Here is a 118,949-nt window from a genome sequence, read left to right as displayed (position 1 = left end):
CAGTACGATCGTATAAATAGAGTTGTTTGTAAACACAACAGATATTGATATACCAGTAATCTGAAACATCTGGGTTTCCCTGACGACAGAGACGTAAACAGACAGAAATACAACTGTAGAACCAGTCAGCACACACACACACAGACAGACATACACACAGACAGAGAGACATACACACACAGAGAGAGACGTAAACAGACAGAAATACACTCCAACTGTAGAACCAGTCAGCACACACACACACAGACAGACATACACACAGACAGAGAGACATACACACACAGAGAGAGACGTAAACAGACAGAAATACACTCCAACTGTAGAACCAGTCAGCATACACACACACACACAGACAGACACACTGACACACACACACACACACACACACACACAGACACAGACACAGACACAGACACACAGACACACAGACAGACATACACACACAGACAAACAGAGAGAAACACACACACACAGACACAGACACACAGACACACATACACACACAGACACACAGACAGAAATACACACACACAGACACAGACACAGACACACACACACACACACACATACACATACACACACAGACACACTGACACACACACACACATGCAGGCAGACAGAAACACAGACACACAGACACACAGACAGACATACACACACAGACACACCGAGAGAAACACACATACACACACACACATACACAGACACACAGACACGCATACACACACACATACACATACACAGACACACAGACACGCATACACACACACACACACACACACATGCACGCAGACAGAAACACACACACACAAACACACAGACAGACATACACACACAGACACACCGAGGGACGGCAGCGTAGCCTAGTGGTTAGAGTGTTGGACTAGTAACTGGAAGGTTGCAAGATCAAATCCCCGAGCTGACATGGTACAAATCTGTCGTTCTGCCCCTGAACAGGCAGTTAACCCACTGTTCCTAGGCCGTCATTGAAAATAAGAATTTGTTCTTAACTGACTTGCCGGGTTAAATAAAGGTAAAGAAAATAAAATATATAAAAAATAAACACACAGACAGAAAGACACACACAGACACACATATACATACACACACACACACAGACAGAAACACACACACACACAGACACACTAACACACACACATGCATGCAGACAGAAACACACACATATACACACACACACACATACACACATGCAGACACACACACGCAGACAGAAACACACACACACATACATATACACATACAGACACACATACACATACAGACACACATACACATACACACACACACAGACACACACACAAGCAGGTAAGCAGGCACACACACACACACACATACACACAGAAAGACAGAAACACACACACAGACACACACACTAGCAGGTACGCACACACACGCATTCACACACAGACACACACACAAGCAGGCACGCACGCACGCACGAAGACAACACGAATACACACTCCCTCACACACACACACCCCACTATACAACCACACAGTCATCTAGCCCTGTCATGTTAATGAATAGGTTGCATGAGAAAATGAATAGGTGACTGGATGTAAAGTATGGTAGAGGGGCCAAACCAACTAAACCCATGATAGAGGGGTCAAACCAACTATACCCATGGTAGAGGGGCCAAACCAACTAAACCCATGGTAGAGGGGCCAAACCAACTAAACCCATGGTAGAGGGGCCAAACCAACTAAAACCATGATAGAGGGGTCAAACCAACTAAACCCATGGTAGAGGGGGGCCAAACCAACTAAAACCATGGTAGAGGGGCCAAACCAACTAAACCCATGGTAGAGGGGCCAAACCAACTAAAACCATGGTAGAGGGGCCAAACCAACTAAACCCATGGTAGAGGGGCCAAACCAACTAAACCCATGGTAGAGGGGCCAAACCAACTAAAACCATGGTAGAGGGGCTAAACCAACTAAAACCATGGTAGAGGGGCCAAACCAACTAAACCCATGGTAGAGGGGCCAAACCAACTAAACCCATGGTAGAGGGGCCAAACCAACTAAAACCATGGTAGAGGGGCCAAACCAACTAAACCCATGGTAGAGGGGCCAAATCAACTAAACCCATGGTAGAGGGGCCAAACCAACTAAACCCATGGTAGAGGGGCCAAACCAACTAAACCCATGGTAGAGGGGCCAAACCAACTAAACCCATGGTAGAGGTGCCAAACCAACTAAACCCATGGTAGAGGGGCCAAACCAACTAAAACCATGGTAGAGGGGCCAAACCAACTAAAACCATGGTAGGGGGGGCCAAACCAACTAAACCCATGGTAGAGGGGCCAAACCAACTAAAACCATGGTAGGGGGGGCCAAACCAACTAAACCCATGGTAGAGGGGCCAAACCAACTAAAACCATGGTAGGGGGGGCCAAACCAACTAAACCCATGGTAGAGGGGCCAAACCAACTAAAACCATGGTAGAGGGACCAAACCAACTAAAACCATGGTAGAGGGGCCAAACCAACTAAACCCATGGTAGAGGGACCAAACCAACTAAAACCATGGTAGAGGGTCCAAACCAACTAAACCCATGGTAGAGGGGCCAAACCAACTAAAACCATGGTAGAGGGGCCAAACCAACAAAAACCATGGTAGAGGGGCCAAACCAACTAAACCCATGGTAGAGGGGCCAAATCAACTAAACCCATGGTAGAGGGGCCAAACCAACTAAACCCATGGTAGAGGGGCCAAACCAACTAAACCCATGGTAGAGGGGCCAAACCAACTAAAACCATGGTAGAGGGGCCAAACCAACTAAAACCATGGTAGAGGGGCCAAACCAACTAAAACCATGGTAGGGGGGGCCAAACCAACTAAACCCATGGTAGAGGGGCCAAACCAACTAAACCCATGGTAGAGGGGCCAAACCAACTAAAACCATGGTAGAGGGGCCAAACCAACTAAAACCATGGTAGGGGGGGCCAAACCAACTAAACCCATGGTAGAGGGGCCAAACCAACTAAAACCATGGTAGGGGGGGCCAAACCAACTAAACCCATGGTAGAGGGGCCAAACCAACAAAAACCATGGTAGAGGGGCCAAACCAACTAAAACCATGGTAGAGGGGCCAAACCAACTAAAACCATGGTAGAGGGGCCAAACCAACTAAAACCATGGTAGAGGGGCCAAACCAACTAAAACCATGGTAGGGGGGGCCAAACCAACTAAAACCATGGTAGAGGGGCTAAACCAACTAAAACCTTGGTAGAGGGGCCAAACCAACTAAAACCTTGGAACAGGGTCAGATAAGACTGCCCAAGTCTCTATTTGGACTGGATGTAAACCATGGTACAGGGTCAGAACAGACAGACCATAACTAGTAATCCAGGCCAGGAGTAAGACATCTCTAATGGATTCAGCACTGCAGTCCCAGGGGTGTCTGGAGGCCTGGTCCTGAGGCCTGACTCCAGGGAGATTTTAAAGGCTGGGGTCTGGGTTCTATATTAGGGGTTAAAGGCTGGGGAAGGGGGAGTGAAACTGGGTATGGGACTCTGGGAGCTAAAGGCAGGGGTCTGGAGCTCCCTTTCCAGAATATTTTTTGGGAGCTCTCAAAATTATTAGCGGCTTGATTGGAGGTACATTTGAACACATGAGGGCCCTCGTGGGTCCTAGAGTTTGGGTCTGGGTCTGGGGCTGAGGTCCTAGGGGGTTAGTGGACTAGGATGGCTGGGGGCTCCCCTTCCAAAATACATTTGTGGGGGGCTGTAAGAAATGGCCAAGGTTTCATCTTCCTGACCTACTTAATGGAGCCGGGTGGATGCCTGTGTGTTGGGTAACGCTCTAGAGAGGTCCTGGCTGGTCTGGCAGCAGAGTAGACACGTTCCTTCTGGCATAAAATGACACTCTTATTTTACCTCTTAATGAGAGGAAGGATGGATGGAGAGAGAGAGAGGGAGGGGGAGGGAGTGGGGGACGGGAAGGAGGGAGGGGGGAGAGAGAGAGAGAGAGGGGAAGGGAAGGAGGGAGGGGGGGTAGGAAGGAGGGAGGGGGGAGAGAGAGAGAGAGAGGGGAAGGGAAGGAGGGAGGGGGGAGAGAGAAAGAGAGGGGACGGGGGGAGAGAGAAAGAGAGGGGACGGGGGGAGAGCGAGAGAGAGAGGGGATGGGAAGGAGGGAGGGAGGGGGGGGAGAGAGAGAGGGGACGGGAGGAGAGAGAGAGAGAGAGAGAGAGAGAGGGAGAGAGAGAGGGGACAGGGGGGGGGGGGGGTAGGAGAGAGAGCGTAGAGGGAGAAAGAAAGAGGGGGAGTGGGGGAGGGAGAGAGAGAGAGAGAGAAGGGAAGGGGGAGGGAAGGAGAAAGAGAGTGAGAGAGAGAGGGGGAGACAGAGAGATAGAGAGAGACAGAGAGACAGAGAGAGGGGGAAGAGAGAGACAGAGAGAGAGAGAGAGAGAGAGAGAGAGAGAGAGAGAGACAGAGAGACAGACAGACAGAGAGAGGGGGGGTTCTAAATACCAAAGTAGATGGGGAGAGAGGAATACTTTGTTTTGCCTGTTCATAAGGTCATGTTATGATAACCTTCCACATGAAAATATTTACGAACTGTTTGGTTGCAGCAACAGACTGACCGACAGGAAGAACGGGCTCTTAACAACACAGAGCTGCTTGGACATCTACTGGCATTGGGTCCTGGGCGGACTGCTGTCGGGAATGTGGTGTTGTGGGGAATGTGGTGCTGTCGGGAATGTGGTGCTGTCGGGAATGTGGTGCTGTCGGGAATGTGGTGTTGTGGGGAATGTGGTACTGTGGGGAATGTGGTGTTGTGGGGAATGTGGTGTTGTGGGGGATGTGGTGTTGTGGGGAATGTGGTGTTGTGGGGAATGTGGTGTTGTGGGGAATGTGGTACTGTGGGGAATGTGGTACTGTCGGGAATGTAGTGTTGTGGGGATGTGGTGTTGTGGGGGATGTGGTGTTGTGGGGAATGTGGTGTTGTGGGGGATGTGGTGTTGTGGGGAATGTGGTACTGTGGGGAATGTGGTACTGTAGAGAAGGTGGTATTGTAGGGAATGTGGTATTGTGGGGAATGTGGCATCCCCATAACAGAGAACAAGTTCAAGACCTCAGGGTCAATCTCATCCAACTGGTCAATGGACAGGAAATCAAATCTCCAGCCAGCCACCTCAACAGGAAATCAACCCTCCAGCCAGCCAGCCACCTCAACAGGAAATCAACCCTCCAGCCAGCCAGCCACCTCAACAGGAAATCAACCCTCCAGCCAGCCAGCCACCTCAACAGGAAATCAACCCTCCAGCCAGCCACCTCAACAGGAAATCAACCCTCCAGCCAGCCACCTCAACAGGAAATCAGACATCTCATCCATCCACCGGTTAATGGGAACATGTCAGACAACATAGACATTCTGCTACCACAGTCAGAGAGTCAGTCCCCATGTAATCTGCTGCATGTTTAGTATAGACATTCTGCTACCACAGTCAGAGAGTCAGTCCCTATGTAATCTGCTGCATGTTTAGTATAGACATTCTGCTACCACAGTCAGAGAGTCAGTCCCCATGTAATCTGCTGCATGTTTAGTATAGACATTCTGCTACCACAGTCAGAGAGTCAGTCCCTATGTAATCTGCTGCATGTTTAGTATAGACATTCTGCTACCACAGTCAGAGAGTCAGTCCCCATGTAATCTGCTGCATGTTTAGTATAGACATTCTGCTACCACAGTCAGAGAGTCAGTCCCCATGTAATCTGCTGCATGTTTAGTATAGACATTCTGCTACCACAGTCAGAGAGTCAGTCCCTATGTAATCTGATGCTGTTAAGGATACTGTGGATACGGCTGGGTATCAGGTTCTTCCTGAAGTACAGCTGTTAGGTATTAGGTCTGTCCAGTACTTATGCAACTTTGATTGAATGCCTTTACCTGTACAGCACAGTAGATCGTTCTGTATGTTTACTATAGACATGTGTCACGTTCTGACCTTAGTTCTTTTGTTATGTCTTTGTTTTAGGTTGGTCAGGGCGTGAGTTGGGGTGGGTTGTCTGTTGTTTTAGGTTGGTCAGGGCGTGAGTTGGGGTGGGTTGTCTGTTGTTTTAGGTTGGTCAGGGCGTGAGTTGGGGTGGGTTGTCTGTTGTTTTAGGTTGGTCAGGGCGTGAGTTGGGGTGGGTTGTCTGTTGTTTTAGGTTGGTCAAGGCGTGAGTTGGGGTGGGTTGTCTGTTGTTTTAGGTTGGTCAGGGCGTGAGTTGGGTGGGTTGTCTGTTGTTTTAGGTTGGTCAGGGCGTGAGTTGGGTGGGTTGTCTGTTGTTTTAGGTTGGTCAGGGCGTGAGTTGGGTGGGTTGTCTGTTGTTTTAGGTTGGTCAGGGCGTGAGTTGGGGTGGGTTGTCTGTTGTTTTAGGTTGGTCAGGGCGTGAGTTGGGTGGGTTGTCTGTTGTTTTAGGTTGGTCAGGGCGTGAGTTGGGTGGGTTGTCTGTTGTTTTAGTATGGTCAGGGCGTGAGTTGGGGTGGGTTGTCTGTTGTTTTAGGTTGGTCAGGGCGTGAGTTGGGGTGGGTTGTCTGTTGTTTTAGGTTGGTCAGGGCGTGAGTTGGGTGGGTTGTCTGTTGTTTTAGGTTGGTCAGGGCGTGAGTTGGGTGGGTTGTCTGTTGTTTTAGTATGGTCAGGGCGTGAGTTGGGGTGGGTTGTCTGTTGTTTTAGGTTGGTCAGGGCGTGAGTTGGGGTGGGTTGTCTGTTGTTTTAGGTTGGTCAGGGCGTGAGTTGGGTGGGTTGTCTGTTGTTTTAGGTTGGTCAGGGCGTGAGTTGGGTGGGTTGTCTGTTGTTTTAGGTTGGTCAGGGCGTGAGTTGGGGTGGGTTGTCTGTTGTTTTAGTATGGTCAGGGCGTGAGTTGGGTGGGTTGTCTGTTGTTTTAGGTTGGTCAGGGCGTGAGTTGGGTGGGTTGTCTGTTGTTTTAGGTTGGTCAGGGCGTGAGTTGGGGTGGGTTGTCTGTTGTTTTAGTATGGTCAGGGCGTGAGTTGGGTGGGTTGTCTGTTGTTTTAGGTTGGTCAGGGCGTGAGTTGGGTGGGTTGTCTGTTGTTTTAGGTTGGTCAGGGCGTGAGTTGGGGTGGGTTGTCTGTTGTTTTAGTATGGTCAGGGCGTGAGTTGGGTGGGTTGTCTGTTGTTTTAGGTTGGTCAGGGCGTGAGTTGGGTGGGTTGTCTGTTGTTTTAGGTTGGTCAGGGCGTGAGTTGGGTGGGTTGTCTGTTGTTTTAGGTTGGTCAGGGCGTGAGTTGGGGTGGGTTGTCTGTTGTTTTAGGTTGGTCAGGGCGTGAGTTGGGGTGGGTTGTCTGTTGTTTTAGGTTGGTCAGGGCGTGAGTTGGGGTGGGCAGTCTATGTTTGTTTTTTCTATGATTTGGTATTTCTGTGTTTGGCCTGGTATGGTTCTCAATCAGAGGCAGCTGTCAATCGTTGTCCCTGATTGAGAACCATACTTAGGCAGCCTGTTTTCACCCTTGAGTTGTGGGTGATTGTTTTCTGTTGAGTGTTTAACAAAAAAAATCTGTACCAGACAGAACTGTTTCGTTCATTCACTTTGTTGTTTTTGTTCAGTGTTCATTTACTTTATTTAAAAGATGGACACTTACCACGCTGCGCATTGGTCCTCACCTTCTTCCACCACCAACGGCCGTTACAATATGGCTGGGAATTTCCCTGAAGAAGAAGTGTTCTGGCATTAATAAGGCAGAGAAGTCTGTGATTTGTTTGGAATGTAACCCACCCTACAGTAAAATGATCTGGATAAGAGCGTCTGCAAAATGGCTGAAGAGTAAATAGCGGACTTCACATAAAACTAGTCTACTGTCATGAAACCGGTCTACTGTCATGAAACCGGTCTACTGTCATGAAACTGGTCTACTGTCATGCAACTAGTCTACTGTCATGAAACTAGTCTACTGTCAGGACAGGAACAGTGAAATGGAGTATGTGTTGGAGAGATGATACAGTATCTCGACATGACTCCTCTCTCTCTCTACCACCCCCCTCTCTCACTCTCTCTCTCTCTCTCTCTCTCTCTTTCTCTCTCTCTCTACCCCCCCCCCCTCTCTCTCTACCCCGCCCCCTCCTCTCTCTCTCTCTACCCCCCCTCTCTCTCTCTACCCCGCCCCCCTCCCCTCTCTCTCTCTCTCTCCCACCATAAAGGGTATGTTACAGGAAGGAGCTGCCAGACTTCTCAATTGGTCCCAGACCAAAAAATTCTACCCCCTTCATCAGCACACCTATTTCCCTCCCTCCCTCTGTTGCCCTTTCTTTCCTTCTCTGACCTACTTCCATGATGCACTCAAACCCAAAAAGAGAAAGAACGAGAGAAAGAGAACCCACATCCTCCAACACATGGTAGAGCCCAAGCCTGGCAACACAGAGAGTCTCTCAGCCAACGTCCACTAGGAGAACTGGCAACACAGAGAGTCTCTCAGCTAATGTCCTCTAGGAGGCCTGGCAACACAGACAACGTCCACAAGGAGGCCTGGCAACACAGAAAGTCTCTCAGCTAACGTCCTCTAGGAGGCCTGGCAACACAAAGAGTCTCTCAGCCAATGTCCACTTGGAGGCCTGACAACACAGAGATTCTCTCAGCCAACCTCCACAAGGAGCCGAAGCCTGGCAGCACAGAGAGTCTCTCAGCCAACCTCCACAACGAGCCGAAGCCTGGCAACACAGAGAGTTTCCCAGCCAACCTCCACTAGGAGCCGAAGCCTGGCAACACAGAGAGTCTCTCAGCCAACCTCCACAAGGAGCCGAAGCCTGGCAACACAGAGTCTCTCAGCCAACCTCCACAAGGAGCCGAAGTCTGGCAACACAGAGAGTTTCCCAGCCAACCTCCACAAGGAGCCGAAGCCTGGCAACACAGAGAGTCTCTCAGCCAACCTCCACAAGGAGCCGAAGCCTGGCAACACAGAGAGTTTCCCAGCCAACCTCCACAAGGAGCCGAAGCCTGGCAACACAGAGAGTTTCCCAGCCAACCTCCACTAGGAGCCGAAGCCTGGCAACACAGAGACTCTCAGCCAACCTCCACAAGGAGCCGAAGCCTGGCAACACAGAGTCTCTCAGCCAACCTCCACTAGGAGCCGAAGCCTGGCAACACAGAGAGTCTCTCAGCCAACCTCCACAAGGAGCCGAAGCCTGGCAACATCGATGTGCCCTTGAGCAAGGCTGACCCTGTAAAACAAAACATTTCATTGCACCTATCTAGTGAGCCAATACATTATTTAAAATGATATATATATATATATATGTATACAGTTGAAGTCGGAAGTTTACTTACACTTAGGTTGGAGTCATTCCACAAATTTCTTGTTAACAAACTATAGTTTTAGCAAGTCGGTTATGACATCTACTTTGTGCATGACACAACTCATTTTTCAACAATTGTTTACAGACAGATTAATTAACTTATAATTTACTGTATCACAATTCCAGTGGGTCAGAAGTTTACATACACTAAGTTGACTGTGCCTTTAAACAGCTTGGAAAATTCCAGAAAACGGTGTCATGGCTTTAGAAGCTAATGATAGGCTAATTGACATCATTTGAGTCAATTGGAGGTGTACCTGTGGATGTATGTCAAGGCCTACCTTCAAACTCAGTGCCTCTTTGCTTGACATCATGGGAAAATCAAAAGAAATCAGCCAAGACCTCAGAAAAAAATTGTGGACCTCCACAAATCTGGTTCATCCTTGGGAGCAATTTCCAAATGCCTGAAGCTACCACGTTCATCTGTACAAACAATAGTACGCAATTATAAACACCATGGGACCAAGCAGCCGTCATACCGCTCAGGAAGGAGACCCTTTCTGTCTCTTAGAGATGAACGTACTTTGGTGAGAAAAGTGCAAATCAATCCCAGAAAAACAGCAAAGGACCTTGTGAAGATGCTGGAGGAAACAGGTACAAAATTATCTATATCCACAGTAAAACGAGTCCTATATCGTCATAACCTGAAAGGCCGCTCAACAAGGAAGAAGCCACTGCTCCAAAACCGCCATAAAAAAGACAGACTATGGTTTGCAAATGCACATGGGGACAAAGATCATAGTTTGTGGAGAAATGTCCTCTGGTCTGATGAAACAAAAATAGAACTGTTTGGCCATAATGACCATCGTTAAGTTTGGAGGGAAAAGGCGGAGGCTTGCAAGCCGAAGAACACCATCCCAACCATGAAGCACGGGGGTGGCAGCATCATGTTGTGGGGGTGCTTTGCTGCAGGAGGGACTGGTGCACTTCACAAAATAGATGGCATCATGAAGCAGGAAACTTGTGTGGATATAGTGAAGCAACATCTCAAGACATCAGTCAGGAAGTTAAAGCTTGGACAAAAATGGGTCTTCCAAATGGACAATGACCCCAAGCATACTTCCAAAGTTGTGGCAAAATGGCTTAAGGACAACAAAGTCAAGGTATTGGGGTGGCCATCACAAAGCCCTGACCTCAATCCTATAGAAAGTTTGTGGGCACAAATGAAAAAGTGTGTGTGAGCAAGGAGGCCTACAAACCTGACTCAGTTACACCAGCTCTGTCAGGAGGAATGGGCAAAAATGTACCCAACATATTGTGGGAAGCCTGTGGAAGGCTACCCAAAACATTTGTCCCAAATCTAACAATTTAAAGGCAATGCTACCAAATACTAATTGAGTGTATGTAAACTTCTGACCCACTGGGAATGTGATGAAAGAAATAAAAGCTGAAATAAATCATTCTGTCTACTGTTATTCTGACATTTCACATTCTTAAAATAAAGTGGTGATCCTAACTGACCAAAGACAGGGAATTTTTACTTGGATTAAATGTCAGGAATTATGAAAAACTGAGTTTAAATGTAGTTGGCTGATGGTGTATGTAATCTTCTGACTTCAACTGTGTATATATACAGTTGAAGTCGGAAGTTTACATACACCTTAGCCAAATAGTCTGGATTCAGAATAAAACAATAGTCTGGATTCAGAACTCCCAACAGTACAGATATGTTTGACAATCATGGAGGCCATTGTACCCTGCTGCTAGACTCAGTCTCCCGTGTTCCCCCCTCAGTCTTATTGTCCAGTCCTTTGTTGATATCTCTTGTGTTGTTTTTAAAACATGTGCCCCACCAAACAGTCCAAGACGGTAAATATTGATATTCGACTGACGTTGTAGTTTCGGACTGACATGAGAAGTCATTTAGAGCGTTTGTTCAGAGGAGGAACTCAAACCCAGTGTAACCCTTCTCTCTGCATCCTGATCCTTGATTTCAGTTGACTGGCGAGGGCTTTTGGTCCTCACAGCTGGCTGCAGCGTCGCTCCAACCGACTTGGGTTCAGGCAGTATTTGTTTTCTTTCTAAATGCTTTTGCTCCACATGATCGAGCTTGCCTGGTGCACTAGAACCAATGGAATAGTCTCAAAAGTTCAAGCCCTGCCCATCGGCACTACAGGCAATCTCAATCAAGCACTTAAAAAATATTTGAAAGGAAACAAATACTATTTGAACCTAAGACTGCTGTGCACAGCTTATGAGGGGTTTGTCCTGTACTCTTTGACTTCTTCCCAAATGGAACACTGTTCCCCACATAGAGCCTCACGGCCCCCGTTCAAAAGTATTACACTATGTAGGGAATAGGGTGTTATATTTGATACATCAGATCCATAATACCTGCTTCAGATCAGATCCATAATACCTGCTTCAGATCAGATCCATAATACCTGCTTCAGATCAGATCCATAATACCTGCTTCAGATCAGATCCATAATACCTGCTTCAGATCAGATCCATAATACCCGCTTCAGATCAGATCCATAATACCTGCTTCAAATCAGATCCATAATACCTGCTTCAGATCAGATTCATAATACCCGCTTCAGATCAGATTCATAATACCTGCTTCAAATCAGATCCATAATACCCGCTTCAGATCAGATCCATAATACCTGCTTCAAATCAGATCCATAATACCTGCTTCAAATCAGATCCATAATACCTGCTTCAGATCAGATCCATAATACCTGCTTCAGATCAGATCCACAAAACCTGCTTCAGATCAGATCCATAAACCTGCTTCAAATCAGATCCATAATACCTGCTTCAGATCAGATCCATAATACCTGCTTCAGATCAGATCATAATACCTGCTTCAAATCAGATCCATAATACCTGCTTCAGATCAGATCCATAATACCTGCTTCAGATCAGATCCATAATACCTGCTTCAGATCAGATCCATAATACCTGCTTCAGATCAGATCCATAATACCTGCTTCAGATCAGATCCATAATACCTGCTTCAGATCAGATCCATAATACCTGCTTCAAATCAGATCCATAATACCTGCTTCAGATCAAATTCATAATACCTGCTTCAGATCAGATCCATAATACCTGCTTCAAATCAGATCCATAATACCTGCTTCAGATCAGATTCATAATACCCGCTTCAGATCAGATTCATAATACCTGCTTCAAATCAGATCCATAATACCCGCTTCAGATCAGATTCATAATACCCGCTTCAGATCAGATTCATAATACCTGCTTCAAATCAGATCCATAATACCCGCTTCAGATCAGATCCATAATACCTGCTTCAAATCAGATCCATAATACCTGCTTCAAATCAGATCCATAATACCTGCTTCAGATCAGATCCATAATACCTGCTTCAGATCAGATCCACAAAACCTGCTTCAGATCAGATCCATAAAACCTGCTTCAAATCAGATCCATAATACCTGCTTCAGATCAGATCCATAATACCTGCTTCAGATCAGATTCATAATACCTGCTTCAAATCAGATCCATAATACCTGCTTCAGATCAGATCCATAATACCTGCTTCAGATCAGATCCATAATACCTGCTTCAGATCAGATCCATAATACCTGCTTCAAATCAGATCCATAATACCTGCTTCAGATCAAATTCATAATACCTGCTTCAGATCAGATCCATAATACCTGCTTCAAATCAGATCCATAATACCTGCTTCAGATCAGATTCATAATACCCGCTTCAGATCAGATTCATAATACCTGCTTCAAATCAGATCCATAATACCCGCTTCAGATCAGATCCATAATACCTGCCTCAAATCAGATCCATAATACCTGCTTCAAATCAGATCCATAATACCTGCTTCAGATCAGATCCATAATACCTGCTTCAGATCAGATTCATAATACCTGCTTCAAATCAGATCCATAATACCTGCTTCAGATCAGATCCATAATACCTGCTTCAGATCAGATCCATAATACCTGCTTCAAATCAGATCCATAATACCTGCTTCAGATCAGATCCATAATACCTGCTTCAAATCAGATCCACAAAACCTGCTTCAGATCAGATCCATAATACCTGCTTCAAATCAGATCCATAATACCTGCTTCAGATCAGATCCATAATACCTGCTTCAGATCAGATTCATAATACCTACTTCAAATCAGATCCAGAATACCTGATTCAGATCAGATCCATAATACCTGCTTCAGATCAGATCCATAATACCTGCTTCAAATCAGATCCATAATACCTGCTTCAGATCAGATTCATAATACCTGCTTCAAATCAGATCCATAATACCTGCTTCAGATCAGATCCATAATACCTGCTTCAGATCAGATCCATAATACCTGCTTCAAATCAGATCCATAATACCTGCTTCAGATCAGATCCATAATACCTGCTTCAAATCAGATCCACAAAACCTGCTTCAGATCAGATCCATAATACCTGCTTCAAATCAGATCCATAATACCTGCTTCAGATCAGATCCATAATACCTGCTTCAGATCAGATTCACAATACCTGCTTCAAATCAGATCCAGAATACCTGCTTCAGATCCATAATACCTGCTTCAGATCAGATCCATAATACCTGCTTCAAATCAGATCCATAATACCTGCTTCAGATCAGATCCATAATACCTGCTTCAGATCAGATCCATAATACCTGCTTCAAATCAGATTCATAATACCTGCTTCAGATCAGATCCATAATACCTGCTTCAGATCAGATCCATAATACCTGCTTCAGATCAGATCCATAATACCTGCTTCAGATCAGATCCATAATACCTGCTTCAGATCAGATCCATAATACATGCTTCAAATCAGATCCATAATACCTGCTTCAAATCAGATCCATAACACAGTACATGATTATAACCATCATGGTTGTTCTATAAACTTCAAAATACTATACAGTTAACTTGCTCTACTACAAGCAGTTATATAATGCAATGTTTTTACATCCACTTTCTAGTCATTTAAATATTTTTACAAAAAACAATTCTGATGACAATATACAGTGTATATAGCAGTATGTGGATACCCCTTCAAATGAGTGGATTCGGCTATTTCAGCCACACCTGTTGCTGACAGGTGCATAAAATCAAGAAAACAGCCATGCAGTCTCCATAGACAAACATTAGCAGTAGAATGGTCTTAATGAAGAGTTCAGTGACTTTCAACGTGGCACCGCCATAGAACGGAACCACCGGTTGCTGAAGCGCGTAGTGTGTAAAAAATCATCTGTCCTCGGTAGCAACACTCACTACCGAGTTCCAAACCGCCTCTGGAAGCAACGTCAGCACAAGAACTGTTAGTCGGGAAGCTACATGAAATGGGTTTCCATGGCAGAGCAGCCGCACACAAGACTATGATCACCATGCGCAATGCTAAGCGTTGACTGGAGCGGTGTAAAGCTTGGACTCTGGAACTGTGGAAATGCATTATCTGGAGTGATCAAATCCAATTGGTCACATACACATATTTAGCAGATGTTATACAGTAGAATATAATACAGTATATATGAGATGAGTAAAGCAGTATGTAAACATTGTTAAAGTGACTAGAGATCCATTATTAAAGTGGCCAGTGATTCCATGTACAGTATATAGGGCAGCAGCCTCTAAGGTGCAGGGTTGAGTTGCCGTGTGGTAGCTGGCTAGTGATGGCTATTTAAAAGTCTGATGACCTTAATTAAGATAGAAGCTGTTTTTCAGTCTCTCTGTCCCAGTTTTGATGCACCTGTACTGACCTCGCCTTCTGGATGATAGCGGGCTGAACAAGCCGTGGCTCAGGTTGTTGATGTCCTTGATGATCTTTTTGGCCTTTCTGTGACATCGGGTGCTGTAGGTGTCCTGGAGGGCTGATAGTTTGCCCCTGGTGATGCGCTGTGCAGAACGCACCACCCTCTGGAGAGCCTTGTGGTTGCGGGCGGTGATACAGCCCGACAGGAGGCTTTCAATTGTGCATCTGTAAAAATGTGTGAGGGTTTTAGGTGACAAGACAAATTTCTTTAGCCTCCTGAGGTTGTGTGACATCGGGTGCTGTAGATATCATGGACTCGTCACCATCTGGCAGTCCAACGGACTAATCTGGGTTTGGAGAATGCCAGGAGAACGCTACCTACCCTAATGCATAGTGTCAACTTTTAAGTTGGTGGAGGAGGAATAATTGTCTGTGGCTATTTTTCATGGTTCAGGCCTCTTAGTTCCAGTGAAGGGAAATCTTAACGCTACAGCATACAATGACATTCTAGACGATTCTGTGCTTCCAATTTTGTGGCAACAGTTTAGGGGCTCTTTCCTGTTTCTCCATGACAATGCCCCCGTGCACAAAGCAAGGTCCATACAGAAATGGTTTGTCGAGATTGGTGTGGAAGAACTTAACTTGCCTGCACAGAGCCCTGAACTCAACCCCATCGAACACCTTTGGGATGAATTGGAACGCCGACTGCGAGCCAGGACTAATCGCCCAACATCAGAGCCCGAACTCACTAATGCTCTTCTGGCTGAATGGAAGCAAGTCCTCGCAGCAATGTTCCAACATCTAGTTGAAAGCCTTCCCAGAAGAGTGGAGGCTGTTATAGCCGCAATGGGGGGGACTATCTGCATGTTAATGCCCATGATTTTGTAATGAGATGTTCGACGAGCAGGTGTCCCCATACTTTTGATCACGTAGTGTATATTCTTTCTAGCATTCATTGAGCAGAAGCTTATGCCTTCCTATGATATGCTTTATATTCTCTCTCCAGCACTTATCCTGTGGTATCTCACATCCGACTCCTCTGCCAGCTAACTGTTAGTTTTGACTCTCCAATTAGCATCTACAGCTCTGCTTTGCTGGCACGCACTCACAGACTCACAGACACACACTCACAGACTCACAGAAACACACTCACAGACTCACAGACACACACTCACAGACTCACAGACACGCACTCACAGACACACACTCACACACTCACAGACACACACTTACTCACACACACACACACAGACACACACTCACAGACTCACAGACACACACTCACAGACACACACTCACAGACTCACACTTACTCAGACTTACTCTCTCACACACACACACACACACACTGTTGACAGACTATTTCACCACCACCCCACAGGGTAGTTTTCTCTTTAACCCCACATTAACCCCATGGGGATGGGGTTTATAGTTTACAGGGACTACAGTCAGTAATCAGACCAACTGAGGTCAGGTTAATTAGCAGGTTAACCGGACACAGACCCCTACATATATCACTCTCTATATCACTCTCAGCAGTCTACCAGCAGTCTATCAGCAGTCTATCAGTACCTATCAGCAGTCTCAGCTGTCTATCAGCAGTCTATCAGCAGTCTATCAGTACCTATCAGCAGTCTATCAGCAGTCTATCAGTACCTATCAGCAGTCTCAGCTGTCTATCAGCAGTCTACCAGCAGTCTATCAGCAGTCTATCAGTATCTATCAGCAGTCTCAGCAGTCTATCAGCAGTCTATCAGCACCTATCAGCAGTCTATCAGCAGTCTATCTGTACCTATCAGCAGTCTCAGCTGTCTATCAGCAGTCTATCATCAGCCTATCAGTACCTATCAGCAGTCTGTCAGCAGTCTATCGGTACCTATCAGCAGTCTATAAGTACATATCAGTAGTCTATCAGTACCTATCAGTAGTCTATCAGTACCTATCAGCAGTCTATCAGTACCTATCAGCAGTCTGTCAGCAGTCTATCAGTACATATCAGCAGTCTATCAGTACATATCAGCAGTCTATCAGTACCTATCAGTAGTCTATCAGTACCTATCAGTAGTCTATCAGTACCTATCAGTAGTCTATCAGTACCTATCAGTAGTCTATCAGTACCTATCATGACCTATCAGCAGTCTGTCTGCAGTCTATCAGTACCTATCAGTACCTATTAGCAGTCTGTCAGCAGTCTATCAGTACCTATCAGCAGTCTGTCAGCAGTCTATCAGTACATATCAGCAGTCTATCAGTACCTATCAGTAGTCTATCAGTACCTATCAGTAGTCTATCAGTACCTATCAGTAGTCTATCAGTACCTATCAGTAGTCTATCAGTACCTATCATGACCTATCAGCAGTCTGTCTGCAGTCTATCAGTACCTATCAGTACCTATTAGCAGTCTGTCAGCAGTCTATCCAAACCTATCAGCAGTCTATCAGTATCTATCAGCAGTTTATCAGTAGTCTATCAGTACCTATCAGTAGTCTATCAGAAGTCTATCAGTACCTATCAGTAGTCTATCAGTAGTTTATCAGCAGTCTATCAGCAGTCTCAGCAGTCTATCAGTAGTCTATCAGTACATATCAGTACCTATCAGTAGTCTATCAGTACATATCAGTACCTATCAGTAGTCTATCAGTACATATCAGTACATATCAGTACCTATCAGTAGTCTATCAGTACATATCAGTACCCATCAGTAGTCTATCAGTACATATCAGTACATATCAGTACCTATCAGTAGTCTATCAGTACATATCAGTACATATCAGTACCTATCAGTAGTCTATCAGTACATATCAGTACATATCAGTACCTATCAGTAGTCTATCAGTACATATCAGTACCTATCAGTAGTCTATCAGTACATATCAGTACATATCAGTACCTATCAGTAGTCTATCAGTACATATCAGTACATATCAGTACCTATCAGTAGTCTATCAGTACATATCAGTACCTATCAGTAGTCTATCAGTACATATCAGTACATATCAGTACCTATCAGCAGTCAGATTCTCTGTGTTTCATTATTAAAACATGGGGTCCATTTCACTCCCCTGTGGATTCACCATTTGTAATGTGTACCGTTATTTTGGTCAGGTCTCTCTCGAAAAAGAGATGACTGGTTTCCATGAGAATAAACCTGGTAGAATAAGTTGTGTTGTGGGGTTTGGATGCAGGCCTGGGGAAGGCTGAGAGAAGGAAACCAGATGGAGAACTCTTTCTTCAGCATCTCTCCTCACACTCACTCACTCCCAACCACTAGCCCCTCTCTCCTCACCCTAGCTTCTAGCCCCTCTCTCCCCTCTCTCCTCACACTCACTCCCAACCACTAGCCCCTCTCTCCCCTCTCTCCTCACCTCTAGCCTCTAGCCCCTCTCTCCCCTCTCTCCTCACACTCACTCCCAACCACTAGCCCCTCTCTCCTCACCTCTAGCCTCTAGCCCCTCTCTCCCCACCTCTAGCCTCTAGCCCCTCTCTCCCCTCTCTCCTCACACTCACTCCCAACCACTAGCCCCTCTCTCCTCACCTCTAGCCTCTAGCCCCTCTCTCCCCTCTCTCCTCACACTCACTCCCAACCACTAGCCCCTCTCTCCCCTCTCTCCTCACCCTCACTCCCAACCACTAGCCCCTCTCTCCCCACCTCTAGCCTCTCTTCCCCCTCTCTCCTCACACTCACTCCCAACCACTAGCCCCTCTCTCCCCTCTCTCCTCACACTCACTCCCAACCACTAGCCCCTCTCTCCTCACACTCACTCCCAACTACTAGCCCCTCTCTCCCCTCTCTCCTCACCCTAGCCTCTAGCCCCTCTCTCCCCTCTCTCCTCACACTCACTCCCAACCACTAGCCCCTCTCTCCCCTCTCTCCTCACCCTAGCCTCTCTCCCCTCTCTCCTCACACTCACTCCCAACCACTAGCCCCTCTCTCCCCTCTCTCCTCACCCTAGCCTCTAGCCCCTCTTCAGTACAGACAGAGGACAATGATGCCAAAATACATATGTTGTTATTACTAATGTTGGAAACATTAGCCTCCTGTATTGTCTACTCTGACCAGACTGTCATTAGTATCACGACTTCTGCCGAAGTCGGTTCCTCTCCTTGTTTGGCCGGTGTTCGGCGGTCGACGTCACCGGTCTTCTAGCCATCACCGATCCATTTTTCATGTTCCATTTGTTTTGTCTGATAGTCACACTCACCTGGTTTCAATTCCCTAATTACATGTTGTGTATGTTCCCTCTGGTTCCCCCATGTCCTTGTCGGGAATTGTTCATTGTAAGTACGTGGTGCGGGACGGGTTTGTGCCCATGTGTTTTTTTGTGATTTTTGTAAGCCGGGAGTTATGTGTATAAAACGACTCCGGCCATTTACCAAGTTCTGCTCTACTGCGTTTGACTTGCCACCCGTTACGCACCCCTTGACAATTAGAAACAGTAGCCTCCTGTATTGTCTCCTCTGACCAGACTGTCATTAGAAACAGTAGCTTCCTGTATTGTCTCCTCTGACCAGGCTGTCATTAGAAACAGTAGCCTCCTGTATTGTCTCCTCTGACCAGACTGTCATTAGAAACAGTAGCCTCCTGTATTGTCTCCTCTGACCAGACTGTCATTAGAAACAGTAGCCTCCTGTATTGTCTCCTCTGACCAGGCTGTCATTAGAAACAGTAGCCTCCTGTATTGTCTCCTCTGACCAGGCTGTCATTAGAAACAGTAGCCTCCTGTATTGTCTCCTCTGACCAGACTGTCATTAGAAACAGTAGCCTCCTGTATTGTCTCCTCTGACCAGGCTGTCATTAGAAACAGTAGCCTCCTGTATTGTCTCCTCTGACCAGACTGTCATTAGAAACAGTAGCCTCCTGTATTGTCTCCTCTGATCAGACTGTCATTAGAAACAGTAGCCTCCTGTATTGTCTCTTCTGACCAGGCTGTCATTAAAAACAGTAGCCTCCTGTATTGTCTCCTCTGACCAGACTGTCATTAGAAACAGTAGCCTCCTGTATTGTCTCCTCTGACCAGACTGTCATTAGAAACAGTAGCCTCCTGTATTGTCTCCTCTGACCAGACTGTCATTAGAAACAGTAGCCTCCTGTATTGTCTCCTCTGACCAGACTGTCATTAGAAACAGTAGCCTCCTGTATTGTCTCCTCTGACCAGACTGTCATTAGAAACAGTAGCTTCCTGTATTGTCTCCTCTGACCAGGCTGTCATTAGAAACAGTAGCCTCCTGTATTGTCTCCTCTGACCAGACTGTCATTAGAAACAGTAGCCTCCTGTATTGTCTCCTCTGACCAGACTGTCATTAGAAACAGTAGCCTCCTGTATTGTCTCCTCTGACCAGACTGTCATTAGAAACAGTAGCCTCCTGTATTGTCTCCTCTGACCAGACTGTCATTAGAAACAGTAGCCTCCTGTATTGTCTCCTCTGACCAGACTGTCATTAAAAACAGTAACCTCCTGTATTGTCTCCTCTGACCAGACTGTCATTAAAAACAGTAACCTCCTGTATTGTCTCCTCTGACCAGACTGTCATTAAAAACAGTAGCCTCCTGTATTGTCTCCTCTGACCAGACTGTCATTAGAAACAGTAGCCTCCTGTATTGTCTCCTCTGACCAGACTGTCATTAGAAACAGTAGCCTCCTGTATTGTCTCCTCTGACCAGACTGTCATTAGAAACAGTAGCCTCCTGTATTGTCTCCTCTGACCAGACTGTCATTAAAAACAGTAACCTCCTGTATTGTCTCCTCTGACCAGACTGTCATTAAAAACAGTAACCTCCTGTATTGTCTCCTCTGACCAGACTGTCATTAAAAATAGTAGCCTCCTGTATTGTCTCCTCTGACCAGACTGTCATTAAAAACAGTAGCCTCCTGTATTGTCTCCTCTGACCAGACTGTCATTAAAAACAGTAGCCTCCTGTATTGTCTCCTCTGACCAGACTGTCATTAAAAACAGTAGCCCCCTGTATTGTCTCCTCTGACCAGACTGTCATTAGAAACAGTAGCCTCCTGTATTGTCTCCTCTGACCAGACTGTGATTAGAAACAGTAGCCTCCTGTATTGTCTCCTCTGACCAGACTGTCATTAGAAACAGTAGCCTCCTGTATTGTCTCCTCTGACCAGACTGTCATTAAAAACAGTAGCCTCCTGTATTGTCTCCTCTGATCAGACATGTCATTAGAAACAGTAGCCTCCTGTATTGTCTCCTCTGACCAGACATGTCATTAGAAACAGTAGCCTCCTGTATTGTCTCCTCTAATCAGACATGTCATTAGAAACCCAATAAATTAGTGAGTATGAGTGCTTCTACATCTGCATTGCTTGCTGTTTGGGATTTTAGACTGGGCTTCTGTATAAGCACTTTGTGACATCTGCTGACATAAAAAAGGCTTTATAAATACATTTGATTGAGAGTAATGTAACCAGTTCAGCTGAACCATAGAAATAGAATCACTAGAATGGGCATTCCTCTTCAAGTCTATGATTTTGTGATTCTAATTCTATGAGCTGAACACCGGGCCTGAGCCTGTCGCTGTCCTATCAGCAAGTCATCTTGACACGTGCTGCTGAAAAGTCGCACCTTATTAAGGCATTCCTCACCTGAAGAAGTCCCACCTTTCCACTCCTTTCCACAGTCAATCCCTTACATATTTCTCCTTATTTGTCCCCCTTGCTACCAAGTCACCTTAACAGGCCCCTGGATGCTTTCAACTGCCCCACTTGGGTACGCCCAAATAAGGCCGCGTTTTTACCATCGTGATATTGCGCACCAAACGGATAACTTGAAATAACATGATGTAGGTTAATTAATGAAATAATCCAAAATAAAAATGTGTGATTATTTATTCACCCTAGTCAGTTTAAGATGTAAATATCTGTTTCTATGCATGGGCTGTGGCTCAATCCACCTCTGTCGCCCACCCCCTGTCTACTGTGGAAACGTGACAGAGCTACAGAACTTTTTTTTTTTACCCCTTTTTCTCCCCAATTTCGTGGTGTCCAATTGTTTTAGTAGCTACTATCTTGTTTCATCGCTACAACTCCAGTACGGGCTCGGGAGAGACGAAGTTTGAAAGTCATGCGTCCCCCGATACACAACACAACCCAACCAGCGTGCATCCAAACCGGAAAAATCTGTCATCTCACGAATACGTCTGTAGCGTCCACAGTCTGACCCAACCTGGTCTCATAGCACTTCGTATATTATTCTGTACTTAAATCCAAGACATCCATTTAGTGTATGTTATATTTCGTATGGCATGGATTAATTTCTTGTGGTCCATCACCCATTTCATATGATATGTTACAAATTACAATTTGTATCATGTGTTACGAACTTGCAAAACTGCCTGCGGCTATGGAACCCTGACATGTTCACCTGGTTGTGCTGCTGCTCCAGTTCCAACTATTCTGCCTGCGGCTATGGAACCCTGACCTGTTCCCCGGACGTGCTACCTGTCCCAGACCTGCTGTTTTCAACTCTCTAGAGACAGCAGGAGCGGTAGAGATACTCTTAATGATCGGCTATGAAAAGCCAACTGACATTTACTCCTGAGGTGCTGACTTGTTGCACCCTCGACAACTACTGTGGTTGTTATTATTTGACCCTGCTGGTCGTCTATGAACATTTGAACATCTTGGCCATGTTCTGTTATAATCTCCACCCGGCACAGCCAGAAGAGGACTGGCCACCCCTCATATTTTTATTTCACCTTTATTTAACCAGGTAGGCTAGTTGAGAACAAGTTCTCATTTGCAACTGCGAACTGGTAGCCTGGTTCCTCTCTAGGTTTTGTCCTTTCCAGGGAGTTTTTCCTAGCCACCGTGCTTCTACACCTGCATTGCTTGCTGTTTGGGGTTTTAGGCTGGGTTTCTGTACAGCACTTTGAGATATCAGCTGATGTAAGAAGGGCTATATAAATACATTTGATTTGATTTAAACAAATCAAAATATATTTTATATTTGAGATTCTTCAAAATAGCCACCATTTGCCTTGATGACTGCTTTGCACACTCTTGGCATTAGACGTGTGGAAATCCAAGAAGTCCAAGTTTTAGATTGTTGTTTCCAATCTCCGTGTTTTTGTGAGACGCAGAGTAGTTGAACGGATGATCTCTGCATGTGTGGTTTCCACCGTGAAGCATGGAGGAGGAGGTGTGATGGTGTGGGGGTGCTTTGCTGGTGACGGTTATTTATTTTGAATTCAAGGCTCATTTAACCAGCTTGACTACCACAGCATTCTGCAGTGATACACCATCCCATCTGGTTTACACTTAGTGGGACTATCATTTGTTTATCAACAGGACTATGACCCAACACACCTCCAGGCTGTGTAAGGGCTTTTTGACCAAGAAGGAGAGTGATAGAGTGCTGCATCAAATGACCTGGCCTCCACAATCACCCGACTTCAACCAAATTGAGATGGTTTGGGATGAGTTGGACCACAGAATCCAAAGGAGATGATCGTGGACTTCAGTAAACAGCAGAGGGTGCACCCCCCCCCCCCTATCTACATCGACAGGACGTGGAGAAGGTGGAAAGCTTCAAGTTCCTTTGCGTACACATCACTGACAAACTGAAATGGACCACCCACACAGACAGTGTGGTAAAGAAAGTGCAACAGAATCTCTTCAACCTCAGGAGGCTAAAGAAATGTGTCACCTAAAACCCTCACAAACAGTATCTTTGTCACTTAATGTTTACATATCTGGCAGTACTCATCTCATGTGTATGTACTGTTTTCTATACTATTCTACTATATCTTAGTCTGTTCTGCTCTGACATCGCTCGTCCATATGTAAAAAGAAACATCCTCTCACTGTCAACTGTGTTTATTTTCAGCAAACTTAGCGTATAAATATTTGTATGAACATAAAAAGATTCAACAACTGAGATATAAACTGAACAAGTTCCACAGATGTTTGACTAACAGAAATGGAATAAAGTGTCCCTGAACAAAGGGGAGGTCAAAATCAAAAGTAGCAGTCGGTATCTGGTGTGGCCACCAGCTGCATTAAGTACTGCTGTGCATCTCCTCCTCATGGACTGCACCAGATATGCCTGTTCTTGCTGTGAGATGTTACCCCACTCTTCCACCAAGGCACCTGCAAGTTCACTGACATTTCTGGGCGGAATGGCCCTAGCCCTAGCCCTCACCCTCCAATCCAACAGGTCCCAGACGTGCTCAATTGGATTGAGATCCGGACTCTTCGCTGGCCATGGCAGAACACTGACATTCCTGTCTTGCAGGAAATCAGCCATACCGCTCGTTCTGTGCGTGGTGGCATTGTAATGCTGGAGGGTCATGTCAGGATGAGCCTGCAGGAAGGGCACCACATGAGGGAGGAGGATGTCTTCCCTGTGACGCACAGCGTTGAGATTGCCTGCAATAACAACAAGCTCAGTCCGATGATGTTGTGACACACCGCCCCAGACCATGACGAACCCTTCACCTCCAAATCGATCCCGCTCCAGAGTACAGGCCTCGGTGTAACACTCATTCCTTCGACGATAAACACGAATCCGACCATCACCCCTGGTGAGACAAAACCACGACTCGTCAGTGAAGAGCACTTTTTGCCAGTACTGTCTGGTACGGCGACGGTGGGTTTGTGCCCATAGGCGACATTGTTGCCGGTGATGTCTGGTGAGGACCTGCCTTACAACAGGCCTACAAGTCCTCAGTCCAGCCTCTCTCAGCCTATTGCGGACAGTCTGAGCACTGATGGAGGGATTGTGCGTTCCTGGTGTAACTCGGGCAGTTGTTATTGCCATCATGTACCTGTCCCGCCAGTGAGATGTTCGGATGTACCGATCCTCTGCAGGAGGTCTGACACTGCGAGGACGATCAGCTGTCCGTCCTGTCTTCCTGTAGCGCTGTTTTAGGCGTCTCACAGTACGGACATTGCAATTTATTGCCCTGGCCACATCTGCAGTCCTCATGCCTCCTTGCAGGGTTCAACACATTTCTAAGAGTAGGAGTCAAATGCCTCTATTCTCAGCACTTGAGACCAATTTTCCATCCTGAACCACCCTGTGATGGGAAAACCCTGCTCACCACCCTGTTCACCACCCTGTTCACCACCCTGTTCACCACCCTGCTCACCACCCTGTTCACCACCCTGCTCACCACCCTGTTCACCACCCTGCTCACCACCCTCTTCACCACCCTGTTCACCACCCTGCTCACCACCCTGTTCACCACCCTGTTCACCACCCTGTTCACCACCCTGCTCACCACCCTCTTCACCACCCTGCTCACCACCCTGTACACCACCCTGCTCACCACCCTGTTCACCACCCTGTTCACCACCCTGTTCACCATCCTGCTCACCACCCTGTTCACCACCCTGCTCACCACCCTGTTCACCACCCTGTTCACCACCCTGTTCACCACCCTGCTCACCACCCTGATCACCACCCTGTTCAACACCCTGCTCAGCACCCTGTTCACCACCCTGCTCACCACCCTGCTCACTCCTCACTGAATTACAAGTCTGTCTGATTGACTGACCGCACACGGCCAGGACCTCTCCTTGTCCACCATTACGTCATTCACAATGTCTGCGTCTCAAACGGCATCGTATTCCCTATAAAGTGCACTACTTTTGACGGGGAGCCACAGGGGATAGGGTGCCATTTGGGACGTAACCTAACCCTCACTCCAATACCTCACCACCAGACTATGCTGCACAACACAGTAGAATAACAATAAGGAAAGGTAGACATTACACACCTGAAGGCAGTAAATCACACAGAACTGATCAAGGATAGGATCTGTAGAAGAGCCTGGACATAGACAGGGAACACAGAACTAATCTAGACAGGATCTGTGGAAGAGCCTGGATATAGACAGGGAACACAGAACGAATCAAGGATAGGATCTGTGGAAGAGCCTGGACATAGACAGGGAACACAGAACTAATCTAGACAGGATCTGTGGAAGAGCCTGGATATAGACAGGGAACACAGAACGAATCAAGGATAGGATCTGTGGAAGAGCCTGGACATAGACAGGGAACACAGAACGAATCAAGGATAGGATCTGTAGAAGAGCCTGGATATAGACAGGGAACACAGAACGAATCAAGGATAGGATCTGTGGAAGAGCCTGGATATAGACAGGGAACACAGAACTAATCTAGACAGGATCTGTGGAAGAGCCTGGATATAGACAGGGAACACAGAACAAATCAAGGATAGGATCTGTAGAAGAGCCTGGATATAGACAGGGAACACAGAACGAATCAAGGATAGGATCTGTGGAAGAGCCTGGATATAGACAGGGAACACAGAACTAATCTAGACAGGATCTGTGGAAGAGCCTGGATATAGACAGGGAACACAGAACGAATCAAGGATAGGATCTGTGGAAGAGCCTGGATATAGACAGGGAACACAGAACTAATCTAGACAGGATCTGTGGAAGAGCCTGGATATAGACAGGGAACACAGAACAAATCAAGGATAGGATCTGTGGAAGAGCCTGGATATAGACAGGGAACACAGAACTGATCAAGGATAGGATCTGTAGAAGAGCCTGGATATAGACAGGGAACACAGAACTGATCTAGACAGGATCTGTGGAAGAGCCTGGACATAGACAGGGAACACAGAACTGATCTAGACAGGATCTGTGGAAGAGCCTGGACATAGACAGGGAACACAGAACGAATCAAGGATAGGATCTGTGGAAGAGCCTGGATATAGACAGGGAACACAGAACTGATCAAGGATAGGATCTGTAGAAGAGCCTGGACATAGACAGGGAACACAGAACGAATCAAGGATAGGATCTGTGGAAGAGCCTGGACATAGACAGGGAACACAGAACTAATCTAGACAGGATCTGTGGAAGAGCCTGGATATAGACAGGGAACACAGAACGAATCAAGGATAGGATCTGTGGAAGAGCCTGGACATAGACAGGGAACACAGAATGAATCAAGGATAGGATCTGTAGAAGAGCCTGGATATAGACAGGGAACACCGAACTAATCTAGACAGGATCTGTGGAAGAGCCTGGATATAGACAGGGAACACAGAACGAATCAAGGATAGGATCTGTGGAGGAGCCTGGACATAGACAGGGAACACAGAACGAATCAAGGATAGGATCTGTGGAGGAGCCTGGACATGCACAGGGAAGACGACAAGTATCCCTGTGACTGCTGTGTTCAGTCACAGTCACATCCCCCCTCACAAATCAGATGTACAGCAACATACAGTACACTGTCAGACACACCGAACACAGACATGTTTTCTTCACTAATAGAAATCATTAGAGAGCAGTCTCACAAATAATACTCAATTAGTGCACTACTTTCGACCACGACCCAGGTCGTGCACTATGGAAGGAATAGGGTACCATTTTGAGTAACAACCTAGCTGTCAGGTGGGCCGGTAGATTGCCCACATAGAGCACTTAGAGGGGCCTATACCCTCTGCTGTTTGTGTTCCATGATGATTCAATATATCACACACCTTACCTCCGGGGTCAACCAACCAGAGACCAACTACAAAATATCAAGGGTATGTTTTTATACACAACCCCTTCAGGTTGAGTGGAGGGTCTGATTAATCACCGCACATCGTTCTCTGGTCAGCGGACCATCACCAGGCTAATTACAGGTAATAGATGATGTCTGGGTCAGATGGATGGATAGAGTACAGACAGTCCTCAGGGTCTCCTGTTCTGACTAGAACCTGGCTCTAGAACCTGGCCTTAGAACCTGGCCTTAGAACCTGGCCCTAGAACCTGGCCTTAGAACCTGGCCCTAGAACCTGGCCTTAGAACCTGGCCCTAGAACCTGGCTTTAGAACCTGTCCCTAGAACCTGGCCTTAGAACCTGGCCCTATAACCTGGCCCTAGAATCTGAGAAACCTTAGCTCTGGAATAAATCTACCTATTTTCTCCCTTTCATTCTCTCTTTCTCCCTCTCATTCACTCTTTCCGACTCTCTCTTTCCATACTCTCTCTCTCCCTACTTCTATCTTTCTCCCTCTCATTCACTCTTTCCATACTTTCTCTTTCTCTCTCTCCCTCTTTTCCTCCCTCCCTCCCTCTCTCTCTCTCTTTCCCTCTCTCTCCTTACTTCTCTCTCTCTTTCCATACTCTCTCTTTTTCCCTCTCTTTCTCTCTTTCCCTCTCTCTCTCTCTCTCTTTCCCTCTCTATCGGTCTTGATCACTGCAGCCATCAGAATGTTGACTTTGGACCTGGGAATGAAAATGAACACTGAGAAAGCAGCTGACGTCCCCTCAACCCCCCCTACCCCCTCACCCTCTACACCCCCCCCCCCCCCACTGCCCCTCTACAATCCCCCCCTACCCCCCCCCCCCCCCACTATGCAGTCATCTCTTTTTTCATGTCTTTTTGTAGTCTAGTCGACATTCAGCCGTCCTGTTTTGGGTTAGCAGTCATCTCTGGGTTTTTGTCGACATTCATTCGTCCTGTTTGGATTAGCAGTCATCTCTGGGGTTTTCTCATGTCTCTCTGTAGTCTAGTTGACATTCAGCTTCCTGTTTTGGATTAGCAGTCATCTCTGGGGTTTTCTCATGTCTCTCTGTAGTCTAGACGCTGCCTGATGTGAGGTTGTTGACTGACATTTTCCTGATGTTGACAGATCACTATTCCACACAGCCTTTAAGTAGTTCTATAGTATCAGAACAGTAACAGTAGTCGTATAATATAGTAGTTTAACTACTGAGTCTTAAAAACGCAACTACCACACAGCTCAGCCGCCCACATGTTAACCTGCCTGCCTTCCTGGCTCGGTCTGGCTCCATTTACTGAAATTAGTTTACAGAACATTTACCCTACCAGATGTGAGATCGTTAGGCCATTATTTACAGTAGGCATTCAACGGCCTCTATCAGCAGCAGCTGTGTGTGTGTGTGTGTGTGTGTGTGTGTGTGTGTGTGTGTGTGTGTGTGTGTGTGTGTGTGTGTGTGTGTGTGTCTTTCTTGTTCCTCTGCTGAAGCAACATCTCCTCCTCTAAAGTGTATTATCCCATGAAAAGGGAAAATGTGTTCCAATTTGTAAACAGCACTGACCTCAAACCATCGTTGGTAATGAATCATATTTGATCTCTCTATGAGGACACCGTGCTTCTAAGAAAACGTAGTAACACTTTACTTGACACCCAGTGTCATAACATGGTTATGGCAAGGTGATAACCGTGTTATATTATGTAATAACAGCTGACATAACTTGTCTTAACATGGTCATAACACTGTCGTGACCCACATATTGAGACCTGTTGTGACATATATTGAGTTATTTACTGGCTGGTTATGACACCTACATAATGACACCTACATCAAAACTGGCTATGACACCTACATAATGACACCTACATCAAAACTGGCTATGACACCTACATAATGACACCTACATAATGACACCTACATAATGACACCTACATAAAAACACCTACATCAAAACTGGCTATGACACCTACATAATGACACCTACATAATGACACCTACATAATGACACCTACATAATGACACCTACATAAAAACACCTACATCAAAACTGGCTATGACACCTACATAATGACACCTACATCAAAACTGGCTATGACACCTACATAATGACACCTACATCAAAACTGGCTATGACACCTACATAATGACACCTACATCAAAACTGGCTATGACACCTACATAAGAGTGTCCTAACCCCCAAAACCTGCCACACAAGGCAACACATCCCATTACTCCATAGTCTACTTGTCAACAGTATATTTCTGTTATATTGTTTTTAAATTGACCATATTAAATTATCATTGCAATTGTTCACCACATTGATGTCCGACATGCAGCTACACACCAACGCTGTTACTGATGACTGGGATGAATGTAGGAGCAGGACAACACAGCCTCTTTGTGACTGATAACTGGCATAAGGTCTTGTACTTGATTGGCCTATCTGGCTGATATGATTATGATGTCATAATGCTTCTTGACAGTGTCATAAAGGGTATTTTCTAACAAGTTATTTTAAAGATGATGAACAAAAAAAAAACAAAAAAAATGAATTACAACAAAGGACTTAAGAAGCACACTTTCGAATGAAAGGAAACTTCTTGTCAGGAAACACATTTGAATAAATGTGGGTTGACATTTATGTACGGTTCATAACCAGCCATAAATAACACAACAGGTGTAGATATATGGGTTGTGACAGTGATACGACATATTATGACATGGTTATGACCGTGTTACGACTCTGGGTGTCAAGTGTTACCAAAGACGTTTATAATAATATTTGGACAGTTTATTTATAGAGAAGCAAGAGAGAATGGCTATTAAACATCGTGTAAGATTCGTACATCGGTCGGCAGGTAGTCTAGCGTTTAGAGCGTGGAACCAATTACCAAATGATTGCTGGTCAGGATACCCGAGTCGACGAAGTGAAAAATCTGTTGACGTGCTCGAGCAAGACACTTAACCCATGTCGCTCTGTATAAGAGCATCTGCTAAATGACTCAAATGTTAATTGTCCAATTGCACTTAGACGTCTTCCAGCGATGTTTTTTTTTTAACTTCTACTGTTGAAAAGCGATACTCCAAATATACACACATTAAAGTACCAACAACAAAGAAAGAAGAAAAAAAAAATTGTTACATTTTGAGCAAAATTGTTTTCTTTTTTTTAGACAACTGCCAACTTCAAGGAGTTTCAAAGAATTCATCACGTCATCGGCCTCCCCCTTGCTCGAGGAACAATAGGACCGCTCTCTTCCGTGTTTTCTAGAAGGAATCCGAGCAGTACATTATTAACAACATTCAACATTCTTCTAATCAGAAAGCTGTTAAAACAATCAATATGAGCGCATCCTCTAAGGTCTTTGTATAATGTGTAATTTGTTATAACCCTTTCTAGCATATTTTATCATTGTCTGTTTGTATACTTCTTTTTCTGCAATAAAAAAATAAAATGTAAATATATATATATATATATATAAACAACAACAAACTATAAGATCACGATATTGGTAAATTGCACACAAGTTTCAACTGAAATTTGGCTTCTGTTTTTAACCCAACCCCTGTTTAAGACACCATAGAGGAGCAATGGAGAACCCACCCACTTTTGCCATGTCATGCCATTTTTTTATGTAACCTTTATTGAAACTAGGCAAGTAAGTTAAGAACAAATTCTTATTTACAATGATGGCCTAGACCAGCCAAACCATCCCCTGGCAACACTGAGCCAATTGTGCGCCGCCCTATGGGACTCCCGAACACAGCCGGTTTTGTGATACAGCCCGGGATCAAACCAGGGTCGGTAGTGACATCTCTAGCACTGAGATGCAGTGCCTTAGACCGCTGTGCCACTCGGGGACCGCTGCTCCACCTATTGAGATGGACATTTTATCTTTGATTCACTTCACAAAAAGCACATCTCTAATGTATACTGGACAAAAAATATATAAACTCAACATGCAACAATTTCCCAAAAGGTACAGTTCATATAAGGACATCAGTCAATTGAAATAAATAAACATCAGGCTCTAATCTATGGATTTCACATGACTGGGCAGGGGCACCGCCATGGGTGGGCATGGGGGAGCAAAGGCCCACCCACTAGGGAGCCAGACCCAGTCAATCAGAATGAGTTTTTCCACCCACAAAAGGGCTTTATTACAGACAGAAATACTCCTGAGTTTCATCAGTTGTCCGGGTGGCTGGTCTCAGACGATCTGGCAGGTGAAGAAGTCAGATGTGGAGGTCCTGGGCTGGCGTGGTTACACATGGTCTGTCCTGGGTTGGCGTGGTTACACATGGTCTGTCCTGGGTTGGCGTGGTTACACGTGGTCTGTGGCTGTGAGGCTGGTTGGACGTACTGCCAAATTCTCTAAAACGACGTTGGAGGTGGCTTATGGTAGAGAAATTAACATTAAATTCTCCGGTAACAGCTCTGGTGGACATTAATGCAGTCAACATGCCAATTGTACACTTCCTCAAAACTTGAGATCTGTTGCATTGCGTTGTGTAACAAAACTGCACATTTTAAAGTGGCCTTTTATTGTCCCCAGCACAAGCCGCACCTGTGTACTGATCATGCTGTTTAATCAGCTTTTTGATATGCCACACCTGTCAAGTGGATGGATTATTTTAGCAAAGGAGAAATGCTCACTAACAAGGATGTATTATGTATTATTCCTGTGCACAAAATTGGGAGAGAAATAAGCTTTTTATGCGTATGTAAATGTTCAGGGATATTTTATTTCAGCTCGCGAAACATGGGACCAATACTTTACATGTTATGTTTATATTTTTTGTTCAATATAGCTGGGCCAGCAGCTAGCCTAGTGGTTAGAGCAATTGGACTAGTAACTGGAAGGTTGCTAGATCGAATCCCCGAGCTGACAAGGTAAAAAAAAAAAATGTGGTTCTCCCCCTGAACAAGGCAGTTAACCCACTGTTCCAAGGCCGTCATTGAAAATAATAATTTGTTCTCAACTGACTTGCCTAGTAAAATATAAACACTGTTGACAGTGACTCACAGCTGCCATCTACAGGAGGTAGCATGCCAGTAGACCATATCATAAACAACCCTACAGCTCCACCTTGTGGTGGCACGGACAACATGCACTAAATGACAAAGGGAAATTGATTAGACTACAGTTTAAAGACAACCAATAAACAATACATAAATGAATCAAAAGGTAAAAACACAATCAAATTATTCTAATAAATGACATTGACAGCCAAAAAGTCCTGATTTTAACTTTAATTCGAGAAATAAACTGTAAGTGAGTTGTGTTTGTGATTTTTGTTTGGTTGGTCCTCGTCTCTCGTTTGAGCCCATTGACTTCGACTCCTCTCCAATAACACAACACACACAAGGTGTTTTTAAAACATTAATTTTATTAGCCAGTACAGGTTAACCGTGATATAAGGCTCTGTCTAACAAACCAAGGGGCGGGTGGGGGGTGGGGGGGAATTATTTCCTGACCAATCAAAACAACGCCAGTGAAAGGTTGCTACCAGCCCCTCCCTGTTGGTCACATCTTCAGTAGAAACTCTCCAATCAATATAAACTTCACATGTAATTCAAATGTATGATTGACCGATAGTGTTAAAGTCATATCTAATATCTTACCGCTGCAGAGTGCCTCAGACAAACTGACACGTTTACAGGTCTCACTACTTCAATATTGCTAATAGAACAACTGACTGGACTTTAGTACTGAAGACAACAGCAAAAATAACTCCCAACTCCTTAGTCTCACCCTACCTTCAACCCAGAGAGGAGATCATCCTACCTTCAACCCAGAGAGGAGAAACAGTAATGACAGTCTCACCCTACCTTCAACACAGAGAGGAGAAACAGTAATGACAGTCTCACCCTACCTTCAACCCAGAGAGGAGATACAGTAATGACAGTCTCACCCTACCTTCAACCCAAAGAGGAGAAACAGTAAAGACAGTCTCACCCTACCTTCAACCCAGAGAGGAGAAACAGTAATGACAGTCTCACCCTACCTTCAACCCAGAGAGGAGATACAGTAATGACATCATCTAAGAGACATTTATTAGTAGGTAGATGTAGCCTGGCATAGCATGCAGGTAAATACTCTTCATTCTTAGAGGAGGATGATGAAGATAATGCTTAAATTGAAGCGTGAAGCAGGAAAGGGTCTCTGGAACTGCTTGGGGGTGCAGAGAAGTGTGTGAGAGAGAGATATGTGATCCAATGCATGTACAATGTGTGTGTGTGTGTGTGTGTGTGTGTGTGTGTAAAAGATATGTATTCGGTGTGTGTGTGTGTGTGTAAGCTCTTCACGCTATGATCGGCCCCAGGCTGAGCTCTACGTGGTGTGTGAGCCAGATGGCCTCGGTGGGGGCGTCGCCCTCCTCGCTCGGCCTTATGGGAGCCGCCAAGTTGCGGAAGTCGTGGCGGATCTTAAAGGACACCGTCACATCCCCGTCCTCCTCGCGCTGAGGGACCACCTTGATGAAGAAACCGATCTTATTGGATTTCCTGAAGGCCACCACACTGGAGGAGAGACAGGAGCAGAGAGGGAAGGTTAGGAGACCAGGGCCAGAGAGGGAAGGTTAGGAGACCAGGGCCAGAGAGGGAAGGTTAGGAGACCAGGGCCAGAGAGGGAAGGTTAGGAGACCAGGGCCAGAGAGGGAAGGTTAGGAGACCAGGGCCAGAGAGGGAAGGTTAGGAGACCAGGGCCAGAGAGGAGAGGTTAGGAGACCAGGGCCAGAGAGGAGAGGTTAGGAGACCAGGGCCAGAGAGGAGAGGTTAGGAGACCAGGGCCAGAGAGGAGAGGTTAGGAGACCAGGGCCAGAGAGGAGAGGTTAGGAGACTAGGGGCAGAGAGGGAAGGTTAGGAGACCAGGGCCAGAGAGGGAAGGTTAGGAGACTAGGGGCAGAGAGGGAAGGTTAGGAGACCAGGGCCAGAGGGGGAAGGTTAGGAGACCAGGAGCAGAGGTAAAATGTCATCCTACTCCCAAAAAGTACACTTGTTCTAAACTAATGTCCTTGCTCCTCAGTTCATACAGCACGAGGATCTCCTTCCAGAGAGACATCAGGGACTGTAACATACTCTGTTTCACGGAATCATGGCTCTCTCTGGATATACTGTCCTGGTCCATACAGCCAGCTGGGTTCTCAGTTCATTGCACAGACAGGAATAAAGAACTCTCCGTGAAGAAGAAAGGCGTGGGTGTATGTTTCATGATTAACTACTCATGGTGTGATTGTGATAACATACAGGAAGTCAAGTCCTTTTGTTCACCTGACCTAGAATACCTCAATCAAATGCAGACCATATTACCTCCCAAGAGAATTCTATTCTGTTATAGTCACAGCCGTGTATATTCCCCCTTAAGTTGATACAGCGACGGCCCTCAAAGAACTACACTAGACTTTAAGCAAACTGGAAACCACATATCCTGCGGCCGCATTTATTGTAGCTGGGAATTTTAACAACGCAAATTTGAGGAAAATTCTACCGAAGTTCTAACAACACATTGACTGTAGTACTCGCTTAGAATGAAAAAACAAGGTAGCCGTCAATAACATTGACGTTTACACAGACACAGTTCATCAGGAAGTGTATAGAGGATGTTGTTCCCACTGTGACTATTAGAACCGACCCTAACCAGAAACCGTGGAGAGATGGCAGCATTTGCGCAAAACTGAAAGTGAGAACTACCGCATTAAACCATGGCAAGGTGACGGGGAACATGGTTGAATACAAACGGTATAGTTATTCCCTCCGTAAGGCAATCCAACAGACAAAACGTCAGAATAGAGACGAACCGGAGTCGCAATTCAACGGCTCAGACGAGACATGTGGCAGGATCTACAGATTACAAAGGGAAAACCAGCCATGTTGCGGACACTGATGTATTTGTATTTATTATGGATCCCCAGTAGCTGCAGCTAAGGCAGTAGCTACTCTACCTGGGGTCCAGCAACATTAAGGCAGTAGCTACTCTACCTGGGGTCCAGCAACATTAAGGCAGTAGCTACTCTACCTGGGGTCCAGCAACATTAAGGCAGTAGCTACTCTACCTGGGGTCCAGCAAAATTAAGGCAGTTTAAAATATACCACACCTCTTCGGGCCTTATTGCTTAATTCTACTGTACAAATGTGATTAGATTTTTTTTTTTCACCTTTATTTAACCAGGTAGGCAAGTTGAGAACAAGTTCTCATTTATAACTGTGACCTGGCCAAGATAAAGCATAGCAGTTCGACACAAACAGCAACACAGAGTTACACATGGAGTAAACAAACATACAGTCAAATATGATATGACCGTATTGTACTTAAGACTCACTCTGGGTCGTCCTGGAAGTCCTGTGGCTCGGCTAACTCATCGTAATCTGCTGCAGCATCCTTCCCTGCCAGGACCAACTCCTTGGTAGGAACCATCACCTATAAAACATCATCATCATCATCATCCTTCCCTGCCAGGACCAACTCCTTGGTAGGAACCATCACCTATACAACATCATCATCATCATCATCATCATCATCCTTCCCTGCCAGGACCAACTCCTGGTAGGAACCATCACCTATAAAACATCATCATCATCATCCTTCCCTGCCAGGACCAACTCCTTGGTAGGAACCATCACCTATAAAACATCATCATCATCATCATCATCATCATCCTTCCCTGCCAGGACCAACTCCTTGGTAGGAACCATCACCTATAAATCATCATCATCAACAACATCCTTCCCTGCCAGGACCAACTCCCTGGTAGGAACCATCACCTATAAAACCACAATATTAACATCAACAGAGGTCAGGGGTGAGAGGTCAGCAGTAGGGTTACAAAGGAAGGGTATATTACTGGAAACTTTCAAAAATGTACCAGTAAACTACCAGAATTGTAGTATCTTTCAAGGCTTTTTGGGGTGGCAGGTAGCCTTGTGGTTAGAGTGTAGGGGTGGCAGGTAGCCTAGTGGTTAGAGTGTAGGGGTGGCAGGTAGCCTAGTGGTTAGAGTGTAGGGGTGGCAGGTAGCCTAGTGGTTAGAGTGTAGGGGTGGCAGGTAGCCTAGTGGTTAGAGAGTTGGACTAGTAACCGAAAGATTGCTGGATTGAATCCCTGAGCTGACAAGGTAAAAATCTGTCGTTCTGCCCCTGAACAAGGCAGTTAACCCACTGTTCCCCTGAACAAGGCAGTTAACCCACTGTTCCCCTGAACAAGGCAGTTAACCCACTGTTCCCCTGAACAAGGCAGTTAACCCACTGTTCCCCTGAACAAGGCAGTTAACCCACTGTTCCCCTGAACAAGGCAGTTAACCCACTGTTCCCCTGAACAAGGCAGTTAACCCACTGTTCCCCTGAACAAGGCAGTTAACCCACTGTTCCCCCGAACAAGGCAGTTAACCCACTGTTCCCCCGAACAAGGCAGTTAACCCACTGTTCCCCCGAACAAGGCAGTTAACCCACTGTTCCCCCGAACAAGGCAGTTAACCCACTGTTCCCCCGACCAAGGCAGTTAACCCACTGTTCCCCTGACCAAGGCAGTTAACCCACTGTTCCCCTGAACAAGGCAGTTAACCCACTGTTCCCCTGAACAAGGCAGTTAACCCACTGTTCCCCCGAACAAGGCAGTTAACCCACTGTTCCCCCGAACAAGGCAGTTAACCCACTGTTCCCCCGAACAAGGCAGTTAACCCACTGTTCCCCCGAACAAGGCAGTTAACCCACTGTTCCCCTGACCAAGGCAGTTAACCCACTGTTCCCCGGTAGGCCGTCATTGTAAATAAGAATTTGTTCTAAACTGACTTGCCAAGTTAAATGAAGGTTACATTTTATTAAATAATAATTTTTATTATGTAATCTATCCAAGACAGCTCGTGGCCCTTTTGGGTACTTTAGCTTATCATAGGAGTCTAATATGGCCCTCTGTATGGCCTTATCACAAAATAATTAAATTATAAAAAATAAACTATAATTAAGAATGAGAAAGCTGTAAAAGATACACATATATACATATATATATATCCTAAATGTAAACCAACTTAGTGATTACCATTGGTGTTTACTATGAGGGTTTCAGCCATTTTGTATTTCAGATTCTTCAAAGTAGCCACCCTTTGCCTTGATGACAGCTTTGCACACTCTTGGCATTGAATGAGTAGTTTGTGTCCACACTTTTGACTGGGACAGCATGCATATTTTATTTTTCTATATATAAATACATAAATAAAAATATTTTTATTTATTTATTTATATATATTTAGAAAAATAAAATATGCATGCTGTCCCAGTCAAAAGTGTGGACACAAACTACTCATTCAATGCCAAGAGTGTGTGTGTGTGTATATATATATATATAACCCACTGTTCCCCTGTATATATATATATATACACACACACGTTTATTTTTTTATTATTTTACTGTGACTATGTATTTGCTGTCAATGTTTTGGAGCCAAACTAGTAGTTGTGAAAACTGGTAAATAGATAGAAGAGTTACAGAGTGAAAATGAAGCCATTGTTGATTAGATGCTTTTTTTCCCAATTCATTTGTCTATTTTCTCTTGAACCACATCATCTATCTATCAGAAACTCATAGATACAGAAAGAAAAACTATATATAAATATATGTTTTCAAGTATAAATTACTGAAGATGCAATAGAAAATCTGTTACTAAAGATCCCGGTAACCTTGGTAAATTACCAGTAGCTTTCCTACATTAGTCTGTAGTACCTTAGCAGTGCTGTTGATGTCCTCTGGGTCTCCTTCCTCACAGCCCACCAGGGTGACGTGGGTAATATTCTCCACGGGGTTGGTCAGGGTGAGCAGCACCTGGCACTCCTACAGACAACATGATACCACTCATACTGTAAATCATTCTTCTACCCTACAGACAACATGATACCACTCATACTGTAAGTCATTCTGCTACCCTACAGACAACATGATACCACTCATACTGTAAGTCATTCTGCTACCCTACAGACAACATGATACCACTCATACTGTAAGTCATTCTTCTACCCTACAGACAACATGATACCACTCATACTGTAAGTCATTCTTCTACCCTACAGACAACATGATACCACTCGTACTGTAAATCATTCTTCTACTCTACAGACAACATGATACCACTCATACTGTAAGTCATTCTGCTACCCTACAGACAACATGATACCACTCATACTGTAAGTCATTCTGCTACCCTACAGACAACATGATACCACTCATACTGTAAGTCATTCTTCTACCCTACAGACAACATGATACCACTCATACTGTAAGTCATTCTGCTACCCTACAGACAACATGATACCACTCATAATGTAAGTCATTCTGCTACCCTACAGACAACATGATACCACTCATAATGTAAGTCATTCTGCTACCCTACAGACATGATACCACTCATACTGCAAATCATTCTGCTCCTCTACAGACAACATGATACCACTCACACTAAGTCATTCTGCTACCCTACAGACAACATGATACCACTCACACTAAGTCATTCTGCTCCTCTACAGACAACATGATATCACTCACACTAAGTCATTCTGCTCCCCTACAGACAACATGATACCACTCATACTAAGTCATTCTGCTACCCTACAGACAACATGATACCACTCACACTAAGTCATTCTGCTACCCTACAGACAACATGATACCACTCACACTAAGTCATTCTGCTCCTCTACAGACAACATGATACCACTCACACTAAGTCATTCTGCTCCCCTACAGACAACATGATACCACTCATACTAAGTCATTCTGCTACCCTACAGACAACATGATACCACTCACACTAAGTCATTCTGCTACCCTACAGACAACATGATACCACTCACACTAAGTCATTCTGCTACCCTACAGACAACATGATACCACTCACACTAAGTCATTCTGCTCCTCTACAGACAACATGATACCACTCACACTAAGTCATTCTGCTACCCTACAGACAACATGATACCACTCACACTAAGTCATTCTGCTCCTCTACAGACAAAATGTGACACAGATTGTCTTCAAAATGTTTTTGGGGCCTGTTCCATTACTTGAATAATTGACTTGCCTTCTGGAAGCGCAGGTTTGGAATGGACATTATTCTGACCTCAGGGATGTAACTCCTTTAGGGTTGAAAATCACATCATTTTACTGAGAAATAATACAATTCAAGAGTAGAAAACAAAGGTGAATGTGTTTCGGTACAGAGGAGATGCTAAGCAATACTTACACAGCCACCAACTGGATTTTGAACTTGATTGAGGTTGGGTTGAATTCTGGCTTGCTCAGATTGTGCTCACATTTCTAGGAAGAAAATACATTTCTACCATCAAGAAAAACTGACAGATAAACAACAGTAAAATAATAGTAAAATGCCCATTTCTTGAGAAGGTTAGTGTCGTGTAAAGTACTGTGTGTCGTAAACTGACCCTGCATCGCAGAGAGCGCTTGATCAACAGGTGTTTGTGTTTGGGGTGGAGCTGAGAGGCTCCGGCTGGCTGGAAGTCAGGCTGGAGCAGCCGCTGACGCAAGGATGTCACTGGAATACATAACACACACCAGGAAGTTAACACAACACGGTCAACCGGACAGCAAAACACGGTCAACCGGACAGCAAAACACGGTCAACCGGACAGCAAAACACGGTCAACCGGACAGCAAAACACGGTCAACCGGTCAACAAAACACGGTCAACCAGACAACAAAACACGGTCAACCAGACAACAAAACACGGTCAACCAGACAACAAAACACGGTCAACCAGACAACAAAACACGGTCAACCAGACAACAAAACACGGTCAACCAGACAACAAAACACGGTCAACCAGACAACAAAACACGGTCAACCGGACAACAAAACACGGTCAACCAGACAGCAAAACACGGCAGATTTGAAAACAACCACAGCATACCCTGGTTATTGATATAGCAGTAGACTTCATAACAAATAGCTCTAAGGAAAAGTAGTGGATGAAGCTAGAATCCTTAGTTGCGAGATTCTTTTTATTAAAATTAAATGATCTGTACCCCTTGACTCTTGAAGAATAGATGCCTTATAAATGCCTCATGAGCTTTGTTCAACTGTCGTACCCCATCTGAACACAAAATATTAGCTTGTTTTACTCAAAATGTTTGGAAAACATAAATGTAAAACACTGTATAGCCTCATAACACGGTTAAAACAATCATTTTAATATCAGTCCTTGCATCCATAGCTTTGTCTATTAATCTGAGTGGTTACATTTCTCCAGCCCCATCGCTCAGATTTTTACCAAAACAGTGGAGGGGAGGACACTTTGTTATTGTTTCAATTAACGACTGTAGATTATTATTAATTTTTTTAAGTACTAATCATTGTTACCCTCAGGTAGGTGGATAGGTCTGGGTTAGTGGTTAGGCTTAGGGGTTAGGGGTTGTTGTCTCTTACCCTCAGGTAGGTGGATAGGTCTGGGTTAGTGGTTAGGCTTAGGGGTTAGGGGTTGTTGTCTCTTACCCTCAGGTAGGTGGATAGGTCTGGGTTAGTGGTTAGGCTTAGGGGTTAGGGGTTGTTGTCTCTTACCCTCAGGTAGGTGGATAGGTCTGGGTTAGTGCAGAGTTCAAGGTCCGGGGTTAGTGGTTAGGCTTAGGGGTTAGGTTTAGGTGTTGTTGTCTCTTACCCTCAGGTAGGTTGATGGGTCTGGTGTAGGGTTAGTGGTTGTCTCTTACCCTCAGGTAGGTTGATGGGTCTGGTGTAGGGTTAGTGGTTAGGGGTTGTTGTCTCTTACCCTCAGGTAGGTTGATGGGTCTGGTGTAGGGTTAGTGGTTGTCTCTTACCCTCAGGTAGGTTGATGGGTCTGGTGTAGGGTTAGTGGTTAGGGGTTGTTGTCTCTTACCCTCAGGTAGGTTGATGGGTCTGGTGTAGGGTTAGTGGTTAGGGGTTGTTGTCTCTTACCCTCAGGTAGGTTGATGGGTCTGGGTTAGTGGTTAGGGTTTGTTGTCTCTTACCCTCAGGTAGGTTGATGGGTCTGGTGTAGGGTTAGGGGTTAGTGGTTAGGGGTTGTTGTCTCTTACCCTCAGGTAGGTTGATGGGTCTGGTGTAGCAGTCTTCAGGCAGTGGCTCCACTTCATCTAAAGCCTGAGCTGGTTCTATGTTTATCTCCTTCTGGTCTTCACCTTCCTTCAGACTAGAATAGGGACAGACACAGTGAAGGCCATTATAGGAGACAGGGACAGACATTATAGCAGACAGGGAAAGATGTATTTATGAACTACCAGCATGGCGTTATCCCAAACTGCACCCTATTCAGTGAACAACATGATTTGTCATGTATGTATACAATAAAACAATGGTGCATTATAGTATCAGGATGTGATACTCATTCGTTATGGACAATAACATTTTAGTGAATGGAAAGTAATACTCACGAAAGACCAGCCAGACTGGTGATAGGAGCTCCAGGTCTCTGTCTCTGTAGTCTGGTACCCAGACCATACTTCTCCTTTACAGAGCAACACAACCACAAATGTCAACTAACTCACAGACAAGACACCACCATGTGGTAGACTTACAGGGGAGGAAACACTGGCATTTCTATTGATAACTGTTCAAATGTTTAGATTTTTCAAATATCTAAATTGGGAAAACATTTACTAGCATAAATACCAAAAAAATTTAAATTCTGATCGAAGCCAAATAAATAAATAAACCTAGAGAAATATTTTTGGGTTTGAACGAAGAGAAGACAAATCTTTATGTTAACAGTGAGTTACAACCGTCTACTATAGTACAGGCATGAACATTACATTTCCGAGAGAGAGAACAGTGTTTGTCTATCAAAGTTGTGAAAAATACAACTCACCACCACATGAATAGTGTGTTGCTGGGGGACGGAGGGGTTAAAACCAACATATCAGCGTGCAGAAGCAAAGACAAAGAAGAAAGTATCAAGTGAAACCAAAGCAGCAAACATGGCAGGTAACTGACAACAATGCAACAGCAACAGAAAAGCATTAGTGGTATAGCTGAAGACTTCAGCTGCAGTAGCTAGTCTATAGCTAGCTAGCACACAGCTAGCAGCTAGCTTATAGTGACTCTTCAGCTGCAGTAGCTAGTATATAGCTAGCACACAGATAGCAGCTAGTTTATAGTGACTCGTCAGCTGCATGTAGCTACTATATAGCTAGCTAGCACATAGCTAGCTTAGTGACTCTTCAGCTGCAGTAGCTAGTCTATAACTAGCTAGCACACAGCTAGCTTATAGTGACTGTTCAGCTGCAGTAGCTAGTCTATAGCTAGCTAGCACACAGCTAGCATATAGTGACTATTCAGCTGCAGTAGCTAGTATATAGCTAGCTAGCACACAGCTAGCTTATAGTGACTGTTCAGCTGCAGTAGCTAGTATATAGCTAGCTAGCACACAGCTAGCTTATAGTGACTCGTCAATGTTCCAGTATGCCACAGGTTCTAACCTAAACCAGTCCTTCTGCCCATACACATGAACTATACATGCAGTTCAATCAATGTCAACATACTGGAACATAACATCATGTAGGCTATTCAGAAATAGTTGCCTTGTTAATTTCAGATCCCGCCACCAGCAGGGTTAATAACACAGCCATAACCATCACAACAAACAAAGATTAAAAGCATATTTGAAAATGCTCATTATTAAAAAATAAAAAAAAAGTGGGAGCTGGGTTGTGGTTATTGAGAGAGGTTTAACGTGTAAAACAGTCAAGTTCGTATTCCAGAGAGAAGTGTGAAAGCTGAGCATGTTATCTGCCGGTGTGTGTGTGTGTGTGTGTGTGTGTGTGTACCGAGAAGGCCAGTGGCATATAGGGTCGTCTCCTGGCCAGCTTCTTCCTGTCCCTCTCCAGTTTCTCCCTCTGGGCCAGCTGCTGGTAATACTCTATCAGTTTATTGATCTGAAAGAAAAATACCCAACATAACATGAGTCAGACTGTCATAGGACAGTATTATTATAATAGGAGGAAATGACAGGTCAGAGAACCATGTATACAGTATACATATATATCTCGCTCATCAGCATACCCCTTTTAATTTTATTATTTCACCTTTATTTAACTAGGCAATTAAGTTTAGAACAAATTCTTATTTAGAATGACAGTCTAGGAACAGTGGGTTAACTGCCTTGTTCAGGGGGCAGAACGGCAGCTCGGAGGATTCGATCTAGCAACCTTTCCGTTACTGCCGCCTCTACGCTCTAACCACTCGGCTACCCTGCCGCCTCTACGCTCTAACCACTCGGCTACCCTGCCGCCTCTACGCTCTAACCACTCGGCTACCCTGCCGCCTCTACGCTCTAACCACTCGGCTACCCTGCCGCCTCTACGCTCTAACCACTCGGCTACCCTGCCGCCTCTACGCTCTAACCACTCGGCTACCCTGCCGCCTCTACGCTCTAACCACTCGGCTACCCTGCCGCCTCTACGCTCTAACCACTCGGCTACCCTGCCGCCTCTACGCTCTAACCACTATAGGCTACCCTGCCGCCTCTACGCTCTAACCACTATAGGCTACCCTGCCGCCTCTACGCTCTAACCACTATAGGCTACCCTGCCGCCTCTACGCTCTAACCACTATAGGCTACCCTGCCGCCTCTACGCTCTAACCACTATAGGCTACCCTGCCGCCTCTACGCTCTAACCACTATAGGCTACCCTGCCGCCTCTACGCTCTAACCACTATAGGCTACCCTGCCGCCTCTACGCTCTAACCACTATAGGCTACCCTGCCGCCTCTACGCTCTAACCACTATAGGCTACCCTGCCGCCTCTACGCTCTAACCACTAGGCTACCCTGCCGCCCCACCCATGTATGTTACCAGCAGAAAACAAATAGTAGAAAGCACAAGTCAAAGCCAACACTTAAGCCTGGGGCCTGTATCAGGAGTGTGTCTATTTGTGGTTGATCACACAGTGGTAAATACAGCATCAATTACAATAGACTCTATGTAACTTCCAGTGTCACAGCATTCTACTGCCTGGGGTTGTCGAGCTCGACATGTGAGAAACACTTGAGAGAGAAAATAGATCCGACCAAAAGGAAGGCAACATACCCGTTGAGTATGAGGGTTGTCCGGCTCCTGCCATCCTCCACTGGCTGAAGTGAAGATACACAAAAAAATATATAAAAGAAGTGAAATAGTCCTCCATAAAACACCTAACAAGTCAATCACACAACAGACACATAGGCTACTAGTCAAGTACATGATAAGGGACACATCTCTATTCAGAGTTACAATTCCAAACAAAGCTCCATACATCAGATATTAATTTGTTTAGCATTTAAGCCATTCTAACATAGCCTATTAACAAGTCAGTCCCATACATCTCCCCCTCATCACCAATGCTGGGGGGGGTGCACTTCCTTCAGTGGCTTAGTAACTAGGATCACCAGAAAGGTTTGCTATTTGATTTGGTTGAAGCCACTTCTCACACTCACTCAGCCACAGATCATGCTTAACATAGGCCCAATATAAAAAATATATATATTAAAAATGTCAACAGTCCATTATCTCCCCCTCATCATCAACAGTAAAGTAGGCCTGTCACTCACCCACAGACTTGTCAGCCATGCCCACATCTCTGGATGTCCAGCGACAGAAGCCACAGGCCAGGTAGTAGGCCTTCTTCATGGTCGTCTTGCTGGGGTCGTCAGGAAGAGGGGCTGGGATGTTGGTTGCCCGGGTGGACAGGGTGTGCATGCAGCATGGGCAGTCGAAGCAGTTGGCACACCTGGGGCACGACGAGGAAGAAGGTATAGCTAGTTATGAACACTACCTTTGTTCTTCAACCGGAAGAAATAGTCGCAGTACTCAAACCCATTGCCAGCTTTTATGGCTTTCCTTAACCCTAAACTAGGCTATAACTAACCTGAACCTAATCTGCGACCCCATAGAATTAGATATGTAATAGTAATGGGAAGGGTCAAGTTACATATCGGGATATTAATTTAAGCAATATTATTTTGGCGATAATTGGCTGTAGCTGCACCAACATTTTTCCTTCAGAACTTGTTCACCGTCTTTTGAAATAGGGAGTCAAATAAACATGAATGATAGATAACCCTAAGCTTAACCTCTATGCCTAACCTGAAGTTTTCGTTCAGCTGGTTGCATATCCTCTTCCTAGAACAAAACAGAGAGCTGGGAAATGTAGGCTGGATGCAGCAGAAAATTGTCAATGGCTACACAATAAGGAATAGGTCTATGCCATAGACCATATATAACAGGTCTAAGCCGATGCTCAGTTGCAAATGTTTCTCACCTGTTCTTCTTCAGCTTTGCCTCTGCTGAAGGCATATTCTCCAGGCAGCTCGGACAGTAATGTGAGTCCACCTAGAAAACAGAGAGAGCATTCAACAATCTATGTTAGTGGCACCTTATTTGGGGAGAACGGGCTTGTGGTAATGACTGGAGCTGAATTCGTGGAATGGTATCAAATACTTCAAACACCTGGTTACCAGGTGTTTGATGCCATTCCATTTGCACCGTTCCGGACATTATGATCCGTGGTTAAGTGGGAATACATGAATGTGCGTTGCTATCCATCGTAGCTAGCTACTAGTTACAACTGCACAGATAGATATTGGTTCATGCTGAAACATGATTAGTATGCGTTAGCAACCTATCAGCTTCAGTATAATACAAATTAAGAGTTTCTGTGGGTGAGGGTCACTGTCAGTTGTGTGGCTGTGTAAAATGAACAATCATGGCTGTCTGACGTGGCACGTATCGACTCGATAAATAGGTAGCCAGCTACCTAAAATAAGATATTTCACAAGAATAACGACCTCTGTGAAAATGTGTTGATCTGAGACCGCACTGTGGTCGATCTGTCTGGGTGTGGTGATGAAGAGAGTACGTTAGCCAGCTAGGAGGCTGTGAAGCTAGCCAACAATTAAAAACGCTTTTCAAATGCTCGTTGGGTTTAAATTGTATTTCCAGTGGGAATTTGTGTCACTGTTAATTGGACAAAATAAGTTAATAGTGATCACAAACGATGTATTATGTTGTTTAGTTAGCTGTCTTGCTTGATTGTTAACAGTTAGCTTAGCTAGGTAGCTAGCTAAAACGTATAAAATTATGAAAGTAGGACGGAAGTAAAGACGACATATCCGACCAATCACACGACAGAGCTGTTTAATAAATGTTGATTGACGTGCGATATGGCAAATAAGATTACAATGTTTATTGTACGGGGGCTGGACTATGTTGACCAATCCCTCCCAAACCGCTAACGCTACGAGCTTGCTAGCTAGATATCTCTAGGATTGAGATAGTTAGCCACACGGTAGTGTTGACATTTTCGTCACTTACCTCGTGAGACACACATTCTAGGGAACGCAATTCACTGCAATACCGACAAAAATAAAGTGTCGACAACGGTGATCGGATCTTTTTCTCTCCATGAACTAGGTAGAGAACCCTGTCAGGCTGCAAAAGGGACGCCATCTCTAACTGATGCCGCGTTCAAATCAACTGGGAACACGGAAGAATACGAGATCAAATAATGACGTCAGTGATCTTCAGGTCGGAAATGTTGGAAGCTCCGGAAAAGAGGCCCGAGTTCCTGAGTTGGGTGGCCGTACAAATCGATTTTTTTCTCGGTCTGAGCTCGTTTTTTTTTTTTTCGAAATCCCAGTTGTTTTGTAGGCGCTTGACGTATGAAGTAGGAGATTTTCGAGTTCCCGAGCTCCCAATAAGTTTGAACGCGTCATGAATCCTCAGGCGTCGACGTCTCCTACTGTTGTCGTTTGGTCGATGGCGCCACCGGTTGGTGGGTTATGATAGTGTTTGTTTTTTTGGTGAGGTGAAGTTTTATTTTAAACCAGCTTTGTTCAAGGGTTTTTCGTAATTTTTAAACTATTTTCTACATTGTAGAATAATAGTGAAGACATCAACACTATGAAATAAGACATATTTATTTTTTTATTTATTTTACCTTTATTTAACCAGGTAGGCAAGTTGAGAACAAGTTCTCATTTACAATTGCGACCTGGCCAAGATAAAGCAAAGCAGTTCGACAGATAAAACGACACAGAGTTACACATGGAGTAAAAACAAACATACAGTCAATAATGCAGTATAAACAAGTCTATATACAATGTGAGCAAATGAGGTGAGAAGGGAGGTAAAGGCAAAAAAAGGCCATGATGGCAAAGTAAATACAATATAGCAAGTAAAATACTGGAATGGTAGTTTTGCAATGGAAGAATGTGCAAAGTAGAAATAAAAAAATAATGGGGTGCAAAGGAGCAAAATAAATAAATAAATAAAAATTAAATACAGTTGGGAAAGAGGTAGTTGTTTGGGCTAAATTTTAGGTGGGCTATGTACAGGTGCAGTAATCTGTGAGCTGCTCTGACAGTTGGTGCTTAAAGCTAGTGAGGGAGATAAGTGTTTCCAGTTTCAGAGATTTTTGTAGTTCGTTCCAGTCATTGGCAGCAGAGAACTGGAAGGAGAGGCGGCCAAAGAAAGAATTGGTCTTGGGGGTGACTAGAGAGATATACCTGCTGGAGCGTGTGCTACAGGTGGGAGATGCTATGGTGACCAGCGAGCTGAGATAAGGGGGGACTTTACCTAGCAGGGTCTTGTAGATGACATGGAGCCAGTGGGTTTGGCGACGAGTATGAAGCGAGGGCCAGCCAACGAGAGCGTACAGGTCGCAATGGTGGGTAGTATATGGGGCTTTGGTGATAAAACGGATTGCACTGTGATAGACTGCATCCAATTTGTTGAGTAGGGTATTGGAGGCTATTTTGTAAATGACATCGCCAAAGTCGAGGATTGGTAGGATGGTCAGTTTTACAAGGGTATGTTTGGCAGCATGAGTGAAGGATGCTTTGTTGCGAAATAGGAAGCCAATTCTAGATTTAACTTTGGATTGGAGATGTTTGATATGGGTCTGGAAGGAGAGTTTACAGTCTAACCAGACACCTAAGTATTTGTAGTTGTCCACGTATTCTAAGTCAGAGCCGTCCAGAGTAGTGATGTTGGACAGGCGGGTAGGTGCAGGTAGCGATCGGTTGAAGAGCATGCATTTAGTTTTACTTGTATTTAAGAGCAATTGGAGGCCACGGAAGGAGAGTTGTATGGCATTGAAGCTTGCCTGGAGGGTTGTTAACACAGTGTCCAAAGAAGGGCCGGAAGTATACAGAATGGTGTCGTCTGCGTAGAGGTGGATCAGGGACTCACCAGCAGCAAGAGCGACCTCATTGATGTATACAGAGAAGAGAGTCGGTCCAAGAATTGAACCCTGTGGCACCCCCATAGAGACTGCCAGAGGTCCGGACAGCAGACCCTCCGACTTGACACACTGAACTCTATCAGAGAAGTAGTTGGTGAACCAGGCGAGGCAATCATTTGAGAAACCAAGGCTGTCGAGTCTGCCGATGAGGATATGGTGATTGACAGAGTCGAAAGCCTTGGCCAGATCAATGAATACGGCTGCACAGTAATGTTTCTTATCGATGGCGGTTAAGATATCGTTTAGGACCTTGAGCGTGGCTGAGGTGCACCCATGACCAGCTCTGAAACCAGATTGCATAGCAGAGAAGGTATGGTGAGATTCGAAATGGTCGGTAATCTGTTTGTTGACTTGGCTTTCGAAGACCTTAGAAAGGCACGGTAGGATAGATATAGGTCTGTAGCAGTTTGGGTCAAGAGTGTCCCCCCCTTTGAAGAGGGGGATGACCGCAGCTGCTTTCCAATCTTTGGGAATCTCAGACGACACGAAAGAGAGGTTGAACAGGCTAGTAATAGGGGTGGCAACAATTTCGGCAGATAATTTTAGAAAGAAAGGGTCCAGATTGTCTAGCCCGGCTGATTTGTAGGGGTCCAGATTTTGCAGCTCTTTCAGAACATCAGCTGAATGGATTTGGGAGAAGGAGAAATGGGGAAGGCTTGGGCGAGTTGCTGTTGGGGGTGCAGTGCTGTTGTCCGGGGTAGGAGTAGCCAGGTGGAAAGCATGGCCAGCCGTAGAAAAATGCTTATTGAAATTCTCAATTATGGTGGATTTATCAGTGGTGACAGTGTTTCCTATCTTCAGTGCAGTGGGCAGCTGGGAGGAGGTGTTCTTATTCTCCATGGACTTTACAGTGTCCCAGAACTTTTTTGAGTTAGTGTTGCAGGAAGCAAATTTCTGCTTGAAAATATGGAATCATGTGGTAACCAAAAAAGTGTTAAACAAATCAAAATATATTTTAGATTATTCAAAGTAGCCAAATCAAATTTAAAAAATCAAATCAAATTTTATAGGTGACATACACATGGTTAGCAGATGTTATTGCAAGTGTAGCGAAATGCTTGTGCCTCTAGATCCGAGAGTGCAGCAGTATCTAACAGGTAATATCTAACTATTCCACAACAAAACCTAATTTCTAACAAATTCCACAACAAAACCTAATACGGATAAGAATATAAAGTATAAAATATATGGATGACCCACCCTTTGCCTTGATGACAGCTTTGCACACTATTGGCATTGTCTCACCCAGCTTCACCTAGAATGCTTATCCAACCGTCTTGAAGGAGTTCCCACATATGCTGAGCACTTGTTGGCTTCTTTTCCTTCATGCTGCGGTCCAACTCATCCCAAAGATGGCGCCGGAGGGTATGCCTGATATTCTATGGCCTCTTAACCAACCGTGCTATTTTGTTGTTTTTTCACATTGTTTTGTAACTTATTTTGTACATAATGTTGCTCCTACTGTCTCTTATCAAATGAAATCTAATTTATTTATAAAGCCCTTCGTACATCAGCTGATATCTCAAAGTGCTGTACAGAAACCCAGCTTAAAACCACAAACAGCAAGCAATGCAGGTGTAGAAGCACGGTGGCTAGGAAAAACTCCCTAGAAAGGACAAAACCTAGGAAGAAACCTAGAGAGGAACCAGGCAATGAGGGGTGGCCAGTCCTCTTCTGGCTGTGCCGGGTGGAGATTATAACAGAACATGGCCAAGATGTTCAAATGTTCATAAATGACCAGCATGGTAAAATAATAATAATCACAGTAGTTGTCGAGAGTGCAGCAAGTCAGCACCTCAGGAGTAAATGTTTTCATAGCCGATCATTCAGAGTATCTCTACCACTCCTGCTGTCTCTAGAAAGTTGAAAACAGCAGGTCTGGGACAGGAAGCACGTCCGGTGAACAGGTCAGGATTCCATAGCCGCAGGCAGAACAGTCACTGGCTTCATCAATAAGTGCATTGATGACGTCGTCCCCACAGTGACTGTACGTATATACCCCAACCAGAAGCCATGGATTACTGGCAACATCCTCACTGAGCTAAAAAGGTAGAGCTGCCGCTTTCAAGGAGCGGAACTCTAACCTGGAAGCTTATAAGAAATCCCACTATGCCCTCTGACGAACCATCAAACAGGCAAAGCGTCAATACAGGACTAACATCAAATCGTACTTCACCGGCTCCGACGCTCGTCTTATGTGGCAGGGCTTGAAAAATATTACAGACTACAAAGGGAAACACAGGCGAGAGCTGCCCAGTGACACGGGCCTACCAGACGAGCTAAATTACATGCTCGCTTCGAGGCAGGTAACACTGAAACATGGATGAGAGCCTCAGCTGTTCCGGACGACTATGTGATCAAGCTCTCTGCAGCCGATGTGAGTAAGACCTTTAAACAGGTCAACATTCACAAGGCCGCAGGGCTAGACGGATTACCAGGACGTGTACTCCGAGCATGCGCTGACCAACTGGCAAGTGTCTTCACTGATATTTTCACCCTCTCCCTGCCTGAGTCTGTAATACCAACATCTTCCAAGCAGACCACCATAGTCCCTGTTCCAAAGAACACTAAGGTAACCTGCCTAAATGACTACCGACCCGAAGCACAGTGCTTTGAAAGGCTGGTCATGGCTCACATCAACACCATTATCCCAGAAACACTAGACCCACTCTAATTTGCATACCGCCCCAACAGATCCATAGATGATGCAATCTCTATTGCACGCCACACTGCCCTTTCACACCTGGACAAAAGGAACACATTTGTGAGTATGCTATTCATAGACTACAGCTCAGTGTTCAACACCATAGTGCCCTCAAAGCTCATCAGAAAGCTAAGGACCATGGGACTCAACACCTCCCTCTGCAACAAGATTCTGGACTTCCTGACAGGACTTCCTAACCCACAAAGGTTAGGTAACCTTCAGGAGGCTGAAGAGGAGGCTGAAGAAATTCGGCTTGTCACCAAAAGCACTCACAAACTTCTACAGATGCACAATCGAGAGCATCCTGGCGGGGTGTATCACCGCCTGGTATGGCAACTGCACCGCCCTCAACCGTAAGGCTATCCAGAGGGTAGTGAGGTCTGCACAACGCATCACCGGGGGCAAACTACCTGCCCTCCAGGACACCTACACCACCCAATGCTACAGGAAGGCCATAAAGATCATCAAGGACATCAACCACCCGAGCCACTGCCTGTTCACCCCGCTGTCATCCAGAAGACGAGGTCAGTACAGGTGCATCAAAGCTGGGACCGAGAGACTGAAAAACAGCTTCTATCTCAAGGCCATCAGACTGTTAAACAGCCACCACTAACATTGAGTGGCTGCTGCCAACACACTGTCAATGACACTGACTCAACTCCAGCCACTTTAATAATGGGAATTGATGGGAAATTATGTAAATATATCACTAGCCACTTTAAACAATGCTACCTTATATAATGTTACTTACCCTACATTATTCATCTCATATGCATATGTATATACTGTACTCTATATCATCGACTGCATCCTTATGTAATACATGTATCACTAGCCACTTTAACTATGCCACTTTGTTTACATACTCATCTCATATGTTATACTGTACTCGATATCATCTACTGTATCTTGCCTATGCTGCTTTGTACCATCACCCATTCATATATCCTTATGTACATATTCCTTATCCCCTTACACTGTGTATAAGACAGTAGTTTTTTTGGAATTGTTAGTTAGATTACTTGTTCGTTATTACTGCATTGTCGGAACTAGAAGCACAAGCATTTCGCTACACTCGCATTAACATCTGCTAACCATGTGTATGTGACAAATAAAATTTGATTTGATTTGATTTGATTTAACAACACATCCACCACGCTGATCCTCAACACAGGGGCCCCTCAGGGGTGCGTGTGTAACAGTATAACAGTTAACACCCCCGGGTGTTAAGGTTAGGTAACAACACATCCACCACGCTGATCCTCAACACAGGGGCCCCTCAGGGGTGCGTGTGTAACAGTATAGCTTCCGTCCCCTCGCCCGAACCAGGGACCCTTTGCACACATCAACAACTGACACCCACAAAGCATCGTTACCCATCACACCACAAAAGCTGCGGTCTTTGCAGAGCAAGGGGAACAACTACCCCAAGGTCCCAGAGCAAGTGATGTCACCGATTGAAACGCGATTAGCGCGCCCCACCGCTAACTAGCTAGCCATTTCAAATCGGTTACATGTGCTCAGTCCCTTTCTGTACTCCCTGTTCACTCATGACTGCACGGCCAGGCACGACTCCAACACCCTCATTAAGTTTTCCGATGACACAACAGTGTATGCCTGATCACCAACAACGATGAGACAGCATATAGGGAGGTGGTCAGAGACCTGGCCGTGTGGTGCCAGGACAACAACCTCTCCCTCAACGTGATCAAGACTAAGGAGATGATTGTGGACTGCAGGAAAAGGAGGACCGAGGACACCCCCATTCTCATCGACGGGGTTGTGGTGGAGCAGGTTAAGAGCTTCAAGTTCCTTGGTGTCCACATCACCAACAAACTAACATGGTCCAAGTACACTAAGATAGTCTGGGTTGGCGCCCCCCCCTTGGGTTGTGCCGTGGCGGAGATCTTTGTGGGCTATACTCAGCCTTGTCTCAGGATGGTAAGTTGGTGGTTGAAGATATCCCTCTAGTGGTGTGGGGGCTGTGCTTTGGCAAAGTGGGTGGGGTTATATCCTTCCTGTTTGGCCCTGTCCGGGGGTGTCCTCGGATGGGGCCACAGTGTCTCCTGACCCCTCCTGTCTCAGCCTCCAGTATTTATGCTGCAGTAGTTTATGTGTCGGGGGGCTGGGGTCAGTTTGTTATATCTGGAGTACTTCTCCTGTCCTATTCGGTGTCCTGTGTGAATCTAAGTGTGCGTTCTCTAATTCTCTCCTTCTCTCTTTCGGAGGACCTGAGCCCTAGGACCATGCCCCAGGACTACCTGACATGATGACTCCTTGCTGTCCCCAGTCCACCTGGCCATGCTGCTGTTCCAGTTTCAACTGACCTGAGCCCTAGGACCATGCCCCAGGACTACCTGACATGATGACTCCTTGCTGTCCCCAGTCCACCTGGCCATGCTGCTGCTCCAGTTTCAACTTCCACCTGACTGTGCTGCTGCTCCAGTTTCAACTGTTCTGCCTTATTATTATTATTCGACCATGCTGGTCATTTATGAACATTTGAACATCTTGGCCATGTTCTGTTATAATCTCCACCCGGCACAGCCAGAAGAGGACTGGCCACCCCACATAGCCTGGTTCCTCTCTAGGTTTCTTCCTAGGTATTGGCCTTTCTAGGGAGTTTTTCCTAGCCACCGTGCTTCTACACCTGCATTGCTTGCTGTTTGGGGTTTTAGGCTGGGTTTCTGTACAGCACTTTGAGATATCAGCTGATGTACGAAGGGCTATATAAATAAATTTGATTTGATTTGATAGTCGTGAAGAAGGCACGACAAAACCTATTCCCCCTCGGGAGACTGAAAAGGTTTGGCATGGATCCTCAAATCCTCCAAAGGTTCTACAGCTGCACCATCGAGAGCATCCTGACTGGTTGCTTCACTGTCTGGTATGGCAACTGCTCGGCCTCTGACTGCAAGGCACTACAGAGGGTAGTGCGTACGGCCCAGTATATACCTGGGGTCAAGCTTCCTGCCATCTAGGACCTCTATACCAGGCGGTGTCAGAGGAAGGCTCTAAAAATGGTCAAAGTCTCCAGCCACCCTAGCCATAGACTGTTCTTTCTGCTACCACACGGTAAGCGGTACAGGAATGCCAAGTGTAGGTCCAAGAGGCTAACAAACAGCTTCTATCCCCAAGCCATAAGACGACTGAACATCTAATCAAATGGCTACCCAGACTATTGCCCCCCCCCCCTTTACGCTGCTGCCACTCTCAGTTATCTGAATACATCACTATAATTACTCTAACCACATTGATTTATTACTTCAATTACCTTGACTAACCGGTGCCCCCGCACATTGACTCTGTACCGGTACCCCCTGTATATAGCCTCCCACTTTGACTCTGTACCGGTACCCCCTGTATCTATCCTCCACATTGACTCTGTACCGGTACCCCCTGTATATAGCCTCCACATTGACTCTGTATCGGTAACCCCCTGTATATAGCCTCCCACTTTGACTCTGTACCGGTACCCCCTGTATATAGCCTCCACATTGACTCTGTACCGGTACCCCCTGTATATTGCCTCCACATTGACTCTGTACCGGTACCCCCTGTATATAGCCTCCCACTTTGACTCTGTACCGGTACCCCATGTATATAGCCTCCACATTGACTCTGTATCGGTAACCCCCTGTATATAGCCTCCCACTTTGACTCTGTACCGGTACCCCCTGTATATAGCCTCCACATTGACTCTGTACCGGTACCCCCTGTATATAGCCTCCACATTGACTCTGTACCGGTACCCCCTGTATATAGCCTCCCACTTTGACTCTGTACCGGTACCCCATGTATATAGCCTCCACATTGACTCTGTATCGGTAACCCCCTGTATATAGCCTCCCACTTTGACTCTGTACCGGTACCCCCTGTATATAGCCTCCACATTGACTCTGTATCGGTAACCCCCTGTATATAGCCTCCCACTTTGACTCTGTACCGGTACCCCCTGTATATAGCCTCCACATTGACTCTGTACCGGTACCCCCTGTATATAGCCTGCATATTGACTCTGTATCGGTAACCCCCTGTATATACTGTAGCCTCAGGTCTTCACCTGTTGTATTCGGTGCATGTGACAAATAATACTTGATTTTAAACCATCTCAATTGAGTTGAGGTCAGGTGATTGTGGAGGCCAGCTCATCTGATGAGCACCCCATCACTCTCTTTCGTGGTCAAATAGCCCTTGCACAGCCTGGAGGTGTGTTGGGTCATTGTCCTGTTGAATAAAAATGATAGTCTCACTAAGCTCAAACCAGATGGGATGGCGTATCACTGCAGAATGCTGTAGTTGCCATGCTGGTTAAGTGTGCCTTGAATTCTACATAAATCACAGACAGTGTCACCAGCAAAACACCCCCACACCATCACACCTCCTCCTCCATGCTTCACGGTGGGAACCACACTTGCAGAGATCATCCGTTCACCAACTCTGCATCTCACAAATACTTTTTATTTATTTTATTTAACCTTTATTTAACAAGGCATGTCAGTTAAGAACAAATTTATAATATGGCTTCTAACACTTGGAAAGCTATATCAAAGTCCAAATATACAGATTTGACGATATTCTTGCAGAAAAATGTAATATGAATGCGCATGTCTCCTTCACGATTTGCCCAAATGTACCTGGGGACTTCACACTAAAAGTCTTGTAGTTCACTCATACTTCAAGTTATCCATCTGAAACTTTGCTGCTGCCATCTTGTGGACACTACTGGAATTACAACCAGAGTGATGGCTGGAACTGTGACCGTTCTCTTGCATTTCAAAGATAGTGGTAGAAAAAAAAGGTTGGTTTTATCTTTGTATTTTCTTCTGCCAGATCTATTGTGTTATATTCTCCTAAATTCAATTCACATTTCCACAAACTTCAAAGTTTTTTCCTTTCAAATGGTACTGAGAATATGCTTATCCTTGCTTCCGGGCCTGAGCTACAGACAGTTAGATTTGGGTATGTAATTTAGGTGAAAATTGAAAAAAAGTGGGATATCCCTAAGAAGTTATTAAACCCTAACCCATAGAGTTAACGTTAGCCAGCTAGTTAGCATTAGCCACCAAGCCGCCTAGCTAACGTTCGCCACAACAAATCTATTTTAAGTTATGTGCAAATGACCACTGACTTGATTGTGTGACTCATCCTAGGATACAGAGGAAGATACAAAAGAGTTTCAGAAACAAGTTACGATGGATGATGATCTCCAGCCCTGTCAGAAGAGGACGCCACCACAAAGCAGTCTGGGGACTCCCACCTGGAAGTGTCTGTAGGTCTTAAAAGGGGTTGTAACCATAGACACACATTGGCCTTGCCCTGTATAATTTAGCCTTATTGCTTACAGGAAATGAAAGCATTTACAGCTCTATGATGTACTCTTGATTAACATTATTTTATTACTGTTTGCATTAAAGAAACTGTGGCGAAGACACTTTGGCCTTGTCCTGTATGATTTACTCCTCACATCAAATTAAATCATCAATCGTCTTTTGGGATGTATTGATCATTTGCTTTCTGCTACTTTGCAGTGATATGAAACTGTAGATAGGACGCTGAAATTATTCATTTGGAATGGAAAGACTGTACCACTGCGCTTGTCCCTGTCACTTTTTTACAATTATCTATGATATCTTAATTATTCACATACACCGTGCAACCTAATTTAATCCATTTTAGAATAAGGCTGTAATGTAACAAAATGGGTTATTGTGTGTAGATTGATGGGGGGGGGGGGGCGATTTAAACCATTTTAGAATAAGGCTGTAATGTAACAAAATAGGTTATTGTGTGTAGATTGATGGGGGGTGGGGGTGGGGGGGGGGGGCGATTTAAACCATTTTAGAATAAGGCTGTAATGTAACAACATGTGGATCCTGAATGCTTTCCAAATGCGCTGTATATAGACGACTCTGTCTGTCACCATGTACTTGGCAGGGATCTTCTGCTTGATGTATAGGGGTAAGGGGCAGTTGAGGTAGCTATGAACTGTACCTATAGGTATGGGTAAAGTGACGAGGCAACAGCGTATGTGGTGAGTATGAAAGTGTGTGTGCATACTCAGTGCAAGACAATTAGTGCAAAAAAAGGCTTGTGTCTGGAGCACTGCTGTAGCTCTAATTGAATTGTATACTGTTTACAAATACAGTTTGAATTGAATTGTATACTGTTTACAAATACAGTTTGAATTGAATACTGTTAACAAATACAGTTTGAATTGAATTGTATACAGTTTACAAATACAGTTTGAATTGAATTGTATACAGTTTACAAATACAGTTTGAATTGAATTGTATACTGTTTACAAATACAGTTTGAATTTAATTGTATACAGTATACAAATACATTTTGAATTGAATTGCTAAATGTTTTGGTCTTCTCTCTAATCAGTGTGAGCCTGGTGGAGAGCATCCGTGAAGGCCTATTTTACCCACCACCTTCCTCATCCATGCAAATCATCTCTGATACATGGACTAACCTACTGATCAGCGCCAACAGCTCTGTGGACATAGCTGCTTTCTACTTCACCCTCCGAGACACTGACCTGGGACTCACAGAGCCTAGTGCTGCACAGGTAGGAGAATACTGACCTGGGACTCACAGAGCCTAGTGCTGCCCAGGTAGGAGAATACTGACCTGGGACTCACAGAGCCTAGTGCTGCACAGGTAGGAGAATACTGACCTGGGACTCACAGAGAGAGCCAGAGGAGTTAACCGATGTTGGGCTGGTGGTGAACCAGACTGGTTCTGTGGTGGCAGAGAGACAGAGCCAGAGGAGTTAACAGATGTTGGGATGGTGGTGAACCAGACTGGTTCTGTGGTGGCAGAGAGAGAGCCAGAGGAGTTAACAGATGTTGGGCTGGTGGTGAACCAGACTGGTTCTGTGGTGGCAGAGAGAGAGCCAGAGGAGTTAACAGATGTTGGGCTGGTGGTGAACCAGACTGGTTCTGTGGTGGCAGAGAGAGAGCCAGAGGAGTTAACAGATGTTGGGCTGGTGGTGAACCAGACTGGTTCTGTGGTGGCAGAGAGACAGAGCCAGAGGAGTTAACAGATGTTGGGATGGTGGTGAACCAGACTGGTTCTGTGGTGGCAGAGAGAGAGCCAGAGGAGTTAACAGATGTTGGGCTGGTGGTGAACCAGACTGGATATGTGGTGGCAGAGAGAGAGCCAGAGGAGTTAACAGATGTTGGGCTGGTGGTGAACCAGACTGGATATGTGGTGGCAGAGAGAGAGCTAGAGGAGTTAACAGACTCGGCTACAGGAAGTCTTCTTTAAGGGACTGAACATCTCAATACCCCCAATCCCTTTCCAATGACAATGTCAAACACTGTGGTAGATGATGCTAACGGTGATGACCCATTACGTGCGACCCAAATCGCACCATACTCCATATATAGTGCACTATTTTTTAACTGAGAAAATAGTGCACTATGTAGGGAATAGGGTGGGTGCCATTTGGGACATATTCCCATATTAGTCTTAGATAATTGTTTTGGCATATACTTCCACTGGTCCTCAGTATGCTGCCTATCAGAAGCGCTTACATTGCATTGATTGCTTACAATCAACTGCTCATTTCATAATTATGTTGTTACACTCAGCATTTTACTGTATATATATTTAAATTTGTTGGTGTATACATATTTTCTTCTTGAGTTATTTTCTGTAACTTTTTTGCTTCTCAATGGAAGTGTCAATATTGAATGAATCTTGAAGTTCTGTTTTTGATCAATTACTTTTGCTTTGACTGACTGACACTCAGTGAATCAAGGCATGTGTTGTCTATATGGGAAAAGCCTGATGGCCTGTCAGTGTCATGTCGGATGCATTTTTGTCTTATGTCATCTGTTGCTTCTTTTTAAAACCAAAGACATTTCAACTTCATTCTTGTTCTTAAAATGAAATTTGTATTTATTTTTAAGCCCACAAATCCTTGTCTTCCGGGCTAATGGCTTCCCATGGTCTGGTTGATGGTGGCCTGCACACTACTCCGAAAATGGCCGGTCCTACATGGCGCAACTCCAGGGGGGTTGAGCCGAGGCTCGACTATATTTTTGTTCCCAGGTCTTTGGGTATGTTGTCTGGGCGGCTGATGACGGTTTTCTTTTCGGATCACGACGGGGTGCTCCTGCAGGTGGGGTCGCCAGTCTGCCTCTTTGGTAGCGGGTCCTGGAAGTTAGATCGGGATGTGCTAGAGGAGCAGGCTTTTGTTGACTAATTTTTTGGTTTCTTTTGGAGGCTTGAAGGCCTCCGGTCTATGTGCGAGGGGGTGTTAGAGTGGTGGGAGTTAGTTAAGGTGAGGATTAGGGCTTTTATAATAGGGTATTGCAAGAGGGAAAAAAGGGAGGAGAGGAGGGAGGTGGATCGTATCCAAAGGTTAATTGAACTCGAGTACGAGGCAGGCAACCTCGGCGGGTCGTTTGACTGGGAGAGATCTGCAACCCTAAAGGCGCAGCTCAGGGAGTTGCAGGAGCGGAAGGCTCGAGCTTTCCTGGAGCGTGCGCATAGTGGCTTTCTAGAACACAATGAGACTTGTTCTGCTATGTTCTTTAAGTCGGTTAGGGCCAGACAGAGTAGGAAGGTAATGCATGGCGTTAGGGAAGAAAATGGTAGTATAGTTAGAGAACCAGAGGATATGGTCAGGGTGACAACTGATCATTTCCAAGGTTTATTTAAGGAAAGGGAAATAGATGCAGAGCAGGGAAATGTGTTTTTAGAACACTTGTCCAGGCAGTTGCCGGAGGACATTAGAGAAGTGATGGAGGCCCAGATCTCACTAGAAGAGGTTGAGAGCGCTCTTAGGAGGATGGGAAAAGGGAAGGTGCCTGGGATGGATGGGCTGCCGGCTGAGTTTTATCTCAAGTTTTGGGGTATACTTGGACCAGTGGTCCTCGAAATCTTGAAGGCCATCCTTGAGACAGGGGTCCCGCGGGGATCAATGGCAGTTGGTGTGCTGTCACTTTTATATAAGAAGGGGGAAGTAACAGACCTTGGCAACTGGCGGCCGTTGACCATGCTGTGTGTAGATTACAAGCTACTTGCAAAGGTTTTAGCAGACCGGTTGCGCACAGCCCTTCCCTACGTCGTCCATGAGGATCAGACGTTCGGGGTAGAGGGCCGCTCTATTAGATGGAACCTACAGTTAATCAGGGACTCCATCGCTTGGGTTGAAGATAGAGGACTGCCTTTAATGGTAGCAGCGCTAGATCAGGCGAAAGCCTTTGATCGCGTGAATAGATCCTTTTTATTCAGAGTGTTAGGTCAATTAGGATTTGGGGAGAAGTTCATAGGATGGATTCGTACATTATATGTCGGAGCGGGGTGTCGAGTTAGTGTAAATAGTCACTTGGGTGACATTTTTGACCTCTCGTCTGGGGTCAGGCAGGGGTGCCCACTCTCGGCTCTCCTCTTCGTTCTGTACATGGAGCCTCTGGGGGCTGCCATTAGGGCAGACACAGGGGTGGAAGGCTTGTTGATCCCTGGAAGTGGTGGGCTGTGTGTTAAGATGACGCAGTACGCCAACGACACTTCCTTGCTGCTGTGCAAGGACTCGTGCCTGACAAGGTCCCTTGCCATCTTTGGGGATTTCACCCGAGCGTCGGGAGCGGTTCTGAACCATGCAAAGTCTTCCGTCAAGTTTTTCGGAAGATGGCGCGGTAGAACGGATGTGCCCGGGTTATCTCTCTGTGAGGGGGCCCTGAGGATTCTCGAGGTCCATTTTGAGACCTAAACTGGAACATGCGTATCGCAGTGGTACAGAGGAAGCCAGCAATGTGGAAGGCTAGGTATTTGTATTTTATGGGCAAAGTCCTGGTCCTAAAGGTGGATGTGTTGCCGTCTCTTTTGTATTTGGCGTACATCTACCCATTGCCGGCTTGTCTGAGGAGGCCTCTAGTGAGGCTTGTGTTTCAGTTCATGTGGAGTGGCAGGTGCGAGTGGGTCGCCAGGGCACGCATGCTCTGTCCCATCGGGGAGGGAGGTAGGGGGGTACCACATTTCCCCCTCAAGCTGGATGCAATTTTTGTTTCTTTCTTGTTAATGGAGCTTGCTCATCCAGTGATACACCTGTCCGGTTACCTCCTGCGGGTGTTCTTCTCGTATCAGGCGAGAAGCGTATTGGTGTGGTCTAACACGGGTCCTCGGCGGAACAGGCTGCGTGCACACCCTGAGGTTGAAGTTGCCCGAGTAGGTTTAGATCACAGGCACCTGTACGAGGAGGTCAGAAAGGCAGGGAGTCCGGTGCCTGTAGTGGGCATCTCGGAAGTGGTCTGGGAGGGAGTGCAGGCGCGGGGTCTGGACAACAGGCTCAAGGACCTGAATTGGTTGAGCCTCCATAAGTGCTTGCCGGTACGTTCCATCATGTACCGGTATAGTTTGGTGCAATCCCCCACCTGTCCAAGATCCTCTTGTGTCAGGGAGGAGACTGTGCGCCATGTCTTTAGGGACTGTGAGGGACGGATAGGGACAGGTTTCTGCTCTGGCTTCTCATGAGTCTCTTTAAAAGGGGGCTGTGGGAAGCCAGGCAGAACATGGTGAAGACAGGGAGAGATTGGGGGGTGGAAGGGATAGTGAGGAGGGTGGAAGGAGATTTGAGGGGGAGAATGAAGAGGGAGGAGAGGAAGTGGGGGCAGAATGCTGCTCGGGAGAGGTGGAAGGGGGGTTTAGGGCTGGGTGTCATTTCGATTTGTAAGGGGATAGATTAGGGACAGGGAGATAGGGATAGGTAGTTTGTAGGGTGACGGGGAGGGAAGATGCTCCCCGGAGGTTTTGTTTGGGGTTTTTGTTTTGTTTAGTTAAATTAAAATATCATTATGGGAGTATGTATGAAAATTATGAGTTGTAAAGAATGAATGGTATTGAAGGTAATAAATTATTTTTTATTTAAATAAAAAAAATAGGCTGTATAGGTTTTCACCTTACGTTTGTTGTTTTTGTATTGTTCGTTTTTTTCATCGTCATTAAACATGTATCAAGAATTTTTTATTTTTTTAAAACAAATCCTTGTCTTGAATCATAATTGGACCAAAAAGCTGTGAATCTAATGCTCCGGAAGTAAAACTTTTTCCAGAAGTCAAACATTACCGTCTTCCTGTGATGTGCCGCTGGACTTAAATAATAATTTAGAAAAGATAACCATTACTTGCTGATAAATTAAACAGAAGGCTACAATCAAGTAGGCGTCAGCGGGAAATCATGTTTTATCATGTAAGATGTTCGATTTGTATGATCTTGTGACGATAACACCCATGGCTAACTATGCTATCGCTAGCTTTGTTAGCCGGTTGGCTAGCTAACTGCTCTGTTAACTATTACCAAAATGAAAACATAAACGTTTCATAATAACATATTTAACTGTTTGATACATGTCTGGCGATGATAGTTTAAGAAAGCTACATGTTACTTTAGGGTGTTTTCACACATGGACCCTTTCAGCCAATGTTTGTGAAGTCCATGTGTATTTTTGTGTGTGCTGTGTGATACACACCAAAGGAACTCGGACCCCTCCAAAGAGCCCCCTAAGCGAACCGAATTAAGGCCATCTCGAGAGGTGATCTGAGTTCGGTTCGCTTGAATTACGCGGTCCGGTTCCCGTTTTTAGGATAACGTGAATTTAAAGCTCCCCAATGTTCGCTTGTCATTATTCCCGCAACACACACTAGACTGCTGCAACAACACCGTTAACCTCTGCCACGATTCCTCACACTGGATTCACAAAAGAGAGATTTTTATTTAGAATGTTTAGAATGATATCTAATAGTAGCAGTCGGATAACACATTCTGATTGAATGGCTTGTCCTGCACTTTGTAAAAACCCAGAGTGAATGTTGGGAAAAAGATATTGGTTCCTTTCTTAAACGTAGCAATGTGAAAGCAAAGGGGACTCTGTCCACAAAATAGGTGAAGTGAACTGGCAAAAGAGTTGAGTCCTTATTCAAATGCAAGGGCAGTGTGAATACAAAGATACCTGAGTTCTTTAGCTTTTTTTTTTTAACCCAGAGTTCACTTTAAAGAGGACTACATTTGTGAAAACACCCTTAGACTCAATGAAAGTAACTGCTGTCATTCTTAGCTATAAACAGTATGACTTGTTCAGTACTAAGTTACCCACTGTAAAAACAAACTGTACACTAACTATATATACTGTACCTATCAAGTTTGGACACCTACTCATTCAAGGGTTTTTTGTTATTTTGACTATTTATACATTGTCAAATATAGTGAAGACATCAAAACTATGAAATAACACATATGGAGTCATGTAGTAACCAAATCAGTGTTAAACCAATTAAAATATATTTTTGTTTTTTTTATTCTTCAAAGTAACCACCCTTTTCCTTGATGACAGCTTTGCACACTCTTGACATTCTCTCAACCAGCTTCATGAGGTAGTCACCTGGAATGCATTTCAATTAACAGGTGTGCCTTGTTAAAATGTAATTTGTGGATTTTTTTCCTTAATGCGTTAGAGCCAATCAGTTGTATTGTGATAAGGTAGGGGTGGTATACAGAAGATAGTCCTATTTGGTAAAATACCAAGTCCATATTATGGCAAGAACAGCTCAAATAAGCAAAGAGAAACGACAGTCCATCATTACTTCAAGAAATGAAGTTCAGTCAAACAGTAAAAATGTCAATAACTTTGGAAGTTTCTTCAAGTGCAGTCGCAAAAACCATCAAGCACTATGATGAAACTAGCTCTCATAAGGACCGCCACAGGAAAGGAAGACCCAGAGTTACATCTGCTGCAGAGGATAAATTCATTAGAGTTAAATGCTTCACAGAGTTCAAGTAACAGACACATCTCAACATCAACTGTTAAGAGGAGACTGCGTGAATCAGGCCTTCATGGTCGAATTGCTGGAAAGAAACCACTACTGAAGGACACCAATAAGAAGAAGAGACTTGCTTGGGCCAAGAAACACAAGCAATGAATATTAGACCAGTGGAAATCTGTCCTTTGGTCTGATGAGTCCAAATGAGAGATTTTTGGTTCCAACCTCTGCGTCTTTGTGAGACACAGAGAAGGTGAATGGATGATCTCTGCATGTGTGGTTCCCACTGTGAAGCATGGAGGAGGAGGTGTGATGGTGTGGGGGTGCTTTGCTGGTGAAACTGTCAGTGATTTATTTAGAATTCAAGGCACACAACCAGCTGATTACCACAGCATTCTGCAGGTATACGCCATCCCATCTGGTTTGAGCTTAGTGGGACTATCATTTGTTTTTCAACAGGACAATGACCCAACACACACCTCCAGGCTGTGTAAGGGGCTATCTGACCAAGAAGGAGAGTGATGGAGTGCTGCATCAGATGACCAGGCCTCCACAATCACCCAACCTCAACCCAGTTGAGATGGTTTGGGATGAGTTGGACCGCAGAGTGAAGAAAAAGCAGCCAACAAGTGCTCAGCATATGTGGGAACTCCTTCAAGACTGTTGGAAAAGCATTCCTCGTGAAGCTTGTTGAGAGAATGCCGAGAGTGTGCAAAGCTGTCATCAAGGCAAAGGGTGGCTACTTTGAAGAATCTAAAATCCAAAATATATTTTGGTTTGTGTAACACTTACTTGGTTACTACATGATTCCATATGTGTATTTCATAGTTTTGGTCTTCACTATTATTCTACAATGTATAAAATAGTAAAAATAACGAAAACTATTGAATGAATAGGTGTGTTTATAAACTTTTGACTGGTACTATATATATATATATATATATATATATATATATATATGATTATTCACAGATTTCCCTGGAGCATGAGATCCTGCTCCACCCTCGGTACTTTGGTCCCAATCTCCTGAACACTGTGAAACAGAAGCTCTTCACAGAAGTGGAGGGAACATGCACAGGGAAGTGAGTAGTATTGAGCCTGGGAAGCTTCCCTTTCATTAACCTGGAACCCACACTCAGTATTGCTCAGTGTAGTGAAACAAGGTCATATTCAGTTTGGACTCCAGGCTACATTTCAACGTAGACAAGAGACCACAAATTGTCTTTACAGTTTGCACACTTCCACAACACTGGGTAGGTTGTTTTGACCAGTAACACGTTGATATGCTTGTTCAGTTATTGACTCAGTAATTCCCTGTTTCAGATATGGGTTCGTCATTGCGGTGACCACCATTGACAACATTGGTGCAGGTGTCATCCAACCAGGCAGGGGATTTGTGCTTTACCCCGTCAAGTACAAGGCTATTGTCTTCCGTCCATTCAAAGGCGAGGTGGTAGATGCCGTGGTTACCCAGGTCAACAAAGTAAGGAAACAAAACAAGGGCTCCCCCTTGTAATATTTGACTAAAACATTATTTCAAACCTTGCTACCATTTCTATACAATCACATATCTCTCTACTATGCATGGGAATACTTTGGAATATATTTCCAAAATTTAAATCAGAGCTAATTTGCTGGTGTTTTTATAGTCTTTTATCCCCAACAATGAATTATTTTTTTGGGGGGCCAAATAAAATAATCCGTGGGCCAAATTCATTATTCTAGGTACAAAAGATTATGTACAAATGTAAAAAAATAAAAAATAAAAAATAAATATTGTATATGAAAAGAATCAGAAGTTGCCCTGAAAACATGGAGTGCTGACAGTCACCTGAGTGGCTCAGTGACCTGGGACGTTGGAAGATAGTCTATGACTGAGATGTAGACATATTTCTGGGCGTCTGCCATGACGGAAAGGATGGGGGATAGATCGTCTTGAGCGTCCATAAGTTGATATTTGAAGTGGAGCACTCTGAAACAATGGGACAGTTTAACCATCAGTAGCATTATGCAAAAGGGGTTAGCTCTTCAGACTGTGTGGAACAATAACACCCTATTCCCTTTATAGTGCACTACTTTTGACCAGAATCAATAGGGTAGTGCACTACTTTTGACCAGTCAATAGGGTAGTGCACTACTTTTGACCAGAGTCAATAGGGTGCAATTTGGGACACATCCAAATCTTCTTTGATCTCAATACCATCTGAAATAAGGATTGACAATAATAGATCATATTGTTTTCATGGGGAAATTTTAAATAATTTAAGATGTCCCGTTCTTTTCAGGTTGGACTGTTCACAGAGATCGGCCCCATGTCCTGTTTCATCTCTCGTCACGTAGGTTCACATGGAAATGTCTCCTTTTAGTTGTTGAATGGTTTTATTCAGGAACTCTTTAATAAATGTAAATGTGGTTACTTACTGTTTCTGCAGTCCATTCCCTCAGAGATGGAGTTTGACCCCAACTCAAATCCTCCCTGTTATAAGACCACTGATGAGGTGAGATCTAAAACTTGTTCTTTACTAAATAGTGGTGGTTTGGTTGTCATTTTACTAACTGAATATTTAGTAAACACAACTCTTGGATACATGTCTTCTTATTAAGGATTATGTATTCTCCACATTAGGACATTGTAATCCAACAGGATGATGAGATTCGGTTAAAGATCGTGGGAACAAGAGTGGATAAAAACGACATTGTGAGTATGCTGTCAAATCCCCATCAACTAGAATGCTACCTGACAGACCTATACAATGGATTCAGAAAGTATTCAGACCCCTTGACCTTTTCTACATTTTGTTACAGCCTTATTCTAAAAATGGATGAAATACATTTTTTTTTTAAATCAGCAATCTACACACAATACCCTAAAATAACAAAGTGAAAACAGGTTTTTAGAAATGTTTACTAATTTATAAAAAAAAAAACAGAAGTATTCAGACCCTTTGCCCTATGAGACTCAAAATTGAGCTCGAATGCATCTTGTTTTCAATGATCATCCTTGAAAAGTTTCTATAACTTGATTGGAGTCCACTTCTGGTAAATACAATTGATTGGACATGTTTTGGAAAGGCACACACCTGTCTATATAAGGTCCCACAGTTGACAGTGCATGTCAGAGGAAAAACCAAGCCATGAGGTCAAACAAATTGTTCGTAGAGCTCCGAGACCCGATTCTGTCGAGGCACCGAGCTGGGGAAGGGTACCAAAAAATGAAAGTGGCCTCTTTCATTCATAAATGGAAGAAGTTTGTAACCACCAAGACTCTTCCTAGAGCTGAGCACCCGGCCAAACGGAGCAATCGGGGGGAGAAGGGCCTTGGTCAGGGAGGTGACCAAGAACCCGATGCTCACTCTGACAGAGCTCTAGAGTTCCTCTGTGGAGATGGGAGAACCTTCCAGAAGGACAACCATCTCTGCAGCACTCCACCAGTCAGGCCTTTATGGCAGAGTGGCCAGACGGAAGCCACGTCTAAGTAAAAGACACATGACAGCACGCTTGGAGTTTGCCAAAAGGCACATGAAGGACTCTCGGACCATGCGAAACAAGATTCTCTGGTCTGATGAAACCAAGATTGGCCTGAATGCCAAGCGTCATGTCTGGAGGAAACCTGGCACCATCCCTACAGTGAAGCATAGTGGTGGCAGCATCACGTTGTGGAGATGTTTTTCATGAGATTAGGAGACTGTGATTCTAGTCAGGATCAAAGGAAAGGTGAACGGAGCAAAGTACAGAGATCCTTGATGAAAACCTGCTCCAGAACAATGACCCTAAGCACACAGCTAAGACAATGCATGGGTGGCTTTGGGACACATCTCTGAATGTCCTTGATTGTCCCGGACTTGTACCCGATCGAACATCTCTGGAGACACCTGAAAATAGCTGTGCAGCAACGCTCCCCATCCAACCTGACAGAGCTTGAGAGGATCTGCAGAGAAGAATGGGAGAAACTCCCCAAGTACAGGTTTCCCAAGCTTTTAGCATCATACCCAAGAAGACTCAATTGCTGCTAAAGGTGCTTCAATAAAGTACTGAGTAAAGGGTCTAAATAATTTATTTGAATGTGATATCCTGTTTTTTTTAATAAAAAAAGAATAAAAAAATAGCAAAAGTTCTAAAAACCTGTTTTGGCTTCACCATTATAAGGTATTGTGTGTCTATTTGTTTTCCCCCTCATCAATGTAATCAATCATAGAATAATGTAATGTAACAAAATATGAAAAAGTCTGAATACTTTCTGAAGGCCCAGTATATCCTCACAGATTGCAAGCCACCGTGCACTGTCTAAAGTATGAAATATTTCCATAGTCTCATCCCCGTAAAGAGCCCTGTAAGTTGCAATATTGAATATTTGCTTGTCTCTTTTTCAGTTCGCTATTGGATCCCTCATGGACGATTACCTGGGTATGTTGTTTTCACTTTTATTAGTCTTCTTTTTTTAGGAAGAGTCTTGGTGGTTACAAACTTCTTCCATTTATGAATGAAAGAGGCCACTTTCATTTTTTTTTGGTACCCTTCCCCAGCTCGGTGCCTCGACAGAATCCTGTCTCGGAGCTCTACGAACAATTTGTTAAAGATTGAATTGATCTGCAAATCATTTTTTTTTTTCTCTTTCTCTTCTCAGGTCTTGTCAGCTGATGTCCCTGCAGTGCTGATGTATCAACATACATCTACTAAGTTGGGACACCGTACGAATACATACTATTGAAACCAGACAGAGCCTGTTGATAATTAGGTGGTTATGTTGCTGTATCGTCTGAGTTACCCTTCCAGTTGCTATTGTTTATTGTATTTCTACAACTTGAACTGGAAATAAATGTTTATTTTTTGGTAATGTTGACCTTGTCTTCATTGAATGTTTTGTATAATATGTTTTGCATTGAGGTCTGCTTCATTTCGTATGCGTTGTGCTTTTTTAAAATACACACAAATAACAAATGGGATACAGACCTATCCATCACATTCAATCAATGGAAATTCTTTGAAACCAACTTCGAAAAATACATAACATTTTACTGTTGTAACGCAAAATCGTCCCCCACTTTGTATTAAAAAGATTTTTGGGCCCATAATGCAATTCTACATCAAATGGGTGAGGCTTCACTGCGTTTTCAGTTTTTGAAGAAAATGGCGGAAAATATGCAGCCGGAGTCTGACGAGATCCGATACAAGTTCATTGCTCTAACCAATTATGACAAATGTTAACATGTTTGAGCAATGTAATAACTTTTCAAATAAGTTACATTACACGTTATTTTGACTGACAATTTGTTATCTACGCTATCCTTACGTACAACTGTTAGAGTTGCGTAAATTCGAATCTGGTATCAGGATAAATATAACAATGAGTCACCGATTGAATACTATGTATTTTTTTATTAGCTAGGTAATAAATGGCAAATGCAACTTTCGTATATATGGGCTCACTAATACCATGCAGGGCAGAACAGAGAACTGACAGGATGTATGTAAACAGTTGTTCTTATACTGTGTGGGTGCAATAATTGAATAACATGGATTTCTAAATGTATTTTGCGACGCTCGCGCAGGCGACGTGTCCGATCTGGTCAGCATGTTACGCTAACAAACTCGCAGGGGGTTGCATAGCAACAGCGTCAACTTCCGGCAGACAGGCGAAGCGCTAGTACAGTGTTCGCTTACCGAAAACTCAAATGAACTAATAGTATACCAATAGTATATACTCAAGTATATCGTATAATAGTATGGGTATTAAAACACAGCTCATGTTGTCTTTTTTGGGGGTAGAAATGCCCATTTATTTTCAGCATTTTCAGTCAACGTTTGATTTCAGCGACGCGCCCCAACAGGCAGTAAATACGTCACTGGTGCGCGCCCTGAGTCTTCCTTTCTCTCGTCCTAAAGATGGCGGCAGGGGTGAGTAAGATGGAGAGATGCCTTGTCACTTAATTGTTATTTGCTTTTCAGCAACCATCTGTACAAAATCTCCCCCATCCGTCTACTTATCCATTACCTTTAGTATTCCTGACACATTTAGCCACTTTAAACTTCATTGCTATGTTTATTTTATTTTTTAACCCCTCATAAAGTATTCATTGACGATGCAGCATAATAGCATTTGCGATGGTAAAATGACGCCTCTTTCCGTACCTTGTGCCACGTTGGGTTCTTCAGAGTCCGTGACGATTAATGAATGAAATTACTTGCTGCCGATTTTGTACCGTGTGTGTCATGGCTTATTTACAGTTTTTATTTGCAAAGTATCCATACATTGCCATCCGGAGTCTATGGGGAGCATACTTGTGGCTACTTAGCTAAATAGCTAGGTACTTAATGGAAAATAGGTGGTACTAGGTAACAGTAGGTATCAAACTAACTAGTTCGCTTGCTGTTTGGATAAGATTGTGATCAACTATAGGGGTAGGCCACTACCAATACAGGATATTAATTATGGTTGCCAAAGTATCTTTGTGATGTGCCCTAATGACTTGGCATAACTTTGACTTTAGCAAGCTGTTGCCAATGCAAGGAAGTGAGATTTAAAGGGGTGTAACCTCTGCCTGCACTGGTTGTAACAATGGGCATATCCTGTACATTCCCAACACCAAGGGGCTAATTGTGTTGCTTGTTGTGTAGCTGTTGTGAGATATAAAAATAAATAAAAATTAAGCTGTTTTACTGACATTCTTCTGATGTATTGTTAAAATGTTTTTTTTTACCAGCAATCAGCTTCTAGGCTAGCTCAAAACCTGACAGATGGCGATATTCAGTCGTTTCATCTTACCGTCCGAAGTCCTATCCCCCGTGGTTAGCACTTAAAACATCCATAAAGTGACTCATATCAAGGGATGCAAGTCTCGGATGTTGCGTTTAGCCAATCGGGCTGCAGCAGTCTGTTTACCACTGGCTAAACGCAGGGCACAACATAAGGAAGTAGCATTAGCTTAAAATTTTGGTAAACTAGGCTATTTCGTCACATTATAAGCGCAGCAATGAGCACAGGACAGTAGGCTATAAGTGCACATTTTCCAAAATGCAATACGTTTCTGGAACACGTACACCGCAAATTTGCTGCCTTTTAGTGCTTTATTATAAAGTTAAAAAATAAAATAAAAATTATGGTGAAAATGATCTTCCTCAAATTTGGTATTTGACTGCAGTCATGACTCGTGACTGACCGGTGACAGTAACAGCCCTAAGTAGGACTAAGCTTTTTATCTGTGGCTGGGGAAACTGTCCCATACTGTAGGGTGTCTACACACTGCCCCAAGTGGTTGAAAACAAGATTTCATTCAATTTCACTTCCTTGTGTTATAAAATACATTTTTACCAAGACAAATATAATTATTCATGTTCTTAATCTTTGAGTGCGATTTTTCTCTTAACACATCAACATTATATCAAAAAAGTAGATTTTTGGTAACCTAATGCAATCGTTAATAATAACCGAGTGGCGCTGCTTTCTCACACTGTCTCGAGGAATTTACATGTTGTGTTTAACGTCTGCAAAGTTGTTTCCTCAGGTCACTAAATGAACATGACACGGGCTGAATTCAAATTAAAAAGTTATGAAAATAAAAAGCTTGCTGTACCGCTCAGTGCTCCGTTGACATTCTACAGAGAGAGAAATCGTTGAAAAAGAACAGGAATTTGGCATTAAATTGAAAGGCGTATGCTAAACTATTAAAGTACTACATTTAAAAAAAATGTATTTGACTTTTATTTAACTTGGGGCGGCAGGGTAGCCTAGTGGTAAGCGCGTTGGACTAGTAACCGAAAGGTTGCAAATTCGAATCCCCCAAGCTGACGAGGTACAAATCTGTCGTTCTGCCCCTAAACAGGGCAGTTAACCCCCACTGTTCCTAGTCATTGAAAATATGAATTTGTTCTAAACTGACTTGCCTGGTTAAATAAAGGTAAAATACATAAACTATGCATGTCATGTCTAAAAAATGATATCTGTCCTATGTTTTATATCCGCCGGATTCAAGAAGATGAGTTCAAGGAAGAGCCTGTCAGTTAGCCTTCATTTTCTCGCAGCATCCAGCCTAGCTGACATGATACTTTTTTCCAGATTATTTTTTACCAGTTAATTTTTTCTCTGGACTCAATTGATTAAGTCACCCTAATTTTGGTCATCCTACAAGGGTAAAAACTCCCAATAAGTTAACATATTAATAACATAATTTGACCCATTGGTCAAAAGGTGTTTTTGATTGAACACCCTGCATAAGCCTATTGTTAGAAACAACTAGTTATGTAGCTACTGGTGTTTCTACTTGTTGTTCCTGCCTAAACCACCACCTGGATCTAGAAGCACTACTGTGTACAGGGTTTCTCTCTCCATTTAATATAGTTGTGATTGTTCCCTCTTCTCCCTTCCGTAGACTCTGTACACGTATCCAGAAAACTGGAGAGCCTTCAAGGCTCAGATTGCAGCCCAGTACAGCGGTGCCCGCCTCAAGGTACTACATGTTTGTCATATTTATTTATTCTTATTGGCCAGTGATTTGTTTTTAAATGTTGTATTTTGTATTGGTTTTACTACGGCTGTAACCATGACAACGTAACTCTGTTTACACAAGCAGCCCAATTCTGATCATTTGCCACCCATTTTCAATTTGACCGATCAGCTCTATTGGGCAAAAGATAAGAATTGGGCTGCCTGAGTAAACACAGCCTAATTTCTCTTGGGATGAATAAAGTATCATCTCGTCTCTCTTAAGGTGGCCAGCAGCGCCCCCGCCTTCACCTTCGGGCAGACGAACCGTACTCCCGCCTTCCTCAACAACTTCCCCTTGGGCAAGGTCCGTTTCTGTATTCATTTTGTAATGTGATCCATCTGAAATGGCACCCTATTCCCTATGTAGTGCACTACTTTTGACCAGGGTCTTATATAGGGAATAGGGTGCCACTTGGGATACTAACATGGTTTACCTTGTACATATCCTTGAACTTGGATGATAAGATGTTGTATTGTCTGTGTTAGCAGCGCTATATTCCCCCCCCCCCCCCCCCCCCAAAAAAAAATAGTTTGTATGATGCAATGATGTTTTGAATTTCTTCACCTGAAATAATCATGAAGTTTTTATTGAGCTTTTTAACCCTGAGCATCAGACGTAAACATTGGCTATTGGTTGGTGTCTCCCATCTAGGGACAGGTGTTGAAAATGGACTCCCAACGAATCAAATAAATGACTGACTCTTGTTTTTCCTCTTTTTTTTTTTTTTACTGTTCCCCCCCCCCTCAACAGGTTCCAGCTTTTCAAGGCGATGACGGCTTCTGTCTTTTCGAGAGTAATGCCATTGCTCACTACCGTAAGTCTGCTTTTCACATCCTGTCTTATTCTGAATTTTTAACATGGAAATAGCTGTTCTATCATTCAGCCTACAGTAGCAGCCAATGTGTGGTGTTCAATGTAGCCCTACATTCCATGAGACTTGAGGAGAAGAAAAAAAAAACATGCAGAGCTTGACATTAACCTGATTATCCACTTATCCTTCAGACAAGGGGGTGACTAAAAGATAGTGTGGTGGTTGATACATTATTCCCATACCATTTATTATAGAGAATCAGAATCTATGCTACTCTCTGCCTATTGGCTACTTGGCATATTCAAGCCTGTCTCAAAATACATCACTGAGGCAAAAGAAAAAGCTCTTTACTTTACTCGCTTTTCAAAGATGGCTAGAAATGCACATGTTTTGTCTTGCTGGAAGCAACCACTCCCCTATTGCTGACTACAAATCATCTATAACTGGACTAACAACTCAAAGTAGCAAAGGATATGAACAAAATGTGCATGTGGCTACATGCAGCTCTTCCTTTAATCTCAAAACAAGCGCATCTACTCACAACTGCTCATGCTGTGAACACAGTCCAGTTCTAAGTAAATGACACAGATCCATATATGGCAATGGTCTATTTGCATATAGGCCTACTGCAGCTCTGATTGGTTATGGTGCACCGGTCTGTAGGGTACGGGCTTAGTCGTTCAATAGAATCCGATTCGTTATGCCTACAACCCAAATCTATTGCATAATAAGCTTTGCGTACGAAGTCTTGCAGTTTTGTTTCGGTATGTTGGATTGAAAGTGACTAATATTGTGTTGATTCGATCACAATTCCCACAGTAAAGGGAAACGTGCTTCTCTGTGGGTGGGGGGGGGGGGGCAGAGATTTCTTCTGAGCGCCCATCTTAGAGGGAACATTGTCCAATACGGTAGTTACAATGACGGCCTCCCGGGGAACAGTGGGTTAAGTGCCTTGTTCAGGGGCAGAAGGACAGATTTTTACCTTGTCAGCTCGGGGCATTTGAACGAGCAACCTTTCAGCTACTGGCCCAACGCTCTAACTAGGCTACCTGCCGCCAGGCAGACGGGTGGCCAGTTACCCTCGTCCTCCTCGATAGCTGACCTCATGCAGGGTTTGGTTTCCAACGGCCCCAGTTCATCACCTGAATGCTTCTAATCAGCTATCAATCATTAAACCTGATTGGCTGCATCGGTTGTATTTCTGGGGATGCAACCTTGGTCTTCAGCCCCATTCTCATCCTTCTTCCAGTGTACATTTGCACACTTTCTCACATGGATTTAACAAGGTTTGGAGAATTGGGACTCGACCCAAGCCTGTTTAGCCAGTATCAAACCAGAGGCGCGCCCCCCCCCGTAGTGTCTAGTAGAGAACTGAGGTGGTTAGAGGCCCTGTCCTCTCCGGTAGTGTCTAATAAAGCAGGGGTTCTAAACTCTGTCCTGCACCTCCCCTTGTTTGAAAGTTTAGTTTTTTGACCTAGCACTACACAGCTGATTCAAATAACCAACTCATCAAGTATTGATTATTTAAATCAGCTGTTTAGTGCTAGTGCAAAAAAACAATATGCACCCAGAGGTGGGTGATTGAAAGAACTGTGTTGCCAGTCGGTATAGTAATACTGTGGAAGTTTAGGTGCCAATCACCATATAAGTTCAAAGATGAAAAGGCCGGGAAGGAGGAGAGATGACTAGAAACAATTCGGTTGACCGTTTTTTATGTGTAGATTAATTGTCGGAGTAGAGGACCTTGTGCATTTCAGGTAAAATAACAACTCAATGTTTATATCCCAGGACAAATTAGCTAGCAACAGCAAGCTAGCTAAATAGGACAAATTAGCTAGCAAGCTAACTAGCTAAATTGCCATACATGTTTAATGCTTTTCGACCTGTTCCCAAATTAATGTAATTGGTTAAGAGTTTGTTTAGATATTTTATCCTGCGTGTTGTGATTGCGTGTGGTGTGGGGGGGGGCAAGATAAATGTATGCACGATGGTGCACGCGAGCAGCCGGTTTGGGTTCCATGTGATAGGATCAGGGATTGAATCACCCGAATCAGAGTGTTACATCCTCTGAACATTTATATAGCAGCAATTCCCTTACCCATCTTTAACCTGTCTAGGACTAGCCGGAACCCCGCTCCGCTAGCGGAACCCCTCGCCAACAGCCAATGAATTTGCAGGGCACCAAATTCAAATCAACAAATCTCATAAATCAAATTTCTCAAACATGCAAGTATTAGGCACCATTTTTAAAAATACAATTCTTGTTAATCCAGCCACAGTGTCTGTTTTAAAAAATCCTTTACAGCGAAAGCTCCACAAACGATTGTTAGGTCACCACCAACTCACAGAAAAACTCAGCCATTTTTCCAGCCAAAGACAGCAGTCACAAAAAGCACAAATAGAGAGAAAATGAATTAAAACCTTTGATCTTCATCAGATGACACTCATAGGACTTCATGTTACACAATACATGTATGTTTTTTTCCGGTAAAGTTCATATTTATATCCAAAAATCGTATTATACTTTGGCGTGTTACGTTCAGTAGTTCCAAAACATGCAGTGATATTGCAGAGATTCACTCATTATAAATTGATAAATTCAAGTGTTATGCATGGAACTTTAGATAAACTTCTCCTTAACCTGTTATACCTGCAATCCCGATACCGGGATCGATTTGACAGCTACCAGTGAAAATAGAGGGCGCCAAATTCAAACCACAGAAATTTCATGATTACAATTCCTAAAACATACATGTGTCTTATTTAATTTTAAAGCTTTTCTGGTTGTTAATCCCACCAAATTGTCCGATTTTTCAAATAGGCTTTTCAGCGAAAGCACTACAAACGATTGTTAGGTCTCCACCAAACTACAATAAGCACAGCCATTTTCCAGCAAAATACAGAATTCACAAAGTTGAAGTAAAGAAAATGAATCACTAACCTTGAATTATCTTCATCAGATGACACTCATAGGACTTCATGTTACACAATACATGCATGTTTTGTTTGATAAAGTTCATATTTATATAAAAAAAAATATTGTTTACATTGGGGCGTTAGATTCACTAGTTCAAAAACATCAAGTGATTTTGCATAGCCACATCATTCAACAGAAATACTATAAATACATAAATGTACATGATAATATAGTTATACGCATGGAATTATAGATATACTTCTCCTTAATGCATCCGCTGTGTCAGATTTTAAAACTTTACGGAAAAAGAAACCCATGCAATAATCTGAGACGGCGCTCAAAAGTAAAAACACCACAGCCGCAAAGATGGCGTCAACATAAACAAGAAATTCCCTTACCTTTTGATCTACATCAGAAAGCACTCCAGGAATCCCAGGTCAACAAATGTTTGTTTTGTTCGAAAATGTCCGTTATTTATGTCCAAATACCCTCTTTTGTTAGTGCGTTTGGTATACATATCCAAACGCTAATTCTGGTCGGCGTTATATCGGACAAAAACTTCAAAAAGTGATATTACCGGTCGAAGAAACATTTCAAACTAAGTACAGAATCAATCATTAGGAGGTTTTTAACATATAGCTTCAATAAAGTTCCAACCGAAGTATTCTTTCTTGTCTTCGTGAGCATTGGAACGCAAGTGACAACCATGAGGAAAAAGGATCACAAAATGGCTGCTTGATGGACATCTGATATATTCTGCTCTCATTCACTCCCACAACAACATAGAAGCGTCATTATCATTTCTATTGATGGTTGACATCTAGTGGAACCCCTAGGCAGTGCAACATAATTCATATCTCAAGGGGATTTCATTGGGGACTCTGTACATACAAGCTCTGATTTCTGACTTCCTGTTTTCAACTCAGAATTTTGCCTGCCAATATGAGTTCTGTTATACTCGCAGACATCAAATCAAATTTATTTATATAGCCCTTCGTACATCAGCTGATATCTCAAAGTGCTGTACAGAAACCCAGCCTAAAACCCCAAACAGCAAGCAATGCAGGTGTAGAAGCACGGTGGCTAGGAAAAACTCCCTAGAAAGGCCAATACCTAGGAAGAAACCTAGAGAGGAACCAGGCTATGTGGGGTGGCCAGTCCTCTTCTGGCTGTGCCGGGTGGAGATTATAACAGAACATGGCCAAGATGTTCAAATGTTCATAAATGACCAGCATGGTCGAATAATAATAATAAGGCAGAACAGTTGAAACTGGAGCAGCAGCATGGCCAGGTGGACTGGGGACAGCAAGGAGTCATCATGTCAGGTAGTCCTGGGGCATGGTCCTAGGGCTCAGGTCCTCCGAGAGAGAGAAAGAAAGAGAGAAGGAGAGAATTAGAGAACGCACACTTAGATTCACACAGGACACCGAATAGGACAGGAGAAGTACTCCAGATATAACAAACTGACCCCAGCCCCCCGACACATAAACTACTGCAGCATAAATACTGGAGGCTGAGACAGGAGGGGTCAGGAGACACTGTGGCCCCATCCGAGGATACCCCCGGACAGGGCCAAACAGGAAGGATATAACCCCACCCACTTTGCCAAAGCACAGCCCCCACACCACTAGAGGGATATCTTCAACCACCAACTTACCATCCTGAGACAAGGCTGAGTATAGCCCACAAAGATCTCCGCCACGGCACAACCCAAGGGGGGGGGCGCCAACCCAGACAGGATGACCACAACAGTGAATCAACCCACTCAGGTGACGCACCCCCTCCAGGGACGGCATGAGAGAGCCCCAGCAAGCCAGTGACTCAGCCCCTGTAATAGGGTTAGAGGCAGAGAATCCCAGTGGAAAGAGGGGAACCGGCCAGGCAGAGACAGCAAGGGCGGTTCGTTGCTCCAGAGCCTTTCCGTTCACCTTCCCACTCCTGGGCCAGACTACACTCAATCATATGACCCACTGAAGAGATGAATCTTCAGTAAAGACTTAAAGGTTGAGACCGAGTTTGCGTCTCTGACATGGGTAGGCAGACCGTTCCATAAAAATTGAGCTCTATAGGAGAAAGCCCTGCCTCCAGCTGTTTGCTTAGAAATTCTAGGGACAATTAGGAGGCCTGCGTCTTGTGACCGTAGCGTACGTGTAGGTATGTACGGCAGGACCAAATCAGAGAGATGGGTAGGAGCAAGCCCATGTAATGCTTTGTAGGTTAGCAGTAAAACCTTGAAATCAGCCCTTGCTTTGACAGGAAGCCAGTGTAGAGAGGCTAGCACTGGAGTAATATGATAATTTTTTTTGGTTCTAGTCAGGATTCTAGCAGCCGTATTTAGCACTAACTGAAGTTTATTTAGTGCTTTATCCGGGTAGCCGGAAAATAGAGCATTGCAGTAGTCTAACCTAGAAGTGACAAAAGCATGGATTAATTTTTCTGCATCATTTTTGGACAGAAAGTTTCTGACATCAAACAGTTTTAGAAACGTAAGTGTTATCTATCCAATACTAATAATAATATGCAAATATTAGCAACTGGGACTGAGGAGCAGTCTGTTTGATATGGGCACCTTTCATCCAAGCTACTCAATACTGCCCCTGCAGCCATAAGAAGTTAATGCATCCGCTGTGTCAGATTTAAAATAAATACTTTACGGAAAAAGCAGACCAATAGTCTGAGACGGCGCTCAGAAAAATTATCAAATTAGCCGCCATGGAGTCAGCAGAAACCAGAAATCACATAAATATTCCCTTTGATCTTCATCAGAATGCACTCCCAGGAATCGCAGTTCCACAATAAATGCTTGATTTGTTCGATAATGTCCGTTATTTATGTCCAAGTAGCTACTTTTGTTAGCGTTAGGTACACATATCGAAACGCTCGTGCATTACTTCGGACAAAAACTTCTAAAAGTTATATTACAGGTCGAAGAAACATTTCAAACTAAGTACAGAATCAATCATTAGGGTGTTTTTATCATAAATCTTCAATAAAGTTCCAACCGGAGAATTCCTTTGTGTCTAGAGAAGCAACGGAACGCAATATCATGGGGAATGCGCATGACCAGGAAATGGCTCTCTGCCAGTAACCTGACTCATTAAGCTCTTATTCAGTCCCACAACACAGAAGCCTCATTCAAGTTTCTAAAGACTGTTGACATCTAGTGGAAGCCCTAGGAAGTGCAACTTCATTCATATCCCAATGTGAATTCATTAGGGCCTGGGTTGAAAATATACCAACCTCCAGATTTCTCACTTCCTGTTTAGATTTCTCAGGTTTTTGCCAGCCATATGACTTCTGTTATACTCAGACATCATTCAAACAGTTTTAGAAACTTCAGAGCGTTTTCTATCCAATACTAATAATAATATGCATATATTAGTAACTGGGACTGAGGAGAAGGCCGTTTACTCTGGGCACCTTTCATCCAAGCTACTCAATACTGCCCCTGCAGCCGTAAGAAGTTAAGATCTGTGCCAACATTCTCATCGTATGTACTGTCTTCTCCTCCAGTGAGCAATGAGGCCCTGCGTGGCAGCAGTCCCCAGACCCAGTCCCAGGTGCTTCAGTGGGTAAGCTTTGCTGATGCTGAAATCATCCCTCCAGCCTCTACGTGGGTTTTCCCTACCTTGGGAATCATGCAGTTCAACAAGCAGGTATGTACTGCTATCACTGTATACCGACGCGCTTTCCAGCTACTCTTTATTGAAATTACACTGTAGACGATCAGATATCACAACCATGGTTTTAATCTACCAGCCACTCAGATTGTTTATGAAGCAAATCATTTGTATCTGTTCCACTTACTCTAGCTAACAAATTCATGCTTTTGCCTTTTTCTCCCTGATTTAGAAGATACTGTTACACAAACATGCTAATATAAGCCTACAGCAGCACTGGTATCAGGCTGTATAGACTAGCTAAGTGTGCTCTGACTCAGTACATTTATTAGCTAACTAGTGATTTAGCATTAGTCTAATACGCATTTATTTTCGCCACAACATGCTAAGAAAAGACAGACTAGCTGTTTGCAGAAATCCTGCTTTCTGGAATATTCCACTGGGTACAAATGGTATTTGTTTTGTTAAACATCTTGAGTGCTGAGGTCTATCCTGACGGACTCGTCTCTGGGGGGGCTCTTGTACTGAGGTCTATCCGGACGGACTCGTCTCTGGGGGGCTCTTGTACTGAGGTCTATCCTGACGGACTCGTCTCTGGGGGGGCTCTTGTACTGAGGTCTATCCTGACGGACTCGTCTCTGGGGGGCTCTTGTACTGAGGTCTATCCTGACGGACTCGTCTCTGGGGGGGCTCTTGTACTGAGGTCTATCCTGACGGACTCATCTCTGGGGGGGCTCTTGTACTGAGGTCTATCCTGACGGACTCATCTCTGGGGGGGCTCTTGTACTGAGGTCTATCCTGACGGACTCATCTCTGGGGGGCTTTTGTACTGAGGTCTATCCTGACGGACTCGTCTCTGGGGGGGCTCTTGTACTGAGGTCTATCCTGACGGACTCGTCTCTGGGGGGGCTCTTGTACTGAGGTCTATCCTGACGGACTCGTCTCTGGGGGGGCTCTTGTACTGAGGTCTATCCTGACGGACTCGTCTCTGGGGGGGCTCTTGTACTGAGGTCTATCCTGACGGACTCGTCTCTGGGGGGCTCTTGTACTGAGGTCTATCCTGACGGACTCGTCTCTGGGGGGGCTCTTGTACTGAGGTCTATCCTGACGGACTCGTCTCTGGGGGGGCTCTTGTACTGAGGTCTATCCTGACGGACTCATCTCTGGGGGGGCTCTTGTACTGAGGTCTATCCTGACGGACTCATCTCTGGGGGGGCTCTTGTACTGAGGTCTATCCTGACGGACTCATCTCTGGGGGGGCTCTTGTACTGAGGTCTATCCTGACGGACTCATCTCTGGGGGGGCTCTTGTACTGAGGTCTATCCTGACGGACTCGTCTCTGGGGGGGCTCTTGTACTGAGGTCTATCCTGACGGACTCGTCTCTGGGGGGGCTCTTGTACTGAGGTCTATCCTGACGGACTCGTCTCTGGGGGGGCTCTAGTACTGAGGTCTATCCTGACGGACTCGTCTCTGGGGGCTCTAGTCGTTGGAAAAGCCTCATGGCTTTACCCTCAAACCTACTGCCGTTAGCCCTGTGGGATATTAGTGCAGGACATTACTAATAATAATTATCTATAAATTTACCGAAGTAGTTTTAAAGTTCACCTCTTCCCCTCTCGTTTTTATTTAAATGACCATATCAATTAGTCAATGGAAACTTTCTCCAGGCCTTCATAGCCTATCGTCTATTTGGGTTATAACACAAAACATGTTTTGTGATGACTCACTGTGATCTTGCATTTTGGTTTAGTCTGTATTGCTGTTATTAATGTGTCTCACAACAGCTAGATAATTTTAAGTCACATACTATAGCAATCATCTGGGATGTGTCGCATGACAATTTTAACATTTGTTTAGGTGACTAATGCTAAATGAAGTGTCTTAGGAGCAAACTTATCTCTTCTGGTTTAAGGGTTACTCTGCTCAATGCTCAATTTTGTGCCATGTCTCTCACCCTGTAGCCTCTAGACTTGCACAATGTAATGTATTTATTGTAAATGTAATGCATTGTGTGTGTCGTCCCCCCCCCCCCCCCACCCCCAGGCAACAGAGCAGGCCAAGGAGGAGGTGAAGAAGGTTCTGTCTGTCCTCAACCATCACCTCAACACCAGGACCTTCCTGGTTGGAGAGCGAGTCAGCCTAGCTGATATCAGCGTGGCCTGTAGCATGATCTGGCTCTTTAAACAGGTTTGATATTCTTTTTTTTACTGTTATGACAACAAATAAACCTAGGGGTTTCATGTCCTCTGACTTCGTCTAGGTGGGTGTTTCCATATCCATTCCTCAAGAAAGTACCTCTTGAACTGCACACATTTGGCTACTCAATGGCTTGTTGAATCAGGGAACCCTTTATGTTCAAACAGGCTGTGTCTCAAATTGGCTCCCTGTTAAGTGCACTTGTATAGGGAAGTGTTCCCGTTAGGGTTTACCAGAGACGGGGTAACCCTGGTGATGGACTACAACAGTGTTCCATTCAGGATGGTTTACCAGAGACGGGGTAACCCTGGTGATGGACTACAACAGTGTTCCATTCAGGATGGTTTACCAGAGACAGGGTAACCCTGGTGATGGACAACAACAGTGTTCCATTCAGGATGGTTTACCAGAGACAGGGTAACCCTGGTGATGGACTACAACAGTGTTCCATTCAGGATGGTTTACCAGAGACAGGGTAACCCTGGTGATGGACTACAACAGTGTTCCATTCAGGATGGTTTACCAGAGACAGGGTAACCCTGGGGATGGACTACAACAGTGTTCCATTCAGGATGGTTTACCAGAGACAGGGTAACCCTGGTGATGGACTATAACAGTGTTCCATTCAGGATGGTTTACCAGAGACAGGGTAACCCTGGTGATGGACTACAACAGTGTTCCATTCAGGATGGTTTACCAGAGACAGGGTAATCCTGGTGATGGACTACAACAGTGTTCCATTCAGGATGGTTTACCAGAGACAGGGTAACCCTAAAACACACTTTCAATGTAGATTGAAAAAACCATGGAAGGGTTTTGAATTCAGGACTGGACTTAATCTGGGTCCCGGGAAACTGGCCTATATGTGGCTTTGATGTCTAATGACTTAGCCTAGGGTTAGTATTTCTCTAGTCATTCCTCGGGGCAGAACCCTTATGACTGCACATATCACCTCTAGCTACAAACTTGACCAATGTATGGGAGACATTGGCCTAAATGCTACATCTTTAGTTTAGATTAGTGGAGCTGTCCTCGTGGCTTTAAATGTCCCTCTCCTCCTCCTGTAGGTCCTTGAGCCTTCCTTCCGCCAACCTTTCCCCAACGTGACCCGTTGGTTCCAGACCTGCGTCAACCAGCCCCAGTTCAAGACCGTGCTCGGAGAGGTCAAGCTCTGCGACAAGATGGCTCAGTTTGATCGTAAGGACCAACTGTAGATGAAAGGATTCTACCACATATTGTTCTAGTTCCACAGTGCTTCATAGAAAGAAAGAGAAATATTTATTTTTTTGCTCATTTGACATATTTTGATATATTTCTAAATGAGAAGTAATTGGGAGTTTTTGTTTTCATGGAGAAGATCGAAAAAGTTTATATGACGTCATTTGTCACCCACCCAAGACCGTACTATCATGACAGAGGCATCCCCCTCGTTGTGAAATCTAATCCTTGGGAGAATAACGCAGGACTTTGGCACAGGTTAAAGTAGACCCAATCTACAATAATCTGACTAGAAGACCTGGGACAATAGTTACTATATTATGAGTTATGAGTGGTGCTGGTACACCCCCTCTTAAAGCACTGATGTATGCTAATATTGTGGTCAAAAGTGTAATGACATTTTGTTTTGATGTTAAAAGATTCAGACACAGGGAAACACTCGGTGTAGTACACTACACTGGATTTGTTATTCAATGTCTTTTTATTGACTGTGTTTATACACCAGCCAAGAAGCTCTCTGACATGCAGCCCAAGAAGGACACCCCTCCCAAGAAAGACACCCCTCCCAAGAAAGAGAAGGCTGGAAAGGAGGCAGGCAAACCTCAGGAGAAGAAGGATAAGAAGAAGAAGGAAGAGAAGGAAGCTGCCCCTGCCGAGGAGGAAATGGACGAGTGTGAAGCAGCTCTGGCTTCAGAACCCAAAACAAAGGACCCTTTCGCTCACCTACCAAAGAGGTACATCATATGTCCACATACATCAGACCTGAGGGTTATACTTGCGAAGCTGGATTAATGAGTTAGCCAGCTAACTTGCCTAAAATATTGTGATATAACTTTTTTAATGTGAAGATGAGCTTGTCATGGTGTAATTGACTCAACAATTCTAAAACATTTGGAGTATTTTTGTAATCATTTGTGTTATGTTGTATTTATAAATTGTGTAGATGCAGGGCTCCCTCATAAAATAGATGAGACTCTCTGCTAAAAAAAAAAAGAAGTTTTCTTAATAAACCAGAGTTATTTTGGGTTGTTTATCAAAGTTAGCTGGCTAACTCATTGACCCAAAGGGGGTATATTATAAAGCTGGATCAATGTGTTAGCCAGCAAACTTTGATTTAGCAACCAGAAATAACTAGATTTTCTGGTTCATTTAAAAAAAGCTACACTTTAACCTTTCAAACACATTTGAGGACTGGGGGCTGACCTGACGGTCTCTGGGGTGCTCTAGTACTGAGGTCTATCCTGACGGACTCGTCTCTGGGGGGCTCTAGTACTGAGGTCTATCCTGACGGACTCGTCTCTGGGGTGCTCTAGTACTGAGGTCTATCCTGACGGACTCGTCTCTGGGGGGCTCTAGTACTGAGGTCTATCCTGACGGACTCGTCTCTGGGGGGCTCTTGTACTGAGGTCTATCCTGACGGACTCGTCTCTGGGGGGCTCTAGTACTGAGGTCTATCCTGATGGACTCGTCTCTGGGGGGCTCTAGTACTGAGGTCTATCCTGATGGACTCGTCTCTGGGGGGCTCTAGTACTGAGGTCTATCCTGACGGACTCGTCTCTGGGGGGCTCTAGTACTGAGGTCTATCCTGATGGACTCGTCTCTGGGGGCTCTAGTCGCTGGAAAAGTTGATCGCTTTACCCTCAAACCTACTGCCGTTAGCCCTGTGGGATATTAGTGCAGGACATTACTAATAATATTTTAAACTGTTTTTCGCTTTTTCATTATGGGATGTGTGTGTGTGTGTAGATGAGGAAACGCATGAATTTAATTAATCCATTTTAGAATAAGGCTGTAAAATAACAATGTGGAAAAAGTTTTCGGGGTCTGAATACTTTCCGAATGCTCTGTATATATTTTAACCTCTTGAGTTATTAGGTGACGAGGGAGTGTACAATCTCTCCCCCTGTTCTCCTGATTCCTCGCTCCTCTTCCTGCAGTGCGTTTGTCATGGACGAGTTCAAGAGGAAGTACTCTAACGAGGACACGCTGACTGTAGCCGTGCCCCACTTCTGGGAACACTTTGACAAGGAGGGCTACTCCATCTGGTACGGCGAGTACAAATTCCCAGAGGAGCTTACCATGACCTTCATGAGCTGCAACCTCATCATGGGTGAGATAGCTACCACAGCCATCCATAGGCTCTATACCCACAGCCATACATACCACAGCCATCCGTAGGCTCTATACCCACACAGCCCTCCGTAGGCTCTATACCCACACAGCCCTCCGTAGGCTCTATACCCACAGATCCACAACCTTCATGAGCTGCAACCTCATGGGTGAGATGTAGAACAGTCGTAGCTCCACACGTATCAGACTCCAGCTGATCATTTCAGAAGTATCCATGTACGTCGTACTGTAAGTGATAGATATGTCAACTGTTCATAGGGACGGCCCGGTAGTGATAGTTATGTCAACAGTTCATAGGGACGGCCCGGTAGTGATAGTTATGTCAACTGTTCATAGGGACGGCCCGGTAGTGATAGTTATGTCAACAGTTCATAGGGACGGCCCGGTAGTGATAGTTATGTCAACAGTTCATAGGGACGGCCCGGTAGTGATAGTTATGTCAACAGTTCATAGGGACGACCCGGTAGTGATAGTTATGTCAACAGTTCATAGGGACGACCCGATAGTAAAGATTTAACTGTCATGCTAATCTCACTCTTCACGCCGCGTTGCAGCTGTGTATTTCGTCAAGGATTTCACATGTAGCAATCATTGTCAAAAATGGAATGTTGGAGTCCGGGGGGAGGGGGGGGTGTACCTGAGAATGTCCGGGGGGTACTGAGAGCTGCTTCATCTTTCAGGAATGTTCCAGCGACTTGACAAACTCCGCAAGAACGGCTTTGCCAGTGTGATCCTGTTCGGAGGGAACAACGACAGTAGCATTTCTGGAATCTGGATCTTCAGAGGACAGGACTTAGCTTTCACTGTGAGTTTCTGATTCCCCTTGGGCTGTTTTGGGGTGGAAGGTCATTTCAGTAGACCATTATTGTCCATTATTCCCCCTGTGGATTAATAAAGTTGACTGAACAGTCTTGGGGATACACTGGGGACTGGTTTCCCAGACATATATATTAAATGTAGACCAGGATTAAACATTTTAAATGTTCCCTTGACCAAGCTTTTTAGTCCTGGACTGAAGTTGATCTGTGTCTGGAGAACTGGGCTTAAGGGTGTCCGAGAGAATTACCGCTGCAGTTCTGAATTGAAAACGTGCTCTTAGAAAACCACGTGCTACAACTGTATACAATTGAGTGACTCGGTTAATCTTGTTTTAGTCTCACCAAGAATTTATTTACCCTACAGGTCCATTCTTCTGTCCCAATGTTGGGAATTCAATGATTGTATGATTGCTTTTAGTTGACCACCTATAATTTCTCCCTCCTGTGTAGTTGTCTGATGACTGGCAGATTGATTACGAGTCGTATGCCTGGCGCAAACTGGACCCCGACAGCGACGAAACCAAGACCATGGTCAAGGAGTACTTTGCTTGGGAGGGAGAGTTCAAACACGTGGGAAAACCCTTTAGCCAGGGCAAGTGCTTCAAGTGAGCAGCGTGGAGGAGGATGGCACCATGACCCCTATACGTCCGACGCTATACATCAACACCTTAACCTAAAGGACATTCAAACACCTTGTGCTTGGACCTTCTCAAACTGATCTTCAGTTGGAGTGGATTGTGTCTCAATGGTCCTTTGAGTTGACAAATAAACATGTTTTCCACAATGCCATTTTCTGGATTGTTTTTTGTTGGGGTGATGGAATGCCCCCCCCCCCCAAAAAATAATATATAATGCTAGATGACTTGTTTTACTTCGAAAAATTTCGACCATTTTCTGTTTTGTGGCCTTGTTGTATCCCATCACCTAGCTACCCTGTTTTATAAGCCTGAATTTCCTTTCAATTTTCTAAGTCTGTTTGTGCCATCCCAGGTCAGTCATTATCATGTTTGGCTGAACAATGAGCAATGTATTTGGGAAGAGCACAAACAGATCTGGGACCAGGCTAATTCAGTATGAAATAATCATATTTGTTTTCTCTTTTGATATAGCAATCATGGAGCTGAAATCTGGACAATGAATAAATGGTTAAATTTGCTGTCCATAAAATAATTGGTTGCGTACATTAAAGCCTTTTTTAATGTGGTGAAAAATAAATAATTGAACATCTAGTGCCTCCCGTCCCTCGACCTTAGGATTCTTCTGTGCATACAGTGGGTCTGTCGCACCATGTTCCTTATACATAAAATGTTTGTTTTTTAAATTAACTAGGCAAGTCGGTTAAGAACAAATTATTTACGATGACGGCCAAACCCAGACACCGCTGGGATGATTTTGCGCCGCCCTATGGAACTCCCAATCACAGCTGATTGTGATACAGCCTGGAATCGAACCGGGGTCTGTAGTAACACCTCTAGCACTGAGATGCAGTGCCTTAGACCGCTGCACTAGTCGGGAGGGTGCTACTTTTAACCAGGGCTCATAGGGTGTAATTTGGGTGTCATGAATATAATCGAGTAAAAACCAGCCTTTTCCTAACTGAGAATAATTGTATATGATTTAATTAGCTACATGAAACCACGCTTTTGGAAAATAATTTGATTTCATCTGAATACATCAAAAGGATTTGAAAAGTTTGTAAATTAGTAAAATAAAGTCATGTCTGGAGCTAGTTTCAACACAGGCTACAAAATGGCAGCTTTGGTATTTAAATGAGCAAAACTTTTTTTTTGGGGGGGGGGGGTCAAAATTATGATGCAGTATGTTTGTTTGTCCACCAGGGGGCGTAAAACCCCTTGGATTAGATGCACTACATGACTAAAAGTCATTCCTAAATCGTGGGCATTAATAAGCAGTTGGTCCACCCTTTTCCTGCTACACTCTATATACAAAAGTATGTGGACACCCCTTCAAATTAGTGGATTTGGCTGACAGTTGTATAAAAACTAGAACACAGCCATGCAATCTACATAGACAAACATTGGCAGTAGAATAGCCTTACTGAAGAGCTCTGATTTTCAACGTGGCACCGTCATAGGATGCCACCTTTCCAACAAGTCAGTCAAATTTCTGCCCTGCTAGAGCTACACCGGTTAACTGGAAGTGCTGTTAATGTGAAGTGGAAACATCTAGGAGCAACAAGGGCCACACAAACTCACAGCACGGGTGCTGTAGCACATAAAAATCTCCTCGGTTGCAACACTCACTACCGAGTTCCAAACTGCCTCTGGAAGCAACAGCACAAGAACAATTTGTTGGGAACTTCATGAAATGGGTTTCAATGGTCGAGCAGCCGCACACAAGCCTAAGATCGCCACGTGCAATACCAAGCTTCGGCTGGAGTGGTGTAAAGCTCGCCGCCTTTGGACTCTGGAGAAGTGAAAACACGTTCTCTGGAGTGATGAATCGCACTTCACCATCTCGCAGTCCGACGGACAAATCTAGGTTTGCTGGATGATGGGAAAACGCTACCTGCCCCAAAGTATAGTGCCACCTGTTAAGTTTGGTGGAGGAGAAATAATGGTCTTAGGCTGTTTTTCATGGTTTGGGCCCCTTAGTTCCAGTGAAGGGAAATCTTAACACAACAGCAGACAATGACATTCTAGATGATTCTGTGTTTCCAACTTTGTGGCAACAGTTTGAGGAAGTCCCTTTCCTGTTTTAGTATGACCATGCCCCCGTGCACAAAGCGAGGTCCATACAGAAATGTATTGTCGAGATCAGTGTGGAAGAACTTGACTGGCCTGCACAGAGCCCTGGCCTCAACCCCTTCGAACTCCTTTGGGATGAATTGGAACACCGACTGTGAGCCAGGTCTAATCGCCCAACATCAGTTACCCAATCTCACTAATGCCCTTGAGGCTGAATGGAATCAAGTCCCCCACAGCAATATTCCAACATCTAGTGGAAATCCTTCCCAGAAGAGTGAAGACTGTTATAGCAGCAAAGGGGGGGGACCAACTCCATATTAACGCCCATGATTTTTGGAATGAGATGTTCGACGAGCAGGTGTCCACCTACTTTTGGTTTGTCCTCGAGTGGAAGTACAAAGAAAAGAAACCAACACCAAAATTGCCCTTTTCGTTTTTAATAGTCAACATTCAGGTCTAACCACTCCACAGCCAGACCACTCACTGGTTAGTTAACCAGCTTCCTATAGCATGGTTATAAAGAGGAACACGGAACAGATCCTTTGCGTACGTTGCATATTGTCAAGGCCTCAGGCTCCACTTACATCTCCATGCACTAAGTGGCAGTGCAGGGAGTGTTTTTCGATTCATCTCACCAGTCCAACGGTCAGTCTTTTTTTCTCTTTGACGGTTGACGAGATGAACTGCTTCTCTTCTACTTTCCATCAGACATATTACTGTAATGAATATTCCAGATTTCTGCATAATCAAATAGCATTCATTTTCAGACACCTTGTCACGTACCCCACAAGACATGCCACCAGGGGTCTCTTCACAGTCCCCAAGGCCAAAATGAATTCAAACCAAAGCGCAGTATTATTACAAGGAATGAAACTCTTTCATCTCCCACTACTCCGGAAAACAAAATCACCAAGAAAATAAGACAACCACATCTCCTGAAATGGTGGTGACTGTGAGGGGACACAATGTTATGGGACACAAACATAGACATTCATTTTTTGTTGTACCATTTATTATTTTTTTTATAAAATATATCGTATTTTAAATTTTTGTGTCTGGCAAATTGGCAGATGAATATTTTAAAATCTGCATAAAATAATATAGGCATTTTCAACGGTTTCCATCAAACGTTTCCATCAAACGGTTAAACGGATAAAAGGTTGTAGGTGATGACGTACCGCACATAGAAAGAACTTTTTTTGCAGTTAAATTCCAATGTGTCGAATGATTTATTCACAAAAACTGTTGCGTTATATAGCGAATGTGCCCACTCTGGTCTTGGGACATACGCTCTAGTCAACAGCTCGCACATAGAGCGCGGGTAGCCAGCCTACATTATGAGATTATTATGGATATTATTTTAAATGTCAAACGGCAGGCAAGCATCGATCATCATGTCACCAGAGTAAGACCCTCTATATTTATTGGAAAAGAGGATCCAGCTCATCACCTTGCTCTTTTCACCACCCTGTGAAGTTCATCATTTATTTAATCTGTAGACTAACAAACTGCACGCTTTGACGGTGAGTCGTAGCGGGAGGACCACACAACATGTCATAGCGTGACTCCCAAGTTTACTTCGATATGATGGTTATTATATCAACATTTGCCCATAAAGGCGTTTCCGACGTAATTTCTCGTATAATTAATTTTAATTCATGTCAAATATTGTCTAGGCATTTATAAAACTACCGGTATATCCTGTTTACATCAGCCTGGTTGTGGCATTCAATCGTTACTTTTCTCTCAATTTAACTCGTCACGCCAGTCAAGAACACATTTTTATTTTCAATAACGGCCTACCGGTGGAAAAGTGCCTTGTTCAGGGGCAGAACGATAGATTGTCAGCTCAGGGATTTGCTCTAACAACCTTTCAGTTACTAGTCCAACGCTCTAACCACTAGGCTACCTGCTGCTATAACCTGGCTACTAACCAGGTCTCCATCCAACCTTTTTATGGGAGTAAATCAAGTAGGCTTTACATGTCGGATAAAACATGACCTGATGGAAACAGAACATTTTCCCATAAACTTCCAAAATGTCGACAAAAACAAAATACGCTAGACAAGGTGGGATCTTTTTGTGTTATTAAAATTATTTATGTGTGAAATGGCAGTGGAAACGAATTTGAGTGAAAATATTGATATAATAACCATATCGAAGTAAACTTGGGAGTCGCGCACATAACCACTCTAGTATTATACTGTATATCTATGCAGTCACATAACCACACTAGTATTATTACTGTATATCTATGGCAGTCACATAACCACTCTAGTATTATACTGTATATCTATGGCAGTCACATAACCAACCACTCTAGTATTATTACTGTATATCTATGGCAATCACATAACCACTCTAGTATTATACTGTGTATCTATGGCAGTCACATTATCATACTGCTGAACAAGCTAACATTTGTAAATTAGGCCCTATAGTCCAGCATTTTTGATTTGACATCAAATGTTTCATATCACACCACATTACTTAATGTCACTTTTTATTTGAGGGTGTTTTCATGCATCCAGTGCCTTGCAAAAGTGTTCATCCCCCTTGGCAATTTTCCTATTTTGTTGCATTACAACCTGTAATTTAAATACATTTTTATTTGGATTTCATGTAATGGACATACACAAAATAGTCCAAATTGGTGAAATGAAATGAACAAAAAAACTACTCGTTTCCCAAAAAATTGAAAATAATTTTGCACCCCTTTGCTCTGAAGCCCCTAAATAAGAGGTACTCTGGTCAGATGAAGCTAAAATGTAGCTTTTTGGCCATCAAGGAAAACGCTATGTCTGGTGCAACACCTCTCATCACCCCGAGATTACCATCCCCAAAATAAGAGGTTCTCTGGTCAGATGAAACTAAAATGTAGCTTTTTGGCCATCAAGGAAAACGCTATGTCTGGTGCAACACCTCTCATCACCCTGAGAATATCATCCCCAAAGTGAAGTATGGTGGTGGCAGCATCATGCTGTGGAGATGTTTTTCATCGGCAGGGACTGGGAAACTGGTCAGAATCTAAGGAATAGTGGATGGCACTAAATACAGGGAAATTATTGAGGGAAACCTGTTTGTCTTCCAGCGATTTGAGACTGGGACGGAGGTTCACCTTCCAGAAGGACAATGACCCTAAGCATACTGCGAATGCAACACTCGATTGGTTTAAGGGGAAACATTTAAATGTCTTGGAATGGCCTAGTCAAACCCCAGACCTGAATCCAATTGAGAATCTGTGGTATGACTTAAAGATTGCTGCACACCAGCGGAACCCATCCAACTTGAAGGAGCTGGAGCAGTTTTGCCTTGAAGAATGGGCAACAATCCCAGTGGCTAAATGTGCCAAGCTTATAGAGACATGATACTTGCAGCTGTAATTGCTGCAAAAGGTGGCTCTACAAAGTGTTGACTTTGGGGGGTGAAGAGTTACGCACATTCAAGTTTTCTTTTTTAAAATGATTATTTCTTGTTTGTGTCACAAGAAAAAATATTTTGCATCTTCAAAGTGGTATATGCATGTTGTGTAAGTCAAATAATACAACCCCCCCCCAAAATCCCTTTTAATTCCATGTTGTTAGGCAACAAAATAGGAAATATGCCAGGGGGGGGGGGGGGGGGGTGAATACTTTCGCAAGCCACTGTATCTACAAATGAAGGCACTTTATGTATCTTGTCCCCTAATTTGAAGAAGTGTATTTTTGAACAAATTCACTTATATTGTATTGAAGTAGTTGAAACGTTTAGTATTTACTTTGTGAAGTGATTTGTTGGACAATCAGATGACAACATCATAACTGGTTGTGCTCATGCCACATTGAAAGGAAATAAATGGTTACCATTTTAATACGTATTTCTGTCCCTTACAGTGCCACGTGAATTTGTCCAAATATTTATGACCTATTCAAATGGGGGGGACTAGATTCATGGATTGCTTTCAGTTCTAAAGGGTGAAACAGAAATGCATGAAAATACCCTCAAATAAAATGTCACATTCTGTACTTTATTTATTTATTTGACCTTTTATTTAACTAGGCAAGTCAGTTAAGAACAAATTCATATTTTCAATGACGGCCTAGGAACAGTGGGTTAACTGCCTGTTCAGGGGCAGAACGACAGATTTGTACCTTGTCAGCTCGGGGGTTTGAATTTGCAGCCTTCCGATTACTAGTCCAATACTCTAACCACTAGGCTGCCCTGATCCCAAATGCAAAATGTTGGAGTATAGAGCCATATTAATCGTTTCACTGTCCAAATACATACATAGGGGAGTGTAGATGTACACTCAAGGACAATATCCCAAAGTTAAGTCTTGTCTTGTGTGCTAAGACCCACGTGATGTGTGGCTGGTGACTATCTGAGACTATATCCAGACATTTCTTATGAGTAACACTAGTTATGAGTTATACAATCTGACCGGCATTTTAGTTTGTTCTGTGGTCCCATGGAAATCACACACACACACACACACACACATACACACACACACTATGGAAATGTTCCCACAACACAAGACAGTGGTGCCAGACCTGAGTCCTACAGCGGTTGAATGACTCACTCGTCCTGTGGATCACGGCTAAAGCCTACCCTAACATAATAATTTGTTTACACACACCAAATTCATTATGATAGTCACCATAGCAACAATACTTTGGGTGCTACCAACATAGACAACATCTATGGTTCCCTATTCCTTTGATCCCATTCCTACAATAAGGACTGGTATTGTTGAACTGAACTGAACGTGTGTCTAAAGCATATTGGTATGTAGAGCATAGACCTACAGGGATATATGGCGTTAATAAAAGTGTACAGGCTGTACAGCGACCAGAACCTAGTCTATAAAGGCTGTACAACGACCAGAACCTAGTCTCTAAAGGCTGTACAGGGACCAGAACCTAGTCTCTAAAGGCTGTACAGGGACCAGAACCTAGTCTCTAAAGGCTGTACAGCGACCAGAACCTAGCCTATAAAGGCTGTACAGCGACCAGAACCTAGTCTCTAAAGGCTGTACAGGGACCAGAACCTAGCCTAGTCTCTAAAGGCTGTACAGCGACCAGAACCTAGTCTTTAAAGGCTGTACAGCGACCAGAACCTAGCCTCTAAAAGCTGTACAGCGACCAGAACCTAGTCTCTAAAGGCTGTACAGCGACCAGAACAGGCCTAGTCTCTAAAGGCTGTACAGGGACCAGAACCTAGTCTCTAAAGGCTGTACAGGGACCAGAACCTAGCCTATAAAGGCTGTACAGCGACCAGAACCTAGTCTCTAAAGGCTGTACAGCGACCAGAACCTAGTCTCTAAAGGCTGTACAGGGACCAGAACAAGCCTAGTCTCTAAAGGCGGTACAGGGACCAGTACCTAGTCTCTAAAGGCTGTACAGCGACCAGAACCTAGCCTCTAAAGGCTGTACAGCGACCAGAACCTAGTCTCTAAAGGCTGTACAGGGACCAGAACCTAGTCTCTAAAGGCTGTACAGCGACCAGTACCTAGTCTCTAAAGGCTGTACAGCGACCAGAACCTAGTCTCTAAAGGCTGTACAGCGACCAGAACCTAGTCTCTAAAGGCTGTACAGCGACCAGAACCTAGTCTCTAAAGGCTGTACAGCGACCAGAACCTAGCCTCTAAAGGCTGTACAGCGACCAGAACAAGCCTAGTCTCTAAAGGCTGTACAGGGACCAGAACCTAGCCTATAAAGGCTGTACAGTCTAGAGATTGGCCAGTAACTTTTAAGTTAAAAAGTCCAACCCAAGCAGCTACAATCCAACAGCAATGTTAGTTTATTCCACAAAGACCTCCTAAAATGGCCTCTGCAATGTTATTGGCACCTTCTAGAAGTAGTTATAAATAATTTTTAGCAGGTGATTCTCGTTTACTTTGTAATTGAACTCACCTGTGGTGAGTTGCAGGTGCCTGCAATATAACAATCCCTAATTCAACCAGTTTGAATAGAGAAAAGGACTCATTCAACCAGTTTGAATAGAGAAAAGGACTCTGAGGAGGAGGTCAGACACAACATTGTAGCCGAGCCTGGACAATCTCAAGGCTACAAGTCCACCTCCAGAGACCTTGATGTTTCCTGTCTCCACCGTACGTAATCTTATCAACAAGTTTAAGGCCTGTGCCACTGTAGCCAGCCTCCCTGGACGTGGATGCAAGAGAGAACCTGATGGAAGATTGTAGCGATGGATTGTTATAATGGTGGAGAAAGCACCTCGGTGAACATGCCCCTCTCCCACCCCCACCCTCCGCTTCATTTCTTACTTTGACCTCCTCTCTCATTGCTCAACTTTACAATAATTGATCTTCTTCTGTACTTGACTTTATTTATTTATTTCTTTTTGAAAATTTGCGTAAAGCAGTTGCAAAAGAAGCGTGTTTGGCCAATTTGAAAAAAAAACGAACATAAGCTATGTATTGTTCATTTACTTTCTCCCTTTCTCTTTGTTAATCCCATGTGAATGCTTAGGCATGGTAAGCATGAGCTTGGCATCTGTTTCTGTCCACACATCTGGAGAGAGTGGGATGGTTGTAGTCAAGGTTTGGTTTGGGTCTGAAGAGAACAAACACAGCAGAAGTAGAAACCAACCTCACCCCAATCCCTACTTCCCTGTTCTCTAAATATTTCACTTCAACTCACGCACTTTATTTCACTGTCATACTTGTCCGATGGTAGAGTGACAGTTATGTTACTCTAGTTTTGGTTGTCATTGGTTGAACCGATGTGTCAGAATCTTTAGAGGAAGTGGGTTTAGACAACATTGTGTCTAATTTGGGATCTTCTCCGTCTTGACAGATTCATACCAGAAATAGTGGTTTAATTGTCAATACCAGACAGTTTTAGAAATGTTAATGAATTAGACAACGAACTATAACCCAGTAACATTTTTCATATATATCTTTGTTAACATCCTGCAAATGTTACTATTTATTATGGGAGACAGAAGATACAATTTATTATGGTATACCGTGGTAAGGATATACTAACATATTGGCATTCTTCTATAATCATTCATATTTTTCTAAAAGATGTAAGACCATATTGATCAACATTAATATTCTTCTTTTGCTTTATAACAACAACAACAAAAAATAGCAAAATGACAAACTTCTATTTGAAGTATTCCACCCGGCCCACCGTATAGGATATGACTATGACCTTTCAAATTCCATTTTAAAAAAATATGTATTTTTACAAAATAATCCTGGCTGGTTTGAGTGTGGGTGTGGTTGTCTCCCTCCCCTCTGCCCTGTTTCCTCCCCCTCTTGCGCTGTCTCCCTCCGCTCCCTCCCTCCCTCCCCTCCCCCTCTGCGCTGTCTCCCTCCCTCCCCTCCCTCCCTCCCTCCCCTCCCCCTCTGCGCTGTCTCACTCCGCTCCCTCCCTCCCTCCCCTCCCCCTCTGCGCTGTCTCCCTCCCTCCCTCCCCTCCCCCTCTGCGCTGTCTCCCTCCCCTCCCTTCCTCCCCTCCCCCTCTGCGCTGTCTCCCTCCCTTCCCTCCCTCCCTCCCCTCCCCCTCTGCGCTGTCTCCCTCCGCTCCCTGCCAGCCTCCAGTCAGTTGGTACACACACTTAAAGGGGTCATGAGGCTGTGTTTTACAGTGGCACTAAAACACAACAACAGAGTCATTTTTTGCATTGGAATGGAATGGTGCGGGTCAGAGGGCAAGGGTTATGACTGTGGCAAGGGTGAAATAGCTGAATGGGGCTGTGGAAGAAGAACAGTTCCTTTGTCCCAAATGGCACCCTATTCCTTATGTAGTGCACTACTTTTGACCAGGGCAATAGAGCATGTTCATTGTTCTCTGGTTAAAAGTAGTGCACTACATAGGGAATTAGGGTGCCATTTGGGATGCATTACACTGTCTGATATGAACATCTCAACACTCACCAGGCAGGGAGCCACGGCAACATAGTCTGATATATTGAGTACGTAGACTATGTTTAATTTCATTTCGTGTCACCCTTGCACTTTTTTCAAATAATGTAGAATTTCTTCCAGAAAACTTTTGAAATTAAAACATCCTTTGGTATCCACATATGTATGTCTTTGTTTTGCAACAAAACCAAAAGAAATCAGATTAATTTACAAAATGATCGATTATTTCATAAATACGTTCTAAAATGGCACGACAATGTTCTTGGCGCCTTCTAGAAGTAGTTTTGATTTTAACAGGTGATTCTCCTTTACTTTGGAATTGAACTCACCTGTGGTGAGTTGCAGGTGCCTGCAATATAAACATCCCTAATTCAACCAGTTTGAAAAGAGAAAAGGACTCATTCTCCTGTTTTGTGTCACTGTTTGTACCGCAACGAGCACGGAGAAAATAAAGAAAACCAGAGAATTATCTGAGGAGGTCAGACACAACATTGTAGCCGAGCCTGGACAATCTCAAGGCTACAAGTCCACCTCCAGAGACCTTGATGTTTCCTGTCTCCACCGTACGTAATCTTATCAACAAGTTTAAGGCCTGTGCCACTGTAGCCAGCCTCCCTGGACGTGGACGCAAGAGAACCTGATGGAAGATTGTAGCGATGGATTGTTATAATGGTGGAGAAAGCACCTTGGTGAACTGCCGCACAGTTTCAAGTTGACCTTCATACACAAGGTATGACGGTTTCAAGTTGACCTTCACACACAAGGTATGACGGTTTCAAGTTGACCTTCACACACAAGGTATGACAGTTTCAAGTTGACCTTCACACACAAGGTATGACCGTTTCAAGTTGACCTTCATACACAAGGTATGACGGTTTCAAGTTGACCTTCACACACAAGGTATGACAGTTTCAAGTTGACCTTCACACACAAGGTATGACAGTTTCAAGTTGACCTTCACACACAAGGTATGACAGTTTCAAGTTGACCTTCACACACAAGGTATGACAGTTTCAAGTTGACCTTCACACACAAGGTATGACAGTTTCAAGTTGACCTTCACACAAAAGGCATGACAGTTTCAAGTTGACTTTCACACACAAGGTATGACAGTTTCAAGTTGACTTTCACACACAAGGTATGACAGTTTCAAGTTGACCTTCACACACAAGGTATGACAGTTTCAAGTTGACCTTCACACACAAGGTATGACAGTTTCAAGTTGACCTTCACACACAAGGTATGACGGTTTCAAGTTGACCTTCACACACAGGGTATGACAGTTTCAAGTTGACCTTCACACACAAGGTATGACAGTTTCAAGTTGACCTTCACACAAAAGGTATGACAGTTTCAAGTTGACCTTCACACACAAATTATGACAGTTTCAAGTTGACCCTCACACACAAGGTATGACAGTTTCAAGTTGACCTTCACACACAAAGTATGACCGTTTCAAGTTGACCTTCACACACAAGGTATGACAGTTTCAAGTTGACCTTCACACACAAGGTATGACAGTTTCAAGTTGAGCTTCACACACAAGGTATGACAGTTTCAAGTTGAGCTTCACACACAAGGTATGACAGTTTCAAGTTGAGCTTCACACACAAGGTATGACAGTTTCAAGTTGACCTTCACACACAAGTTATGACAGTTTCAAGTTGACCTTCACACACAAGGTATGACTGTTTCAAGTTGACCTTCACACACAAGGTATGACAGTTTCAAGTTGACCTTCACACACAAGGTATGGCAGTTTCAAGTTGACCTTCACACACAAGGTATGACAGTTTCAAGTTGAACTTCACACACAAGGTATGACAGTTTTAACTCGCAACATCCGTCGCCAACTCAATGAAAGGGGGTTATGTGGTAGGAGACACAGAAGGACCCCACTGCTGAGAGAGAGAGAGAGAAAAAGAAAACCAGACTGCAATTTACCAAAACACACCTGAACATGCCTAAATCCTTTCTGGGAGAATGTCCCGTTTAGAGCTTTTTGGTAAAGCACACCATATCTATATTTACAGAAAACTAAATGAATCCTTCAAAGAAAAGAACATCTTCCCTAGAGTCCAACATGGTGGAGATTCAGTGATGTTTTGGGGTTGCTACGTCTGGCACTTGGTGCCTTGAACTTGTACATGGCATTATGAAATCAGGAGAATACCAAAGGCATTTTTTTGGAGCGCAATGTCGGATCCAGTGTCAGACAGCTGGGTCTCCGTCCAAAGGTAACGGGTATTCCAACAGGACAATGACCCCCAAAAACACACTTCAAAACAGCACGAGGAATGGGTCATCACAAAAACGCTGGACGGTTCTGGTTCTGGTTCTGAAGTGGCCAGCGATGAGTTCAGATCTAAGTTGATCTAATTGAACATTTTACGGAGGGATCTGAAATCAGAAGTTGGGAGAAGGCATCCTTCAAAACAGGGAGAACTAGAGCAGTTTGCAGTTTGTACAAGAGGAGCGGACCAAACTGCCAGTACAGAGGTGCAGGAAGCTCATTGATGGTTGTAGGAAGCTCATCGATGTTTATAGGAAGCTCATCGATGTTTATAGGAAGCTCATCGATGTTTATAGGAAGCTCATCGATGTTTATAGGAAGCTCATCGATGTTTATAGGAAGCTCATCGATGTTTATAGAAAGCTCATCGATGTTTATAGGAAGCTTGTCAATGTTTATAGGAAGCTCATTGATGTTTATAGGAAGCTCATTGATGGTTATAGGAAGCTCATCGATGTTTATAGAAAGCTCATCGATGTTTATAGGAAGCTCATCGATGTTTATAGGAAGCTCGTCGATGTTTATAGGAAGCTCATTGATGTTTATAGGAAGCTCATTGATGTTTATAGGAAGCTCATTATGGTTATAGGAAGCTCATTGATGGTAATAGGAAGCTCATTGATGTTTATAGGAAGCTCATCAATGTTTATAGGAAGCTCATCGATGTTTATAGGAAGCTCATCGATGGCTATAGGAAGCTCATCGATGTTTATAGGAAGCTCATCGATGTTTATAGGAAGCTCATCGATGTTTATAGGAAGCTCATCGATGTTTATAGGAAGCTCATCGATGGTTATAGAAAGCTCATCGATGTTTATAGAAAGCTCATCGATGTTTATAGGAAGCTCATCGATGTTTATAGAAAGCTCATCGATGTTTATAGGAAGCTCGTCAATGTTTATAGGAAGCTCATTGATGTTTATAGGAAGCTCATTGATGGTTATAGGAAGCTCATCGATGTTTATAGAAAGCTCATCGATGTTTATAGGAAGCTCGTCGATGTTTATAGGAAGCTCATTGATGTTTATAGGAAGCTCATTGATGTTTATAGGAAGCTCATCAATGTTTATAGGAAGCTCATCGATGTTTATAGGAAGCTCATCGATGGCTATAGGAAGCTCATTGATGTTTATAGGAAGCTCATCGATGTTTATAGGAAGCTCATCGATGTTTATAGGAAGCTCATCGATGGCTATAGGAAGCTCATCGATGGTTATAGGAAGCTCATTTGTCACGAACCCCGCTTCCTGAGTCTGTGTTTGCCTGTGTTTCTGTCCTGGAGTGTGTTTCCGGTGTCCTGGAACGCACCCTGTCTGGTTGCCGGGCAGATTAGCTTGTTGGGAGATGATGTTCACCCGCACCTGTATCCCATCAGTAATCTGCACACCTGTCCTGATCATCACCTCTCCCCTTCAAAAGCTCTGACCTGACATCCATTCCCTGCCGGATCGTTAGCCATGAACAGTATGTTGTGCCATAGTATCAGCCTCAAGTTGGATAGAATTTGTTTTGTTGTTTTGTACGTCTTGCTTGCCTTCAACTTACCTCCGTTTGTTCTGTCTTCAGTTACTCACCCGGATCATTTACCCCATTCCCGCCTGGTCATCGGAGGATTCCGCTTCCCCATTGGATCCACCTCTTTACTCCCATCAACTCACCACCGCTGCCCGCTACGCCACCTGGATGTATCTACCCACTCACATTCACTTGTAAATAAATACTCACCTTCTTCCTACTCTCCTTGTCCTGGTCTGCTTCTGGGTTCGATTTTGAAGAAACGTGACATCATTGATGTTTATAGGAAACTCATTGATGTTTATAGGAAGCTCATTGATGCCATTCCTGTTTATTTTCTGATTTAAATTAATATATTAAGATCTGAATCAAAACAAACATTCTGTAATATAATACTTTGGTCAATTTCAACTTATTTTTAGGCAAAATTGTGAGTGAGTTACAAGTGAGTTACAAGGAAAAAAGGGTGACAATATTTTTGGCCACGACTGTATATCATTCCAGCTGCTCTGTAGGACTGTGTGTGTGTGTGTGAGAGAGAGAGGGGGGAGAGAGAGAGAAGAGAGAGAGAGGGGGGGGAGAGAGAGAGAGAGAGAGAGAGAGAGAGATGAGAGAACACTATGTCATTGCGACATACCAGAGAGAGAGAGAAGAGAGAACACTATGTCATTGCTACATACCAGAGAGAGAGAGAGGGGAGGGGGGAGAGAAGAGAGAACACTGTCATTGCTACATCCCAGAGATAGAGAGGGGGAGAGAGAGAGAGAGAGAAGAGAGAACACTATGTCATTGCTACATACCAGAGAGAGAGAGAAGAGAGAGAGGGAGAGAGAGGGAGAGAAGAGAGAGAGAAGAGAGAGAGAGAACACTATGACATTGCTACATACCAGAGAGAGGGAGGGAGAGAAGAGAGAGAGAGGGAGAGAAGAGGGGGACGGAGAAGGAAAACAGACAGGCAGCCCCTGCATTTTTGGATATGAGACCCCTTAGTTCCTCAGGCTCATATTTCCAAAGTTGGGAGGTGGGGCGTTGAAATTGATGTCGTCTACCAAAAGCACAACTGCAATACTCACTAAAGTCACAGGCTCAGCCGAGAACTATATTGATCATTGTTTTGCCAAAAATCTACAAGATATCTCGGATGTGATATTGATCAAACAAAGAGCAAAAGTGAATGTGACGTGTGTAAATAGCACGTGCGTCTCAGTGTCTGAAATAGATAAATGCCACAGCTTACATTCTGCAGAGATATGGAATCATTTCAATGCTTCTCAATATAGGTTTCTCGGGCGAGGCCTGCGGGATGGCAGAGGGTAGTGGTAAGTGAGCACACTGTTGGACCTAAATACACTCAAGACACTCAGGTAAAACCAGGGTATTGGTGTATTTGGGACTTGGTTTGTTTAAGGTCTAGCTACCACAGGTGGTGTCCAAAATGAGTCCTTGGGGATACGTTTGAGTCACATAGATAAAGACGGCTTAGACTGGTTTAGTTCACTCCCTCAACAGATATAATTACAACAACACCTACTTTTAACAGTACTCGTTGCCATTCGTTGCCACACTGCAGTGTTGGGTTTCTGGAACACGGCCAACCAATAGAGGAATGCGGAGCTCACGGGATGGTATCTGTCTGAGTAAAGACCTAAAAGAGCGTTGACGAGGGCCTACACCAAACTTTTGCAAAGTGTTTATTTATTTTTTTATCACACACTGGGTCAATAGTTGCTTTATCTTGGCCAGGTCGCAATTGTAAATGAGAACTTGTTCTCAACTTGCCTACCTGGTTAAATAAAGTAAATAATAATAAATAATAAATAAATACAATTTTAAAAAATAGTTTTAAAAAACTGACTGGAAGAACAACGGCTCGGGGAGAGGGGAGGGGGGCATCCACATTGAGAACCGGTTTATCTGTGATTACAATTAACTACTGATGTGACACGTCAGATAAAACTCAAACTATCATTGCCTTTAGCCCTAAAGTAGCTAAATAAAGAGGTGTAGCAACTTTTCCGCCTGGCTGTTGAAATTCTAGGTGGAGTGTTACGCACCTTGAGCAAAGTGCTGAGGCAACTGTGTTCCCTAAGTGGAGGGTGGTTGATTGTTCAGTCCTGTGGTCGGCTATAACAAGACGTAACATGCCAGAGCTGTTAGCTATGAGAGGGTAATCCCGGAAAAGCTCAAAGTACCGGGACATATTCTCAGTCCTATAGACAAACTTTTTTTTTTTGACTGCACTTCATTTCTGCATAGTTTGTCACAGCACTTACAACCTCTTTTTTGGCATCCGATATTTATATACACACACAGGGCATTGCTATGGAAACATCCCTGCCCCCTTGCTTATTATGTTGCTATAGCAGCCAACCATCCCAGAATAGTATTTTTTTTTCAGCCTCCTCTCTGTCCCTCCCTCGTGTCCGTGACTCACAGCTTCGCAGTGGAAACCACAATTCAATCTGTCTCTCATTCCCTGCTTTTTTTCCCACTTCTTCATTATCTTCTCTGTAGCCTATCAGAAGAAGGGATAGGGGTGGGGAGGCTCTGGGGAAGGCTTTCCTGACTATCTGAATCATGTGAGTGTGGTGGGGGAAATCCCGAAAACATCCCATCATCAAATGACAAAGTAACTATGACAACAACATAACAATAGCCTGATTTCCGTGATCTAGGATATGCGTGTTGCAAGATGGTTAGATATTTGTAGCTGTCATTGCTGGTTCGTCTGTTTTTTTTTAGTTTAAACCCTACATGTTCAGTGGAGGGATTTTGGTGTATGATAACTCTGCCTTCCTGACCTAAAGTAGCTGTAGGAACTCCATTGGAGGGATGAAACACCATTCTTCCACCAGAAATTCCATTCCATTCTACAGGTGCCGCTGTAGAATCTTCCGTAAATGTTCAATTGGGTTTTAGATCTGATGACTTAGACGGCCATGGCATAAGGTTTGCATCGTTTTCATGCTCATCAAACCATTCAAAACCACTCGTGCCATGTGGATGGGGGCATTACCATCCTATGTGGGACATAGCCATGGGAGCCAAAATAATGTCCTGCCCAGCATTTTCATACATGACCCTAAGCATGATGGGATGTTAATAGCTTAATTTGTTTTGTTTTTTTAAATTAAGTTTTATTTACCAATGATGCATCATCTAGAGTTGTAAGTCCTTAGATGAGTTCATGTGTTTTCTTGTTCAGAATGAGGTTCTTATTCTCCAACAACCCCTTAACCCCACTTGGCCTTCTCATTACTGAAGCGGCAACAACAAAAAGCTCAAATCAGGTAAAGGTAAGAGAACGATTACCTTACCAATATGGAGGCATGAATGGGCTTTAGTGATATGGTCCATTGTTTGCTGACTCATAATGGCTGTATTCTATTATTTGCAGATTGAGCTTAAGGGCCTATCATTACTGAAACACACAGTTCTCAATACCACGTCATTTTTTTAGGTCAGTTTCGGTAACGAGAACCTTCATTTAGGTAATGATAATAAGCTAATTCAAATGTATAGTCAATGGGTGTGTTGTGCTGATAACTTTTTATTTACTGGGACCACTCTTTAAACCCAATGTATAGATTGTTTTTAGTTGTTGTTGTAGTGTTTGTCAAGATGTATGGAGTTTAAAACCATTTAGCTTACTTTAAGCCACAATCAGCAGTTTGTGTTTCAGCAAAGAGCAACCCCACCACCCAAATGAGGATATCCCCAATTTTGACATGTGTATCTGTTTTTAAATGTACCTATACTGTTAATATTCCAAACTGAGCAATCGAGGGAGAAGGGCCTTGGTCAGGGAGGTGACCAAGAACCCGATGGTCACTCTGACAGAGGTCCAGAGTTCCTCTGTGGAGATGGGAGAACCTTCCAGAAAGACAACCGTCTCTGCAGCACTCCACCAATCAGGCTTTTATGGTAGAGTGGCCAGACAGAAGCCACTCCTCAGTAAAATGCACATGATAGCCCGCTTGGAGTTTGCCAAAGGGCCCCTAAAGGACTCAGACCATGAGAAACAAGATTCTCTGGTCTGATGAAACAAAGATTTGGCCTGAATGCCAAGCGTCATGTCTGGAGGAAACCTGGCACCATCCCTACGGTGAAGCATAGTGGTGGCAACATCATGCTTTTCAGTGGGCAAGGACTGGGAAACTAGTCAGGAAAGATGAAAGGAGCAAAGTACAGAGAGATCCTTGATGAAAACCTGCTCCGGAGGGCTCATGACCTCAGACTGGGGCGAAGGTTCACCTTCCAACAGGACAATGACCCTAAGCACACAGCCAAGACAACACAGGAGTGGCTTTGGGACAAGTCTCTGAATATCCTTGAGTGTCCCAGCCAGAGCCCGGACTTGTACCCGATCGAACATCTCTGGCGAGACATGAAAATAGCTGTGCAGCGACGCTCCCCATCCAACCTGACAGACAGAGCTTGAGAGGATCTGCAGAGAAGAATGGGAGAAGCTCCCCAAATACAGGTGTGCCAACCTTGTAGCGTCATACTCAAGAAGACTCGAGGCTGTAATTGCTGCCAAATGTGCTTCAACAAAGTACTGAGTAAAGGGTCTGAATAGTTATGTAAATGCGATATTTCAGTGTATTATTTGTAATAAATTTGTAACAATTAAAAAATAAAAACACGTTTTTGCTTTGTCATTATGTAGTTATACAACACTCATTGCTGGAAAAATTCAATCTCATCTCTGAAACCTGCTCATCATTACCGTAATGCACCAATATTTAGGAAATGTCAGGACAAATACAATGTATACTTTAGCAATTTTGGCTTAATCTGATAGTGTGACCTTTGTTCTTTATCCAAATATGTGTAAGTAAAGATTAATAACATAATAACAAGTGGAAAAGAAATACAAGTTATGCCACAGTAATGAGATACATTATAAAATACATTTGAAAGAATAAAAATAAATATCAGTGTTATGTTTAACTCAGGCTAACGTAAAGTAGCAGGCGTAAGAGAAGCTAGGTTTAAAAGAAATGAAAGCTAGGTTGCTTTATCCCTGAAAACCGGAACATCCAGTTATTGGGGACTCTGCTGAGGGCTAAACTCAGGCCTTCTGACTCAGGCTCAGACTCAGGTCTTCTGACTCTGCTGAGGGCTAAACTCAGGCCTTCTGACTCTGCTGAGGGCTAAACTCAGGCCTTCTGACTCAGGCTCAGACTCAGGCCTTCTGACTCTGCTGAGGGCTAAACTCAGGCCTTCTGACTCTGCTGAGGGCTAAACTCAGGCCTTCTCATTGGGGGAGCAATGTAAAACAAAACAAAATGAAATAGATTTGTTCATGTCAGATTTTTTTTTTTAAATAGATCATTATAAAATAGATAAGTTCAGATCCTGATCTCAGTGATCCTAGAGGACATTTTGTAAAAAAATGGCACTTTAGAATTTTAGGGTCAAATGTCAGTTTCATGTGAATGACCTACCTGCTTTCAACATACTTTGTATCTCTCATTTACTCAAGTATTTCCATTATTTTGGCAGTTACCTCCGTTTGTACTTCAGGAACCATTTCCAAGCTATCACAGAAGAGGCCCAGAAAACGATCAGAATGACATTTCCAAGCTAACACAGAAGAGGTCCAGAAAACAATCAGAATGACATTTCCAAGCTAACACAGAAGAGGTCCAGAAAACAATCAGAATGACATTTCCAAGCTACCACAGAAGAGGTCCAGAAAACGATCAGAATGACATTTCCAAGCTACCACAGAAGAGGTCCAGAAAACGATCAGAATGAAATTTCCAAGCTACCACAGAAGAGGTCCAGAAAACGATCAGAATGACATTACCAAGCTACCACAGAAGAGGTCCAGAAAACGATCAGAATGACATTTCCAAGCTACCACAGAAGAGGTCCAGAAAACGATCAGAATGACATTTCCAAGCTACCACAGAAGAGGTAGACATTTAGAACTCAGTTTCAATGAAAGCAAGATGTCCCAAAAGTTTAAAAGAAGACTATAGTAGCTCCGATACGTACAAGTGAGTCAACACTTATTTTATTTGTTTAACCTTCATTTTGACATCAACATAGAGATCCAAGTCTCTTTCACAAGGGAGTCCTGGATACAAAGAAAGCTCTATATACAATATACAGAAATATACATACAATGGTCTATTAATGTCTTAAAAGGACTGTAGGGCAGGGGACGACATGTTCCTACTTGAAGGCTATCATGGAGTTCATTCCATATCGGGGGGGGGGGGGGGGGGTAACAACACATTACGGTTACCCTGAAGACAACAACACAACATCCTAAGGTTACCCTGAAGACAACAACACAACATCCTAAGGTTACCCTGAGGACAACAACACAACATACTAAGGTTACAGACAACAACACAACATCCTAAGGTTACAGACAACAACACAACATCCTAAGGTTACAGACAACAACACAACATCCTAAGGTTACAGACAACAACACAACATCCTAAGGTTACCCTGAGGACAACATAACATCCTAAGGTTACAGACAACAACACAACATCCTAAGGTTACAGACAACAACACAACATCCTAAGGTTACCCTGAGGACAACAACACAACATCCTAAGGTTACAGACAACAACACAACATTCTAAGGTTACAGACAACAACACAACATCCTAAGGTTACAGACAACAACACAACATCCTAAGGTTACAGACAACAACACAACATCCTAAGGTTACCCTGAAGACAACAACACAACATCCTAAGGTTACAGACAACAACACAACATCCTAAGGTTACAGACAACAACACAACATCCTAAGGTTACCCTGAAGACAACAACACAACATCCTAAGGTTACCCTGAGGACAACAACACAACATACTAAGGTTACAGACAACAACACAACATCCTAAGGTTACAATGAGGAGCAGGCCTGACATATCACAAATACTACCCCATGATCTATCAACTGATCTCATGAAGAAAAAAAAAATGAAACAGACAAGAGGCTGGCTATTCTCTACTAAACACACTGCTTGTATTGTCCAATCGGAGGATTGGAATTCCAGTTGATTATCATCATTTGTGTTTTGGTGTTTTACTATTGGCATGTGGGCCTTCTCGTTTAAACGGATGGGAAACATCTGGATGTTTGTAAATGTGTTTGTAGATCTGTCCAATGGACACGCACACACGCACGCACATACACATACAGTCTTTACTATTGGCATGTGGGCCTTCTCGTTTAAACGGATTGGAAACATCTGGATGAAGACGTTCAAGATGTTTATCTGTTTTATCGTATTTGGCTGCTCTAGGGATGTTTGTAAATGTGTTTGTAGATCTGTCCAATGGACACGCACACACATACGCACATACACATACAGTCTTGTACAGCTAACCTTGTGGGGACACACAATTCAGTCCCATTCAAAATGTCTTTTACCCTAACCCCTAAACCTAATTCTAACCCGTACTCTTACCCTTACCTTAACCGTAACCCAAAAACCTAACCTAACCTTGACCCTAAACCTAGCTCCTAATCCCTAATTCTAACCCTAAACGTAATTCTAACCCGTACTCTTACCCTTACCTTAACCGTAACCCAAAAACATAACCTAACCTTGACCCTAAACCTAGCTCCTAATCCCTAATTCTAACCCTAAACTTAATTCTAACCCGTACTCTTACCCTTACCTTGACCTTAACCCAAAAACCTAACCTAACCTTGACCCTAAACCTAGCTCCTAATCCATAATTGTAACCCTAAACCCTCTAGAACTAACTAACTGGGGACTAACAAAATGTCCCCAGTTAGTCAAATTTCTGTTCGTTTACTATTCTTGTGGGGACTTCTGTATTTCTGGGACTTCCGGCCCAGAATAGTTAAACACGTCCCACACATTCATCCCTCTCATCTAATTCCAAAATACTTTCCCTCTTCTCTGCCATCAATGCTACGGTGGCTGTGTATGTATTGTAGTCATGCGGGGCTCTGCATGCTTCCCAAATTACACCTTATTCACTATACGGTGCACTACTTTTGAACAGAGCCCAATAGGATCAAAGCAGTGCACTAAATAAGGAATAGGGTGCCATTTGGGACAATCTCTCTGACTCACGGTGACTGTAGCCCCAGCTATTTGCTCTGGTTCTCATAGGCAGACACACCTACACGACAGTACACTCACCAGGAAACACACCCGTGCTTCCTACATATCCTACCATTCAACCACTGACACATTCCTTACGTTTTTTTGTTTGTTGGCGTTGCAAATAAAAAAATAACAATGAACTGTTGGAGAAAATGAAAAGTAGACGCATTATAGGAAGGCATTTAGAAACGTAGAGTGTTTAGCTGTAATTTATTTACAAAGAAAAATGAAATACAATTTGTGGCATTGTGAGTCACTGAGCATGACAAAGTATTAGTCAGACACAGCAGACTGTGAGAAAAGCAACACATGCAACTGCTCTTCAAAATGGACCAACGCCCAAGTGTAAGTGAAGCAACCAGGTACTCAGGTACACAGGTGCAGTTGCACCATAAATTTGGTCGTTTTCTAAAGTACAAACCACATATTGTATCTGCTACTGGAGTTTTCTTTGGTGACTTGATTATGATGATATGATTGTGTGTGATTGAACTAAATGTTCAACAAAGTTTAACACAATGATAGTTAAAAGGAGAACGTTTGTAGTAATTTCATACAAAGCATGTTTCTAAATTTGCTTAACAAACTGTGTGAGCATTACAAACACAACCCATACAGAAGAGTGCCTACTTTCAAACTAACTGTGTGAGCATGACAAACACAACCCATACAGAAGAGTGCCTACTTTCAAACTAACTGTGTGAGCATGACAAACACAACCCATACAGAAGAGTGCCTACTTTCAAACATCATGTATTTTCTTAAAGTAACAGACACATCTCAAACATCTCAGAGGAGATTGCATGAATCAATTTCAATTCAAGGGCTTTATTGACATGGGAAACATATGTTTACATTTCCAAAGCAAGTGAAATAGATAATAAACAAAAGTGAGAAAGAAAATTAAAAAAAATAACAATAAACATTACACTCACAGAAGTTCCAAAAGAATAAAGACATTTCAAATGTCACATTATGTCTATATACAGTGTTGTAATGATGTGCAAATAGTTAATTTACAAAAGGGAAAATAAATAAACATAGGTTGTGTTTACAATGGTGTCTCACTCACTCTCTCTTTCTCTTTCACTCACTCTCTCCAACCTCTCTCTCTCTCTCTCTCTTCATTTGATTGTTTGCTGTTTCACCTCAGTCAATATGGGTGTGACATGGCCTGGGATATGACAGCATCGACAAGCACACGCACTTACACGGGCACGCCCGCATACACACACCTACGTGCAAGGACCCATGCTCTGCACACACAAACACACCCACACCCACACCCACACACACACAAAGACACCTACTTGCAAGTATGCACAAACACACACACACACACAGACACACACACACACACACACACACAGACACACACACAGACACAGACACACACACACACACACACACACACACACACACACACACACACACACACACACACACACACACACACACACACACACACACACACACACACACATACAAACCTGCAAGCATGCACAAACACACACACAGACAGACAGACAGACACACACAGATGTATTTCTTTGGTAGAATCTATGGACTTTAGCAGAACTTTTCTGGGAGCAGTTCATCAATCGATTGATCAATTGTGTCATTTATCAGTGATCTATCACACTGCTGATTGACTTTTAAGGAAAGACTGAAAAGACGTCCAGTTTAATTCAGTGCGACTTGCGGGTTCAAGGCACAAAAAAAGGCCAATATCTGAATAGCATAATGAATAGCATAATGAATAGCATAATGAATAGCATAAACTCTCAGATGTTAATTCTGTTGGATTGTCATATTGTTCTAACTGTGCTATTTGCTTACAGTGGGAATAGAAGAATCAAAATGTTCAGCTTTTTTTGCCTTTCGGCCTGAAATGAAAACACATAAAAGTGATTTATTTACACAGTAACCCAAAACACCCAAGTGAAAAAAAAGGGGGAAAAAATGAAAATGAATTCAAAGTTAAACAGTAAAATACACTATTTGGATAAGTGAACCCCCCCTCTCCCCTTTAGAATTGCAATCCCAAAACATGCTGAGGTATAACCAACCACCTTCCAGATCACAAATCAAGCTACTTGACTTCCATCTGTGATCAATTGGCCATGATTTCCAAGATGGCGTAGCAGTCTGTTTTGTTTTTCTTATATATATTTCGTATATATATTTTTATATTTTTTTTCTCAATTTCCATCTATGGACTGAATATACTTTCCTTCAACCCGCCTCACGAAATGTGGTACGGATCTGCTATTTTTTTCCCCTCACTACATATTCGTCGCCAAACCCACTGGCTCCAGGTCATCTATAAGTCTTTGCTCGGTAAAGCCCCGCCTTATCACAGTTCAATAGTCACCATAGCAACACCCACTCGTAGCATGCGCTCCAGCAGGTATATTTCACTGGTCATCCCCAATGCAAACACTTTCTTTCCAGTTCTCTGCTGCCAATGACTGGAACTAATTGCAAAAATCACTGAAGCTGGAGTCTATCTTCCTCTTTAACTTTAAGCGTCAGCTGTCAGAGCAGCTTACCGATCGATCACTGTACCTGTACACAGCCCATCTGTAAATAGCACATCCAACTACCTCATCCCCATATTATTACTTACCCTCTTGCTCTTTTGCACCCCAGTATCTCCACTTGCACATCATCATCTGCACATCTATCACTCCAGTATTAATGCTACTTTGTAATTATGTTCACCTCTAGGGCCTATTTATTGCCTACCTCCCCACTCTTCTACATTTGCACACACTGTACATAGATTTGTCATTTTTTTCTATTATGTTATTGACTGTACGTTTGTTTATGTGTAACTCTGTGTTATTGTTTTTGTCGCAGTGCTTTGCTTTATCTTGGCCAGGTCGCAGTTGTAAGTGAGAACTTGTTCTCAACTGGCTTACCTTGTTAAATAAAAAAAGAAAACAATTGTAATGACTTTGATTAGTTCAGAATAAAACAGCTGTTCATAGCGGACTACACTGCTCAAGAAAAAAAACTCTCCTCAAACAAAAAACGACATCAAGTTTCATTGGAGCTTTGCCAAAAAAAAAGCACATTGTAGATTCTGAGGCCAAGTGGCAAAAAGTGCGGTGGTCAGATGATATAACTTTTTTGGCCTGAATGCAAAATGGTATTTCTGGTGAAAACCCAATATATCTTTCCACTCAAAGAACACCACATCTACAGTAAAGAACACCATGCCTACAGTAGAGAACACCACATCTACAGTAGAGAACACCACGCCTACAGTAGAGAACACCACGTCTACAGTAGAGAACACCACATCTACAGTAGAGAACACCACGCCTACAGTAGAGAACACCACGCCTACAGTAGAGAACACCACGCCTACAGTAAAGAACACCACGCCTACAGTAGAGAACACCACGCCTACAGTAGAGAACACCACGCCTACAGTAGAGAACCCCACGCCTACAGTAGAGAACACCACGCCTACAGTAGAGAACACCACGCCTACAGTAGAGAACACCACGCCTACAGTAGAGAACACCACGCCTACAGTAAAGAACACCACGCCTACAGTAGAGAACACCACGCCTACAGTAAAGAACACCACGCCTACAGTAGAGAACACCACGCCTACAGTAGAGGACCCCACGCCTACAGTAGAGAACCCCACGCCTACAGTAGAGAACACCACGCCTACAGTAGAGAACACCACGCCTACAGTAAAGAACACCACGCCTACAGTAGAGAACACCACGCCTACAGTAGAGAACACCACATCTACAGTAAAGAACACCACGCCTACAGTAGAGAACACCACGCCTACAGTAGAGAACACCACGCCTACAGTAAAGAACACCACACCTACAGTAAAGAACACCACGCCTACAGTAGAGAACACCACGCCTACAGTAAAGCACGGTGGTGGCAGCATCCTGTTGTGGGGGTGTTTCTCTTCAGCTGGGATTGGAGCACTTGTCAGGATAGAAGGGTACATGACAGTGCAAAATACTGACAGATTCTTGAAGAGAACCTGCAGCCCTCTGCCAGGAAGTTGAAAATGGGAAGATGGTTCACGTTTCAACATGACAATGACCCAAAGCACACCGCCAAAGCAACCGTATGGTGGCTGAAGGACAAGAAGGTGAATGTCCTTGAGTGGCCTCGTCAGAGCCCTGACCTAAATCCCATCGAGGATCTGTGGAATGACTTGAAGAGTGCAGTCCATGAGCTGTCAACATGCAATTTGACTGAGCTTGAACAACTCTGCAATGAAGAACCTCTCTACTGTTAGAAAGCCGGATCAACTAAGAATACCTAAGAGTGAATGAAGCTATTTTGAAAACGCAATTAAGGGAATTAACTGGAATGATCTCTTGTTCTATACAGACATGGAAGCTTATAGTCAGGTTTTTCTATCCACAATCCAGACTACAATAAATGGTTTCCTAAAGAAAATCAAATCCAAACCTGTCCAAAAGAGCACTCTTCCTTGGATAAATGGAGAAATCTGGAAATTGATGAAAGAACGAGATAATGCTCTAAAAATAGCCCTAAGATCCAAATTAGAGCATGGCAGACGTAGGCTTTACCATGTTGAGAAATAAGGTGATGAAAGAAATCAGACAGGCCAAGGCAAACTTTTTTATTGACATAATTGGTGAAGCGAAAAGGAAATTCTAAACTGATCTGGGAGAATCTAAAAAAGTTAACAGTGAAAGACCATAGTAACACTGCAAAAAGACAAGAAATCATGGTGAATAACAATCTAACACAGGATGCAGTCGAAATAGCAATAGCCTTCAATTCCTACTTTATTGACTCTGTCAGGGTACTGACACAGAACCCCTCCACTGGTTTCTTGGGCTCAGTGCTAGTAAATGATGCTCAACCTGTCTTCATCATAAGGGAGGTTTCTGAGTCAAAGGTGAACAAGGTGATTAGCTCACTAAAGAACTCTAAAGCCAAAATATGTGTTTGGGCTGGACTCTACCTTTCCTAAAAACCCATTGGCCCCATTACTAAGGTCACCAACACATCTATTGGTCTCGAGGTGTTTCCAAGGGTATGGAAGTTGGCCATAATAACGGCCATCTTTAAATCAGGCGACCCTGCTGACGTGAGTAACTACAGGCCCATTAGTATAATACCTGTGGTGTCAAAGGTTGTTGAAAAGTGTGTAGCAGAACAACTGATTGCCCACCTCAACAACAGCCCCTTCACATTACATTCCATGCAGTTTGGCTTCAGAGCGAAACACTCCACAGAAACGGCCAACTGCTTTCTTCTGGAAAATGCGAAGTCCAAGATGGACAAAGGGGGCGTTGTTGGGGCTGTGTTTCTGGACCTAAGGAAGGCTTTTGATACTGTTAACCAAGAGATTCTCATCACAAAATTGTCCAAGTTCAACTTTTCCCCTGATGCCTTGAGATGGATGAAATCATACCTTAAAGGCAGAACTCAGTGTGTCAGAGTGAGCAATGAGCTGTCGCCCACTCTTAGCTATGATGTGGGCGTGCCCCAAGGGTCAATACTGGGGCCCCTCCTGTTCAGCCTGTACATTAATGATCTGCCTTCTGTCTGTACTGGGTCTGAAGGTCAAATGTATGCAGATGATACAGTGATATATGTGCATGCAAAGAGCAAACAACAAGCTGCACAAAAACTCACTACTGTAATGGTTCAGGTTACAAAGTGGCCCAGTGACTCATGTTGCATCTCAATGTGAAAAAAAACAGTTTGCATGTTCTTCACAAAGAGGGCAACAGATGCTACTGAGCCAGATGTCTTTGTGTCAGGGGAGAAGCTCCAGGTGGCATCATACTTGATTCCAACCTATTTTTTAAAAAGCATGTGAAAAAGGTAATTCAAATAACCAAATTCAACCTAGCTAATTTCCCGATTTATACGAAATTGTTTGACTACAGAGGTAGCAAAACTGTACTTCAAATCTATGATACTCCCCCACTTAACATACTGCTTGACTAGTTGAACCCAAGCTTGCTGTACAACATTAAGACCTATTCAGTCTGTCTACAAACAGGCTCTCAAAGTGCTTGATAGGAAGCCCAATAGCCATCATCACTGTTACATCCTCAGAAAGCATGAGCTCCTGAGCTGGGAAAATCTTGTGCAATACACAGATGCATGTCTTGTATTCAAGATCCTAAATGGCCTGGCCCCCCCTCCATTCAGTATTTTTGTTAAACAGAAAACCCAAACATATGGCAGCAGATCCACAAGGTCTGCCATGAGAGGTGACTGTATAGTTCCCTTAAGGAAAAGCACCTTTAGTAAATCTGTTTTCTCTGTGAGAGCTTCCCATGTCTGGAATACAATGCCATCAGACACACATAACTGCACCACTTTTCACACTTTCACAAAATGCTTGAAGACATGGCTAAAGGTCAATCAGATTTGTGAACATGGTCCCTAGCTGTGTGTTGCCGCTTTCCATGTCTGTTGTGAGGTGTGGAAACACTGTTGCTTTTATGAATTTTGTCTTGCTGCTTTTTGTTCTATGTTGCTCTGTCTGTATGCTACGTCTTGCTTGTCCTATGTTTCTCTGTCTGTATGCTACATCTTGCTTGTCCTATGTTGCTCTGTCTGTATGCTATGTCTTGCTTGTCCTATGTTGCTCTGTCTGTATGCTATGTCTTGCGAGTCCTATGTTGCTCTGTCTCTATGCTATGTCTTGCTTTTCCTATGTTGCTCTGTCTGTATGCTATGTCTTGCTTTTCCTATATTGCTCTGTCTGTATGCTACGTCTTGCTTGTTCTATGTTGCTCTGTCTGTATGCTACGTCTTGCTTGTCCTATGTTGCTACTGTCTATATTGTAATTGTTTTTAATAACCTTCCCAGAGACTGCGGCTGAAAATTTGCTAAAACCAGCACTTTTACTGAAACGTTGATTAATGTGCACAGTCCCTGTAAAAATAAAATAAACTCAAACTCAAGAATTGGGCAAATATTGCATAGTCTAGGAGTGCAAAGTTAGTAGAGACGTATTCGAAGAGAATCATGGCTGTAATTGAAGCAAAAGGGGGTTCCACCAAGTATTAACTCAGGGGAGTGTCCACTTTTCCAAATAGGGTATTTATTTATTTATATTTTATTTTACTTTTTTATTTTACCCCTTTTTCTCCCCAATTGTCTCATCGCCTCCCCTACGGGCTCAGGAGAGACCAAGGTTGAAAGTCATGCGTGCTCCGATACACAACCCAACCAAGCCGCACTGCTTCTTAACGCAGCACGCATCCAATTCGGGAAGCACCAATGTGTGGAGGAAACACTGTGCACCTGGCGACCTTGGTTAGCGTGCACTGCGCCCGGCCCACCACAGGAGTCGCTGGTGCACGATGAGACAAGGACATCCCTACCGACTAAGCCCTCCCTAACCCGGACGATGCCAGGCCAATTGTGCGTCGCAAACCCAGAGTCTCTGGTGGCACAGTACAGCACCCTTAACCACTGCGCCACCCGGAAGTCCTTACTGTTTTACTTTTAATAAATTTTCAGTTTTTTTTCTCTTCTCACTTGAATATTGTGGGTTACTGTTTGTAAATAAAGCTGGAAGAATTTTTATGTGTTTTCATTTCAGGTTGTGTAAGGTAACAAAAGACGAACATTTTGAAAGGAGACTTTCTATACTTACCGGACATATTCTGCCTCACGTGAAAAACAAAATATAACCTTTTTGATAGAACAAGATTCTCACCGTGTCTACTTCTCCTGTGTATTCAGGTCAGGACAATAACTGCTGAAAGAGTAGCCTACCTGGAACCAAGTTAGACAACGCCCTGCATGTCTATGTCCCAAATGCCACCCTATTGCCTATGTATTTGGGCCTCTGGTCAAAAGTAGTGCACTATATAGGGAAAAGGGTGCCATTTGAGAAGTTTTCCCCTATTTAAGTTAATTGCTGTTCACAAAGATGACATGTATAATGCTTTGTCTTGCTGCCGTGAGACTAGCACTGAAAATGAGCAAGCGGTGCAGCTACCACAACCAGAGTGAAATTATACCGTGTAGCATTTGCTCTGGTATGAATAACAGTATTGGGTGACACAGCTGGAATGCAGATTCAGGTTTGAGTGCCTTGCCCAAGGACAGATTTTTCACCTACTGTATGTCAGCTGAGGTACTCAAACCAGCGACCTACCGGTTACTGGCCCAACACACTAACCGCTAGGCCAACTGCAACCCTATGGTTCTAAATGGTGCCCTATTCCCTTTCATAGGGCACTGCTCTTGACCAGGACTGGCGCAATATATGGGTCTCAATCTGGGTCACTTATGACACATAATAACAAAGACATCTTGACATCCAACTTTGTAAAACATTCAAGAGATCAATACAAAACTTGAAACAACTCCTTTGTTATATCATCAGGGTTGGATAGGCTACGTTCTATATGTAATCCGATACAGTTACTGGTTACCTGTCCAAAGTTGTATATCAATAACATATTATGACCAGAGGTGTCAACTTTAACATTGATTTGTCCTGCAGTAGATGTCATTCAATTGGTAACATTGATGTTTGTCTTCTTCCTGAGTGGTGCAGTGGTCAAAGGCTACAGTTTATCGATGCTTCAGGCATCATTACAGACCCTGGTTCGAATCCTGGCTGTGTGACATCTGGAAGTGATCGTGAGTCCCATAGGGCGGTGCACAGTTATCTGGGTTTTGGCTGGTGTACGATGTCATTGTAAATAAAAAAAAATGTTCTTAACTGACTTACCTGGTTAAATTATAATGCCTCTTAAGGGTAACGGGATGTAATCAATTTGTGAAATCCGAAAGTTTTGTTATTGATTACAATTTTGGACAGGTAACTAGTAACAGTTTACATTTAGAAAGTCACCTACCCAGCCCTGATCATAACAAAGGGTTGGTTGAAGTTTTGAATGCATCTCTAGAATCTGAGAGAAAAGTTGGACAATCATTCAAAGCAATGCAAACTGTCCCTGCCCGACTTTCAACCAAAGCTCCCAACACAAAATGAGAATGTTTCAACTGTATGTGTTGTTAATAAATAGGTTAGGATTATATTGTTTGACTTTATTGGGGAGGAAGGTAGCCTAGTGGATAGAGTGTTGGACTAGTAACCGGAAAGTTGCAAGATGAGATCTCCTGAGCTGACAAGGTAAATATCTGTCATTCTACCCCTGAACAGGCAGTTAAACCACTGTTTCTAGGCCGTCATTGAAAATAAGAATGTGTTCTTAACTGACTTGCCTAGTTAAATAAAGTTTTTTTTTTTTTATGCAATTTTCCTATTGCTTCAAACAAAAACGACTTAAAAAGTTTATACAGAAACAAGAGAGATTATTTCTCAGAAGAAAAAAAGACAAGAGTTATGATAAAAAGTTATATTTGAATGATAAAAAGTTATATTTGAAACACATGAGTTTATCTGCTCTCTAGAACTCTGTTACAAATGTATTATGTTGGAGAACTGGACCATGAAGGACTGCCCCTTTAACCACATATTCTGGTTGTAGAAAAGTTTTCTATTTCAAGTCATTGGAGCAGTGTATGACTGTTGCATTGGGCAACCTGGTCTCATAAACTAGACGTAACATAATACACCAAAATCCGGCGATACAAATTAGTATGATATGTTACATTTTGTATGGTTACATAAGACAGAAGGTTACTTATGGGTGGGCGTAAAACGTGAATGTCTAACAACTGAAATGTTGTGTAATCAAATCTCATCAAAACAACTTCAGCGTTTTCACTAACTAGCAACTTTCCAACAACCTACTAGTTTTTAGATACTGTTCTACTTCTTAGCGTGTTAGCTAACCCTTCCCCTAAACTTAACCCTTTAATCTAACTCATAACCCCAACCGTAACCCTAACTTTAACCCTAACCTTAACCCTAACTTTAACCCTAACCCTAACTTTAACCCTAATATTAACCCCTACCCCTTAACCCCTAACCCTAACCTAGCTAACATTAGCAACAAAGCATTTGAATTTGTAACATATCATAGGTATTAAAAA

General features: G+C 43.8%; 3 protein-coding genes and 1 non-coding gene across 6 annotated transcripts; 3 read left to right on the top strand and 1 right to left on the bottom strand.

The window, feature by feature from the left end:
* Window positions 1–33,548: 33,548 nt before the first annotated feature.
* On the bottom strand, window positions 33,549–47,036 carry dctn4 (dynactin 4). Of its 3 annotated transcripts, XM_031798265.1 has the most exons (14): window positions 46,831–47,036; window positions 45,779–45,849; window positions 45,069–45,247; window positions 44,569–44,612; window positions 43,307–43,414; window positions 42,349–42,369; window positions 41,915–41,988; window positions 41,561–41,673; window positions 39,938–40,047; window positions 39,739–39,812; window positions 39,577–39,631; window positions 38,226–38,333; window positions 35,835–35,932; window positions 33,549–34,035 (listed from the first exon to the last, which is right to left on the bottom strand). In XM_031798265.1, exons 1-14 carry the CDS (start codon window positions 46,963–46,965, stop codon window positions 33,819–33,821), a joined length of 1,407 nt encoding a protein of 468 aa, XP_031654125.1. In that variant the 5' UTR covers window positions 46,966–47,036; the 3' UTR covers window positions 33,549–33,818. The 3 variants fall into 3 exon arrangements, with proteins under 3 accessions (XP_031654125.1, XP_031654126.1, XP_031654127.1); XM_031798266.1 differs by lacking the exon at window positions 42,349–42,369 and having other exon boundaries at window positions 46,831–47,001; XM_031798267.1 differs by lacking the exons at window positions 33,549–34,035; window positions 35,835–35,932 and adding an exon at window positions 35,989–36,210 and having other exon boundaries at window positions 46,831–47,006.
* Window positions 47,037–62,509: 15,473 nt separating this feature from the next.
* Window positions 62,510–69,077, top strand: LOC109910238 (DNA-directed RNA polymerase II subunit RPB7). Its single transcript, XM_031798264.1, has 8 exons — window positions 62,510–62,669; window positions 65,210–65,319; window positions 65,561–65,720; window positions 66,523–66,573; window positions 66,670–66,735; window positions 66,864–66,935; window positions 68,608–68,641; window positions 68,862–69,077. The coding sequence occupies exons 1-8, from the start codon at window positions 62,658–62,660 to the stop codon at window positions 68,873–68,875; spliced, it is 519 nt and encodes a 172-aa protein (XP_031654124.1). The 5' UTR covers window positions 62,510–62,657; the 3' UTR covers window positions 68,876–69,077.
* Window positions 69,078–69,845: 768 nt separating this feature from the next.
* Window positions 69,846–87,658, top strand: LOC109865046 (elongation factor 1-gamma). The gene is made up of 11 exons (XM_020453161.2): window positions 69,846–70,132; window positions 72,604–72,681; window positions 72,943–73,023; window positions 73,471–73,534; window positions 79,962–80,104; window positions 82,113–82,256; window positions 83,333–83,462; window positions 83,989–84,217; window positions 85,421–85,593; window positions 86,294–86,418; window positions 86,882–87,658. The coding sequence occupies exons 1-11, from the start codon at window positions 70,121–70,123 to the stop codon at window positions 87,038–87,040; spliced, it is 1,338 nt and encodes a 445-aa protein (XP_020308750.2). The 5' UTR covers window positions 69,846–70,120; the 3' UTR covers window positions 87,041–87,658.
* On the top strand, window positions 73,258–73,331 carry LOC116355115 (small nucleolar RNA SNORD36). Its single transcript, XR_004204360.1, has one exon. It is a non-coding gene; the product is annotated as a small nucleolar RNA SNORD36 (small nucleolar RNA).
* Window positions 87,659–118,949: the final 31,291 nt, after the last annotated feature.

The sequence above is a fragment of the Oncorhynchus kisutch genome, linkage group LG19, assembly GCF_002021735.2.
Source record: "Oncorhynchus kisutch isolate 150728-3 linkage group LG19, Okis_V2, whole genome shotgun sequence".
NCBI classification, from domain to species: Eukaryota; Metazoa; Chordata; class Actinopteri; order Salmoniformes; family Salmonidae; genus Oncorhynchus; species Oncorhynchus kisutch.
This window is presented reverse-complemented; position numbering and strand designations above follow the sequence as displayed.

Excerpts from the sequence above, each read along its gene's own strand:
- dctn4 (XM_031798265.1), bottom strand. The coding sequence starts at position 46,965 with ATGGCGTCCCTTTTGCAGCCTGACAGGGTTCTCTACCTAGTTCATGGA. Across the intron at positions 44,613-45,068 it reads CATGGCTGACAAGTCTGTGG|CCAGTGGAGGATGGCAGGAG; the intron begins GTGAGTGACAGG and ends TCTTCACTTCAG. Across the intron at positions 35,933-38,225 it reads ACATCAACAGCACTGCTAAG|GTGATGGTTCCTACCAAGGA; the intron begins GTACTACAGACT and ends GATGTTTTATAG.
- LOC109910238 (XM_031798264.1), top strand. Across the intron at positions 65,320-65,560 it reads GAGGGAACATGCACAGGGAA|ATATGGGTTCGTCATTGCGG; the intron begins GTGAGTAGTATT and ends TCCCTGTTTCAG. Across the intron at positions 65,721-66,522 it reads TGGTTACCCAGGTCAACAAA|GTTGGACTGTTCACAGAGAT; the intron begins GTAAGGAAACAA and ends CGTTCTTTTCAG.
- LOC109865046 (XM_020453161.2), top strand. Across the intron at positions 73,024-73,470 it reads ACAACTTCCCCTTGGGCAAG|GTTCCAGCTTTTCAAGGCGA; the intron begins GTCCGTTTCTGT and ends CCCCCTCAACAG. Across the intron at positions 85,594-86,293 it reads GAGCTGCAACCTCATCATGG|GAATGTTCCAGCGACTTGAC; the intron begins GTGAGATAGCTA and ends TTCATCTTTCAG.